This window comes from Ctenopharyngodon idella, chromosome 24 (genome assembly GCF_019924925.1).
Source record: "Ctenopharyngodon idella isolate HZGC_01 chromosome 24, HZGC01, whole genome shotgun sequence".
Lineage (NCBI taxonomy): Eukaryota > Metazoa > Chordata > Actinopteri > Cypriniformes > Xenocyprididae > Ctenopharyngodon > Ctenopharyngodon idella.
This window is the reverse complement of record NC_067243.1, coordinates 23,871,766-23,974,180: the sequence shown is the minus strand read 5'-3', so window position 1 is coordinate 23,974,180 and position 102,415 is coordinate 23,871,766. Positions and strand designations below refer to the sequence as shown.

Sequence of the window (102,415 nt, the reverse complement as noted above, 5' to 3'; positions counted from 1 at the left end):
TTATCCTTTTTTTCCGTTACGGGCAACCGCGTATCGTCTGTAAGGGCAGGCGAGGCAGACCCCCACCAAAATATTCATCCAAAACAAAGATCTCTAAGTTATATAAACTGAATCAATAATAAATTGTGAATGTGTTCAGCATTCTGTAACAAATATTTTCGGATTTTCTAGACTATTTTATGTCGTAAAATGAGCAGGATGTATTAAAATTTACCGTAGCCTACGGCTTAGACAGGCGTGTGTTATAGCAACTAAGCGGGGTGACACCCTAAAGTATGTACACATTTTGGGTATTGTGATTTTGGAATAAGTTTATTTTCCACATACTATTTTTGTGTAGATCATCCGCCATTTTGTGGATGCTGTCAAATGCTCTCATGTGCTCGTGGAATGCATTTTATGTGATTAATACAGGCTCCAGTTACCAGATTATTATGTTCATTATTTGTTTATTCATATTATATTTATTTGGTTAATTAGAGTTTATGTGTGACACAAATGTCAATGCACTTCTCTAGCTGAGTGTTTTAAACAGAAATCTCAGTGCAAACGGATGTAATGCATATATTTCCTGCTAATGCAGAGGGAAGATTGATGTTGAAGTGGCATGATGGCAGATCTGATTGTAAAATCAGTAACTTATGTTAAATGTGTATGGTTTACATACATCTACTTACATGTTCATTCATGTGATGGTATTATATGCATAAGACAACTTTTGAGTTTATTTAAAGAAGCAAAGTGAAAAGCTCAAATGGATGTTTGTGGGAAAAAAAAAGGGGGAAAAACGTAAATGTGAAATGTGCATTGTTTTGACAGAGGTAAGAGAGAATGACATTTCTGCATTAAGAAAAAAAGAGAAATATATCTTATTGATAAAGCTTTATTGGTTTACAATGTGAAAAAAAACATTGAATGAACAATTGCTGGGGATTATGTGCGACACACGCATTTGCTCCTGTCTCTTCATTTTTTCATGTTTTCACAGGGGCTTTCTAATCTGCCAACACAGCCTTCTGCACGGGGCCTGTAACGAGCTTGGAGAAATGGGCAAAATCCTTTGGATGTCGGAATCAGAATTCAAAAAAGTATAGTTTTCATTTTTATATTTCTGTTAGAATTAGAACTGAATGGCGTACTACTGACTGTGTGTGTGTGTGCGTGTGTGTGTGTGTGTACATCCTGTAATAAAGACTGAATGGCTTACAGTCTACAGATTTTACTTTATTTATTAAGACTATACTATATTTTTGGTTACTATATTTGTTATCAAAAAACAATTTTCTTCCTGCTGATGAACAACAAACATTGATAACCATTATTAGATTTGACCAAATTTAAAGAGCGTTCCTTTTATAGGCTGATCACTAAAAAGCGATCTCATGAAGTTCTGTTATAACCAATGAAGCTCTCTACACTTGAAAATAAATCTCATTTATCGTACATCATGTCTGCCAAAATTATATATATTGTAATCATGATCACAACTTGTAATTATTTCTGCCTAAAATTAGAACGTTAGCTAACATGATTTCTATTATCTTAATCTTAATCCCATTTCTGAAATGGACATTACTTTGTCACCTCTGATAACAGATCACTTTAATTTGTAATGTAGACACATGCATTTTCTGTAAAGCTGCTTTGAAACAATATGCATTGTGACAAGCGCTATACAAATAAATTAGAATTAAGTTGAAATACACATCATGAGCACAGAACTCAACTCTGAACAAAAAAATTCTTTCAAGGGGTGAGTGGATTCTAACTTAAACACCTCTGATTGGCCATTGCGTTCAAGAAAGCAATAGATATGTCTGTGATTGGCTACTGAGCTCAATGCTACAAAATGCATTGTAAATAGAAACCTTTTATGCTCTCCAAAGCTCAAACACAAATACGTATAGGAGCATTTGCCAAAAAAGTTTTGCCATCAATGGGCCCCCCTGATTCCCCGGGGCCCTAAGCTGCCGCTTATCTCACTTATTGGTTAAAGTCCAGCCTGCTCGCTATTTTAAAATGCTCATAAATTGGCCAAATCATGTTTATATTTAAATCTAATGATTTACACAACGTTCTGTGAGGGTTAGGTGTCAGGTTAGGACATATCACTGTTCTCACTAATATAGTGGAACAAACCTGTATGTATTGTTTTGACTTGCTTTGTGAGGACTGTCTTCATAATGTAGTGTCTCTACCACTACATTATGAGCTGTCTTCATAAATCAAATGGCAAAATAAATATACGTTTTATTAAAATATAAAATGGCCAAAAGTGTTCTGTGAGAGTTGTGTTTAGTGGTTAAGGGACCATGGTCTCTGTGTGAACTGATTATTTTGTAGAAATCTGTTGAATATGAAACGATTGTGTGAGTGTGAGGGGAATTAAAATAAATTGGTAAGGAATTCCGAGTTGTGTTAATATATTTAACATTTTGTTTATTTATTTTTTTTAAATAAATAATTATGAGAAAAGCCCTTTTATTCCATTTGAGCCCCTGCCCCCCAAAATGACTGTGCAGTCCATGCATTGCTGTTGTACACATTCATGGTGTAATAAGCACATGGGGAATTCGTCATCCTCTCGTTGGTTGTGCTATGAGACACCTATGCGTATAACTATATACATATTGTTAATGTCTGAATATTTCCTCACTTGCTTTGCATGTACTGTCTATGCGTAAGGAATCAAATCTAGCTGAAGCCAATGTTCAGCCTTTATTAAACTGTTGCAGCCCCACCGAGATGGTGGTGTTCAACTAAGTCGCATAGATGACTGCGCTGCTGCTGTCTGTTTTTTATCAACATGGCATTGGCCCTGCAATCATCTTATTCTATTGCTCTATAACATGTGCTGCAGTTGCTGTTTGTGCCACAGCTACTTATCTTCATCATGCCAGCCCTAAACTCTCAGCTTTTGTACCATTTTTTTCTGAGTGTGTTGAATGAACTCCGCTTGCATTATGTTCAATACTGTAACGGTGTTGGCACGACCGCCACTATTAACCAGCAGGGGCAGGCTTGCAACTTGCTGCAAGTTGCAACATTATGCGATAGAGTTGCCGTTGTCTGCGCTTGCATTTTTCAGTCCCAGCGCACTGTGACGGTGCCAGCGCTCTTGTGGATGTCACATAATCCTCTGGGATAAACAACACTATGTGATAGTGCCGTTACCCACATTGTTCATTCACCAAATTGTCTATGGCGCCGATTTGGCTGGTTTATGCCAATTCTGGAGGCAAGCGCCGACATGAATGCTGGCAGTGAGTGTATGGTTAAATCAAGGTGTTTCCTCATAGCGTCAGCTACTGACGCAATGTCTCATTCCCTCATCTCAGGGAACCGAGGTTATGTTAGGTAACCAGAGACGTTTTGCATGCTGTTTTATGAATACTATGACACATAGTAGGGAGGTCAAATGAAGTACAATGAAGTCAAAACCAAATAAAACATGGACCCCACAACTTTATTCAAATATATACACAACCAAAATCCCTATGACTATACATGAAATGTTACTAAACATTTTGCATAAAAACATAAAGAAGTGTGAATGCAAAACTGTACAGGTGTAGATAAAAAAACTAAGAAAACAGTGACAGTAACATGAAATCATTGGGGGAAAAGTGACTTAAAAGTGCAAAAAGGAACAGGAGTGTGTGTCTCAGATATCGTCCTCTGAGACCAGGCAGTAAAAGTCTGTGCGGGCGGCATAGTTCCTTGAGCCAAGGTCAGACACATCTATCTCTGGGGGTTTGGGTTCATCCGTCACACCTGGATCTGCAGGAAGCACCGGAGCTTTGGAGGGAAGGGTCTTGTAGATGGGCAAACGCAAACCTGTGAGGCAAACACAGTAAAAAATAGGTACAGTAAAATGTTGTAACCCTTTATAATGTAAACCCTGTAAAACCCGACACATGAAATGATAGTAAAAAATTTTTTTTTAAAATGGAACCTAATTTATTTTTAATGAACCTTTAGGCCCGGTTTCACAGACATGGCTTAGCCTAAGCCAAGGATTAAGCCTTAGTTCAATTAGGGCATTTAAGTAGCTTTTATAAACGTTTACTAGAAAAAAACATTAGTGGTGTGCATCTTGAGATAAAACAATGGCACTGACATATTTTAAGACCTGTCAGTGCAAGTTACTTTCAGTTAAATCAGCTCAAACATACATTTTAGTCTAGGACTAGCTTAAGCCTTGTCTGTAAAACCGGGGGTTAGACTCCCAAATAACTAATTTTTTTAGGCAAAAATGTAGTTATTTAGACCTCAAATATGTGACTCATATATAAACATAGCGCCTATTTGACAATTTGTTTAGATGTTTTCAGAGATGTGAGCTCCAGGCTGTCAGAGGCCATTCAGCGCTCATGTACCTGCAGAGAACAGCTTGCTCTTTTATATATATATATATATACAGGTGCTGGTCATATAATTAGAATATCATCAAAAAGTTCATTTTTTTATTATAAATTATTTTTAAAAATGAAACTTTCATATATTCTAGATTCCCTACATGTAAAGTAAAACATTTCAAAAGTTTTTTTTTTTTAAATTTTGATGATTAGAGCGTACAGCTCATGAAAGTCCAAAATCCAGTATTTCAAAATATTAGAATATTTCCTAAGATCAATCAAAAAATGGATTTGCAAAACAGAAAAGTTCAAGTTCTTTAAAGTATGTTCTTTTGTGCACTCAATACTTGATCGGCAGGACATATTACAGCAAATGACTTGCTCCTAGCACAAATTACAGCATCACTGAAGTGTGGCATGGAAGTGATCAGCCTGTGGCACTGCTGAGGCACTATTGAGCCTTCAGATCATCTGCATATTGTTGGATCGACTGTTTCTCATCTTTCTCTTGAAAATATCCCATAGATTCAGGTCAGGCATATTGGCTGGCCAATAAAGCACAGTAATATCATGCTCAGCAAACCACTTGGAAGTGGTTTTTGCACTGTGGGCAGGTGCTAAAGTCCTGCTGGAAAAGGAAATCAGCATCTCCATAAAGCTTGTCAGCAGATGGAAGCATAAAGTGCTCCAAAATCTCCTGGAAGATGGCTGCATTGACTCTGCACTTGATAAAACACAATGGACCAACACCAGCAGACGTCACGCCCCCCCAAATCATTATTGACTTCAGAAACTTCACACTAGACTTCAAGCAGCTTGGATTCTGTGCCTCTCCAGTCTTCCTTCATACTCTGGGACCATGATTTCAACATGAAATGCAAAATTTACTTTTATCTGAAAAGAGGACTTTCGACCACTGTTCACTGTCCAGTTCTTTTTCTCCTTAGCCCAGGTAAGATGCTTCTGACGTTGTCTCTGGTTCAGAAGTGGCTTGGTAGTCCTTTTCCTGAAGATGTCTGAGTGTGGTGACTCTTGATGCGCTGACTCCGGCTTCATTCTACTCATTGTGAAGCTCTCCCAAGTGTTTGAATGGGCTTTACTTGACAGTATTCTCAAGCTTGCGGTCATCCCTGTTGCTTGTGCACCTTTGCCTACCCAATTTCTTCCTTCCAGTCAACTTTGCATTTAATATGCTTTGATATACACTCTGTAAACAGCCACCCCATTCAGTAATGACCTTCTGTGACTTACTCTCTTTGTGGAGGGTGTCAATGATTGTCTCCTGGACCATTGCCAAGTCAGCAGTCTTCCCCATTAGTGTGGTTTCAAAGAACAAAAGATACCCGGAATTTATACTGTAGGGATGGTCATTTAATGAAACTCAAATGTAAATATTCTAATATTTTGAGATACTGGATTTTGGACTTTCATGAGCTGTACGCTCTAATCAACAAATTTAAAAAAAAAAACTTTTGAAATGTTTTACTTTACATGTAGGGAATCTAGAATATATGAAAGTTTCATTTTTTAAAATAATTTACAATAAAAAAATGAACTTTTTCACGATATTCTAATTATATGACCAGCACCTGTATATATATAGTATAAAGGTTAAAAAAAAATAGGTTCTCTCTCTCTCTCTCTCTATATATATAGTATAAAGGTTAAAAAAAAAAAAGGTTCTATATATATATATATATATATATATATATATATATTTATACAACAGTTCGTTCTGGTACTCGAATCTGTTTGGTTGGAAGCATTTTCCAGCTGTGCAATATTCCCCCAGGTGGAACCGTTTCACCTCTTGTATTACTCCGCTTGAGTCAACTGTCACGTGTTCGAGGAAATCCACAATGTTTTTTTACAAAAACTACTGTTGTTCTGTCATGGAATGTAGTTTTAAGAGTTTTTTTTTTTTGGCAAAAAATGTAGTTATTTAGACCTCAAATATGTGACTCATATATAAACATAGCGCCTATTTGACAATTTGTTTGGACGTTTTCAGAGATGTGAGCTCCAGGCTGTCAGCGGCCATGTACCCGCAGAGAACAGCTTAATCTTGTCCAGTCTGCTGGCTTTTATATACAGTAGATAATGGTTAAACATGAGATATAATTCATTTATATCAAAAGGGCAATCTTTGGTCTTATTAATCTATTACTAATTTGGGTTAAGGGGAAAATTAAGTTTCATAACTTTATATTTAGGCTATATCTAACTTAAATCCTGTAGTTGAGCACTACTTTTGTACGTTTGACTGAATTGTTTGCTTGGTTATTTCCTATTGTCTTTTATAATGGCTATTGTTATTAATTTAAATATTATTGTTCAATAAATATTATTTTATGTAAATAATATGCCGTATTTGGTGAGAAAGGATCTGTTAGCGATTGTGATATGGACTTTAGTGAAAGTTACATTATTACGCCATTAGATGGCGGCAAAGACTGTCTTTATGAGTGAATCAGTAGCAAACTGAAAGGGACTGGTTGTAAACAAGGAAGTTGTGTCATGGGAAATCCCCTTAACTTTTACAGTTTTTTTTCAACTGCTTACACACATTTTCAAAACTTTGCCTCTTTTTTTCAAAACTTTACACACATATTCCGAGTATTGCACACACAAAATGCAAAATGCCTCACATCTCTTGCAAAATGAAGCACTGCATTCAAAATATCACAAACACATCTCAAAAGCAAACATTTGTCTTAGGTTGCAAACACCTTTGCCATAATATTCTATTTTTGGATATATCATATATACACAGTTATTCAAAACCTAAGGCTCTTCTTTCATGAGCTCCTATGTACATTTATGTACAAGATAGTAATTGGCAAAATTTCACGGTAAACACGAAAGCAAGTTTAAAGCCAAACTATGTAGTTTTTTACTGGTTGTGTTTGAAAAAGGAAATCAAGATACTTCCTGTTAGAGTTTTGTGTGTTACATAGAGAATTGTGTGTTGTTTTGCAAAAAGTGTTTTATGAAAATTGAAAACTGAGTTGAAGGCCAAGATTTATTGTATGGTTTTGCTGATTTGGTGTGTGGTTCTGGTGTTTGAATGTCAGGTTTCAGAAATTGTGTGACAAGGATTTTGTATGTAAGCAGTTGAAAAAAACTGTAAAAGGACAAAGACAAAGATTTCACTTTCCTCAGCGGACATTCACAGTGATTTTTTATAATGGATATAATATTATGGACTTTGACCTGAAGAATAAATGCTATATCAGATGCAGGTAATACACTCGTTTAGTCAATCTCTTTCTCATAATATCATATTATTAATACAGCATAATACAGCAGCTTCAATTAAGTCACTCAGTGTTTGTTACTAATTCTAAAGTGATGTTTTAGAATTTGTAACGGAGGCTTGGTCACAACTGTTAAACTGCCAACTTGAGATTTGAATCTGTGGCGGATTCAAAGTTATGCACGAAAAAGGGTTTTTAAAGACACTCCGTTGTTGTTTCTTATTTTTGCCGCTGAACTGTTGTATACAAAATATTACTAACAATATAATAACAATAACAAAAGTTATTCTTACATTTACTTTACTTTTACTTTATAAAAATCATTAAAAGCTTTACAGCAAAAAGACCCTGAAGGTGGACATTTTTAGAATTATACTAAAATAATGTTTCAGGATCAGTCTTATAATGTTTTCATAGTTAAAATACATTCTCGTAACGTTGAGAGGAAACATTCTTAGAACAACATTGTTGGAACGTTCTTATGATGTTATTTGTACTTGACTGATGTTCTCATAATGTTGTGTGAAAACGTGCTCATAACAACGTTCTTGTAACGTCTTTAGTATGTTACTTGTACTTGACTGATGTTCTCATAATGTTGAGAGAAAACGTTCTTAGGATAACATTCTCAGAACATCCTTTTAATGTTATTATTATTTGCTGAAAGTTTTCATAATGTTATCAATACGTTCTGAGTACAACGTTCATGAAACGTCCTTATAATGTTATTTTTACTTGATGAACATTCTCATAACATTGAGAGAAAACGTTCTTAGAACAACATTCTCATAATGTCTTTATGATGTTAATAATATTTGCTAAATGTTTTTTGGAATGGAATTGGAAGTTCATCTAACATATATATATATATTTTTTTTTATAAATGTTACTAGTTTCATCATTAAAGAAAATTGAAGAGAACATGAAGTCAACATGAAGGGAACAAATGATAAATGCAAGTTATATATAAAATAGACAGGCAAGCAGGAATAATACACTGACTTCATCTCAGCTAAAAATATGTTTTTAGAATGTTTTGCTAACATTCCCATTAAAAAGAATTAAAAAGTCTAGATAATCTAGATCATATAGCATTGTTTGAATAACACTCAAAGAAGATACTTTTTTAGTTCAAGAAGCAGGATTCATACCAAGGTCTCCTGCGGGATCTGGGTCCAGTCTGCAGTCCAGGTAATCAGGCTGCTGCGTGAGCATTGGATCTTTATCGCCTTGCAACAAAGTCTGCGGATCGCCCACTGATTCCTTATGAAAAGTCACCTTACGCGGCATTGCCAACGCAAGCTCCTTCCAGAACCCAGAAGAAGGGGTCTGTGAGAAGGGAAAGAAAATGATTAGGTTTCTTTTTACCCTAAATCTCAGAGATTTATTGAGCATTGTGAGGGTCTCACCATGGAGTGTGCGCCCCAGGTGATGGTTGTGATTCGAGGTTGGTGTTGTCTCAGCTGTTGACTGATGTCCTGGCTTATTTGCTTCTGCTGCGACTGAAATATGATGAAAATGGGCTTCCTCGACAGATCCATCAGGTGCCACAGACCCTGTCTGAACATTAAAACAGCATCTAACAGTAAAGGTCATATCATTAGGCAAAATTTTTTTTGAAATAGTTTGATTTATACTCAAAAACATCCGAAAATACAATGTAATAATAATATAGCATGGATCGTGAGAGGGTGGAAACGTTACATTACAAATTTATTGGTTAGTATTATTTTTCCCTGCCCACATGGCTCTGGTTACATTAGTGGCAAAAAAGTTGTTTGAGTCGGAGAAAGTTCCAAACGACTATCCAAACGAACTACAAAAGACTACAAAACAGAAACAGGAAACTAACTCAAACTAAACATAAAAGTCCAAACAAGAAAGAGACAACAGATACCTGAAGTTGGACGTGCACCACTCCTGCTCCAGGTACGACTGAGAAAGCACCACAACCAGACGTCGACAGTGGCTAATGCTCATCAGCAGCTCTGCAGACGGCTCTGAGAAAAGAAGACACAATGCACATGTTGTGCTTTTAAAGAAATAGTGCAGTTTCCTAGACTATCAATAGAGCTTAGTCAAAGATGAAATCATATTTGATACAAACAAAAAACAAAGTGCTGTCTGTTAAATATGTCATATTATGTCAAGTGTTCAATGAATTTTGAAGAATAATTATGGGATCTACACTGTCTATAGACTTATTATTTTAAAAGAGATCATAAATATTTTTTTATTTTACATAAATAAGTAAATATAATATAAATATATACATACATGAAAAAAAAAAAAAAAATTGGCGCTAGCAATGCCAAAGTCATGGGTTTGATTCCCTGGGAATGCAACTAATAAAATGTGCACCTTGCCACAGTGTAAGTTATTTTGCATAAAAGTGTCTGCTAAATCCATAAATTAAGTAACACTTTCGACTTTTTTCAACAAGGATGCATTAAATTGATCAAAAGTGACAGTAAAGACATGGAACAAATGGTTTCCGTTTCAAATAGCTGTTTTCAACATTGATAATAATAAGAAATGTTTCTTGAGCAGCAAATCATCATATTAGAATGATTTCTGAAGGATCATGTGACTGAAGACTGCAGTAATTATTTAACTGTATGCCCATATAAATCTGAATATAGTTGTAAGATTTACCGGCTCCAGGAAGGATGTTTGTGTCGTTGAGTAGAAGTTTATGACTGTACTTGTTCTCCAAATGAGGCTTCAGGATAAAATTGACAAACTTCCTGTCATTCTCATTGTTGACATATGAGATGTAGGCGTCGTACATTTTGCCATCTGAGAAAAAGCAAAACATCTTTATGAAATGAAAATACAATGTTATAAAAGAAAAGGGCTTTAATGAACAGAATGCAGACTAACCATTAAGCTCATACTCTCCGTAAATGTTCTTATACCACAGTTTAAAGTTGAGTCTACACTTGGAATAGACCACCGCTGCAAGAGCGAGTACAACCAATAAGACCACCGACGCCACCACTGCTCCGCTGTGACTAGGGGATTCTGGGATAAAAAAATAGGATAAGACTTATTATTGACTATATGAAGTACACAGAACTGCAGAGAAGAATCTGAATATATCTGAATATATCTTTATATTATAATGTTAGGGCATTTGTAAGAATAAGTGGATAAAGAATATGACAATAAGTATAATCTGGTGGTAATATTAAAAGACTAAAATAAGGCATTTGTTTCTTACTGTATTCTTTTACGTTGAATTGCGCTGTGCTGTTCCTCACCATGCAGAAATACACACCAAAATCAGCCCGATCTCTCAGGGTCAGTGTTAGATCATTGCTCTTAATGATGTAACCCTCATCATTGTACCTGCCAAGTGTTTGGATATTTACTTTATATTTTCACATATATGTACACATCATCATACCCCTTGAAATAGTTACTGTATTTGTCATACAGACTGACATCAAAACCCATTCCAAAAAAAAAAACTTTCCAGCCTTACAACAACAGAAAAGTAAAGAAAAGAAAAGAAAAGAAAAGAAAAGAAATGTATTTAGGCAATGGTTCTGAAAATTAATAAAAAATACTGAAAAACTAGAACAACAGGGTTGGAAAAGTCATCAGACCCTTGATTTAACACTTTATAGAGCCACCTTTTGCTTTAATTACAGCCATTATTCTTTTTGGATATGTCTGTACTAGCTTTGCACACCTAGATTGGAGAATATTTGCCCATTCTTTCTTGCAGAATTGCTCAAGTTCAGTCAAATTCTATGGTAAGTGGCAATGGACTGCTCTCTTCAAGCCCATCAACAGATTTTCTATCGGATTTAAGTAAGGGCTCTGACCTGGCCACTCGAGGACATTCACCTTCCTATCCTTAAGCCATTGCATTGTTCTTTTGGAGGTATGTATGTTTAGGATCATTGTCGTGTTGGAAGGTGAATGACCTGTTCATCTTCAGCTGTTTAGCAGAGGGACACAGGTTTTCCTCAAGAATTTGGATGTACTTGGCAGCATAATTTTCCCTTCAACCCTGACCAATTGCCCAGTCCGCTAATGAGAAACACCCCCACTACATAATGCTGTCACCACCATGCTTCACAGTAGGTATGGTGTGTTTTGGGTGGTGTGCTGTGTTTGCTTTTCACCAAACATGCGAAATGTTTTTGTCGCCTTCCTTACTTGTGCCTTTTTACAACTTTAACCCCATGGTGAATTCTTACTTTACCAAACCAGGTATTTCACTAATTAATTTTTAATAATCCTCCAGAATGTTTTAAAATGTTATTTTCACTTTGATGATGAGGGCTATAATGTGTATATACAGCTCAAAAAAGTTAGACTTGATGTATTTTGTTTCCCAGTGTGTAATTGTGACAAAAGTTAAGGATTTTCACAGGGTATGATGACTATATATCATATATTTGATATACTGTATATCAGTGCCTATAGAAAGTCATCATACCCTGTGAAAATCTTTTGTTTAGTCATGAAACTCCTAGATAGCACAGGCTGATAGGTCTTTTACATGCAGTCTGCAAGCAATCACACCATTACCATATGGCACAAGCTGAAGTCTCTGCTGACCCTGCAGCCAATGAGACAGCTTGCTCAACATTTAAATAGTCTGGACATTGTTTGCTGTAAGCTAGTCAATTAAGTGAACTGGAAATCACCTCATCCTAGCCTAAATGTTTAACGTCTCCTTCTTAACTGATTATTTAATTGAATGGTGAAAAGTAGACTCTTTTACAGACAATTTGGTTAAAAATCCAATTAAAAAGAACAATTTTTTATTTCCAGAAATCTGGACGGCATTTGTTGAAATAAGCACAATGTAAAGAGGCTGTGCAAAAACAACATAGCCACATACTGACTGAAATGTTTAGCACTGCATAAGTGGAGATATTTTTTAAACTTTCACATACGATTTAAAAAAATTAGTATGCACTACAGTACATAGTGTATACTGCACAGTATGCAGTACGCTAGTATTTAGAACACAGTCATTAAGATTAATTTCATTATAAAGTATCTAAGTCTCTTTCATATGTTTTCAGTCTGGGCCTCAATATTTTCTTGTATTCAGTGTTGGGCATTATTGCATCATATACACACCAGTCTTTTATATTTTGAGGGTAGATGGTAAGGTTGGTAAGCGATGTGCCGTCTTTCACCCACTTCAGATGGTCTTTACAGTCTGAATCTGTGTGGTTCAAACCAATGGAGGCTTTGCAGTGGAGGACCATGCTGTGGCCAAGCGTCCCAGAAACCGACTGAGTTTGATCATGCTTGAACTCTGGAACACTGCTACAAAGCGGATCTTTGTTTTGAGAGAGAAAAATGAGAAATATGTGAGCATCAGTGTGTTAAGGTCTGTTCATACTATAAGAACGATAACTATGACTATATTAGCTTCCACACCAACACACAATATCATTCTGTTTATTGTAAGTGTGCTGCATTTTTGTCGTCTGCTGCTTTAAATGCTTGTGCTCTTAAAACAGAATGGATTCTGATTGGCTGTCAAAATGTTTAAATTAAGTTAAAAAAGGAAATATCTTTATTGTTATTTGTAATAGTTATCATCCTTAGAGTAAACGGGCCTTTTACGATGTATACAGTGACTTTTTATAAGTTGTGTCACAAATAAACTGCTAGATTCTTAATACAGTTAGAGCTTTATGGAATGATCACACCTGAATGGCGCTCAGATAAAAACAATGACTTCTTTATTAGCATAACCTTGTTAGAGTCTTGTGGAGGATATCTAATCTCAAGAGAGATGAGTGAAACTGTTCTGACACACAGGTGAGGCTGTTTCTCATCAGCACTGCTTCATATTCCCATGTTTGAGTAAAATGTCTGCCTACATGTATATGGTATTTTATGCTATAAAATGGAAATGGGTTCATAAAAAGTTAATTTAATAGGCCTTTATTATGAAGATTCATTTGTAAGCTTGGCTGGTGATGAGTCCATTAAACGACACTGATGTTTAATAGAAATCACTGCCTACATAAATATTGTACGTGTAGATTTCCGGGAAAATGGTTGGAAAACTCCAGTATGGGCAGAGTTTGGGAGTAGGTCCATAAATCCTTCAACCAACAAACTTTGGACATGCTGTGGTGGTCAGAAGCAAGATAATCAGGTCAGGTCATTTGGTTTGACCTGTATCAAACACTTTTTCTAAAGTCCACTGTACACATAATCTCAGAGGATTCAAAGTAGGTAAGAACCAGAAATGGTTTACTAATTTGTTTCTATGTGACTTGATGGAAAACACCTTTCCAAGAAATTCCTTTGAAAAGGGAAGTGATGGAAAAAATAACCCAGACCTCCCTAATAAGCTGTTTAATAACAAATCCAATGACCCCGCAGGTCAGTATGTTAGCACGAACAACAAGCAGCATGTGATCGTTGCAACACAGGCTCATTGGAAAAATGTGACTCTAGCTACATTTTTGCATGCGTCGTACATGATTTGTAAACTAATTTCTTTTGACGTTTGCATCACATAACTACCTTTTCTGAGATGGTAAACTTGCTTGGTAGCTCACCTGGTACAGCATTGCACTTGTGATGCGGACGCAATAAAACAGTTCAAAGACTGGTAGAAACAAGCTAAAATGGCATAATTGCTTTAGCAAATGTGTTTTCATCTTCCCGAGCTACTGTGATACGTACAACAACCAGCATAAAACGTTGGCAGGATTCACAATCATGTTTCGGATAAAACTGAACAAGCTTTTAGAACCACTGGACATTTCATTTTGAAAGTGTCGCAAAACATGTAAAATGCAGTGATTTTGCAGAAATCTCGCCACAGGAATGTTTTTTCCAGTGAGCCTGGGTTGGATCAAATATTGTCCTGAATTCATCTGCAACATTAAGCCCAAAGCATACTTCAGTTTTTATGCTTACGCTAGGGTTGCGTACAGTGTATGTGACATAAATATCATCATCAGTACAGTATGCGCGTACTTTACATGGCAGCCAGATTTTCTAAACACGTGTACAATGTACGCTCAGCTTGCACACGGCTTTGAATTTTTTTGTGCTAATTAGTTTGTCCACAAGGTGGCAACACTAGCCCGGGCCGTGGTTTCACAGTTGAAAAAGAAAAGGAGACAAAATAACAACAAACTACTGGAGAATCAACAACAATAGACACCAGTGCTGCCGAAAGTTTGTATGAGAGAATACCTACTTATTGTATCGGCCAGAATTTTAATATTGCTGCATCCCTATTTACTAGTACACAAGGTTTAGTAGGTTAAGTATGTGGAATGGGACTGTACTCTTGCAATATGCCAACCCAGCATTTGCATACTTGTGTACTTGTGGCCTTAGTGCCAATTGCTCTGCTAAAGAATCTAATAAAAATTGTTTCTAGTAGGGAACATAAAATGTGAAATCAGATGTACATCCACTATGAAATATGTTTCCACCTTCATCCAATTCTTAAAGTTGACATTCAACAGTTCATATATTTGATATGCAGTGAGATATAAAGTATACAAGCATGAAAATAAGAGCGTAGAACTAAATTTGTATGTATTCAAAGCAGGTAGGAAGAAACAACAGTAAGTAGCTCCTGTAACTCAACTGGTAGAGCTTGGTGCTAGGAATGTCAATGATTCAATTCCCAGGCAATAGCACATAGTGAAAAAAAAAAAAAAAAAAAAAAAAAAAATATATATATATATATATATATATTGTGGCTTTAGACAAAAATGTCAAGTAAACTAATACATTTAAATACTAATGATTCAAAGTTAGGGAGGAACAGAGTGGCAGAGGGAAAAAAAAACTATGTTATGAGAGCAAATATTGACTGTTCCAGAACATACTCTTGTTGCAGAACAAATTTACACTGGATTGCTCGTTTTATGGCCACTTCTACCCGTGCAGGTGAATCATATGATGATCATATGAGGTGCTTTACAAACACAAAAAAATGTCAACATGCTGGATGCTCATATAGGCAGAAGAGTAATTTGTGTATCATACTGACAACAGGTTTGGCAAAAGCATTATGCTGTTTGAATGCACTTGATAGGAATTTACAATCTAAATAACCTATGTTATGTTTTATGTTATAACAGGTTAATTACTAGTTTCAGGTTGATTAATGCCTTTGGTTATAAGCATTTTTCATATCATTGATCTGTCAATATTGAATAGTCACTATGGCTCCAGTATTAAGATCTGTGTAATGTAAGATTATTGTTCTGCACTGCAGCCAGTAACTTCATTCAATCATTAATCAGGAGCAGTTGTGTTGAACAGGCCGTTACCAGGTACAAAGTTCTCCTTACAGGTTGAGTTTTTTTTTCCCCCTGGTAGACAAACAATGTCCTGAATAAATGCTTGCATGGACGGAACAATATTAACCGGAAGAACAACTTAAATGTAAGGGGTCATCGGAACATCATCGTATTTTTGTTGTGTAAACGTGAAAACAATAAAACTACAGTGATGAACCGTGCTCTCAGGACAAGAGTTCTTTCACGTTTTCAAATGTCAAGTCAGGGTAAGTTGTCACGTGTTTTAAATGTTATAGCCTACATTTATATAATTGATTAATTACAATATTTACAGGTCAAAACAAAATTTTGACATTTTTGTACTTTTTACTATTTTCAGATGTTTTTTTTTTCCCCACAATTGTTTTACTACTAAACCCTTAATAGGCTGTTTAATGGCAGATTCCACTGTGACAACTTGCCCCACAAAAGGTCAGTGTTAAATGAGCCAAATCTTTTTACAGGGGCAATAGCAGTAAAAATACAAAAATAACAGTAGAAAAAACTTTAAAGTTTATATATACATAAACTATATTAGATGATAGATAGATATATGATAGATAGATAGATAGAAAGGAGTCTTACCCGCAGACTGAGTATACGCGAGACATGCCAGGTACAGAATCAAATGACAACGCCACATCGCAGTCCTCTGATAAATCCTTTCATGAAAGAATGTACGTGTAAAACAGTTTGTCATAAAGTTGACAAACGCACTTTAACCGTAAAACAGAGACTGTAGATGTTGCCAGCAATGCTTGTCATGTCTCGCTGACCAGCTACATAAACGCGGAAGGTGCGCAGCGGTTACACTGAGTCTGTCGCCTAGAATCACTGTATGGGGAATACAGGGTCACGTGATCTTGTTCACCTGCGCGTTTCTTTGAACAGGTAAGCGGGCGTTTACATAAGACGCGCAACACAGTTGGACGGGGTGCAATTAAATTGAGCCGAGTACAAGAGTCGAGATGTGTTTTTTAAGGTTTAACTATTTTTAACCAGACACGTATAATTCCATAGATGCAGCAACAACTGCGAAACGCGGCGCAACAGGCGCCTGTCTGACGCATCTGTACATAGACCAATAGCCTAATTAAAAATATCGAAGACGGGGTGATCTGTGAGATAGCCTATCTATCTGACAAAAAGCTGTGAGTTCACTTAAGTTTGTGGGAGGACAATGGTGGCCAGTTTCTAAATATTCACTTGCATTGGCCTATAGAAATTACAATTTTTCTCAATCGATTTGACACATTTCTCCAAATGAATGTAGTTGCTCTCAAAACAATTAACACAGCAAACTAAACACACACTTATGTTGGCAAAACAGTTCAGTATTCACTGTATAATGAAGCACTGCAGTTTTTACTATTAATGCATTTATCAAAAATAAATACTAACAACAAAATTACAAGTGTGTTCTCTGTTGATTTGATAACAAATTCAGCTGTAGATACACAAATACATGAATGAAAATGTTTTTCTTCTTCTTTAATTGTGTTCTTCAAAGTTCTTTAATGACAAGTTTAGTTGTATAATGATGAGTTTTAGCAAAATAAATAAATAAATGAATGAGTAAATAAATAAATAAATGTACTGTAATCATTGAATCAATGAACTTTATAGATCTTGCCTCACATTTACATCTGGCCAAAGAATTTGGCAAATCAACATCTCAGCATATATTTTCACGAGTCATGCATCAGGGGAAAATTGCAGTGAATGTTGGATCCATCCATGTGCCTCAACTACTCCACAAGCCTCTTCCATCACTTGAAGAAGACTTACTTGGTTGTAAAGGTTGTGATCATATGCTTTCCATCTCCAAGAGAAGAATATGCTGGAAGAAAGACTATCCTGAAATGTGGGTGATGCTCAAACCACTCTTGTACCGGTGCTGAATGGTGAAAGTGGACATTGTCCCATAACTACACAGTTTCGCTCAGTTTGCTCCTGATCACCCTGGGGAAAGTTGATTTCATTGAGGGAATTTAAACGATTTAGAAGCCTGGCCCCAAGACAGCTTTGTGTGCCACACCACCAGTGGATTGGAGCATTTCAGGGACATTGACTGTGGCACAATGTTTATATTGGGCTGAACTATCTGCCCAGCTTCTCTCAAGGAAAAACCATAACTTATGACATGGTCATCTAGGTTGGCTAGGTTGTACCCTATTCTTCTACCTCTCCTCCCTCCTCTTACACCTTGCTCTTCTCTTTACCTCCTATTACCCTTCCTCTGTCCTCTCCAAAACCTCTCACTCTTACATCTCTTCCTTTTCCAATTCTTCTTTTTTGTTGTTGTTGTTTTTCTTTTCCTCTTTTATAATTTTTTTAATTGAGATTGCTGTGTAAATTTGCATTTCCTGTGCTGTGTGTATTACTATACTCAGCAGATATTTATTTGGGGCTAATTAAGAACATTCCAAGTACAACTGAGATTTTAACAAATAAAACAAAAATGTTTTGTTTGTTGTGTTTGGAAAAATGGTGCATAAATGATTGTGATTTTTGTAAAACCAATAAAAAGAGGTGCAACTGTTTTCGTCTGATATATTAAAGTTTTGGTTGGCTGTATGAACTACTGTGAAAACATTTGGTAATTTTGTGCACAATATTTTGAAAAAATGATGCATGTGATTTAAAATTTGCATGAAATGAAGGGAAATTTACAACCTGTTTAGGACATTTACAAAGTGTTCAGATTACTGTGTTAACTGTTTTGAGAACAGTGACCTGATTTTGGAGAAATGTGTCAAATCGATTGAGAAAAACTGTAAAACATAATATCCAGTTTCAAAGTTAAAGTTATTTGCCCAGTTAATTAAGGAAATATCATCTTCCACTGATGGTATTTCACTTCAGTGGGTTCTTAAAGTCACCATTAGGGTTGGGTATTGTTTGAATTTTAGCGATTCTGCTTATTGATTCCGATTCGAGTTTTATATTCCATATAAATGTTCCAGTAACATTTATATAAAACATCTTTATTCTGTTTCTTTTGGCAAAACGTTTTGTAGCAGCTGATGAACAAAAATCAGCAGCCTTCAAAATATCAGCAGCCTAAAGAACACTAACATTTTCCTATGGTTTTAACAAAAAAACAAAAACAAAAAAAACCCCTACAGCATTAACAACTGGACTTGTTGTTCGGCTATAAGTCACAATAGGGAAGAAAAGACTATTGCAACTTCCATTTCACGCTGACTTTAACAGCCTTGAATCCAGATGAACTCAAGAGCAAGTGTAGTCCAGTTCAGTGAATCAATTATGAAGTGGACCAACCGATTTATCAAAAAAAAAAAAAAAAAAAAAGAAGCTGACTCAAAAGAATGACTAACTACAATATAAGAGTACATTTATTTTTACCCAGATAAGCACTCTAGGTTGTAATTGAAAATGTGTTCTTAGGATGAGTCTTTTTCATAAGTTTCATAAATCTTAAATATGTAAGATTTGTGCTCATGGAAGAAAGAAAGCTAGGATGCTCATGCAGGTTTGGAAATGACATGAGGATGAGTAAATGATACTATAATAGAATATTAATTTCTGGGTAAACTCTTTATTCCTTTAACTTGTGGTTTAACAGACCTATTAGAAGTGTAGCCTATAAACATTCTAGCAGATTCTAGCAAATAACATTGATGATGTTACTTTTTCAAGTAAAAGTCTCCGCAAAGACTGATTTTTTCTATCACAGGTGATGTATTGTTTCCAAGCTGTGGATCAGAAAGGACCTGAATGACCTGCTAAACCAGATGAAGGTGGCCTTCAGGTCTGGGGAGACTGAAGGACTGAATGCACGCGATGCTGAAGAAGATGCTTTGTGATGAAAAATGCTGCAGGGGACGAACTGGAGTACAAGCTTCAACAGAACAATGTGAAGCAGGGGAGGAGTAAAAACAGCCTGGTAACCTTCATTAGCTATCAGCAAACATAAACTCGCTGCAAGATACTTTCGGTTACTTTGAAAGTGCAGTCCAACTGAACTATTTAAAAAATAATACAAATATATGTAAATAATATAATAACAATAATATACAGTATAAAGGAACATAAATTAAAAATTTATATAAAATCTATTTATAATAAATATTAAATAGCACAAAACTGGACAATAGAAGATTGGAAAAACATTGCCTGGTCTGATGAGTCTCGATTTCCGCTGCGATATTCAGATGGTATGGGTCAGAATTTGACGTAAACAACATGAAAGCATGGATCCATCCTGCCTTGTATCAACAGTTCAGGCTGTGAAAATAAATCAACATTTATCCTTTTGATCTTTCATTCAAAAAATTAGCAAAAAATCTAACCTTTCATTGAAGTAAAACAATTAAGAGTGGGACAAAATCACATTATGAAATGAATGTTTTTCTCCAAAACATATTGGCACCCCTAGAAATTCTTATGAGAAAAATATCTCTGAAATATATTCCCTTTCATATTTTTTAGCACACCAGGGTGACTAGGAACATGAAATTATCCAGCCATGACTTCTTGTTTCACAAGAGTACAAATATGAGGAAACACAAAGGCCAAATTCCCTTAATCACTCATCACAATGAATAAAACCAAAGAATATAGTTCTGATGTGCAGCAAAAGAGTGTTGTTACGAAATGTTACGAATCTGCCTGGAAGAGGACGTGTGTCTATATCGTCCTAATGGAGGAGAGTTTGAGTGGCCAAAGGCTCTCCAAGGATCACAGCTGGAGAATTGCAGAGATTAGTCGAGTCTTGTGGTCAGAAAGCCTAAAAAATGATCAAATGGCATCTACATCATCACATATTGTTTGGGCTTTTTGGCAGCAAACCTACCAGATGGGTATAAAAAGTACCCCATGCCCACGGTTAAATATACTGCTGGATCTTTAATATTGTGGGCCTATTTTTCTGTTGGAGGTCCAGGACATCTTGTTCAGACACGTGGCATTATAGGTTCTAGCAAATACCAACAGATAAAAAATCAAAAAATTCTAGCTTCTACTAAAAATCTTATAATGGGGAGAGGTCGGATCTTCCATCAGGACAATGATCCAAAACAAACATCAAAATCAACACAAAGATGGGTCACTGAGCATAAAATGAAGCTTCTGCCATGACTGTCCTAGTCCCCTGACCTGAACCCTATAGAAAATGAATGGGGTGAACTGAAGAGGAGAGACGGCAACATGGCGTTGGGAATCTGAAAGATCTGGAGAGATCCTGTATGGAGGAATGATCTCTGATCTCCAACTCATCAGGCATTTATTGGTGATGACTCTATTGAATATTGAATTAAAGGGTGCCAATAATTTTGGCCAACGTGTATTGGAGAAAAAGAGACTTTCCCCACATGTTCAATTCTTTTACTTCGATGAAAGGTTAGATTTTTAAAAAATAAAAGATCAAAAGGATTATCAATGCAGATTTATTTTTACAGGCTTCTATGTTCATACTTACCAAGCGTGCCAATAATTCTGACTATAACTGTATATATAGTAGTGGCCAAAGTGATGTCTGGTGGGGATATTTGTTTTTTATGACCCTACAAGTTTGATTAAACCGTCAAAATATGAGGAATTTTTTAAAAATATTTTTTAAATATTTTAAATACTAAATAAGGTACAGTATTTATCTGACAAAATTGTTTGGCCAAAAGGCAAACTACTGTCAAAATCGTTTGGTTAAAAGGCAAACCACAGCTACAGGTTTTATTTCTATGTAAAAAAAAAAAAAAAAAAAAAAAAAAAAACATACAAAAACAAAAACCTCAAAGAAAAAAAACAAAAAAACAAAAAAAGAGACAACAGCTGTACAACAGCCTGGCCAAAAATTTGTTATGTTGGCACAATTTGTTATGTTTCATTGTGTTATCACAAATAAAACAATTGACTCCAAGCACAACTACAATATAATCTTTAACAAATGAGTAATATTTAAATAAAGGGTGAAGATGTCAATTTTCTTAGGCTGGACATAACTTTTGGCCACTACTGTGTGTGTATTTATATGTATACAGTATAGACCGGAGATCATTTAAATATCAAGTTGTTTATTTTGCTGCATTGTAAATCATATAGAGTCAAGAAACAACTGAAAGATCATGTTACGTATGTGCATGAATCATGTTCATTACTTTCTTGAGAGTTTTTGTAAACAAAATATGGCAAGAAATTATTTTTTCAAACTCTTTTCTCAGCATATACACCTATATATCCATAAATAAGTATTTCTACCTTCAACAAATATATTAACTCACATTTCATTCCACTAAAAATTACAACTAAAAACATTTCATTTTCCTGCCATAACTATAATAGCTGTACCATTTCCTTTCCATTTCTTACAAACAGATATACAGATTTCCATACTCCATTCTTCTTTGAAACAATATGCAATGATAACTACAGGCCTTTAGGTCTGCATTTTAAGTGTCAAAGAAAATGTAGAGAATTAACATCTTAAGACAGACACTTTTCGATTTGTAGCATTGGACATTTCTATAAAAACCAACACATGAAGTGTGATTATGGCCCGGTTTCACAGACAGGGCTTATAAGCTAGGATTAGGCCTTAGTTCAATTAGGACATTTAAGTAGCTTTTATAAACGTGCCCTAGAAAAAAACATTCCTGGTGTGCATCTTGAGACAAAACAATGGAAGTGACAGTTTAAAATATGTCAGTGCAAGTTGCTTTCCATTAAAAAAGCTCAAACATGCATTTCAGTCTAAGACTAGCTTAAGCCTTGTCTGTGAAACTGGGGGTTTATGTCATAATTAATAATACAGTGACAGCTCATTTGTGTTTTTTCACTAGTCACTGCTGTACAAAACTTTGTGGCACTAAAATCTGTATGAAATGCACAAGCTAAATGACTGTTGGCAGCTGTAGGTTGAAAAATAAATTATACTGGCCAAGTTATACAAACAAACATTTGGGTAACACTTTATAATTATTTTTATAATTTTAATAAGTCTGTAACAAACAGTATTTAACTGAATGTTAATTTATAGGGGCCCATTTGTGCCATTTCATAATCATTTTAGAAACAAAATGACCTATAAATTAATTATTGTATGAATTAAACAAAAAATACCAGATTCAATTGATTATTCTTATTATTTCATAATTATTATTTATATATTCTCATTTATATTGTATCCATCTGTTTTTATTCATTTATTTTATTCATATTTATTAATGGATTTTTTTTTTTTAATTAATTAATTAAATGCTTTTTCCATCATCCACATGATCGTTTGCTTGACTGACTTAGCACAAATGGTCCTCCATAATAATTAATGTACATTCACAAATGTATTCATGATTCATGTATTTTCAGTATATATACTTTAAATGTACATAAACTGCTGATCTACTGTTTGTTATTAATGAGTCATTAATGAAAGCTATTATAAAGTGATACCCACATTTGATTGTTTTTTTTAGTGACAGCCTAAAAAAAACAGCCATGTACTGGTTGGTAACAGAACTTTTGATTTGGTGTGTGACAACAAGAGAATAACAAAACATACAGGAACACTGTTAAATAGTACTAGACCACTACTTTCATGACATTCCTACAATTACAATTAATAAACTGAAACCTTTGATGAGATTTTGAAATGAGAACCTCACTTCATTTCTGTCTTTTACCAACATTTCTGACCAGCAGTACCCAATGAACACATTTTTTTCCCCAGCAAAAAGCATTAAAATATTTTTTTTTCCAAATTACAGTTCTTTTTATAATTAATCATTAATAATAAAAACATACAAAATGTGATTTGACAGTATTTTACATAATAATATTCCTTTAAAAACTGTATAAATATTAAATCATTTGAACTGAATTCCACATTAGCTGATTTCCAGGGCCTTGCATGTGAACAGCTCCGGGTTGGTTTTCTGCACCTCTTAGCATTGGTCTTTCAAATGTCCCATCAGATTTAGTCCATTAGTCATGTATGGATATGCTGAACACCTGTTTTGTTCAGAGATTAGATCCTGTATATAGTGGTTGGACTTGTAGTGCAGAGAGTCACAGTGAGGCATCAAACATTGGCACCAGAGAATGACCAATAGTTTTGACTATCTTCTCATGCCAAAGCTGAAATCACACGTTTCGATTAAGTTCTCATGTGAGGCCACATTGACCCAGCGATTACACTGACCAACCACTCTTCATAAGCACGTCCATCATAAAGGCGAGTAAGGTCACCTCGGTGAAGGCCTCTTGTAGTACCCTCTGTGCCAGTGTAGCAGCGGCAATGCCAAGCATTTCTTGAAGTGCTCCAGTTCAGCCTGCATACGATCTCTCTTCAGGGCTAGATTGTGCTTCTGTGCCAACAGGTCCTAATTATGGGGGAAAGAGAGAAAAAAAAAATACATTATATAGTAGTAGTTATTATCATACGATAAAAAATACATTGGACAACTAAATAATGAATTCAATAAGTTTGTTTACACAATATATGCTTAGTTATCTATTTAATATTTACCCAATTATCCATTGTCAAAGTTTTTAGTAGATTTCAAAGCAGACACAAGGGGGAGCTAATGCTCCTGATAATGTTATTGTCAACAAGGACAAATTTCAGGCAGGAGTGTGTTTCCGGCACAATGAACGACGCAACTCACTGCTTAAAGTGTTAGTTCACCCAAAAATGAAAATTCTGTCATTAATTACTCACCCTCATGTCGTTCCAAACCCATAAGACCTTCATTCATCTTCAGAACACAGATATTTTTGATGAAATCCGAGAGCTTATTGACCCCCCATAGACTACAACATTATTACCACTTTCAAGGCCCAGAAAGGTAGTAAAAAAAAACGCTAAAATAGTCCATGTGACTACAGTGGTTCAACCTTAAGCGACGAGAATACTTTTTTGTGCAAAAACAAAAATAACTATTTATAGAAGAAATTGTTGAAAAAAAAATGTTATTTTTGTTTGTTTTTTGTGCACAAAAAAATATTCTTCATAACATTAAGGTTGAACCACTGTAGTCACATGGACTATTTTAACAATGTCTTTACTACCTTCCTGGGCCTTGAAAGTGGTAATAACATTGTAGTCAATGGGGGACCAGTAAGCTCTCGGATTTCATCAAAAATATCTTAATTTGTGCTGAATGTTCTTCCAGTAACGTTGATAAAACATTTGTTTCAATTCATAAATGTTAAAATACTTGTTATTAAACCAACATGATTTTAGTGTGCAAAAATACTTGGTATCCTTTTTTGTGTAAAAATAATAAAACATAAAAATATAATAATCTATAGAAAATAAAATAATATAATGTATAGATATCAAAATAATATATTCTTACCCTCATACTATGAGAAAGCTGTTCAGCTGTCAGAGAGAGATTGTAATGGTGCGTCTCTAGGCGTCTACACTCACTCTGGAGAACCTGGTGCTCTATACTTCTTTCTGAGACACAGAGAGGGACAAGTGAGCAATGCACTGTAGAAATCATTCTTCATACAGTAGAAATCAAACGTACACTCTGAAAAGACAATATCCTGTCCACAGACGCCTGCAACCAAAGACAAATCAATGCAGTCTAAAGGAGTGCTCACATTTACTGTTGTTTGGCGAATTTTCGAGACGAAATCCAGTCATTTCAATACAAATTCTTACGATTGAGAAATTCTCATGAGGGTGAAAGATTTCTCAATGCAGATTTCGCAACAGGTTCAAGTTGGTCAGGCAGAATCGCCACATTGACCAACAGAAAGCTACTTCGTTTGAAAGTGAGTTCTATGTGAGCTGTGCTCCATACATCAACACTACTGAAAACAGACAAAATTTTGACCACACCTTAAAAGGGATAGTTCACCCTGAAAAATTTAAATTATTCCATAATTTACTCACCCTCAAGCCATCCTAGGTGTATATGACTTTCTTCTTTCAGCCAAACACAATCTGAGGTATATAAAAAAATATCCTGGCTCTTCAAAGCTTTATAATGGGAGTGAATGGAATCCGGGATTTTGAAGCCCAAAAAAGCGCATCCATCCATCATAAAAGTAATCCATACGGCTCCAGGGGGATAATAAAGGCCTTCTGAAGCAAAGCAATGGGTTTTTGTAAGAAAAATATCTATATTTAAAACTTTATAAACTATAATCACTGGCTTCCGGTAACGGCTGTATGCAAGTCAAGTTCCGGCGGAAGAGTGACCTCTGACCCGACGTATGACGTAGGATGTAGCTTAGATGAGTGTAGACGCCTCTCGCGGTTCAATCAAATAGGGCTGGCAACAAACTTAAGCTTCTCCAACATTTCCCTTTAAAAATTCTAATTTGTGACCGGTGTTTTGTTTTGTTCTATCCTCTGTGTGTCCGCGTTTGTCAATACGTCATGCATCAGTTCAGAAGTCACACTTCCGCCGGAACTAGACTCACGTACGACCGTTACTGGAAACCAGTGATTATTTAGTTTTAAGTAAGTTATATAGTTTTTATAAGTTTTAAATATGGATATTTTTCTTACAAAACCCATCACTTCGCTTCAGAAGGCCTTTATTAACCCCCTGGAGTCATATGGATTACTTTCATGATGGATGGATGTGCTGTTTTGGGCTTCAAAATCTTGGTTACTATTCACTCCCATTATAAAGCTTGGAACAGGCAGGATATTTCTTAATATAACTCTGATTGTGTTTGGCTTAAAGTATAAAGTCATATACACCTAGGATGGCTTGAGGGTGAGTAAATTATGGGATGATTTTAATTTTTGGGTGAACTAACCCTTTAACAACCAAATTCAATTATCTGCTTAGTTGCAAAAAGTTCCTCATGTTCACATATTTATCCAAAAAATGTTAGTTTGAATCTCATCAAGTGCTGTAAACTCACCCTCCATGTACTCCTCGTACGCCTCAAATATAGATTCAATCCCTTTCCACCTAGGACTGAATGGCTCCTCTTCCTCATCTTCATCTGAACTGATGCCCTCCCCAGCTGAAAGGTCATTCCTCACCCCTGGAGAGTTGTGGAGAGGTGATAAATGGCAAGAGTGGCCATTGGTCTGTCCATTAGGGAGTTTATTGACTGCCCTCTGGAGGCCTGGAGGTGGACGTGCAGGGGGGTCAAACTGCTCATTCGTCCCAATAGCGGCACCTGTTGGAATACATGTCAAGCAGGCTGTACTGGTAATATATATATATATATATATATATATCTCAAATATAATTATAGGGTAGCCAATGTCACCTTTCTGTTTCTGCTGAGATATTTGAGTAGACTGCAGCACAGACTGATGAAAGTGCTGTGCGAACTCCTCAGAGTTTCTTTGCTCCCAGACCTTGAGTTTTACTCCATTGAGCCCAGGAGGCTGGTCCTTCGGCCGGGCGAGGGGCTGTCGAGCGCTGGCCTGCAGGCTCTGAGCTCTTCTGCTCGGGGAGGTCATCTTGGGTTGGCTTTGAGCTTGGAGAGGTGCCAGTGCCGGGGGGTCTTGAGGCAGAGGGTTTTCAGGTGAGTGATTTTGGGGTTCAGAGTGAACATTACTGACTGACTGATTGAGATGTGAGACAGCTGTATGATGGGAAAAGCATAGAACAGGACTTAGGAATCGAAGGATAATGCCAAATCTTAATCATTTGGTTAAAGCCAAATCTGTATCTGTCGATCTTACCAGACACTGGAGCAGATGGGCTAGAACAGGGTCTATCTGAGGCGTATCTGAGGGTGTCCAAAGTAACAGTTTTCTGTTTGATGGCTTCTAGCAAGTCCTCAATCTTCTTATTCTCTGAGGTAAAAAAAAATAAAATAGATAATCAACATCATTCTTGTCAAATATCTTCTCTCTCTCCAATTCATTTTAGCAAATCAGTTCAGAGAGTTCATTTCAATGAACTAACCAAAAATATATATACAGCAGAGGTCTTCAACCGTGCTCCTGGGGACCCACTATCCTGCAAAATTTATTTCCAAGCTGCTTCGGTTTTGTTTGATTAGGGTTGGAGCTAAACTCTGCAGGACAGTGGGTCCCCAGGAGCAGGGCTGAAGACCTCTGATATACAGTATATATATATATATATATATATATATATATATATATATATATATATATATATATATATAATATATATATATATATATGTACACACACACACACACACACACACACATACATACAGCATATTATATATATATATATATATATATATATATATATATATATATATACACACACACACACACACACAATATAAACAAAAAAATTAAGAATGTCTTGTTTTTATATTTTTTATATTTTTCTTATATTCATATTATATATATATCTATCATAAATGAATTACATTTTATTATGCAACGTAGTATGACATTATATAGTTGTACATAATTTTAAAATAAATAGTAATAATATTTATTCATTTGTATTTAATTTTTGTTTTTGTTAATATTTATGTCCAAATGATTAGATTATTATTAGGTAAAGTTCTCCAGCATCTTCAACACTGGTAGTGTGACTGTGACAGTATTTGTACAAAATTCAGTGTGTTGATGTGTGTACTGTACGTACTTCTTCTTTCATCCAGACTGACATGGTTCAGGTCGAACATGCTGAGGAAGTGTTTCTTGTCATCTAGTTCAGCAGTGCGGTCCATCTCCTCTGGGGTGAAGCGTGTGGTGAGGGGAGGCTGGGGAGGAGATGGAGTTTTCCTTTTACTCTGCACCGAGGGTGAAGGGATTCTCTCCTGCATCATCCTCCTCCTCTTCCTTCTCTTCATCTCCAGGAGCTCATCTCGCTTAGAGAGAGTCGTCAGTCCAAACAAACCCAAAAACTCTGTCTTCTGCAGAGAGAAAAGAAACAGACAGTCACTAACTATGTCTGCATCCACTTATTTTTATGCGCGTTTCGGGATATCGCATTAAAAAAAAAATGCTGGATGGAAATGGCAAGATGCACATAAATTCTAAAAATGCACAAGTCATTTATGATATAGTAAAAAAAAGAGCCATAGTGGCTTCCCTGATTGCAGCAGCTTCCATTTTTTATTACAGATATTTTGTTCCAATTTCCCAGGAAGTGATGGTTTTGTTCTCTTGAACACATGGGATGGCAAATATATGTTATTCTCCAATTTTGCGCATAAGTTAAATTTGCAAATGTGAATGAAAAAATAGCTATTGTGAGAGATTTGATCAATTTGATTCACATGATGTGATGTCTGCAGCACTATAAGATATAAAATACTAGCTTTTCTGTGTTGGTGTTCCCAGCGTGAATACAAGTATGGTTGCATTATTTCACTCGTGGTAGCTTATAGATTGTAGTTGTTGATTTAGTTGTGTTTGTGGTTTTGATTTTTGTATCAAGCTGACATTGACATTTGAGGAGCACTGATGAAATGTGTCACTGTACCTCTGTAGATGCATCTAGTTTGAGAGGAGGCTGCTGAGCGACTCTCCTCAGATGAGCTCGAACTTCCTCCTCATCGCTCTCATCATAAGAGTCATCTAATTCAAAGTAATAACCTGAAAAAGGCAAAAGATTATCACATAAGTGAAAGACACAATATGGATGAAAGAAGAAATCTGAGTGCATATGTATCCTGTGATCAAAGCTGAATTTTCAGCATCATTACTCATCAGTTCTTGATTCTCAAGAAACATTTAGATAGATATTATATGTAATATTTGGATGGACGGATGGACAGACAGACAAACAAACAAATAAATAAAAGACATTTTGACATTTTCCACTCTACCACTTCATACCTTTCTCTCTGGCTTCCCTGCGTTTCTTCTCCTCCAGGTCTAGTTTGCTGACTAGCCTCTTGTGCTGCTGGAGAGCCTGATCATACACCATCATGGGGTCTGTCCTCTCTAGAGCCGGACCGTGAGGCTGCCTGTTGTCTGCAGGTCCAGACTGGGTGAAGGCGGCCCTCTGCTGGTTCAGAAAGCTCTGGGTGGATTTCTCCAGATCCGCCAGGTATTTTCCAGGCTCCAGAAGGTTGTTCATCCGCATGGAAGAGGGCCTGACTTCCTCTTCAAGAGGTTTTGGTCTTGTGTGGCCTGAGAAAGGATGGATGTGGGATAGAGGCCGGTCTGAGGGCGAGTTGAGGAGGGAGACGGGGTTCCAAAGGCTGCTGGGAGTGGAAGGAGAGGGGTGATGGTCACGAGGAAGAGGTTTAGGGGTGATGAGAGGAGGTGGTGCCCCCAAGGGTTGAGGTAAGTCTCTGACACCCACATTATGGTGTGTGCCATACCTGAAACAGGAGAAAACATTTCTAGAGTGCACCAGAAGAGGGCAGTATGATAACACACAATGGCAGCAGTGATACTGACAAAAAATTTTTATCTTGATATTTTCCGGGATTTTGTCAATCACTATATTTAGACAATATTTGCTGAGTGTGTTTTTGTGCTGGTACCTTGGCTGAACTACCAAAGCTTTTCATATTCTTCATATTCTGTGTGGTGGTCAGTTCACAGCAGAGGCACAAATTAACTTTTACCATAACAAGGCAATATTTGCCCCCTTAAACTGATTTCTAGGGGAGTTTTTCTACCCGTATTAGATATATGCATCATCTTTTAAGTCAAATTCTTATGTTTAATCAAGAAATTAAATTAGAATAACAAGACACTATAGGCTGTTGCTAATCAAATGAAATAAATGTCAACAAAATCCATTTTTGCACTGTAGAAGTGGCACAGAAGCTGCGTCTAAAGCACCATTTACATGTATCTACACTGCAATTACAAATGTATAAATAATGTAAAGGGATTAATATTTTAAAAACAATACTTTCAATATTGAATTATGAAATGAGCCTAAAAAATAATGATAATTTAAATATGATATATAGTATGATATATAATATAAATATTGGTATAAGCCAGAATATTAATTCAATTAAATACATACAATTAAATAGAAATAAATTATATATATTTTATATTAAATAAATAAATATTTGTACTTTCTGTAGCTCTCTGCCTGGCAAACAATTAAACAAACAAACAAACAAATATTTATACTTTCTCTCAGAACCCTCTGTCTGCCAAATAAATAAATAAATAAATATATAAATAAATAAGAAGCTAAAACCGCCAATAGGTGGCGGAAAGTCATTGCCTTAATGAGGGAGTCATTGAATCATTCATTAAACTGATTCGTTCAAACGGTGGCTGATTCATTCAGGAACGAAGCAGTCTTTATGAATGGATCATTGAATTATTGATTCATTCAAAAACTCTGATTTATTCAGTAATTAAACACTGATGTGTGTTGCTTGGAGTTGCACAATGGTTCTGCTGTGTCTTCATTTGGAACTATTGTTATTGGTGATATAGAGTAAAAACAGACAATATTGTGTCTAAAATGTACCTCACAATATTGACTTCCTGTTTATTGAACTGCTGTATTAAATCAATGTCACATTTGCAATCATGTTGACAGTACTTGCTTGTGTAATATATGACCTATATCATATAGAAATATAAGACAAAAACTCCTACAGTGTTTTTTGGTGTCATTTTAACTGCATTCTACTAGGCTACATCACACAGTGAATGCATAGTCTCTCAAGACTCTCTATCTTTTTGTTTGTTTTTGCAAAGTGAGTGACATACTTGATAATGTCAACAACACTTACGACATTATCGTAGACTATACATATCAGGAGGCTTTGATTTTTGGTTGGAGTTTCCCTTCAGCACCCACCTGTGTGTCTCTCTCTGTGGTTCGATTGGTTCTGCGGTCCGAACAACATCCTGGTGCTTCTCTTGCTGTTGAAACTCCTGGCCGTGTCTGTCCGCTTTCTCCACCTTCAGCGCTGCTCTCTGTCTGGCAAGCCATCTGTCATCCTCCTCCTGCCGCTGGAGCATCATGGGAGTTACCATGAGCCTGTGGCTTTTCCCAAACTGGCTGCTTAAGGAAAGGCCAAGGCCTGAGGTGGAGATGGACGAAGGACCTCCTGAGGATGAGTATGGAGTAGACTGTGGCATGAGCAGTGACGCTTCTTTGGTTTTGTCTGTATTGAGAGATGAATAAATATGTTCTTCTCAAAGTGGAACAACTCTAAATATTTCATTAATATCTACTAAATATACTAGAAAGACAAAAAATGGAAACGTCTTACATGATAAAGCGATATCAAGGAACATCTTTTATCTTCAGAGACAATGCTATTTTTTATTAATATTTTGAACTAGCTTTTATATTTTAAATTTTAAATTTTCATTTTGCTGTCTTTTTTATGTTGTTAGTTTTTATTAGTTTTTGTTTATATTTCTATTTAGCTTTTTTTCATGTTTAGTAATTTTAGTACTATTAGTTTTTGTTTCTTTTTAAAAAAATATATTTCTAGTTAGCTTTACTAAAACTAAAATAAAAATAAATAAATAATAAATAGAAATATTTGTAAAATTAAAAATACTTTGTTAAATAAAATAAGTTGTACAAGCTTAAATTGAAGTACTTAAATTAGTAAAACTAAAACTGAAATAAAAATAAATTTATTTTAGTACTATAAATTCAGCTAATTTATTTCAGTTAGCTTCCAAGTCAACATATTTCATTTAAGAACTCATTTTTTATTTTATAAATATTTTTATTTATCTTTAATTTTTTTTATGTTCTTAATAAATAACTTAATAAATAACTTATTTTATTTAAAAAAAGTTTTATCATTTTTTTTTATTACTTTTGAAATATTTCTATTAAGCTTTAATTTAGTTTTATTTCAGTTTTAGTTCTATTAATTTTAGTAGGCCTACTTAAACTTATTTCAGTTAATTGCCAAGGCAACATTTCTAATTTTATTTTTTTTAATTTCCAAATAAAGTTTTTACTTTTTAGTTTCTTTAAAAAAATTCTATTTAGCTTTACTAAAACAAAAATTTAAATAAAAATAAAAGCTAAACAGAAATATTGATAAATAAAATAAGTTATTAGTTGCCTTGGTTTTCAACTTAGTATCTCTTATTTCAGTTTTAGTTTTAGTAATGTTAGTACTTAAACTTATCCATTTCAACTTAGCTGCCAAGGCAACATTTCTAATTTCCATGTAATTTTTTTCAAGTTTAAGTTCAGCTAACGAAAACATTTTTGGTTTTGAAAACAGTTTTAGTTTTGTTGAACAATAACAACACTGTTCAGAAATGATCCTCAAATGCTTTAAATACAGCTCTGAAGTGTGCGCTGAGATACTGAGCAAATCCGTAAGCAGAAAAGAAGTTCTCCAGGTGTTTAAGAGATGAAGGGTTTGGAAAAAGACCATCTTAATGGATCCTGAAACCATTTAGCTAAGGGTGTTTTCATCATGGATCATGGGTTTCACATGAATGGTCTCATTCATTTGCTATTATACAATTATGGAGAGCAACCATAAAACCTTCTGACTTCCATGAGATTGCCGCCAAACCATGTTTAACAGCTGGCAGCGGTCATAATGGGTTTGATAATGGGTTTCTCCAAACATAGACCTATCCAGATTCATCAGACTATATTAATTACGGATTACCCATGAGCAATGCAAAAACGGCTATTTCAGGTAATATATAAATAAACGCTGTTCTTTTGAACATTTTTATCAAATAATCCTGAATCACAGTTTGCACAAAAATATTAAGCAGCAAAACTGTTTTCAACATTGATAATAACAAAAAATGTTTCTTGAGCAACAAATCATCATAGAATGATTTCAGAAGTGTGACACTGAAGACTGGAGTAATGATGCTGAATATCCAGCTTTGCATCAGAGAAATAAATTACATTTTAAAATATATTCAAATAGAAAACAGTCATTATAAATTGTAATAATATTTCACAATATTTCTGTTTTTACAATTTTTGATTGAATAAATGCAGCCTTGGTGAGAAAAAGACACTATTAAAAAATATTATGGACCACAAACTTTTGAACGTTATTGTACACTTTCCATTATACTATAACTTGAATATGAGTATATTATAATAATATTTCTAGGCTTGACATTATTATAACACAATTGCACAATTAACCTTTTCATCCTCATTGAAGGACAGAAGAATAAAAGTCCAGATGGAAATATGGATAAAGGATAATTCACCCAAAATAATTTATTTATTCACTTTTGCATCATTCCATTTTTTCATCATCACAGGTCATATTCATATCTTGTGAAATGCTAAAAGTTTGAATGGCTTGAATTTTAATCTGTTCCTCAAACAAATAAATTCATTTGACTTGTAATATAGAGGACATGTCACATGAACTACTTTTATGATACTTATGTCCTTTTCGGAGCTTGAAAGTTTTGGACCCCATTGACTTTCATTGTATGGACAAAAACAGCCAAAATATTCTTCAAAATATCCTATTTTGTGTTCTACAAAAGACGAAAGTCAAGACAAATGATGACAAAATGTTAATTTTTGGGTGAATGTCCCTTTAAACAGGACCTATTATGCTTTTTTACATTTCCAGCTTTCTTTAGCCATGTAATGTTGCTGTTTGAGCAAGAAAAATGTCTGCAAAGTTACAAAGTCACTCCAAAGGGAGTTATTCTCTATATCAGTAACACTGTTTCTGAACTCTTTGAAACGCCTCCTTCTTGAGTTTTCCTCTGGGAACAAACACATCACAATATTCTTCATTTAAATAATTCCCACCAAAGGCATATGATTAATAAAGTGGATGAGGCCTGGTTGAGTTAGTTAGTAATGTGTTAAAACTCATGGTAATGGTTAGGGATGTGACATTTCTCAAACATGCTCGAAGCGGGTGACCAATCACAACACACTGGTCCAGCCGACCAATAAGAGAGCATTGAGCTTTTCAGAAGGAGGGGCTTCATAGAGACAGGAACTAAACAGAGCGAGACTTACAGACTGGGAAGAGAGGAGCTGCAAAAATGTGTGAAAAATAATGTGTTTTTGAACATTCAAGCATGAAAACCTATTCTAGTAGACCCCAAAAACAAAATCAGGAGTTTGTTAATATTGTGTTGCTGGATCAGGGCGGTTTTCACCATCATACCCGGTCTGTTAGCAGCGAGTCTTTCCTCAAGCTTGGCTCTTTCCTTCATGGACTGCCGGTGTGCGTACAGATGAGACTGCGAGTGAGAGATCAAGTGTTGGTTTGCCAGCGGCTCGTGGCTCAGGTGGCGTTTCTCCATCGCCTTGACCGCCTGGATCTCTCTCCCTCGCTCTTTCTTAATCTCGACCTCTCTTTCCTTCTCTCGTTCTCTGTCCTTCTCTCTCTGCACCTCCTGTTCCCACTGCCTTTCTCGTTCAATTTCACGCGTTCTCTCTTTCTCTCGTTCTCTTTCCCTCTCCTGCTGGCGAAGTTCCTCTTCCATCTGCAGCCTGCGGAGGGTCGAAACACACACACGCACACAAATGGTGTGAGATGCAACACTCTCAACAGGAACAAGAAGAATACAGTCAGCGAGAGGCCGCAGGAACACAGGAGAGTGTTGATGATGTTTGGTTCAGAGTTCGGGGAAGATGGCGAGAGCGTGTTTGTGTGTGTGATATATGGAAGAATATCTTATGCTTATTACGGAATGATCGTATTTACACACAAACGCCTGCAAAATTTGGAATTACCAGTGGGAATGTCATTTAAAGAATCATTGAGTTTAACTGTATGCAAATGAGCATCTCTGTGACATGGCAACTGGAGTGCATTCACCTGATTTGCATATATAATGCAGCATATATAACAAGATTTGCATATAAGACAGCAGATTCATAGTAACATTCACTATAGATGGAAAAATAGATAATAGGTAAAAAGAGAAATGACTAATTAACATAATTGTGGTCAGTTAGATTTTGAATGCCAACATTTCTGACAGTGTTAAATGTTAGATATGGAATATTTCTACTTGATATCTTCAATTTTCAACCCTCTGCTGAAAAAAAAAAAAATAAACCAGCCTAAGATGGTTTGCTGGTCTTATCTAGCTTGTGCTGGTCTCTACACCTGGCCAAGTGGGTCTTCAGCTGGTCTCTGAGCCTGACAGGATGAAAAGTAGCCAAAAGTTCTCTGAACCAGCCAACAGGCCAGTCTGACCCGGCTGGGAGACCAACTAAACTAGCTTAGGATGGCTTTCTGCTGGCTAATTATTGCAAATGTTTGCTTAACAGGTTTATGGTCATCTAATAAAGAAATTTTGATTCACCTGTGCATTGTATTTGATTGAAAGTGAATGCTCATCTGGCTGGGTTCTGCCATGTTTGTGAGATGTAAAATTTCTTGTTTGTAAAAGTTTTATCCTCAATTTCCAAGTTAAAAGTCTAACTTCAAGTGGCAATCTAATGCACTTTTCAGAAAAGATGGAAATTCTGACTACTGATTTTAGAAGTGTTATTACAGTAAGAATTGCTATCAATAATTACAGTAAATTACATTAAACATTAATCTATTAACAGATTAATACATTATAAATTTAAGGTAATATATTAATATGTAAAATGTAATATTTAAATATTTTTAATATTAAATAAAACAAATCTATTATATAGTAAATAAAATTTGATTAAATAAATTGATTAAAAAATATATAATAAAAAGTCAAGGCAATAAAATGATCTACAAAACAAAGTCTGAATGGAGGCTGGAGTCGTTAATCAGTTGGTGAAGATGATGAATAACAGAAGAAATGATAAAGAATTATAATTTATATATTATATATTATAATAAATTAGATTTCAATACATTGCTCACCTTGCAACCACTATAATTATTAATTCCATCTTGGACATTATATGTAATCTAATTTAATCTATATAATTATCAAAATTAATCTATTTAAAAATAAATAAAAAACTGGTATAAATATAGAATAAATATATTATATTTAATATATTTAATAAAAGGTAATATTACTATATCTAAAACAGCCAATTAGATTCAGCGAGAGGGTGGAAAATGGTTATATATTGTGCAGTATAAACATACACATTAATATGTTAAAATTAAATATTTAATTATGTGAAATTAATTTGATTAAATTAATCTATATATAATATACAAAAAATAAAATAATGACATAACAGTATAATACAATTAAATTAATATATCAAATAATTTAATATTTAATTTAATATTTAAATATTATTAAGTATTACATAACATTTTAAATTTAATTTAAAAATACATAAGGCAAATTAAAAATACATAAGGTTAAGGCAGTAAAATTATCTACAAAACAGTCTGAATGAAGTCTGGAGAAAATGACAAATAACAGAACAAATCATAAGGGATTTCAATACAATGCTTGTCTTGCGACAACTTTAATTATTAATTCCAACTTGAACATCCATTATATGTGTAGTGTGTGTGTGTGTGTGTGTGTGTGTGTGTTTGTGTGTGTACCTCTCAGAGTGCAGCGCTGACAGTGACTGGTGTGCGATGTCAGGAGGGTAAAAGACGCCTGGCATGGGCAGGTGAACAGCAGATGGGTGGAGGGCCGGCAGGGCTCCCCCCTCTGGAAGCGGGTAGTAATGCGAACGGAGGGCTGACAGACTGTAGTAGTCCTCCATCCTGATCAGCCACAGGAAGCAGAGACAGAGAGTGCAGCTAATTAGTGCCTCTATAAATAAATCGCTCGTTCATTAACCTCTGCTTTCTGGCCCTCCGACATGAACATCACTGCCTATTTCTGTCACTGCTGTCTCACCTCCGCTCAGTCCCGCAAAGAGACATGCTGAGGGGGTTATTTATACAGATTGAGAGGGAGATGACAAAAGAGGGTCAAATCGAGAATGTGTCCATGTGGAATATATATGATAGAACATGATATTCCTTGCTCTATGCAGACAAACAAAAAGTCCAATCCATCCAGATCAAATATTGAAACAAAACTGCAAAATTACATTTATGAACAAAAGTCTTAAAATTTTCATTTTTGGGTGAACCATCCCTTTAAGACATACTGTAATAAAAAACTTGATCGACATGTCTTCAGGTTTTTCTGGTCTAATATTGGAAGGTACTATATAGGTACTATATATTCAAAAGAACCACCAAAACTACACCACACACCTGTATGAAGCAAGCGAGGGGTGGGGCAAATATCCTGAGTGAAAGTACGCGAGAGTGTCGGCTGTCGTTCCTGGACTGAGCCCTAGAGGGAGCAAAGGCATGCGCAACTCTTCGGCAGAGGCATATGGACGAAAGCCATCGCGAAGATACTCCTCCTGGGGAGCCCCTGCTAGCAGCATATTAGGAACCTGCCTGGACAGGCTGAGAGAGAAAGAGAGGAACACAAAATGAGAAAAAAAAGGACTATACGCTGTAAGATGTGCAGGTGTGTGAGAATGTGTGAAGTACTGACTGAGTTTGAAGACGAGGGTCTTGAATGAGTGCACTCGGGGTCATGTTGAAAGGGTGGGCTGGACCCAGGTACGGAGGGAGAGAGAGGGAGGTCTTCTCCTGGGCTGGTAAAGGCCGATCTGGGGCCAAACGCTCTTGGCCGGACCCTCTCAATGCTGAGTCAGCCTAAAAGGGAAAAAAACATTAATGGTTAGGGCATCAGGTTAATATTCTTGCAGATCTATTAATACCAGTGTACACAAATATTTGTTTATATTATATAAGGTCATTTCAATAATTTTATGCATGTATTTATGCTGCATAATGTAAAGGTATATAACAATTTTCCACCATCTCACTGAACATAAGAATGAAATAGGCCGGTTTTGCCGCTGTACGTTTAATTATTAAATGCATAACCCCCCCTGGTGAGTAAGTACAGGATTGAATGAGTGAGTGAATAAATGAGTGAATAAGTGAGTGAGTAAGTGAGCGAATAAGTGAGTGATTGAGTGTGTAAGTGGGTGATTAAATGAGTAAGTAATAAGTGAGTGGATAATTGAGTGAGCGAATAAGTGAGTGAGTGAGAAAGTGAGCGAATAAGTGAGTGAGTGAATAAGTGAGTAAGTGTGCAAATGGGTGATTAAGTGAGTGAGTAAGTAATAAGTAAGTGACTGAATAAGTGAGGGAGTGAATAAGTGAGTCAGCAAATAAGTGAGTGAGTGAGCGAATAAGTGAGTGAATAAGTGTATAGTGGGTGATTAAGTGAGTGAATATGTAAGTGAATAATTGAGTGAGCGAATAAGTGAGTGAATAAGTGAGTAAGTGTATAAGTGGGTGATTAAGTGAGTGAATATGTAAGTGAATAATTGAGTGAGCGAATAAGTGAGTGAATAAGTGAGTGAGTGAGTAAGTGAGTGAATAAGTGAGAGTAAGTGAGCGAATAAGTGAGTAAATAAGTGAGTAAGTGAGCGAATAAGTGAGAATAAGTGAGAGTGAGTAAGTAAGTGAACGAATAAGTGAGTGAATAAGTTAGAGAGTGAGTGAATAAGTGAGAGAGTGAATGAGCGAATAAGTGAGTGAGCGAATAAGTGAGTGAATAAGTCAGCGAATAAGTGAGTGAATAAGTGAGTAAGTGTGTAAGTGGGTGATTAAGTAAGTAATAAGTGAGTGAGTGAGTGAGTGAACAAGTGAGTAAGTAATTAAGTGAGTGAGTAATTTTTTTTGTCTCTACACAAAGCGAGTAAGTAATTAAGTGAGTGAGTAATTTTTTGTCTCTACACAAAGCACAAAGACTCCTTATCCTTTGCAACACTTTTTGGTGTTATTGACTTATTTCAAAATAGAAAAATCTTGATTATTAAAAAAAAAAAAAAAAAAAAAAATCCATCAATGCATTCAATTCTCAAGTAAAAAAAACCTGTAAGTATACAGCAGATCTGCATCAATAAATATTGAACACACACTGCATATGCTGTAGCCATAATGGTTTAATACATAAGGTGCCATGTATTGCTGGGCAAAGTGAGAATTAATGTAAATGGATCTATGAATGCATTCACACAGTCAGTGTTTGGGACTGAATTGTGCAGTTGGGTCAATGAAAAATAACAGTGTCCAAGATAAAGAAAAAAAAAAATCTTAGAAATGTACCTTTTTGTATTCATGTTGGTTTTGAAAAACGTTTATATGTGGAGTAAGCAAAAAGTAAAAAAAACGTTTTTCTAACACCTTAAATGCATGTGAATGTACACTTAATGATTTAAAAAAAGGTTTTAAATATACTTTTCAACCTGAACCTTGACTTGTCACAAAAAAGAGCTGATATATTGGAAAACATGATATCATATCCATGTTTTTTTCTTGCATGTTGGCTGCACCACATGACTTTGACAAATGCTTTTAAAATATTTAATGCTTATTTTTTTCTAAGAAATAATAATAAAATATTATGCTAAACCACTTGACAAGGATATTTTTTCAAGAATTTCATAATTTTAATTAGGATTTTTTTTCTTCACTACACTGGCTGCAATAGCTATGTTTCCATCCACCTATTTTTATGCCAATTTTGGGATGTCGCATAAAAAAAACACTGGATGGAAACGTAGATATTTCGCCACGTTTCACACTGCTCATAATTTACCCGGGGTTAACAATTTATCCTGGGTTTTCATAAGATGACGTTTCACAATGTAAATTCCTAAACCCTGGGTTAACACTCTTATTTGCATATTTCATTTCATTTCATTTCATTTCATTTCATTTCATTTTTATTTTATTTTAACAGGGACAATGCACATTAATAATACATACAATATGTAAAATGCACCAGATTTAGCCAACACTGGCTAATTTTCATCCGTAGTCCCTTTTAGCAGGTTGATGTTAAGGACATTTATATTTACAAGGATATTTAAGGATATTTACAGTGTCATTGTCACTGATTGGTCGAAAACAATGCGCGGTTAACACCGCAAAAGCAGTGCTAAACCTGCTCCATCCTGGGGGGCAAAAAACAAACATATTTCTCCTTCGATGACCATTCAAAAGTCTCTTTGCTTCACAGCCAAACTGTGTGTGAACAAAACCATACTAAGCACCCAAACTAGTTTGACAACTATTTGACTGCTATGTGAACATAAACATATATAAACCTACTATGTATTTACTTTAAAAGCAACTGCAAACAGCAAGTGTGTGTGTGGTTGAGACAGGCATAAAGAAGAGAGACAGCATGGCTTAAAGCTGACTGAATATCCAGAGCATTGGTCCCTCTATCCTGTCTCTCTCTCTCTGTCTGTCTCTCTCTCTCTCCAGGCAGAGCTACAGAAGACTCTTTGTGTAAACAGAGAGAGGGTAGTTTGATCAGGGGAAAGTGCCTATTGTCTCTCCTGATGTCCCCTGACTGCAGTGCTAAATAAACTCAAAGCCACACAGAATGAGAGCTGAACAAACCATCCATCCGAATCCACACATCCACACACATATTCTGGCATGATCTTGCGGTCGCGCCTGAGAGTCACCTGAAATAATGGACATGCAGGACACCCACAGATCAGCCCATTTGCAATAATCCAGCCCAATTTAAACCCTGTGACCCCATCAGGACCTCAATCCCTCTTCAGAGCGGAAGCCTGCGGTCAAGCCCTCCTGACCAAAGAGGTCTGGGGAGATGTTTCTGTTTGTATTGATTGGCAAAGATAAAGAAAAAGGGAAAGAAAAGTCGCCGTCATAAATATATGTTTTTAATTTTCACAACCAAATGAATGCCTCACACATGCTTGTCTAGTTACAATTCTTTTGTGCTCATGTCAGATAATAGTTTATCTGAATGAAAATAAAATCATGAATAAAGCACAAAACTAAAATTCTAAGATTTTAGGACACCAAAACATGTCAGAAGATTTAAATAATGATTGCCTTTTTTCATCATCGGCTTTGATCAAAATAAAATGGACTTGCTGGATAATTTCATAGTTCTCCCTCTCTTTTAGCATTCATGTAACATAATGAAAAGCAAATAATGCACATTAACTGTATAATTTTCTGTTTTCTGTGTGAAATTTTCAACGGGTACATCATATAGTTTGTTTTGTCAACTTTTAGGAATATTCTAGCATATATAGAGGAACTCAGAGCTAAAAGACAGACTAAAATGTAATTTTCACAAAAACTCAATTCTGTCATACCTGACGTCCTTCAGACCTCCAAAATCCATTGACTGTTTTAGTTGGGGCAATGGTGACCACAGGCGGGGTGCCTGTGGGCGGGCCCAGGCTAGTAGCCATGGCAACCCGCTTAGGTGTACTGACCGGAGAAATGTGATTGGTCACCGGGGAGGAAACATGTGATGACTCGCTACTAATAGAACCTGAAAAAAGGAAGAGAGATGAGTTAGGAGAAATCTTGAAAAAAATATTATATATATTTATATATTATATATAGATATATCATTAAATAGATATCTTGATTTTTTAAAATATTTTTGATTGTATATATATATACAGTATATATATATACACAGTTGCAAGAAAAAGTATGTGAACCACTTGCAGAATCTGTGAAAATGTTAATAATTTTAACAAAATAAGGGCGATAATACAAAATGCATGTTATTTTTTATTTAGTACTGTCCTGAGTAAGATATTTTACATAAAAGATATTTACATATAATCCACAAGACAAAAAAATAGCTGAATTTATTAAAATAACCCCATTCATAAGTATGTGAACCACTGATTCTTAATACTGTGTGTGGTTACCTGGATGATCTACAACTGTTTTTTTTGTTTTGTGATGGTTGTTCATGAGTCCCTTGTTTGTCCTGAGCAGTTAAACTGAGCTCTGTTCTTCAGAAAAAATCTCCAGGTTCTGCAGATTCTTCAGTTTTCCAGCATTTTTTGCATATTTGAACCCTTTACAGCAGTGACTGAATGATTTTGAGATCCGTCTTTTCACACTGAGGACAACTGAGGGACTTTTAAAAAAGGTTCAAACATTCACTGATGCTCCAGAAAAAAACACGATGCATTAATAGATGGGGGGTGAAAACATTTGGACTTTGAAGATCAAGGTAAATTGTATTTAATTTGTCTTCCGGGAAAGATGCAAGTATTTTCTGTTGCTTCCGAAGGGCAGTACTAAATGAAAAAAAAATGATATTCAAGCGAAATAAGAAAAATTTGGACCTCCTCATCCTGTTCAAAAGTTTTCACCCCCTGACTCTTAATGTATCGTGTTTCCTTCTGAAGCATCAGTGAATGTTTGAACCTTTTTTAATAGTTGTGTTTGAGTCCCTCAGTTGTCCTACATGTGAAAAGATGGATCTCAAAATCATTCAGTCACTGTTGTAAAGGGTTCAAATATGCAAAAGATGGTGAAAAACTGAAGAATCTGCAGGACCTGGCATTTTTGGGACCTGGAGATTTTTTCTGAAGAACAGAGCTCAGTTTAACTGCTCAGAATAAACAAGGGACACATGAACAGCCATCACACAACAAAAAACAGTCGTAGATCATCCAGGTAATGACACACAGTATTAGGAATCAATGGTTCACAAACTTTTGAACTGGGTCATTTTAATAAATTCAGCTATTTTTTGTCTTATGGATATGTCTTATGGACATATATACATATATATGCGATTAATGTGATTTGGCAGCACCTATTTAATGATTATTTTACAAACAAACAAACAAACAAACAACAGCTCTCTCATACGGCTAGTGGGTAAACCAATTTTCTCCCTCATACTGGATTCAATCCTGAATCTTCCACAGCTCAATAAGCCTGGAGTACATGCGCTAACTGCTAACTCAAGGTTCTGACAAGGAAGTGCAATGTACCACAATATGAGAGAGACGTATAATAACATCAGAGGCAACAACAGACTATCTAGACTAGTAGAAGTGGCAAAGAAAGTGGGAAGTATTTGTATGTGTGTGCATGCCAGACAGAACTAACAACTTGTCAGATGAAGTGAACATACATCACTTCCCTGACTGCCAACCTCACTGCTATCAAAGCCCCTTTGGGCTGTCAGATCAGATGCCAGTTTAAAGAGATAAAGAAACAAACACTGCCATCTCCCTGCGGTAAACACACATGAACATGCACTCATTCCTCTAAACCCCTACCGCGGTAATGCAGCGCTTTACTGTGATCAAAGACAATTTGAGTGTGTGTGTGTGTGCGCGCGTGTGTGTGAAGCATGCACACATACATATCTGAGTTGCCTAAGCCACTCCAAAATCCAAAACAAAGACATTCTTTGTATCTCACAACAAAATGTATAAAAAGAGAAACTTTACATTAACATAATTTCTAAGACACATTGGATAAAATTGTCTGCTAAATGAATAAATGTAAATGTATATGACTATTCAATACACAGAGCTCTGGAATATTTCATTCTGATTGGTCAATATCAGCACTGAGCAATCAAATATGTTTGTATAATGTCGACTAAATAGTATTTCCATAGTGTTTCAATGGCAACATACTGCATGGTACATTTACTTTCATATCTCTCATATTGTTTTACAGTCTCTCTATTTCCATATCAAATCAAATTATATAATGAATTGGTACTAACTTATGAATCAAAACTATTAGCAACCAACTGCAGTAAAAACAGCCCTGGAGGACTTCGGTATTTATTTCATGATATGAACTTTTGAGAGACGACTAGAAGCAATAAAACAAAAATGTCACTTGAAAGAACAAGACACAAAGACCTAAAGGAGAGTGGAAGACATGTAAATATGAGCTTGAGATTAAAAATGCCTATATAATATATTAATTAATCTTTTAATATTGTAACAGTGTTTTAGTTGCTAGGCAGATTACTTCCTGCATTGTAATTATGGCTAAATTGGGATTTTAAAAGTGAGGTGGTAGATCAATCAATAGAATCAATAGTTCACACCTATGTATTTATCTATTTGGCAATGGCAACTATAGCCGTGTAATACGCAGGATAATGTACAGCAAGATACAAGATCTGATCACCCTTGCAATAAAGAACGTGCTGACTGTACATTACCCCTTCCATAATATGCACTTCTTGTGGTTTCGATTGCAGTGAGTGTGTGTGAGAAATGACTTTCCTCATTAAGACAGAAACCTACACAAGGCTTGAAACCACACAAGAGCAGAAAAAACCCCATTGCCGCTAAAAGCAGTATCTATATAAGACACCCAACACAAAGAGTAAAGTAGGTCAGCCCTCCTCAGAGCGCTTGTGTCTGCCAGAGAGCTGATAAGAAGTCAATACTTTGGGTTTTGTACTACACTCCATTTGTGTTAAATTTTACTTTACTCTTTTACATACCTGCTATATTTCTACCTAGAAACCATTGACAATAAATGGTTCATACAAAGGGAAGCACTGCTATTACTATTGCCAAAACTTATGGTTAGGGGTTTTTCAGAAGCAAAAGAAACTCATCCTAAATAGTTTCTGCTATGGATATATAGGATACATCATATCGTGGACTTCTTGTAGTTCGAATCTACATTTTTTGCTTTGTAAACAATAAAACAGGTGAAAAATACCCAAAAGTATATATTTTTCAAAAACTTTTCCTTAGATAATATAATTTCCGCAGATAATATAATATTAATGAAATAAAAGGCCACTTAAAGGGATAGTTTACCCACGATTTACTCAGCCATCCTAGGTGTATATGACTATCTTCTTTCAGAAGAACACAATCAGAGTTATATGAAAAAATATCCTGGCTTTATAATGGTATTGAATGGCGCTTACGATATTGATGCCCAAAAAAGCACATCCATCCATCATAAAAGTAATCCATACGGCTCCAGGGGGTTAATAAAGGCCTTCTGAAGTGAAGCGATGCGTTTTAATAAGAAAAATATCCATATTTAAAACTTTATAAACTATAATAACTAGATTCCAGCAGATGGACGTACGCATCGATTTACATCGGAAAAGTAACCTCCTGATGCGACGCATGATGCAACGATGAACATGAAAGCGCAGAGAGCAAAACAAAACACGAGTCACGAATTAGAAATCTAAATGAGAATTTTTATCAGAAGTCTAAAATGAGAATTTTTAACAGAAATATCAGAGGATTTTGATATAAGAGAAGAGGAGCTTGAGTTTGTTGCCCAGCCTTATTTTATTTGAACCACGAGAGGCGTCTAAGCTTACGCTTATGTCTAAGCTTACTCTTTTGGCTCAAGTCGACTTGCACAGTATGCCTACGGTCGTCTGCCGGAAGCTAGTTATTTTAGTTTATAAAGTTCTAAATATGGATATTTTTCTTACAAAACTCCATCGCTACACTTCAGAAGGCCTTTATTAACCCCCTGGAGTTGTATGGATTACTTTTATGATGGCTGGATGTGCTTTTTTGGGCTTCAAAATCATGAGCACCATTCACTACCATTATAAAGCTTGGAAGAGTCAGGATATTTTATAATATAACTCTGATTGTGTCGTCTGAGAGAAGATAGTCATATACACCTAGGATGGCTTGAAGGTGAATAAATCATGGGGTAATTTTAAATTTTGGGTGAACTATCCCTTTAAATGTACTTTCTTGACCATTTCTTTACACACTTTTTAAAAATGCACTTTGTAACTGTCAAATAAAAGGTTCTATTTTTAAATAATTCAACTAACTGAATTTAAAAGAAATTTAAACCGTAATAATGTATATTTAATTGAATGTATTTATTTAATTGTACATAACATGCAATCTGAAAACACATTGAGTTCACATTTTGCACTTAAGCATATTCTTGTATGTATATTATTATTATTATCTAAGTATATTATTTCTAGAATAAATGCTCTTTTTAAAGGGGTTGCACTTTATTTTACAGTAAGTGCACTAATATGTACTTACAGTGTATTTAGCTTAGAAAGTACTGGGTAATATAAGGTAACTACATGGGTTAAGTTTAGGTTTAGGGGTAGGTTCAGGGTTAGAACCTAGTTATTAGCCAGTTATTGCAATTACTATAATAAGTACATAGTATGTACACGAGGAACAGGGCTGTAAAATAAAGTGCTAGCTTTAAAAGGTATGCTAAAGTGTACTTCTTTTTCATGAGGCTAGCAATGGGCAAAACCACTCACAACCACCCACGAAAACTTACAGCATCTTGGTGAGAAGCTAAGTTTTATATATTTACTATATCTTTATCTGAATGCTCTGGCAATATTTCAATTGTTCACAGTCATCCTATCAGTCAAACTCTTGAGAGAACAAAGAAAGTAAGAGAAAGAAAGTTGTGTGTGTGTGTGTGTGTGTGTGTGTTTGGGTGGGGGGAGGGGATGTCAGTTATGTACTACTACAAGCATCAACAAGGACACACATTCACAAAAGCATGTGTGCTCACATAAGTGTGCATTCGGAGAAACACACAGACACACACACAGACACACACACAGACACACACACAGACACACAGACACACACAGACACACAGACACACACAGACACACACAGACACACACACACCAAAAGCCCCAAAGCCACCAAAGCCTTAAACAAAAGACAGCTTTTCCAAACAGGCTTAGCAATCTGAGACAGAGCATTGACTGTCATTGAATTACCCTAGTCAAAGAGTGTATGAATGCATAAAGTGACAAGCAAAGGCAAAGCAGTATGCACAGTGTGATAAACTCACAGAGACAGCAGTAAAAAGACACTTAGAGAAGGTCTATAGAAATTACTGGCATACAAGCTCTTAACCAATCAATATAATCCCTTTCTCTCTGTCTTGAAGCTTTAGAGAGAAGAATATAATGATCACTCACAATGGATCATGTCGATAAACACATGGCCAAACCATGTATTCTTGAGAAAGCTTTAGATAGTGTTAGATCATTCAAGATGCTTGTTAAACTGCACTGTTTTTCTTCACAACATAATGTAACTGAATAGCTTGTCTTTCAGTTTCAACCAATGTAGAGTGGAAAAATTGACAGACAACAATTTTGTGGATCTTAAATGCCATGGCAAGACAGCAGAAAACATTGTCTAGGAACTTGATATTGTATGTAATGAGCATTAATAGAGTTTTTGTGTGAGTGTGTGTGTGTTCAGGTTTTTTTTGGCGTTGACTACAACAATTACACAGACAGATGGGCAGCTAAATGTTGTGCCAGCCATCTGAAATGCTGCAAACCCATATGCAAATATTATTCAAATCTATTCACAATTTGTTGACAGAAAGCACCACCCACACTCATAGACACGCTGAGCGAAGAATGGCTGTCCATATTACACGCATACATATGGCGGCGTGCTTGTTTACATTCTGCATTAAAAGACTTACTGCAACTATGCTAATGGTAATTACGCTACAATGCATAATATAGTTGCTGATGTAGTGATAATGTTTTTGCCAAGTACTTTACCACATGCATGTGTGCTCTTGTTAACTAGCAGTTAGCTAGAGGTTTGATTTAAATTGATGTTTCTAGTTAACTCATTTAAGTTGATTTTATTTTAATGAGATTTTTTTTAAAATTTTTATTTAAGAAGTTCACAGTACTAATATACTCACATTACTAAGTATAAATAATGGCAATTGACCAATTTAAGACAATCGGTTTCCACAAATGAAATTAGTTAATCCAGTGCATGGTATAACAGTGTTTTTACAGTATAATTGTAGTTGATGATTTATGATACTCTGGTTAATTTACAGGCTTGCTGGCAACCACTGTAAATTTTACATTACATTTTTTACAGTGTATCAGTGACCATGTAAGTGGGTGGCTAATTTTTTCAAAAAACAAAAGAACAAAAAAACAACAAGGAAGCAAAACACAACAGAAACAAAAGAACAAAAAATAAAAAGCAAAATCACAAAACAAAAAACAAAGCAAAGTGAAAAGCAAAACAAAATGAAACTGCAAAACAAAAGAAAAACAAATGAAAACAAAATTACAAAACTCAGACAAAAAAACAAAATGCAAAACAAAGCAGAAACAACAAAAATAAATGAAACACAGTCACAAAACAAATCAGAAAAAACAAACAAAAAAGCAAAACAAAACAGAAACAAAGCAAAAATAAATTAAAACAAAATCAGAGTAAATCAGAGAAGAAAAAAAAAACCATCGAATATCTGCCTAAATTTATCTCCAAATAACACAAAAACAACTTAAGCCTACACCCACAACTTTGAAAGACCTACTGTAGTTGTGGGTGTAGGTTTAACCCATTCTGTGACATGAACATGGGTAGAAACAGCCTGTAACAGCCTAGTAAAGGTCTGCTAACTACTGCCTTTTCAGCATGGCATCATGGGTGAGATGATAAAGAGAAGAGAGTAATGATTGATGGGTAAAGACGAGAGGAAAGGGCACACTCACCTCTTGGCTCTTCAGCCTGTTTGGCTAGCTTGCGGAGAGCGGCAGCGAATCCAGAGTGTCCAGACTGGGACGCTGGGCTTCCGTTGGCGATCATTGCTCCGCTGATGGGGGAGGGAGTGAGGGGGCTTACAGTGGCCATGGTGCATGGTGCTGTGGAGATCATTCCTAATGCTGGGGACTTTGGCTCATGGCTCATACCTGCAGGGAGAGAAAGACAGAGACAAGCAGATTCAGTTGTAGTTTTTGTTCAAATTTGAAAGAATATTCATAGAGGAAACATAGAGGTTGGCGTTAAGCCCAAACCCAGTCCCTTTCTGAGATACAGCCTCGAGTTTAAGATTGCAATCAAATCGCTCACTCTATTTTTATTTGTGGAACCACATGCTTTGATTTTCACAAGCTCTGATTCAAAAACGAAGGACTGCGTGTGTATGTGCATGTGCAAAACAGGTTCTGTTAAAATAAATTTTAAGGGGGATTTCAATAACAATGAATGACACAAACCGATAATCACATTAATTTGCATGCATTGCCTGTAATGATTTAGCACATGATACATTAAGTGGTTTGGAACTGATCCAAATCCAGCCTAAAAAACCCCCTGAAAAATTCAACTATTGCAAGGTCAGACCACCAGCATGAAAATGGTTTTACATTTTATAGTTATTCATTTAGCAGAATTATCCAAATTTTATTCAAAGTGAAATGCTTCAACAGAAAAAATTCATTTTAAATTGACAGTAACATTAGAAGTGCTAGAAAACAAAGTTCCAAAATTGGCAAGAAAAGTACTTCAGAAATGTAGGCTTGACAAAATAAAAGAGAAACATTTGTTTGTGTGTGTGTGTGTGTGTGTGTGTGTGTGTGAGAGAGAGAGAGAGAGAGAGAGAGAGTGTGAGTGTGCGTTTTCATCTTTTTCTTAAAATAAAGGTTTGAAGGGGAGAATAGAGAATACTTTCTTTAGGTGCACTGTAAAATTTTTTGTTAGGCAACCCAGAATTTGCTTCATATAAATACATCTACATTAACCAGTGTCAAAAAACATTATTTAATATGATTGAATCAATCTGACTACAATTTTGGACTACATCCAACATATTTGAAAGTGAATTTCACTAGTTCGAACTCTAAACTGTGAGTGTTTTACAGCTTCCTTCCTTTGTGTATCTCTCCCTCACACCTCCAGCTATCACTCACTGCCAGCGTCTCTACCAGAAACAAACAAAAGCTTGCTTTATCGTGATAAACTGTGTCTCAACCCTTGCCCTTCTGCTGAACCGAGCAAAACAATTAATAATGAACTTAGGGCAGTTAGGAGAGCTGGCAGCAGCATCCTCTGCCATCAGCCACAACTTCATTACGACTTAATGGAGCCTTGCACATCCAAACACGCAGAGTAAGAAAACATAATATGTCCTATAGTTGAACTGATCAGATTAATCTGGTTAATCTTATATAACACTATAATTTAGGCACAATGTAACACATAATTTGAAAACAAAACAAAATCAAGCGAAAACAATCAAGTAAAAAAAAACTATATATATATATATATATATATATATATATGTATGGCCTCAAAACAAAACAGGTCTGTCTGTCTGTCTGTCTATCAGCAAAAAAAAAAAAAAGCAAAAACACAAAACACAAAACAAAGCAAATCAAAACAGAACAAAAATCAAGGCTTCTTAGAGCTTTTGTAGTGAACTAAAAAGAAAAAAGAAAAAGAAAAATACAATGAAGTAAAACAAAACATACAAAACAAAACAAAGCAAAATGTATGGCCTCTTAGAGCTTTCGTAGTAAACTAAAAATAAATGTATCTAATGCTATAATCCTCATATGTTAATGTTAATAAAGTGCAGCATTATAACCAAGACACTGTATTCTCCCTGCCATAAAGGGAACAGCCATTTCAGTCATTCTCCAATCCTGTTACGGGCTTATCAATCAAATCATCATATCATGTGCTCTTGAAACACAGCTGTCTCTCGTCCACTCATTTGCGTGCTACAAACAGACCTCTTCTCTTTATCTCTTGTCCTTCTCTTGACAAACATTCACAAACATTCTCAATCATTCTGCTACTGAACTCACATGCGTACCCCACCCCCTTCCTCTCTTCTCTGCTGCTCACACTTTCCCTACTGGATAGTGTCATTCTGAGATAACAGAGAGTCTCTGGTCGCTGTGGAAATGAGAAAAGCCACAGGTATTTTACGGCACACACAGCCATTCTGGGAGAGACATCCCACCCAACACAGACGAGCAGAGAGCGATTTATAAGCAGTAATGTCAAGGAGTGGGAGAAAGATAACATTTATTTTCCGTAGGATGCCTTAAAGGATTCAATCACCCAAAAATGACAATTCTGTCATCATTTAATGTCATTCCAAACCTGTATGACTTTCGTGTTCAGTTGAATACAAAAAAGGAGATATTTTTCAAAATGTCCAAACTGCTCTTTTACAATTAAGTAAATAGGAATTACTGTAGAACTGTCAAGCCCCCCAAAACAACATATAATAAAATTACAAATGATTCCACTTTCATATAAATTATTTTTTCCACCACATTCTTTTAACTGAACCGATAGAGGTTTGGACATAAGCATTTAAATCACTCCCTGAACTATATTATTGCTCTGACAACACAAAACATTGCTGCTTCAATGCAGTTTTTAACATAGAAGAGTTAATTAGTCAACTGGCATGCTTGGCAAAATATTCCACACCATTGCACATCTATTCACACACAGACGCACCTACACCTCAAACTACCACATAAGAGTTTCAATCCCTGATCTAGCAGGATTTACTGTAGGTCTGTGGCTTATTAACCTCACACCTTTGAGTATAGTCAAATATACAAACAAATACTGTACTAAAATCATCAGATCTGTAGCTGGCCAAGAATGAATGGCCAAATGAATGGCCAAATCTTTAAAATGGCTCTCTAAAAGCACCCAAGGCTTGTTATGTGAAGATCTCCTCTCTCTCAAAGATGAAATCCTGCTGTGCTGTTTTTCCCAGAGGCTTTAGCTGTGGTTCGAGTCAGCAAAAACAGTCCCACAGTCCTCTGCTCCCCACTGGCTCTCTAATAAGCTTGTTCATTAAACAGAACAGCCAATGCAAATTGACCCAGCCCTTGTCAACATGACCGGCTCATGTAAATTCAATGGGAGAAACAGCAGGGATAAAAGACTGGGTGATGGATGATGTGTCAAAGTGCTTTGTTGGGCACAAATGAACACACTCACACACATGCATGTCCATAATGATGACAGACAAGCATTGATGCATGAGCAACGCAGAGATCTGCTACCCTCGGCATTCATTAAGACTAGATAAAGCACCTCACACACACCTGCCTTCTGCACATTAACCCGTGTGTGTATGTGCCCGTTTCACTGACAATATTAAAGATGGATGAGGATTAAGATGGTACTGATACTTCCAGAGAGAAATGCACTAATTGGTTTTGACTACATAGAGATTGATAACTAGAGAGAATATTGATCACAAAGCTACTGGTCAAAAAGGGCTTGAAAGTTGAAGACCTTAGACTGATGTGTAAGTACCGAAACAACTCTACTTGCCATAACTGAAGCCCTTACACTAGCCTTGAATGTCCTTGATTAACTTTGTATTGATTTTTCTGGATGTGTCTGCAGTAATTTACACTGTTATCTACAACCTGTTGATCTCAAAGCTGATTTAGTGCATTTAGGATTGTATTTTCTTGGGTTAACAGGACTTCCCAAGTTACTTTTAAAGACTCACTCTGTTATCTGCGCTCACAAACTACTGGTGTCCCACAAGGTTCGGTAATTAGTCCCTTAAACTTCTCCATTTAGACCAGATCACTCTGTACCAGCATCCAGTTGTGTGGCTTCTCTAATCACTGCTTTTCTGACCACACTTGACAGTTCATCTCTCATCCCCATTTCGGTCTTATAATTTGGTCTGAATATGTCTAATAAACCTCAATGATAATGACCTGGAATTCAAGACTAGGTTACTCTTCTTCCCAGACAAGAGCTTTTCCATGGTCTTTATCTCTGGTGACCATCTCAGTATTGTCCCCTATAGGTGCAAAAAAAAACAAAAAAAAAAAAAAAACACTTTGATATTGTCCTAGACGACCAGCTCTCCCAAGCTTTAGGTTCCTTTACAAGTAGAAGCGGGCCTTTTTTGCCGACTTAGCCAACAATCCACACTGTAGTTCAGAGTTTGTCAACTCCAGTCCACCTCCCAGAATGTTTTAGATGTCTCACTAATTAAAACACCTGGTTTAACTCATCAGTTTGTTGGTCTGTTAAATAAGGAGACATCAAAAACATTCTGGGATGTGGGTCTCGAGGACTGGAGTTAACAAACATTATGTTATTTAAGTAAATCTAATTTAAGACACCATTTCTGGCTGGGCAGAATGACTATCCCAAGAGGTCCCTGGGCACGTCTATGGAGGTGACCTGGGGTTAAGCTTGCACATTACTTGGGGACCTGGTGTTCAGGTCAGACTGTACTCTCCGAGGGGCCCTTGTCACGGTATGCACCAAGGGACCCACATATTCCACTTGTATTGTATGCACACAGGCCCTAGTGGTCAGCTAACACTGTGAGCCCTATTTTAACAATCTAAGCGCATGGTCTAAAGTGCACAGCGCAAGTGCGCTTAGGGCGTGTTCGAATCCACTTTTGCTAGTTTAACAACGGGATAAATGGTCGGCGCGCCCGGCGCATGGTCTAAAAGGGTTGTCCCTATTCTCTTAATAAGTCACGGGTGTGTTTTGGGCGTAACGTGCAATAAACGAATCAGAGTCCCATCTCCCATTCCCTTAAAGCCAGTTGCGCTCAAGCCATGGCGCATTCGCTATTTACATGGCAGAATTTGCAAGCGGAAAAACTGAACGTTTCTCTAGTGAGGAAACAGATATGCTGGTGCGCGAGGTTAAAGCACGCGGACAGACCACCTATGGGAAAAGCCGGATTCCACCGAAGCATTTTTTATCTTTATGCACACAATAATAATCTTTTACATTGTAATCCTTTTATTTTTAATATTTGGCATATTTGTGTGCTGCTGCGCTTCCCTGTGTGTGTAATAAGCAGAATGTACGAGCGTTGTGCACCGGCATATAGGCGCATATTACTAACGCGCTCTTTAAATAACAAAACAAATATTGCGCGTTACTATTTTGAGGCAACTGAAAACAACTGCGCCATTGACCAACTGAAACCTGGTCTAAAGTCAATGGCGCAGTTGTTTTCAGTTGCCTCAAAATAGTAGCGTGCCAACAATGCGCCTGAACACACCTCGTTTTCAGACCAGCACGCCTATGGGCGCACAAATGAGTGCAAATGCATTTGCTATTTAAACAACATGGCACAGTACGTGAAAATGATAACTGCGTCGGCTGAAACTAGCAAAAAACACTCGTGTCGCACCTGGCGCCGCATTGCGCTGGGTGTATGATAGGGCCCTGTATGTGCAGAGGGTCCAGGGGCCCTTGTGGTCAGCTCACACTATATTCGCTGAGGGCCCTGATGTTAAACTTCTTTTGGCAGTCTTGGACAGTGTGGCCTGAGGTTTTGGAGGCCCCTGGAAGTAATGTTATTTATTTAACACAGCATATACCCCATGGACCAGATACTTCTAGTCTCCTAGCTTAGTGTTTCCCAACATTGGTCTGGGGTACCCTCCCCACTTCACATTTTAGATGTCTTCCTAATCAAACACCGAACCTAGAACCTTGAGACACACCTTTTCTGGTTTCACCTCTTAAACTTCTTAGGCTCACACCCAAGATGTTTTAAATATATGTATACAAAAAAAACAAAACAAAAAACCACAAAAAAAAAAAAAAAAAACACAGACTTCCTACTAGCATACTCAACATTCCTTTTTTTTTCTCATTATGCACCCATCCATCAGCACTGCAATTTGTTGACTCATTTGAAGACACAAGATGATTCATCTTTAGACACCTGAGCATAGCTATATATACACAACTGTTGTAGCATTTACAGGTCTTGAAGGTATCAAGGCTCTTGTGGTATAACCTTATAACTTGACCCATATCCTCAACCTCCTGTTCTGGTAATTGCCGATTACATACGTACTTTCTTCTTAGTCATTTTGAAAGGGTTATGAACATAAATGAAGCATTACAGTCTGTAGTACCCTTTAGCCTTGTTTTAAAAGGAAAAGCAAATGAGAATATGAGTAATCTTCAGCAGGTTTTACTTAACTTCACTATGCACAGAACCACATCAAACATGGAAGGTACCTCAAAGTTACCACATTAAATTATACAGTAAATGCTGCAGATCACCAGCAAACCTTCAGATATACAGTACAGAAATCTAGGTCTCCCAAATTCACAAAACGCAACTTTTAGCCAAAGACATATCTGTACATAGGAACCTAGTCTTGTCCATCAACGGTTCAGAAGCTAATTTCTAAGATACAAAAACCCTTTACTGATATGACAAACAAGGGCTTGCATTGCCAAAAGAGTTTCATGGTTAATGCAGTAATTTCCAAGAAATCCAAATAATTGTCTTCTGTGTAATTTTTAGGTTTGACATGGCATGTTCAGCATGTGGATGACTCTCATAGCATAGATTTATGCAACAGCTCTCATCACTCGTCAACAAATTATATACTGCTGTATAACCTAAATGACAAATAGGAGTGTTAAAAAAAATTGAGAAATATTAATTTATCAAGGTAGAAAATATTTTATTTACAAATATCATTAATTATTAATTCATGAATTCATAAATGTCACTGATTTTGGGGAGTCGCACCACATGACATTTTGCTACCTGAACTAACTTTGCCTTGCCAAAAAAACATCACAATCATGGGGTCTACAGGAGTCGTCTCTATGACATCATATGGTCAAACTTCCTAATAAAACTTCTTTATTTTTAAGAATAAGGTTTTATTTTTTTATTCTTTTCAATTTATAAAAAAATTAAATCAAATAACTTAATAATAAAAATTTGCATGTTATCACAAGCATCTCCATCATTTACTGATAAACGGATGCTCCACTATAGAGACGTTTGTGTCTGTGCAATTAACTTCAAACCATTAGCTCAGAAGGTTGTGATCACACTCAACAGAATGAAGCTCAACATAATGTCCAGCTTTAAGGCACCAAGTTTACACTTACTGAAGCTTCACCTGGCAGGTATGGAAGCATTTGTTCTCTGACACGGTGTAAACAATTACAACATACAGTAAATATGTTTGGGTAGCAGGTAATGTCTAACAAAAAAGTGAAAGCTTTTGTTACAACCCACGCTGTCCCATCTAAAGGGATGCTTGGCATCTGTAAGCCCCTAAAGCTGCTGACAGACATCAAAGTATGCTGGGTAAGTGTTTATGCTTTGGGAATATGCCCACTGTCACTATGTATGCAGTGCTGATTGGACATTTTGAATATCTAGGGTTTCTGAGGTCAAACATAAATAAAAAGATGGGGTTCCTCTCATCTTATCAAGTCTTGTCATATTCCTTTCTTGGACAACTGGAGGCCCATGTTTTTGGTCATTAAGTCAGACTTTTGACCACTCTCTCTCCCCCTCTTATCTGTGTCATGGCATCTTATTACATGTGGTTCTTTTAAGGCCACATTAACTTTCTGTTCTAACACTTTTAATAATTCAGGTAGGTTTTTTCTTAAGTTTTAAGATGCCAAAAAAATGTAATAGTATTAACATTCTCCTGTCACTTCAGCCCAACAGACATGTCCAAAATGAGGACCACTGTAGAGCAAACACCCGATGTGTATGTAAATACATATAGCAGCTGACCAACATCAGTTAAAGGAGCAGCAGAAATCTGAGCTAATCCCAATAGAGTCCGTCTCTGAGGGTTTAACACTGCTGACTACACACACACACTTGGCACAAGGTTTTTCATTTTATAATCCATCCACAACACCCTGGTAATCAATTGGAAAACCTGAGATTATCAAAAACACTACTCCAGCTATTGAACCATAAAAGCAAACTGCTCAAGTTACCGTGTAGCCTGGCATCTCACAATAAAATGTAGATTTTAAGCCATATAATACATTAAATAACAATAAAATATACTTTAAATGTAAATACATTTTTAGCATTTTTGAAATAAAAACAATAGTTATTTTTCGAAAAATCGTCCACAAAAAATAATGAAAATTGTTCCTCAGATAAAGGTGATTGCTAAATGTATAATATAATATAATATAATACACATATTTTTCACATATTTTACACCTGTTTGTTTACCCAACCATGACTGATCAAAAAAGTCTTTAAAAAAGTCTATGCTTTACATAAAATACCTTTATGTATCATATCCTACAACACTCCAAGTTATTTTCAGGCAAATTTAACTGCTTAAAAAGGTCAAAGAACAAATGATCGACAGCATTCAAGAATATAAATATCCGTTCTCAAGCTGGTTAATGAGCAAATATGAGTCTAGTGGAGTCAGATGGTCAATGAGGAGTTTCTTTACCCCCTCCCCCCGTCGATCCTCTCCCAAGATACACTAACAATCAAACTATTAGTGTAGTATTATACCACAAAACAAGCTTGTACTTATTATAATATTATACTTACATTGTGCTTTTTCAAGCAGTGATGTTACGAGTTTTTCTGTTTGAACTTCAATTGCAATTGTTACTGACTTAATGAAGCCTTAATGTGTGACTTTGTGTGTGTGTAATTACTGTAACTTCTCATTTAACAACTCCTTCTCATAACATCCAACTCATCCAGTCTTTCCTGTTTAACGCAAACTACAAGTCAGTTTCGCACCTAATCCAATAAAACCTCAGCCGTTAGTTATTTAAAAAAGATATTTCAGCAAGACTGGATAATGCAGCACACATTCTGTCTGTACACATAAAGGTAAATATAGACAGGTTGCTGGGTAAATATGACTTTCCACGGTACACTGACATTTATTTGACCACACGAAAAGCCAGAAGAGGAAACAAGACACTTCAAAAACTTCACATCTATATGTGCGAAACACACAGGATGTGACCAAACCAACAGTTACTGGTTTAACAGTATGGTTTTTTAATTGGATGATACTGATACTGATAAACAAAGTTGAATGGCCAATTAAATGCCAATATCAGATGTAAACAAAATGTCTGAAATGCTTATTTTACACAAAATTCATAAAATGCTTATTATTCATAGACACGATTGTCTGTAAATCTCAAAATGGCCAAAAATGGCAGATTAATCTGTCTAGCCAATAGATTTCATATTATATAGTAAAATCTGTCTAAATATTACATTTAAATGTTTTAGTGAGTTCTCTCTGTGCTTTAAGAGATCAGGAATATCCATTAAGCATTTATTCTGGACAAATCCACATAAAAATTTATTTATTATAATAATTTGCACAAGATCCAGAAGAGATGTCTGAGATGGATGGAAAATTAACCTTGAGGTGACAGAAAAGCAGAAGGTCATATAACTCACCACGACTCCCTAAGCACTTAATCACAGCCTGAAAATCCAGCATTTTACTCGGAGAAGACTGTTAAACAGTTTTTAATATTAATGAGTCTCAATAGAAAGCCAAAGGTCACATCAAGCATATCATTTTTTAATAACAAAGCCCCCAAAAAGTCAATATCTCTCATGGAAGATCTTAGAATCCCAGGCTCAAAAAAAAAAAAAAAAAAAAAAAACAACAACTGCAGAATAACTGAATAAAAATGACCAATAATAAGCTAATTGTACACTTGCAGGATGGACCACGAATGACTATGAATGAAAACAAAGCGCCCCACATCACGCAGCTATCCGGCACGCGATGGTGTCCGTAACAAACGCACCCAAAAGCGGAGCTCACTTCAGCCGAAGCCTCTTTATCACAGCCTGCGTGCGAGAACTCACCTTAACACGGAAGAAAAGCGTATTTCCCACGTATTTAGTGCTGAAGTAAATCCATCGCATTTCTCCGGAGGCAGCGCAGCGGTCGAGAGCGCTGAGTGAGCCGCAGTGGAGTGAGCGAAGGCGGCGCTTAGAGACTCGCAGCAGCAGCACCTGCTCCACTGATCCGCCCCGGAGGCAGAGCCACAGTCAAGGGTGACGGACCTCCTACTGACGGAGGTCATGCCACACTGAGGGAAATCTCACTGTGTGTGTGTTCATCTCGAAGGAATGCTATATGTAGCCTAAATGTTGTAAATTCACAAACATAAAAATTAGTGTCTAGGCTCCTAAAATCCAGCAAAAAAAGGTTTTGCCAGTTAGATTTATTTTATTCACTATAGTGTTTGGTACAAAAACATATTACAAACAAAATAATCATAATCAGTCCTGGGTAGATTACTTACAAATTGTAATCAGTTACTGATTCAAAATTACATGACAAAAAAATTGTTGTTAGTAACGTAATCCATTACATTACACATTTAAGGTTATATAATCTGACTACTTTATTGATTACTTTTAGATTACCCTTGACCTAACTCGTTAATCAAACTGATTTGAATAGGATAATCTTGTACCATATTGATATAAAAAAAAAAAACAAAGAGAAAGAAAATATATTCCATTCTTTGTTATCAACAACATGAAGTGCATTAAATATAACATTACATGAGGGTTTCACAAACTGCAAGAGGATTGTGAGTTAATTGAAAAGCTATTAAGTAATTAAATAAAATTAAAATAAATAATAAAAAAAATAAAAACAATCAAAATAAAACACTTACTAAAAAAGATTTTAAAAAGATTTTATTTGTTTACCTGCAAGTTGTGACCATTAACCAACGTCAGAGAACCGTGCAATTAATTTTATTATTATTAATATTAATTTATAATAATTTTAAATATAATAACCATTTAAATAATTAAACATATAATTTAATTAAAAATAAACTTTAAACTTTATAAGTTAAAAATATATAATTTATGTTAAATGTATGTATATATATATGCATTAAGGATATATAAAATCATAAATGATATATAAATTATATATTATAACTACATTATTTAATTTTTTAAAATAACTTTCAAGATATTATAAATTTTTAAGAAATACCTAATTTAATTAAATAATAATTTAAATAATGAAACATATAATTTAATTAAAAATATAACTGTATAATTTAAAAATGTGTAATTTATATTATATATAAATATAACATAAATTTTATATTACATAAATTACATCATATATATGATGCAGAATGAATTACAGTTTGCTTACAAGATTTGCTACCACAATCATTTCTATACCAATGCAAACAACACATCCAATATCTTGTCTGCATTTAGAAAAATATATTACATCTACTTTAAATCACAGTAATAATTCTAAAAAAAGAACATTCAAGGACTTAGTTTTAGATTCATGCTTCATAAACAATAGAATCACCAAGCAAAAAAACCAAGCTCACTCTAAATAATGCAGAGTTATTTATGTAAAATAAATGAAGATGTAAAAATGATGTAAGTCTGTATTCTCCTAAGATTTTACCATAGTCTCTCTCTCAGAAAGACAAGACAAGGAAGTGTTTAAAACCTGGCACATATATAAGCCTCCATTTCCAACTGATTCTGGGCACACACACACACACACACACACACACACACACACACACACACACACACACACACACACACACACACACTACACCTGCAGGGCATCCTTGAGTTAGTATGCATGTCTGTGTGTCTAATGCGTGATCAAATGACACACACTGTGCTAATGGTGAGGAGAAAAGGATGCTTTTATGTGTGTGGTATAAACGGTACCTGCAGTCTAATCTGTGTCTGTTTTTGTGTCTCTCTGCACGTGTGTGTGTGTGTGTGTGTGTGTGTGTGCATGACAGTTAACTGATTACCGAGGCACCTGCAGCTGTGAAACACACACACAATGGAGGAAGACGAAGAGCGACTACAGGAAGGAATGATGGTGTGGTGGCACATGTGCTCCTGGTGCTTTTAAGTGTGTGTGTGGAACTGACATGATTTATCTCTACTCAGCGGGAACACAATCTCCCAGCATCCCACAATGCATTTATGCACCTCGCTGCTCTGACCTTGGTGCTCACCAAAAAGCTCAGATCACACACATACTTACACACACAGTATTGAACAAATTCACTACTACAGTATCTTTGCCATACACCGTCTGTTTATAATACATCACTACAGTATATTGTGGTTGTCGTATATATATGGGTCTTTCTTCAACTATGTGCATTTTTGACCCAATGGAGAAAGTAAATACTTTTCACACTTTCACTAGTTTTAATTTAATGTATTCTATATTGTTTCTTATACCACTGAAAGAAGTATTATCTATAAAGCTGCTTTGAAACAATGTGTGTTGTGAAAAGCGTTATACAAATAAAATTGAATTGAACTGAACCAAATTTAATGTAAATGAACATAACTATATTAACAGTGTCATTTTGTCAAATTGTTTTTCCTGAAGTCATGAAAATTTCCAACACAAGTGTAATTTCTATCATTTTACAGTGGAAATTATTTTTAAATTATTAAAAAAAATATTGGAATAAAATGGCAGACTCCATTGTCTTACTAATGCTAATTAAGTTGGCTTGAGAAAGCCAACTTACTGAAATGCTATTTAAACTTATTATTATTCTTCCGAAATGGTTTTCCTAAAAATGAAGATTAAAAATCATAAAAATTGCATACTTACATTGACAGAATGTTCAAATGAGCCAAGACTGTTAAAACTCCAACTCCAACATCAAACTCCATCAATTTAAACTCCCAGAAGCCCTATCTATCTATCTATCTATCTATCTATCTATCTATCTATCTATCTATCTATCTATCTATCTATCTATCTATTTATCTATCTATCTGTCTGTCTGTCTGTCTGTCTGTGTATTAAACCCTTAATGCTGACTATATGCCTACTGTTATAAAAACATTTGACTGCATGCTTTCAAAACTATTTTAAACTTTCAGGCAAGTCTTTGTCAAGACAACATCAAAGTTCTTCCCGTTTTAGTTCATATTTATAATATCAAAACGTTCCAAATTTATCCACCATCTTTAAATCTCCTTGATATACAGTGTCACTGCAACACTTCATTTTTTTTTACATTGTTTTGAGCCTAAATAATTTTGAATATCTTATTTCAGCTTCATTAAACTTAATTTGACATTCATTTGATATTGATTTTGGACATATTGATGCTGTTTAAAAAAAAAAAAAAACATATTTCTGATTACAGCCATTTTAGGGCCGTTTTCTCTTCAGCACTTAAAACATCCTGTTCAAAAAAACTATCTTTTAAAGGGTTAGTTCACCCAAAAATGAAAATTCTGTCATTAATTACTCACCTTCATGTCGTTCCAAACCTGTAAGACCTTCGTTCATCTTCAGAACACAAATTAAGCGACTTTATGATATACAACAATATCTTTTCTTCTGTCATTCTCATACAATGTTTACGTTCAGCGCTTCCAGGTTCTACATCAGAACACCGACTCATTATTGGCCGGCTCCTGCGACAGTATCACACACATGCGTTGTGCTGCTCACGTGAGCAGTGGCCAATACTGAGCCGGCATTCAGATGTAAACACGGAAGCCTTCACTGTGCTTACTGCGTCAACTGCGTAAAGATAATGACAGGGAAGAGAAGAGATTGTTGAATAAAGTCGTTATGTTTTTTTTGTGCACGAAAAGTATTCTCGTCGCTTCATAAAATTAAGGTTGAACCACTGCAGTCACGTCAACTTTTTTAACAATGTCTTTCTGGACCTTGAGTTTGGTGATTATATTGCTGTCTATGGATGAGTCACATACCTCTCGGATTTCATCACAAATATCTTAATTTCTGTTCCGAAGATGAAGGTCTACGGGTGTGGAACGACATGAGGGTAAGTAATTAATGACAGAAATTTTATTTCTAACCCTTTCATTTCTGACAATATATGCAGTTGTATATTTGAACATCATGTTTGCACATATAATTCACCTCATGTCTTAATTGGTCTTCTGACAATTGGTTTCCTGTTCAAATCTATAAACTGGCCTGCAGCATTTTGTTTCATTTTAAGTTTTGGCATAATCAGACCCGATGAAATGAACGTCCTAACATTTGCTAATATGCATCCTCGGGTATTGCATGTAAATATGTACATTATCATATATTATCATTAAATATTTTTATATGATGAAGAAAAAAAAGATAAAATAAATATGTAAATGTAAAAATGAAACATAGAAATAAAATATTTATGATTTTTATTATAAACGTTATATATATATATATATAATATATGAAAAAAATATGTGAAAATGAAAAAGGATTAACCTTATATCATTTATTTATGTTAAATAACTAAGTGTCAAATATTTAAATATTTATTTTTAATTTTGCAGGTTTGGTGCTCCATAGTGATCTAGACATAAGATCATAAACATCTCTGATAAGATTATGCACAAAAATACACTGCTCCTGCACCTGTCCACAATGTGTCTAATGTGATTCAACATGATGCATACACACACTAATATATCAAGACACACACATGGTCATTTCCATTTCCTCTCCTCCCATCATCTCTCTTCTTTCCATTCATATCTCTCTTTTAATCATCCATTCTGTGCAAATGGTTCATGGCCCACAGTGCCTTCCTTCTCATCCTCTCCTCTGCCTTTTTTCCCTCCTTTCTCCAGCCCTCCACTCACCTCCTCTCCCTTGTTGAGTAATTATTGAGAAAGTAGCATGTGTCTGACACGGTCGCTGTGGCAACGGCGGTCAGGAACCCGGTCGTGAGCCCATTCAGTGCGTGAATGAGAGTGAGAGAGGGGGGAATAGAGATAACAGCAGGACGTCAGGATATCCACTGCGCCCTGATCTCTCTCTCTCTCTCTCACACACACACACACACACACACACACACACACACACACACACACACACACACACACACACACATGCACTGGCAAACAGAAAGACATATTTCCCAGTCCTCTCTCTCACACATAGACACTCTCACAAACACATGCAAAAATGCATGCAGCTGCAGCAAACACATGCAATATTTATGATAACATTCTTCTGTTGAATGACTTGTGACATCTTTGTGCATAATTTATTGGTGAATATAAACAAGCTATGCTGCAAAAAATTGCTGTCAGAAAATGACAAAATTAGAATATTATTATTATAAAAATAAATATTATTTATAATTAAATGAATGAATTTACTTTGGTTTTGTTTAACCTGTTAACTGTCACCCCGTTTTTGCTTCAGAATACAGACCTCGGGTTGGTCTCTAGAGGGTTAGTTCACCCAAAAATGAAATTTCTGTCATTAATTACTCACCCTCGTGTCACTCCACACCTGTAAGACCCGTCATTCATCTTCGGAACACAAATTAAGATATTTTTGATGAAATCCGAGAGGTATATGACTCGTCCATAGACAGCAATATAATCAACACTTTGAAAAGATTGTTGAATAAAGTTGTTATTTTTGTTTTGTTTTTGCACACAAAAAGTATTCTCGTCTCTTCATAAAATTAAGGTTGAACCACTTTAGTCACGTCGCCGGTTTTAACAATGCCTTTAGTACCTTTCTGGACCTTGAAAGTGTTGATTATATTGCTGTCTATGGACGAGTCATATACCTCTCGGATTTCATCAAAAATATCTTAATTTGTGTTCCGAAGATGAATGACGGGTCTTACAGGTGTGGAGTGACACGAGGGTGAGTAATTAATGACAGAAATTTCATTTTTGGGTGAACTAACCCTTTAAGTTTACTATAAAGCAAATATACTAAACCAAACGTTTTTTATTTTATACAAAATACATGTTTTACAAAATAATTTGCACCCTAAAATTGAGAGAAAATCAAAGCCATTTGTCCAACACAATCTTATGGCAATTCGTAACTATTAGGAATATCATTTGTTTGTTTCGGTACGATCTGCTTACGCCCCAATGACAGGTATGTTTATGGGTGGACCTTCATACTTACTCTTTTCTAAAAATCGTACATTTTCGTACTATGCATATCATACGAATTCATATGAAAATGGCACCTTGTAAAATAATTGTTTTCCCGTGAGATTGGGATGATATGTCTAACCAAGATGTGTTCCAAATTTTAAGCTGATATGACAAAAATTTAGTGCACTAAAAGTACCTTTAATCGGTAATGCAATTTCAAAACATTTTTCACAGTATATGAACTTTGAGTGTTTAAGCTTTCGAACGATACCTAATTTTATGATGATTATTAACTCTTTCCATGCCATTGACGTAATTTTTTGTCATTTATGACACAACGCTTCCCAGCCATTGACAGAATTTTCCGGCTTTCCGTGTTTTCACTATTATACATTAGGGAGCACTATTATGTACAGAATCTCTGGATCAAAACACAGGTGAAAAGGAGCAGAAAAAAGTGAATAAAAGCATTGCTTGTTGTATTTACGAGTTCTTAGAGGACGTGAACGCTTTTTACAATCTTGCAATTATGGTAATTCCGACATGGCGTGAACACACCTTTATTCTCATTTCTGTAAAGCAACATGGGCAAGCCCCGTCCATAGTGAAATCTCATTGGTCTAAAATCCTGACACTCTTAACTGTTCATTAAACATCAAATATCTTCTGATTGGCTGTGATTGTGTCGTGTGGCAGAGATATTCCATGGTTTTGTGTCTTCAAGAACATCAGGATTGTGTATTTTTATAAACAATTTTAGCTATTTGGAAAATCTAAAGGACTAAAACTGCAGCAAAGTGCTACCATTTGAATAATTTATAGCGATGTATTATTTAATAGTTGCTGGTTGAAGTTTTTGATACAAAGTGAGGCATTGTAACAAGGAAAATGATGAAATAGATTATGAATATGTGTTTTTGCATCAGCATCACTAATGGTGCATTGTGTGGTGATAGCATGATGGTTGAAGATCTGGGCCACCAACACAAAAAGCAAAGAATTGCTAAGGGTCTTGGCACTGACATATCAAAAATTGTGCCATCAAGCGAGGCATTTAACCTCAGATTGCTCCAAGGCAACTGTCTGAATGAAGAATGGATGTCTATATCGCAAACACAAGACACAGGGGGAGAGAGTGTCTACATAACCTGTGGTAAAACAACCTCTCTGACTCTAAAGACTGATAGATTTAATGCTCAGAAGCAAGACAGTGCCTAAAAGGAAGATTTTATTCTATGTATAATTTATATTTTTTGATTTAAAAAATAAACTATTAAATACATTACAATACTACATACAATACATACAATTATGCAGCTGCCTCCCAAGAAACCTTGTTGTAGCCAAATTTGAATCCCATGTATCATTCACAGAGAAGGGAACCTCACAGGTGATAAGCTCAGTGGAAAAAGAATTTTATGACACAAGTGTCAGTAAATAAACTTAAAGGGTTAGTTCACCCAAAAATGAAAATTCTTCATTAATTACTCACCCTCATGTCGTTCCACACTGATAAGACCTTTGTTCATCTTCAGAACACAAATTAAGATATTTTTGATGAAATCCAAGATGTATATTACCACCAATATAACCACCACTTTCAAGGTCCAGAAAGGTACTAAAGACATCTTTAAAACAGTCGATGTGACTGCAGTGGTTCAACCTTAATTTTATGAAGTGACGAGAATTCTTTTTGTGTGCAAAAACAAAACAAAAATAACAACTTTATTCAACAATATCTTCTCTTCTGTGTCATTCTCATATGTTGTTTACATCCAGCGCCTCCAGGTTCTACGTCAGAACGCCGATTATTGGCCGGCTCCTGCGTCAGCTTTACACGCATGCGTCGTGTTGCTCACGTGTGCAATACTGAGCCGCCATTCAGACGGCTCAGTATTTTAACTGTAGTGTACTGCATTTTAACTGTAGTGTGTTATTTAATAATTTATTTTTTAAATGTGCTAAATTGCAACTTCATAATTACAAATAAATGTAAATACCTGACATACAAGTTTTAATAGAAATGACATTAAAGTATATTTTAGTTTACCATAAATGCTTGTCAGTACATTCAACAGAACCATATTTCAAATGCTATTATGAAATTACATATAAATATGTACTTAAGTAATATAGCAATATAGGCCTGGTTTCGCTGACAGGGCTTAGATTAAGAAAGGATTAGGCTTTAGTTCAGTTAAGACATTTAAGTAGCTTTTATAAACATGCCTTAGAAAAAAACATTACTGGTGTGCATCTTGAGACAAAACGCAGTGACATGGCAGTGACATATTTTAAGATATGTCAGTGCAAGTTGCTTTCAGTTAGAGCATCTCAAACATGCACTAATAGTCTGGGACAAGGCTTAAGCCTTGTCGATGAGGGGTGTAACACTTAGTCCATGGAAGGAAGATGAGGAACACAGGATACAATAGAATAGCATTTACTGGTGATACACATAGAGAAGGCTTACATCCAACAACATAACTAATTACACCAACAATGACTCACAATGAACAGAGAACAGGCAGGAACTTAAATACACAGATGATGATTACTAAACGGGAACAGCTGACAAGACTTAACTAATTAGAAACCATGGTGATATATGAGAACTAATACAGACAAGACAGAAGGTGAACTAAACAGAACATACATGTGACAAGGGGATAATGTTCAGCTAATTACATTTAATTTTTAAATTTAAACTATAATGCATTTTAATGTAATTTAAAATAACATGCAATTAAGTGTCCAAAAACATTACATTCAGTTTTCTCAGTAGGCATTATTTCAAAGTGTATTATTTCCAAAATAAGTAGGCCTACTCTTTTTAAATTTATGCTAATGTGTACCAGTACTTCTTTTTCACGAGGGTGGATCCATTTTATTAAATTATATTAAAAATATTTAATGTTTATGGTATTTAAAATTAAAATTTAAAACACATTACAGTCTCTCAATTTCAGTTTTTATAATGACCTCGTTGTGATGCATTCTTGGATTATTTCATAATAACTGATACATGTGAAACTAAAGTATCATGATAATGTCTACTAGAGCAGCCTTCCCTGAAAGTGATAACTTTCGATCCCTTAAATTCTATCTAGGTTGAGAGCTCACTCAGTTTTGGAAGAGAGCTTATATTTCTCTTTCTCTTTAAGGGGTTTGTTGAGGCATGAAATGTGTGGCGGGCGAAAGTAACCGCACACTTCCTTTACTGTCACATCCTATTACAGAACAACACTGAGCCTTTACCTCGTAAATAAAACAATCAATGAGTCTGTACCATGAGTCATTTGAGCGTAGAGGAAAAGACTCTAACCATGTCTAATGCCATTACAGGAGATGATGTGAATTACTGAAATTTTTTGTATACATTTTAATAACTAGGTATGTCATTCATGTACATCTCAGATTCTGAATGAAGTTCATTTATACCAGGTGCATCTGAAAGACAGAGTCAAGGTGTCCTCTGGGTAACGTATAGCTCTGACAAGTCTTTAAGAATGTTCTTTATCCATCTGATGGGATGCTGTTAACGTGACATTACTCCAAATGAACGTACTGTATTGAATGTTTTCACCCTCCTGGGACTGGAGGCATTATCTCCATCATGATCACCTTTAGATGCTTTAGCTCTCTTTTTTTCTCTATAGATCTCTATAGAATAAATCATAACCCATAATAATATTAGCTAAATCATACTTTATAGGGATCAAGGTTCTGCTTTGTGTACTCCAATACTCTACCAAATGTAAAGAAAGTAAAAAGGAGATATAGAAAACAAGGGGCAAAAACATTTGCTGTAATTTTACTATGCTCAGCCCCAAAACTGACCAACAAATGCTTCAGGACGTCTTCAAAAACACAAGAATAAGTATTTACTGACAGTTCTCACCAAGGGTCACTAAGCTAAAACATACACTTATGAAATAAGTATGAAATAAGATCCTGCCATAAAAACTTGCCAAACAACTGAATATAGATATAGATTATTAGAACAAGACAAGACTGTTTCTGGCATAATGTCAGATATTTATTAAAAAAAAAGGAGAAATAAACAGAAAAAAGTTGCCTTGATTAAAAAAACATTCATTTGTCAAATGTCTGGTTTTGCCATAAAGTAAAGTTTTGATCTTTTAGCTCTATTTTTTGTTCATTTCTGATCCCTCCACGCCACAAGGGTTGCTGGTTTTGTTTAAAAATGGTTTTGCCATAAAAGCAAGCTGGCCATCATGGATTTCCACATACCACAGACTTCTTGAAAGTGAATCTATTCATAAAAGTTTAATTGTATCTGAGCCTGAAACAAGACAATGACCCACAACCCTCCAGCAAATCTACAGAACAATAGCTCAAAAAGTAAAAATGAAAAGTTGACCAAGGACAAGCAAAAGCTCAGAAATGAACCCACTGGAAAATGAACCCATGTCTAGAACTTGAAGTAGGCAGTACATGGAGGACTGCTCTTTTTCACAGTTTTCTGAAAGGAGGAATTGACAAATTGTCCACCAAGGTCATCTAGAAGACTGACAGGAAACAAATATCTTGTTGTACAAAAAATGGGGAGAATACATAGTCTAGACAATACAAAAATAAATATATAAATAACCAAGAAAAGGACAAAGGAGTCTGACAACCTCAGACATCTCTACTCTCAGGACTAACTCATCATTTCCACCAATTCTGACAGCTACAATGTTTGCTGGGGGGATACCAGCAACTTGTCAAGAAAAAAGTTGCGTCAAGAACAAAACAAGACAGTACCCACAGATAAAAACACTGAGGTTGAGGTGTGTGTACCGTAAATGAAGGGGTTCGTTATGACCTTTGTGGGTTCATAGAAGACAGATGGGTTCACAGATGGGGTAGAGGTGTGTTGGCCTACAGGTGGCCTAGTTTAGTCCAGTGCTGAGAGGAACTGGGACACTGGAATCACCTTTGTAGCCAGAGGTAGAGTCGAGAGGTAACTGTAAAATTCGGAGAGTTCATTCAGAAGTCACTGCAATAGTGGAAGGTGCTGTTGAGTCGATCCTCCGGGTGCATCAAAGAAAAGTACCGGGCTGCTATAATGAGCCAATGTGAGGAACTGAAAGATTGGTATCTCCTTTGTAGCCCTAGGTAGAGTCAAGAGGTAACTCTGGGATTTCATGTAGAAGTCTCCGGAATAGTGGAAGGTGCTGTCAAGTTGATCTTTTGAGTACACTGAAATGTGAAAAATCTGCATAGAAAATATTGGAAATGAGTTGGACACTTGTAAACACTCCATAAGAAATGTGTCCAATTGGGGTCAGGCGAAGTTATAAGAGGCCTATAACTGGACTTTGATAAACCTGCTTTTGAACATCTCAAAACAATGTTGTGATTACAAGGTATTGGGCTTCTACAATGAGTGCTTATGAGTAACTGAGAGATTTTTTATCTCTGTTGTAGCCTAAGGTGGAGTCAATAGGTAACTGTGAAGCTCTGAGAATTCATTCAGAAGGTCTCTGGAATACTATAAGGTCTTCATAATCCAAATGTGAAAGTTCTGCACAGCAAATAACAGAAACTGGCTGTACACTTGTAAACACCCTGAAGAAACGTGTCCAGTCAGGGTCAAGTGAAACTGAATCCAGCCCAAATATACAGGACCTCCTTAAAACCAATTTCACACATCCTTAGAAATAAAGCTGTCTTTAACATGCTGCTACAATAATACAATACAGAGGTAACTGTGAAACCTTGAGAATTCATTCAGAAATCCCTGAAAATAGTGTTTCCCAATCCTGTTCCTAGAGGCACGCCAATGGTACACATTTTCAAATTCTTCCTAATCAAACAGACCTGATTCAACTCATTGGCTGATTAGTAGCTTGTTACTCCAAGACCTGAACTGGATGGGCCAGATAAGAGAACAGAAAAAGGGTGGGGAAACACTGGTCTATTTGATCTTCCAAGTACATCCATGTGTAAAAAATCTGCACAGGAAACAGGTCTATTGTCTCTTCTCACAGTTTTCAGCACAGGTGGCATGAAGAATTAATAGGATTGAAGTGCTTCTTCATTTTAGATTCAATGAGTGGTTCTGCTGAATGTTCCAGCCCTCTCAAAACATTGTCTTGATCTGAGAGTTTTGTTGGAAATAGTACCATCATGAAGATGATGTCTTTCTAGGGTACTTGAGGGGTTTGTCATGGTATCTGTGGACTTGTGGCAGACACAGGTGTGCATACAGGGCTATGAGTTTCCGGGTGGCCTACTTAAGCCTGTGTCTTTGTGGAGGATGGGCAAAAAAGTGAACTGTTATGAAGAACTTACTGTACAACAAATGTCCCCGTTGTTCACTAGCTGGTGCATATGGGTCTGCAGTTTTCAAGCCTCAAATGTTATGCCTATGGATTGTTCACGGTGGATCCATATTGCACACAAAATGGTGTACAGGTTTCTGTCAGTACACTGGGAAAAATGGGATGTGTAATGATCATTTTTGTAGAGTTTTTTTTGTACATTTAGTTTTACATTTTTTTTAGCAGCAGTGCTTAGCTGTTAGACAGTTTGCACTGTAAAACAGTTTGGAAAAGTTGCATCTTTAAATGTATCCCCTTTAATGCTGCCTTTACATGCTATCGGAATTATGGTAAATACGAGTTTTCTAGTTGGAAATTGAACATGAACAACCTCTAAAGACATGTTTATAAATGGGAAACTCTGAGATAATTTTGATACCAGAGTTTCTGAAATGGTTGGGCCATAAACTTTACAGAGCTATTGCTGTAGTGACTGTTACGTTATATTAATTTTCCCCAAAAATGAAATAAATAAGAAACTAAAACTGCCAGTAGGTGACAGTAAAAAGGCTTAATGATTAAGTCGTTCATTCATTCATTCATTCGATTCATTCAAACAGCTTCAGTTCGTTCAAAACGCGTATTCAGAAATGAAACACTGCTGTTTATTGCGCGGAGATGAACAGTCTGCTTTGTCTTTATATTTTCATTGGCAAAATTGAACAAAACAGACAGTATTGTGTCTAAAATAACAAAATATTAACTTCTTATTTACTGAACTGTTGTATAAAATCAGTAGGCTATCACATTTGCACTTGTTATATATGGGACAAAAACAGCCCTCATGTAATATTGCACTTGTTGCTCGTGTGATATTACTTAACTCATATGATCTAAACATGAGACAAACACTCAAACAGGGGCATTTTTGCCCCCATATCTTGAATTTTAGGGACATTCCAACTGCATTCTATAGACTTCATTGCACAGTGAGTTGTTGCCCTGCATCAATATTCATCGTCAATCAACTGTATGGAATGTCAGATATCCTACATAGGTTTGGGGTGGGTCCAAGTGCATTAAATGCTTTAAAAATTTTAATGCATTATTTTTTACCGTAATTAATTAATCTAATTAATGTATTAAATCGACAGCCCTAATATTTACCTATACTGTTTACGTAAAATAACCATACATACAGTACTTGTTATGTGTCACATTTATTTCAAGGTATGTTTACACAACAACGATGTACTAAAAACGGAAGTTTTCCTGTGTGTTTTCCTAATACAGACAATGTCGTCAAAACGATCCCTATTCACACGGATCTCTGAAAACAATTAAAAACGCTGTATTATTCATGCCAGGCCAGGAGTTGGCAATGTCACTACACACTTATAGACTGAAGACGTAATACACGTGCATGATGTCACTGTTTTCACAAATTCGCGTTTTTGTGGTTTACACTGCTGTTGTGTAAACACCGCTGTCATGTAAATGAGTTACCAAAACGCATAAAAAGTTTTCAGTTTTTAGTTGAAAGCGGTGTCGTGTAAATGAACACAGGTGGCACTGTGAGAGGGAATTCTCCAACCCTTGAAACCGGAGTAATGTCATCTGGGATTTCTATTATATAAGCTTTGATGGAGTCAGTGGCGGGTCTCTCTCTTTGTTAGATCCTCATGGTGGGATCGCCAGTCGCCTCTCTCCTCTTTGCTGGAGCGATCCAGCTTTGATTATAGTTTCATTTGGATTTTGGTGTTTTTGTTGATCCTACCGAGTAATATTACATTTAGGCCTAATGTTTTTTTTATTTCCATCTCTTATTAATAACAGTTAGTGGACTTATTTTGTAGTTCATGTTTTGGTTATTTAGTAAGTTCAGCAAGGGAAGCAGAGGCCAGGAAGACTCTTCTGTTTATTTTGCCCATCGGAAGTTAGGTAAGATCTGTACACAAAACTTCAGAAGAGCGGTGAATGTATACAATACTACTCACAATGTTTACATGGTTGTCAACGAATGAGATGCTAAATTTGATTCAAAATCCATCAGATTGAAATATTTTCAATACATTTTGGCATTAATAAGATTTACCAAAGAATTAGGCAAGAATTAACCTGATTTCCTCTATTATTCCTATTCTTTCTTGAGCACATACAGTATAGGGCATTGAAAACATGGAACATGGTCTCTGTATACTTCACACGGACATCTTTAACTGTTTCATTACTGTTTATAATTCTGACCGATATGATAAACTGATAAGTTATTTCATGTTATGGCCGATGACCAATACACAAAAACATTATTTATTCATCGTTCATGGAATGTTTTTTTTTTCTGAAACGTTTTAATTAGACGTTCGTCTAACATTTTAAATGTTACTGCTTCTTTCAGAAAATTCAGAGAACATTCAAAAGTAACATTCCCATAATGTTTGAAGAAGGATAAAATCACATTACCATGAAAAAAAAAAAAAAAAAAACATTTAAAAAAACTGGACATTTTGAATGCTCAGAGAACATTCAGAAATAACATTTTCATAATTTAATGGGAACGTTAGCAAATTATTCTTAGAACACTTTTTTTTTTTTTTTTTTGTTAGCTGGGTTATACTGTCAGTCAGACAGTATGGACCAAACTATATATCAACTAGATCTGCAAGAAACAACTAATCTACATTGAAGTGCTGAGTGTTTAATGAATACAATCCACTACTGAGAATATTGTCAGCCGGTGCATTTGTATGAACACATCACTCCTCTCCCTTTACTCCCATCTTTTGTAATTTTTCTGCTTATCTTTCACAGCAATGTACCACTAATTTCCTCCTCTTTGACTTTTTTCTGCTTTATCTTCCTTTTCTTGTTCTTTTACTGGAAGTGTTTATGTGACAAGAAGCAGAGGCCTAGCCACAGAAGGCTATCTTTACCCCGTCACACTTTATAACAGTTAAGAGATAACCACAGTCTGGCTTCAGGCCAGTTAGCCATAGCGCAAAGAGGGCAAACTGCTATTCTCGCTAACCGCTAGCTGACAGTCGAGGAAGTGTCAAACCACAGGAAGTGACATGTAAAAACTCATTAAAAACACTGTCTTTTTCAACACTGGTTAGCAGAAATTACTAATGCACACTTTAAACAAAGGATTAGAATGAAACCCCAGCTAGCTGGATGCATAGATACTTCCTCATCTTGTCATATATTTCACTTAATCTGACAGGCTTGATGGCTTAAATACATCACTGTGGGCTAAGATAAATGACATCTTTCACTCTCACCCTGTAAATAACAGATGGTGGGAGATTTAAGCAATTTTAACCTCCATGGTTTGTACTTTGTGCTATCGGCTTGTGTTCTATCACTTTCTATTTTCTCTTAATTTTATACTAGTTTTATTGTTCGGCTGCATAGTTAGCATGGCCCTGTTAGCACCTGCTGATAGAAGTCAGAACTATTTTTTTTGCAAGCAAATATTTAATTGCATTTTTATTTCAAATATCAAACTTCTTATATGTTGGATATTTTGGATGGTGGTCCTATTATGCTTTTTTTTTTTTACATTTTCAGCTTTCTTTAGTGTGTAATGTTGCTGTTTGAGAATGAAAAAGGTCTGCAGAGTTACAAAGTCACCTCAAAGAGAGTTATTCTCTATATCAGTAAGAACTGTTTCTCCCTGAAATGCCTTGATTTTAGTCTTAAATTTTTATCCGGGAAGGAACATGTCACAATATTCTTCATTTAAATAAATTTTCGCCCAAGGCATAATAAAGCCACAAGGCCTGGGCGAATTAGTCAGTAGTGTTTTGAAACTCGCGTGTGGTAAGGGGCGTGACATTTCCCAAACACACTCGAAGCGGATGACCAATCACAACACACTAATCCAGCCGACCAATCAGAGCGCATTGCTCTTTTCAGAAGGAGGGACTTCATTGGAACTAAACAGAGCGATACCGACAGACTGGGAAGAGAGGTGCTGCAACAATGTGTTTTTTTTAACATTCACGCATGAAAACCTATTCTAGTAGACCCCAAAAACAAAATCAAGACCTTGAAAAAGGCATAATAGGTCCCCTTTAAATTACTAACTTAATTTGTTTACTAGACAGGTATAACAATAGTTAGTTTACAAAAAGCAACCTGTCTTTTCATTATAAGTCTGGTATATGGCTGTCAAGCTCTTTGCTCTGTCTATGAAAGGCTTGTGATCATTAATTACAGTACGTCCATTAAAAGAACAAAGATAAAAAAGAACATCTTCATATCACTGATAAAAGACACACAAAAGCATACAAATGAAGAAAGTAAAAAAAAAAAAAAAGGATTCTGGGTGGCCAGATAGAAGGACGACCGGACAAACGACAGACAGACAGACAGACAGAAAAACGGAAAGACAGACTTATAGACGGACAACTAGATATGAACAGAGAGATGGATGGATGGTCTGTTACATCTTCTCTACATTGCCTCCCAACACAGCAATGCTTTTTCCTTTATTTAAAACAGGAAGAGGAGAGACGCGGCCCAATTTGTACAGGCAGATAAATCAATCACAGACATCTGCAAAGCACAGAGGGATTATTGATGTCTGATTTTTAAATGTCAAATGCTTAGTCATGAACACCACTGATATCACTCCATTAGACAGAGATAGCTCTCTCACACACTCACATCTCTCTTCCTGTCTCTCTCTCACTTTCACTTTCTCTTAGCGGTGTTGGTAGACATGCTTAGCTGAGCAGAGAACTTTAAAGACAAAATTCAGGAAGATGTTATCTAGCTACCCAGACATTCAATTACAAGTGGGGATTTTACAGCTTTAAATACAAGGCTGACTATTAGAGATAGGAGACGTGTGGAATTTAATGATTCCAATTCCAGTTTAAATTCTGATTCCTCTTAATGATTTTGGTTTCTTAACGGTTTCATTAATGATTCTTTTAGTACTTTGGAAGAAGAAATGTTTCAAAAAAGAAATGAAAAACTAGTTTAGAAAGGTTCGGGAATCGGACTAGACTACACTGTTTACTGGTCTACACTGGCCATGAGGTACAGGTTTTTGATTCACCAAAAAGAACCATCTCCTAAGAGTCATTCATTCAGGAATCGGACTATATTAGTTTTGCTGTATGTTTTTGATTCACTGAAAAGAACCTGCTCATAAGAGTCATTCATTCAAAACCGGATGATACTAGTTTTGCTTTATGTTTTTGATTTACTAAAGAGAACAGGCTATAAGAGTCATTCATTCAGAAATCAAACTATTCAAGTCTTGCTGTACGTTTTTGATTCACTGAAAAGAACTGACTCATAAAAGTCATTCATTCAGGAATCAGACTATATTAGTCTCTGTGTATGTTTTTGATTTACTAAAAAGTGCCAGTTAATAAGAGTCATTTGTTTATGAATGAATTTTTGTCCTCATCGGTGCAAGAATGACCATGCATGAAGTGTTGATGTAACAAACATCATTCAGTTCTGGTATTTTTGAAGTCATGGATCCGGTCTCATTCCAGACTCCCTCCCATCTTGTTCGCCACATTGTCACAGGAAGTCCATTAAACTACAGCACAACAGCCACTATACAGCACACCAGCTGGTCTGTTCCCAACAATGAACCGCCCTGACCCCTGCTTCACCACTTTCTCATGGGTGGGTGGTCAAAAGTCAGTGACCCCCATGTAACTCCTGCAGTAAAGAGAGGTCAAAGGTCATGCCCAGGCCAGTAAACAGCTAGAGAAGAGTTGTAATGCTCAGAAGAAATGGGAGCCAACCTCACAAAACAAATATCTGCACACCGTTTAGACAACTCAATCCACAGAAGATTGAAAGGTATGGGCGAAAAGAAAAGAAACACCACCTATTTTACTTGCTCCTTCATTCGCAATCCTTAGATGATGGAAAACTTTTGTGCAATAAGAAATTGTCACCATCCATAATGAAGTACATACATTTGGATGTAAATCATGATGCTTGATGAAGGCTTTATAATCCATCATTACCCGTCATCGTCCTGTTTGTTATTGTTCTGATACGGCCCCAATGCTCCAGGGGTCATGAAGTCAAATAGTGCAGCCTATTCTCCACTCTTTGAAAAGCCATTCAACCACAATCACACAAGTGACTATAGGAAAAGGCAGCGAAAACAATGTGTCGCCGGCAAAAAAAATAAGTTGATAGTCCTTGTGGTGTCAGATATCTGAACTGGGGCCATTAGCACATAAACCCAAGAGAAGGAAAAGAAATGAAAGGTAATTATTTTGTTTGAAGGCACATGTGTCGTAATGTACATGAGGGAGAGCACAGAATTCTGATTGGAAATTATAAAAACAGTATGAAAGAATGACATTAAATTAGAATTAAAAAAATGTTGCTAGCAATAACAACATTAATAGCAAAAATTACCAAGCATCACCAACATCTCCATGCTACTGTGCGATTAGCTTTTTTCTTCCATGGAATAAAATAAATAAATAATAAAAACAAAAGGTAATGCGACTTTTTACACTTTTTTCTCGCAATTGCGAGTTTATATCTAACAATTTGGTCTTTATTTCTCACAATTGTGATATATAAACTCGCAACTGCAAGTAATAAAGTCTGAATTGCGAGAAAATTCTCAGAACTATTGCACAATTCAGACCTTATAAATCGCCATTGTGAGTTATAAGTGTCACAGTTGTGAGAAAAAAATCAGAATTGTGAGATAAAAGTCTCAGTTATCTTATTTTTTTATTCAGTTGAGGAAACAAGCCTAAATAAAACATATGTATTTCGCTAATATATATATATATATATATATCTTTATGAATGGGCCATTGAATCTCGGGCTCTATTTACACCTGGTATTTTGGTTGACTGGATCACAAGTAGATGACACTTTAAATACAGGTGTAAACGGGGTCTAAAACATTTTGAGTTTGTCCACTTTCGACCACTTCCAGAGGTAGTCGAAACCGGATTGCTTTCGTAGTGTAAATGCTTATGTGGTCGAATGTGTTCGAACAGCCACAAAAGACCACCTACTCTCCACCTACTCTCCGCCTACTCTCCGCCTACTGACTAATGCGTAAACATTATGGGAAGCGTGCTAGCCAGTCGGGATTTAAACTTTGTTGGTTGAAGACCCAAGTTTGGTTTGAAATTTATTCAGAAAAGAAACACCACTGTGTGTTGCTCAGAGAGGCTCTGCTCTGGCTTTACAAGTAATATTTTCTTTCGCAAAATTAAGCAAAAGCAGACAATATTGTGTCTAAAATATAACACGATATTAACTTGTTATTTATTGAACTGTTGTAAATCAATATCACATTTGCACTATTCGGAATAAAAACAGCACTCGTGTGATATTGCTTAACTATATCATGATATAAACAAAAACTCATACAGAGGCATTTTTGCCCTGATATCTTGAATTTCAGAGGCATTCTAACTGCATTCTATAGGCTTCATGACACAGTGAGTTGTTGCCCTGCTTAAAGTTCGTCACCAAGCAACTGTATGAAATGTAAGATGACCTATGTCGTTCTAGGGTTCCCGGTCAAAAATGACCTGCCTTTTAAAAATTGCTTGTAAATCGCTTGTTATGCTATATTATAACCAAATATTGGATTCAATCTTTGTTTTCTTTCAATTAGGACATGTTTTATACAGATCAACGAGGCCTACAATCAGTCAGTTTCAAAAATAAGTACAAAACCTGTCCTAACAAGTTAACAAAAACATTGAACCCAATATTTGGTTCTAAAATATTTATAAACTAACTAATATTTCTAAAATATTTTTTGGAGAACAGTCATTTTTGATGGGGAACACCACAAGTGTAAGGTGGAATAAATCCACAAAAAGTACAAAAATTATTCCCCCCAAATTTTGGGAAGTAGTTATACCCTCTGTGAGCAAAGTCAGTAAGTTTTAGTCCAATGCGATAACATTAACTAACATTTTTGGGACATGATTCATGTAATCCCCCTGAATATTCTTTAAAATCATTCAGTGAGGGATTGTATAGATTATAGTTGTTCTATAACACCAGAGTGACTGTAGGGAATTATGCTTTATATATTATATTATATTATATTATTATATAGGCCCATATTCTTGAAACTGATACAAAATTTCCTGATAAAAAATTGCCTTCCTAGCCATCCCAAGATATTCTATACTTCCAAACTAAATCACCCACTTTCCCCTGTTACTTGCTGATTTCACTACCCACAAAACCCTGCTCTTAGCCAGACTCATTTCTCATTCAACCATCATCAGACCAAACGCCAAGCTTTAAAGATGGTGTCTGTTTACTTGAGCACCTGGCAGGAGAGATAAGGTGAAATTTACTGTAACTCATTCAAAGCTCCAAAGCCTTTGGGTGGCAGAGCCTGAGTGGAGCGCAAACGCTGCTCTTCATGCGGTTCTTCTCTCTTCCTTCAGTAGACCGATGAAACTGATGCCTGTAGCTCTGTTACTGTATGGGGAATACACACTTTGTTGTAGTGTTTTGTGTGTGGGATTTCATAGCACATGTCATCAGTGTTAACTACAATGACAACAAAGCCTGGATTTGAATGAAACAGCAGAGAACAGACGGGCAGAGAGTGAGGGATCGAAATAAGTGCAGTAAAGTACGCTAGTCTACACTGCATGCATAATTATTATGCAAGTTGATTTTCTGATCATATTTTTTTTTCCAGGAACATTTTACCAATTCCAAACCACATCAATCTTAATAACTACTATTAATTTTGTATTTATTAATTATCAGGCAGGTTTTCTTTTACAGATAAAATGAGCCAAAAAGTGATTTAACTCAGACTGAAAAGTCAAAAATTATTAAATGCCCATGTGAAGGATGCAATACTAATGCAATACTTGAAATTGCAATGTTAAGGCATGACCATTGGACAGCGAAATGCTCATTGGGTCAGCAGGGTCAGACAAAAACAGGTGGAGAAGAAAGCAAAAGAATTAAGAATTAAGGTGAAGAATTAATTGTGAAACCATCAGGAACCCTTTAGTCTCCAGCACCACCATTCTCCAGAACTGCAACCTACCTGGAGTCTCCAGGTTCATTTTTAGTCCATCTCTAAAAAATAAGAGTAAAATGGATAAAATAGGGTAAAATGTGCCTGGAAAAAAGAAATATGATCAGAAAATCAACTTGCATAATAATTCACAAAGACACAAAGTAATTTCCTGTTTTAAAAGACCACAAATGCAGATAATATTTGGGAAAATAATGATAATTGAATAATTAATTTATTATAATAATAAAAAACAGATTATTTCACATATGAATTAATATTTTAATATATTATTTTACTTAATAAAATAAAAAATATTAAAATACACATTTATATTATGTATCATGAAATAAATGAATAAATACATAAATAAACATGTTATAAAATAATTTAATATATCATAATATGATATTACTTAAATAATAAAAACAAGAATTTTAATAAATTGATTTATTAATTATTAATAGTAAAACTATTAATTATAAAATACTATTACATTTATATTATGTAACAAAATAAATAACAATAAGAATTTAAAAAAAATTATAAATAATTTCATATGTTGTAATATTACTAAAAGAGTTTAAAGAATATGTTTATATTATGTATAGTAAAATAAATTTTATATGTGTGTGTGTGTGTGTGTGTTTAAACAGAGTCAAAATTATAATAGAGGTCATTTACATATTGACGTCTTAAAGGTACAGCAGCGAAAACATCCAGTTTAAAACTAAGGGTCAGCAAAAGGATAGAAAAAGGTCATGTATCATGATTATATGATTTTTGGTACAACAGTACAGTGATCAACAACTAAAAGTTTGGTGTACTATGAAACATATTGTACCTTTCAAAACTAAAACATCCGATCCAAAAATAAAATTATTGAAGCAATATGTTATTGAAGGCTGTCACAGTTCCAGTAATTTCCGGACTCCATTTCCAACAATCCTCCCTGCCTATCACCTGCACTCACTCCACCAATCACTAATCACCACACCCAGCTGCAGCTCATTACCTGGACTATTTAAGCCACTCACATCCACATACACTTTGTGAGGTCTTGTATTACTACGGTTTGCATTTCTGAGCATTTGTCATTGTGTTTGTCTGCCTGTTACTGATCCTGTCTGTTTCCCATGTACGATTTTCTGCTGCCTGCCCTTTGGATTATTTGCTGTCTTGGACTTGTGATTGATATCTGCCTGCCCTGATCTACTGCCTGTTCAACGACCACGATTCTGCCTTGTCCCTGCTGTACCTGTTTGCCACTGTTTGACCCTTGCCTGTTTGACCACGAGACTTGTTAATAAAAGCCTGCACATGGATCCCACGTCATGTCCTGAGTCGTTACAGAAGACCTCGCCAAAACAAGGATCCAGCAGCTTTTCTGGAGAACACTTGCCCGGTAGGAATATTGCACAACTGTTATTATGGCTCACGCAGGGCACACGATCGTTGGAGGATTATATTAAGGAATATTTGGACATTGCGTATTGTTCGGATCTGCCGGACTGTGTGCTGACTTTTTTCTGTGAGGGCATTAGCCCTCTTAGATCGCAAATGATTCGTGAAGGACCCCGTTCATCCCTAAGTCACTTCCTAGAGTTTGCATTATTGACAGTTGGCTCTCCATTTACGGTGGGTGTCGCGGAGGAATGCAACAGCTCGTCTACTCGTGTAATGGCTGCCGCGCTAGAAAGCACTCACAAAATGGCGGTCACAACAACAACACTAAGTCAAGTCACAGCTAATCTCCCTGAGCCAAGTCGAGTCACAGCTAATCTCCCTGAGCCAAGTCGAGTCACCATTGATCTTCCAGAGTCAAGTCGAGTCACCATTGATCTTCCAGAGTCACGTCACGTCTCCGCTGATCGCCCAGAGTCACGTCACGTCTCCGCTGATCGCCCAGAGTCACGTCACGTCTCCGCTGATCGCCCAGAGTCACGTCACGTCTCCGCTGATCGCCCAGAGTCACGTCACGTCTCCGCTGATCGCCCAGAGTCACGTCACGTCTCCGCTGATCGCCCAGAGTCACGTCACGTCTCCGCTGATCGCCCAGAGTCACGTCACGTCTCCGCTGATCGCCCAGAGTCACGTCACGTCTCCGCTGATCGCCCAGAGTCACGTCACGTCTCCGCTGATCGCCCAGAGTCACGTCACGTCTCCGCTGATCGCCCAGAGTCGAGTCACGTCTCCGCTGATCGCCCAGAGTCGAGTCACGTCTCCGCTGATCGCCCAGAGTCGAGTCACGTCTCCGCTGATCGCCCAGAGTCGAGTCACGTCTCCGCTGATCGCCCAGAGTCGAGTCACGTCTCCGCTGATCGCCCAGAGTCGAGTCACGTCTCCGCTGATCTGATCGCCCAGAGTCGAGTCACGTCTCCGCTGATCGCCCAGAGTCGAGTCACGTCTCCGCTGATCGCCCAGAGTCGAGTCACGTCTCCGCTGATCGCCCAGAGTCGAGTCACGTCTCCGCTGATCGCCCAGAGTCGAGTCACGTCTCCGCTGATCGCCCAGAGTCGAGTCACGTCTCCGCTGATCGCCCAGAGTCGAGTCACGTCACGTCTCCGCTGATCGCCCAGAGTCACGTCACGTCACGTCTCCGCTGATCGCCCAGAGTCACGTCACGTACACCAAGTGCAATGCAAAGCGTCGGATGCAGTGGTGTAAAGCACGCCGCCACTGGACTCTAGAGCAGTGGAGACGTGTTCTCTGGAGTGACGAATCACAATTCTCTGTCTGGCAATCTGATGGACGAGTCTGGGTTTGGCGGTTGCCAGGAGAACGGTACTTGCCTGACTGCATTGCGCCAAGTGTAAAGTTTGGTGGAGGGGGGATTATGGTGTGGGGTTGTTTTTCAGGGGTTGGGCTTGGCCCCTTAGTTCCAGTGAAAGGAACTCTTAATGCTTCAGCATAGACATTTTGGACAATTTCATGCTCCCAACTTTGTGGGAACATTTTGGGGAAGGCCTCTTCCTGTTCCAACATGACTGCGCACCAGTGCACAAAGCAAGGTCCATAAAGACATGGATGAGTGAGTTTGGTGTGGAGGAACTTGAGTAGCCTGCACAGAGTCCTGACCTCAACCCGATAGAACACATTTGGGATGAATTAAAGCGGAGACTGCGAGCCAGACCTTCTCGCCAACATCACTGCCTGACCTCACAAATGCGCTTCTAGAAGAATGGTCAAAAATTCCCATAAACACAGTCCTAAACCTTGTGAAAAGCTGCAAAGGGTGGGCCAACTCCATATTAAACCCTACGGATTAAGAATGGGATGTCATTAAAGTTCATGTGCATGTAAAGGCAGGCATCCCAAAACTTATATAGTGCATGTCACAATAGGGAAGAAAAGACCATTGCAACTTCCGTTTCATGCCGACTTTAAAGGCACATTACAAAAGAGTGGAAAATGGTCATGAGAAACTACATTATGTTTTGATTATAAGTGGACCACAGGAGAAAAAAAAATGAAAAACATAAAAAATGTACAATATGAGCCCTCTAAGGGAAAAATGACTATACTACAAAAGCAGCTCTGAGGCCTTTATATGTGCACTGCTGCAGAACGCTCACAGTGCGACTCCTAGAACACTGTCATTAGTCTATCTGCTAGAACAAGCCGCCAGGGCAATTTCTCTCTGCTCAGAACCCAATTAAAGCTCTCTGTATGTTTCTCACTCCCAGAGGCCTGTTTGGCAGATGGTACAACCCATCAATGGGCACAGCTGCAGCCCAGACCTTAACAAGCCTGGCATTAGTGCTGGTATTACTGAGATCAGGGTGCTAGAGACCCTCATCTCCACCTCATTCTGGCCTGTCAGCCATGATTAGCATTTGAGCGTAGATGTGTAACTAAGGTCTATGTGCACATAAACTCATTCAGATATGTTTGTATGGACACATATATAGAAAAGGGTGTAGTGTGCCAGAGTCTAACAGCAGATTCAGGCCTTGGCAACCTGTCCGGGGGATTAGAAGCTCCATCCAGCACGCTTCCCTGAGATCACGCATGGCCGGGCTGATCCGTCTGCTGCCCCTCTGTCCATCCCGATCAAGACCCTTCCATACACACTCTTTCTTTCACCTCAGACATAAGCGGCCACACTTCAGTGTTTCAGTCTTTTGATCGCCTGTTCATGAAGACACAGGTGTGTTAATAAAGTCAGTCATGTTGTTAATAAAGCAAGTGTTAATGAAGCAAAAAAATCACTTGAGGCTGTGCATTACAATGATTTTTCTACAATCCACCAATTATTACACAGCTCTTTGGAATACTTGATTCTGACTGGTCAGTCATGGCATTCTGCTGTCACATATTTTTGTATGATAACATTAAATTCTAAAATTGAACTGTAGGTGGCTAAGTGCTCTATTTGAGCGACGTGAACACAAATTAATAATAGAATTAAAATAAATATCTGATCATCCTCCATAACGCGGCCGTTATTTACATCTCATTTCATCAGTAAACCGGCAATAACTCACACTTTTGTATTACATTCCAAAGAGCTCCATCAGCCCCACAGTGGAAAATGAAACCGTAACTGCACCAGCTGGCCCGGATCAGCATGAAATGGAATGGGTACGCAATGAGAACCGTTTGGCCCGATGGTGGAAAATTGGCTATACTCACAGGGCTAAACAAGACAACAAAAGGGCTAAACAAGGAACAGGTGAATCAAATCAATCAATCAATGAATTGCAATGAAAACAAAGAGAACGTTCTAACTATGGAAACAAAAAGGAAGCACAGGAAACACTGATCTACAAACTAAAAGTCCAGGAAAATGAAACAGAAATCAAACCAAACGTTCCACCACTCTGGGTATTCTGTAATTTCACTTAGTGAAGGATTTGTCAGACTGATTCAAAAGTTCTTGAGTCTTTTTAAATACTTCAATAAAAGAACTGGCTCTTTAACAACAGAGAAAGACAGCAATTTTAAAAAGTGCATTAATATAAAATTAACCTATATTATAAACAAACATGGTTAATCTAATTAGAGAGACTTTTCCAGTGCAATGAAAGTTTTTGAATTTGGTCTAATTGTAAATGTCAGCTGTTCTCAGGGTGGGCTGGTTCAGGAACTGCTACATGGAAAGGGGCTTTAGCAACAATATCCATCTCCCATTCTCTCCAGCCATCTGTGCCTGCATCTGAGCCCGGGCTGACAGGCTTCACACTTACAGAGTGTGAAATTAGCATGTGTGTGTACTGTGTGTGTGTGTGTGTATGTGAAAAACACTGAGGGTGGGGGGAGTTCGATTAAATCGGTGTGGTACGTGTGTGTTCTCAGAGGTGTAAAGGTGTCGTGACTGTGTGAGTGTGTGTTGGGTCCCTGTGGAAGGCACAGGTGTTCAGGTTGACTCTCAATGGCCTGGAAAGCGTTCGTCGGGAATCCGATCTGTGATGGTCCTCCCCTGAATTATGCTAATTAACCTTCGCCCCCGGGAACATCATTCTCCAGTATCAGGGTGAGTTGTTCACGTCAACAAATGTCCGTAATTGACTATTGAACTTCGCTCAGCAGTTTGTGGAACCTGAACCTTTAGCTGTGACCTCTGGTTTTGTGACCACGCTGACATCTGCACAGGTTATGTTCAGAATGGAATCTTAGTGTACTGCTTACTATGGCATATAGGCTACACTGTATACTCCCTTGTTTTTGTTTTTTTTAAGTATGTAATGTTAAATTTTTATTTGAAGTACTAAAATAACTGAAACAGAAATAAAAATGAATTAAAACTAAAAATATATTTTTAAAAAAGTAATAAAACGAAAAACAATTGCTAAAAAATTAAGCTAAAATTAAAATAAATACTAACACTAATACACACACACACACACACAGTCAAACCAAAATTTATTTAGACACCTTGAACATTTCATTAATACAGTTTATTCACTATAGTTTAAAAAAATATGACAAAATAATAAAATATGACAAGATCTCAGAGTTCAACTGTGTCAGAAAAAAATGATCTTAATTATGTCAGATAACACTTAAGCAAAACATGGTCAGGTCAAAGTGTCTGAATAATTTTTGGTTCCAAATTTTTATCAGCTTTACTGGTCGTCCACCGTATGAAGAATTTTGGGGTATAATATGTCACAGTTTACTTATCTTGCTATCCTCACTTACATAAATTAACTATAGTGTCCTGCACCCACTAGTAAAAATATATCAAAAATATAAAAAATGTCTGAATAATTTTTGGTTTGACTGTGTATATATATATATATATATATATATATATATATATAAAAACAACACTGGTACAAAACTATTACAGAGCTAAATTCTACTGTTCTAAACTAAAGCAACTGAACAATCAAAAAATATTGCATATCAAGCTCATATCTGGCAATAACCATTAAACTCCAGATATAGCATGCTATTTTTATTCATTTCTCAGTGCCGTCATCTCCAAAAGTGGAGATTGATAACATGTCACATTAATCTAATTTCAGTCACATTTTAAAGGGTGTATGTTATGAGCGACATTGGGATTCTTCCTTTTCACTGACTAAAGCTTTTGCCTTTTTTTTTTCATTTTTAAAATGGGTGATTTGTTTAAAAAAATACTGACAATCTTCTAATATGCTTAATTTATTATTTAATATTTTGTAAGCCACTTGATTCAAGTACAAACAGAAATGGACTATCCCCTCAAAAATACTGATGACCTTTAAAATAAATTTGATGTTAGCTTGAGCTATCCAGGAAAATGAAAAATAATGAAATAGTAGTTTAGTTTTTTTGTCTGCAAAAGTGCCTGTAATGCTAATTGGTAGATCCACTAGGTGGTAACAGTTGGGCTGCTGCTTTTAAGAGGTCTTTAAATGGTTAGATCACCCAAAAATGAAAAATCTGTCATTATTTACTCACCCTCATGTTGTTACAAACTCGTAAGACTTTCGTTCATCTTCGGAACACAAATGAAGATGTTTTTGATGAAATCTGAGATATGTCTGTTCCTCCACTGACTTTGCAACTGACCACTTTGATGCTTCAAAAAGTTCATAAAGAGATCGTAAAACTAATCCATATGAATCAAGCTGTTTAATCCAGATTTTCTGAAGAGACGCTACATAACCAATGAGGTTCATTCTTGTGTGTTACGTGGTATGTTTGAGCTTCCTGATGAGGTTTGTTCTTGTAGCATGTTCTTAACAAGCTAATTCACCTCATTGATTATAAAGCTGATTGGTTTGGAAGTGTCCTCTGTTTATGTATTGCTAAACTATTGATAATAGACAATGGATGTTCATTACCTAAAAAAAAATCCCTAAATTTTGCTAATGTTTGCTAATGGGCAGTTTGATCATTTTTTAATTTAATGAAATAAGTACATCCATGAGTTAATTAATTAAATGCAGATTAAATGCACTGTAAAACTTAATAGTCAGATTTACTAAATGAAATGAGTTTATTTCACTCAAATATCCCTGAAAGTTCATTTTACTTAACAGAAAAAAAGTTATGTGAACTTAACTGATTATATTAAGCAAAACTCAAACAGATGAGTTACAGCAGATTTCTAATTCCCAATATGCTTTGCTTCTGACTGTTAAAGGAGAGTAAATGTTAAAATTTAGTTATATTTTATGTGTTTTTGCTGTGTACAATTCAGCACAGTGATAGTCTATTTGCTAATTACTATAGTACATGCAAGTGTGCTTGTACTATTGCTAACTAGTAGTTAACAGTAAAGATATCAGTTTAAAGATTTAGATTTTATTGGTTTATTGCAATTTAAGTTTTAGTTACACAAAGTATTTAAATGGAATTATAGTTTAATTAAATATTATGTGGACTCAAATGGAATAAGTTCACAGTACTCATAAATAGTAGTTCCCTTTCGAGGGAACTCAACACTGCATCAGTTGCTGATGCTATGGGAACGTGTCCTTGCCGAACCCATGTAAATACATGCCAATGCTATTGGCCGACACAGTGCGATGACATCACCCGAGTGTATTAAAAAGGGTGTCTGCAAACACGTCATCAGCTTCATTGTCTTCAGGAAGCCGCTTGTGTGTGTGCTGTGTAAAAAGAAGTGTGATTGTGTAAAAAGAAAGCAGTGTGTGTGAAGAAAACAGAGATACAGAGATAAAAACAGCAAGCAAACAATTTAAAAAAAAATGTGTCCCTCCTTGCCCATGTTATATTAGGCTTGGCGATGGACACGAGTTGTGTGTGATTTGTTTGTAACAAGCAAGGAACAAGTTCTTGGAGAGAACAGCAAAAGGTAAGCGTGGCTGCCCAGGCCCCTCCGAGGAGGAGTAGGGGCAAGAGGCACCATGCTGGGAGAAAGCCAGAATCAGACCTAAAGGCCATGATTTTGGTGAGAAAAAAAGGGAAAGAGAAAAAAAAGAACAAAAGAGAAGTAGAAGGTAAAGAGCTGGCTAACTGCATAAGCATTTTACCCACTCTTTCAGTTACTATATTTGTGGCCTAAACAGGGCTATGCTCCCTTATGCACAAAAGGAGCTTACTATGTGATAAGTATTAAGTGGACTAGTTTGTAAATGTGCCCAGCTCTCTCATCATCTGCCCTGCCCAATCCTTCTGGTTTTGGTTTCTAAGAAGGGCTATTCTCCTCACGGATGTCTGTCAGGTGGAGCTTTACACTTAAGGCCTGTCCTCCAGTCACTATTGAGACTTGAGACAGAGTAGGTGAGTTGATGTGGCCCAGACTGTGGCTTGGCCCATTCTCCCACTCTGTTAGCCCTTCATTGTGTATCAAGCAGAGTTAGAACGCTTTATTTATGCCTGAGGAGTCTGTTGCCCTCCCCATTGTATCGTGTGAGATTTAGGCATGGCTGTGCTCTCCGATGGGTATCCAGTGAGGTGGAACTGACAGGTGAATATTTACATATTGTCTTCCCCATCCTTTCTGGTGGGGTATTTAAGCAAGGCTATCTGCCTTAGGTTGAGCTTGACAGACAAAATCTGTCACCCTCCCCAGTTCATTGACCGGGAGTTGAAGTAGGGTGGAGCTCCCTGGCAGGGGCTGGCATGAGTAGAGCTTGCAATTGAGATCAAATAGGGAAATTCCCACTCTCTCTCTCACTTGGGTAATGAAATAAGATTATACTCTTTGTGTTCGGGTTGGCCCCGTCTTGACATCCTACTCAAAGGTTGGAGCAGGGCTATGACAGTTGGAATGGTTTGAATCACAGTTAGCGACTCATTCTCTGTTGCCTCCCCAGATCATTAGTCTGGAAGTTGGGAATCCTCCCTTTACATGCTCCCTTTAGTACGCTGCTCCCTTAGGCTTGTGCTCAGGTCTGGGATTATATGGGAAGTTGCTGCAAGCGACTCCGTATTATCTATCACCTGGTTTGGCTGATGGATGTAGTGCTATGGACTTAGCTGAGGCTATGGCTATACTTTCCCCTGTTAGCTCTGCTTTTAGGGGCACTGGGCTGTCCTGTAGCTGTGGCTCAGACTGGTCTAATGCAGGAATCCCTGTTTCAAAAACAGTTGAGCATGAGAGCTTTGGGCTCTTTCCTAACACTTGCAGCACTAAACTTGCTGGGAGCAGCAAAGAGTGATGTCACGGAATGTGCCCGCTTAGTTGCTGATGCATTAGGCTGCTCAGGGTCAGGGCCATTGAGCCCTTCAATGCCTACTCCTGACAGGGTGCTTAGTGTCTTTCTCAGCACACAGGTAGGCATTGGTCTGCATGGCATAGTGGGTATTAACGTCCTGAATAGTGTCAGCAACTGATGCAGCATCCCTCGATCCGGAAGGTCTTGGGTTACGTGTGTAACCCCAGTTCTCTGAGGAGGGAACGAGCCGCTGTGTCATGTTGCCATGCTTCGGTCATGCCTGCAGATCTTGAATCTGATGACGTGTTTACAACCACCCTTTTTATGCACTTCGGCGTTCCGTGTGAAGTCATTGCACTGCACCAGCCAGTTAAAACATTAAAAAAAGATGATGTGAATGTTTCCAGAGTGCTCAGGAATAACATTTACATTATTTAATGAGACTGTTTAGAACAAGTTCTTGGAACATAAAATTGGCAGGTCAGGAGGAGTATCAGAAAGCAGTTGTAGTGTGTATGTGTCAAACACATTTATGCAGGCTCATGATAAATGTAGCACACTTTGAAAGGCTAGAACACTTGACTGTCCTCAAGATGTAAAAGCTGGTGGAAAAAAATCAAAGCTTTACAGTAAGGCACCTGATTCAGCGAAAGCTGAGAACTCTCTAAATATCTATATAGGGTGTAAAAATGTATTGGATTTATGAGATCATTTATAAGTTTAAGAATGTTATAAAAGCTTTATATTTGTGGTTAAGATTAAGAAAAAGAAAAGGGCCTAACATCCCATCATGAGATCACGGCCCACAGGTCTCGTAAGCAAACTCCAGCTCAACTAACAGCTCATCCATCAGCATCTCCAGCTGATTTCTATTAGGAGTAACCATTAGCCCCCTCAGTTCAGCCTTTTACTGCAGGAGTAAGTGAGTGCCAGTGAGAAGTCATGTCAAAACCAATCTCACAACAGCCTCCAGAAATACTTTGTTGTTAGCTTGTGTTAGCATTACACTTTAGAATACAAAAGATATGAGAGCGCCTCTTGAAAAGAGACAACAATTGTATCCACATCTTTCAGGCCACTTTATTAAATTCATGGTCTCCAGTTCTGTTAAACACTGAGGTCAATTCACTCTGCCTTTTACAGGATTCATAAAACCCAAATGGGGGAACCCAAGGGGTGATTTAACATTATTTTACACTAAAACACAGTGTGTGGGTTTTTTTTTTTTTTTTTAATTTTGCATACATTTGATCTATGAAATAAAATGTGTAACAATGTTTGCTGTTATTGTTGTTGAACTATAAACCTAAACTACAGTATATAAAATTCAAACTATTAGTCTAAACTTTAAATTAAAAGTAATATCCCTGCTGAAAAATCCAGCATTGTTGGTCACCAGCATGAGGTATGCTTTGCATGCTGGGAGCAGTATGAGATGCTGGTTACTGGTTTGCTGGTCCCCAGCATGTGAAGCAGGAGTGCTGGTCCAGCTACACCAGCTCAATTTGCTTGAGAACAGTATGGCTATGCTGGTCCACCAGACAGACCAGCACTTTACCAGCTCTAACCAACATTAACCAGCCTGGACCAACATGAAATTCATGCTGGTTTGTACTGGATTTTTCAGCATGGATCTGTGCGAACTAGCAGTAGGAAAATTACCTTTTCCATAAAGTTTTACAGACATTTATTTCAACCCTAAAACACTGCAAAGCATAATTCAAAATACAGGTAAAACACCTGTAAAAAAAAAAAGAAAGAAAAAAAAAGTCAATATGGAAAATTTCTTCATATTGACAAAGTACATTGGGCCATATTTTTACAGACTTTTCTTAGAGTGTAATATTAAAATAAAGTATAAAATTGTCCATGTCACTCACATCCTTTTTGTTGCACCTAAGCTGCTTACAGGGTATTTGTGCTCTGGATCCATATTCTGACACATATTCGCCTCTGATAATTATGTCCAGTCTTCAGCCACAAGTCACACATCTGTGTTTCCTGTTCTAATTGGCTCTTGTGGCCTCAGGTTTGTACTCTTGTCCAGGTGTCATAGTGTACAGCAGTGAAGTTGGGCTGAATTTGAGGCTAATTGGTGTTAATTCACCATATGCTGAACAACGAAGCAGAAGCTCTCTGGCCTGAGGCAACATCAACATCATGGTTCAAGAGGTCAGGAACAATGGGGAAAATATATACATATGTAAAACATCACTGAATCAACCTAAATACCTTCATTTTAACCAACAAAATTAATTTGTATGGGTTAAATCAGGTAGAAGTTGTTCTTTAAGGTACTGTAACAATCTTATTTGTTTCAGATAATGTTAATTCGCCTCCTTTGTGTCTTTAAGCCTTGAGTTCTCACAGTTCTTTGTTCTGTGTTGTTTGCATTTATGTTGATGTGTAATGTGTATTCTCCTGCGTTCCTGAGTTTGTATCTCCAAGGATCTATATTAAAGACTTATTCTAGTATTTTCCTGTTCATGCGATTCACTACAACCAAGGCACCTAACAGAACACCAAACCTCTAAAAAAGATCATTTTTGAAAGAAAGATGGACTTACCAGCGGTCTGCCTTCTCTGCCTAGAGCTAGAGCATCGTCCACTCGAGGACCACACAAGAGACTTTTTAGAACTGGAGTACCTAACACACTTTCCTGATTACTCAGTGGGTGCTGGTTACCTGTGACTCAGTGGGTGCTGGTTACCTGTGAGTCATCAGAGTCTCTCAGATGAGGCCCACACCAGCCCCACTCTAGACCCAGATCCCAGCAAGACCTTAGCCATTGCCCCCCAAGGACCAAGAACCTGAGCCCACTGCAGACACAGAGCCTGAGCCCGAGCCTGTAGTGACATCAGAGCCCAACATCGCCCCAGAGGCCAACAGAGAGTTTGACCAGGTGCGTAAGCCAGCAACTGCGTCTGTCAAGGAGGGCATGGTTAGGAGCTCATGGACTGGAGTATGGACCGCTGCGCCAGGTTCCAATAAAATGCTATGAGGAAATAGAAGAGGGATTTCCCGTAGTCTCCCGTCCCCACTGGTCCCATCCAGCTCCAAGTCTCCTGCGTCTTCTATGATCCCAACCATCCTCCCTCTCCCACCTCCTCTGCCTTTGCCAGCCATTTCCTGTTGGCTCCCTTCAGTCCCTTGTCTTCTCCTCTGTTAACTTCACTCTGCTGCTCGGATCTGCCTTGAGTCTTCCGGTCGCCAGCTCCGCATTGGTGCGTGGATCCCCTGTCTCCGCCTTGGGCTGCTGAGCCCGTCACTCCACTTCGGCCCGTCGAACAGTCGGCTCTGCCTTGGCTCCTCCCTCCCTTGGCTCCACCTGGGCCATCGTGCTTATGGCTTCACCAGGCTCCCTGGTCCCTCCGGCTCCGCCTTGGTCAGTCGTTGCTCTGCCTGGGCCATGGATTTCCAGGCCTTCAGATGTGCTTTGTCCTCACTCCCATCGGCTCCGCCTCAGTCCTCTGTAATGTCAGGTTTATGTGCAATTTGTTTACATTTTAGTTTGGTTTGCCCTGTCTCCATGTCCTTCTGTATTCACTAGTTAGTGTCCTTGTTTACTGAGTCAAAAAATTAACATCACTGAATCAACCTAAATCTATAATTTAAACCAACAAAATTATTTTGTATGGGTTAAATCAGGTAGGAAAAGCTCTTTATATATTATATTATATTATATTAAAAGTGACATATTCTTATAGTCTATTCTATTCTATTAAACATGCTATATTTTAACTCACAAAAATTATGTCACATTGTAAAATACAAAAAATGCTTAATTTTCAAAAAGGAAAATATAATTTCTTGTTTGCTGTCTTCAGATTTCGGGTTGAAATATGACCTGTATATATTCTTGACAGGTTTTGTGATATTCAAAACAGAACAAAGAACACAATGATACAACAACATGAAACAGGACATGTTGTGCAACATGAAATATTTAGAACAATATTCAACATGACACAGTAAAAACAAGTCATTATAAGATTCAACCTGATACACAATTTGTATACGCCTACACAAAGTACACACATCACAATATGACAGTGCATAAAGTGTGCGAAGGACTTTTTCTTTTACAGGTCCATATGGTCCATGACCGTCTTGTAAACAGTTCTGAGCACACAGTGACCATTAGTCTGAGGTGGTGGGAGTAAACATGACAGCTGCTAGACAGTCCCTGAGAATATAAACATGACAGCTGTCACACAGTGCTGGAGTATGAGCTGGTAAATGTACAGTAGGTGTAATAAAGTGATTAGTGTGATGGCCACTGTTTGTAATGATAAAACTACAGGTCAAATCCAGTTTCAGATGGTGACTATGATCTCTGGGAGAAGTCTTGGATCGTTCGGATAGCCTTGTGGATTGTGCATTTGTGTTAGATGTGTTGTTGGAGAGGAAGGAGGTTCTCATGAAGTCTGAGACTTTATGTGCTATACTGTATGGATGAATCTCACAAAAACACAAGAACATTTCTGAGACATATTTCACCCCAAAATAAAAAAAAAATAAAAAAAATAATGCGTATCAGAGCCATTAAGAATTTGCATAATGTGAAGTTATTTTCCATAATAAAAAACTATTAATTTTCAGTTTTCTTTGTAATTCTCTATGATTCTTGTCCGATTAGCTTGTGTTTTTAATGTTAATTATTATTCATAATATTCATCATTATTAATTAATAATTAATAATAATATTTGTTTTTATTTTAAAACTTAACGCAATAAATTAAATATCAAACCAATTTTTATTTATTTTTTTACTAAATTTTGACATTACTTTATGGTTTTCTGCTGTAGAATTATGTGAAACCTTATTATTATTATTATTTTTTTAATAAATCAGTACAAATAATGGACAATTTAAAATTATTTTTATTTTTTCATTATACAATAATGAATTATATATATTTTTTGCACAATTGGAACTACAACCTTGCAGTGTTATTTTAGTATTATTTTGTATACTTTTATAGTTTTTATTAATATTTTGAATTCACGTTTATTATATTTTCAGTTTTCATTTTAATTCTAGTTTAAGTTTTAGTAATTTAGTTGTTCTATTTAATTCTATTATAGTTTTTCTAAAACAATTCTAAATAGTTCTAATTTATTTTTATTTCGGTTAGTCATTTTAGTACTTTTTTAAAAACTAGTTATTTTCCAAGCCAAAATTTCAAAACGTTTTCTTTAGTTTAAGTTTTTCATCTAATATTTATATTTCAGTTTATTTTACTTTATTTCAGTTAACAAAAATGTAGTTAACAATAACAATACTGCTACCTTGACAGGTTGTGGAGATATCAATATTTATTCCTCTCAGTAATAAATGGCATCATAAATATGTTACGAGAGGGTCACTTCTATAACCCGTGTGACTTCTGTGTAACTAACCAGACACAACTAACCCAGACACTTACAATTTTATTGCAACACTTTCATTAGAATTTTTTTTTTAATTCTAAAGATTCCAGAACTGGCTCCACTGAACCACATAATATGATTACAGTAAATGAAGACAGTGGCACCCAGATGACGTGAGATTCCTGTGAGTGTTTAATCCTGTAAGAGCAGGTTCAGATAAGCAGGTCTCGAGTGTCCTGCACTGCAGCGTATCACCTGTTCTCATAACAGCTGTCAGATTAGCAGGTAAAGCACTAACGTCATCACAGAGCTGCTGGAGAATCCTACACCTGTCACCAGAAGGGTCAAGGGTCATATTGCTGCTATTCTTAAAATGATTCTTGTTGTTTTATCCATTTGAATACTGAAAATACATTTTTATATTTTCTGTTAAGTCTTTGCCTGACTTTGGACAATATTGTAAGTCAGATCACTAAGTAAACTAACTGCACTTTATTGTCATTCAGTGAAGTCCAAGCCGCGTCTTCTCAAAGCTCTCCTCTCTCACTGAAACTAGCCTTTGACCACACTATTGTTCTCACTAACACCAGATACATATAGAAACACAGGGCCTCAAGCGCATTACTTGCATTTAAGTGCTGAATGATATATGACACATAAGTGCACAAACACCTTCATGTGCATAAACAGACAAGGCTTTCTCTCTAATATGCTGTTATTAGCCCAATCATTAATCCTTTGCTTAATTATCCTGCACGCACACACTTCTTCACGGGGCTGTGCACAGGGGCTGGTCTCAGAACATGCGATCCGTGCCCACCTGCTGGCTTTCTGCCCCGTGCTGAGAGTGCCAATTGGCAGCGCTGGGCATGTAAAACAGACAGCAGATGGAAGCCGAACAGAGGTCAGTCAAGTCAGGCCAGCAGTGATCGGCAGAGTCGCTCTCACTGACTCCATCTTCTCAGCAAACATGCGCCAGGTAAGCTAGAAGAACTAGATAAATATCCAGATGTCAAAGTTTAACTGTTTCCAGCAGAACAGGATGTAAAATAGGGCCTGAAACTCTTACAAAATAACCAAAAGTTATTAAAATGCAGTATCATCACAACCTCAGGAAACTAAATATTATATGTGTTGTTTTTTGTTTTATTTTATTATTTTTTAATTTTTTTAATTTTATTTATTTTTGTTTTATTTTATAAAAGAGTCACAATTTTGCAACCTTTTATCTAAATCTGGGTCTTAAAAAATAATTTGTTACACACTAAAACTTCTTAAAGTAACTTTGGAAAGAGGGTTGAAATGTTGATCTTCTGAATGTAATTTGTGTAAATATTGAAACCAAATTATTGAAACAAAATATTAATAAGACTGCATGCAAATGTAGGATACAATTAAATATTAGACTTTTTGTAATAGTAATTAATTAATCGGTTTTATTATTTTCATTAATAATAAAATAATGTATGGATAATAATTATAATAATAATTATGATATTAACTTCATAATTATTATTAAAAATAATAATTATTGTTTATAATAATTATTATATATTTAGTATATATTATTTATAATAGTAATAATTATTATTAATTACACAAATTAGAGATTTTCTACAACCTATTAAATTATTATTATTATTACTATCATTATCATTAATAATATCAATAAAATTAGAACAACAACAAAAATAATAATTATTAGTAGTAAATTAATTATTAATAATAATATGGATGGATAATGCTTTTTAATTATTATTATTATTATTATTATTAATGTTTTTATTTTATTATAAATAATAGTAATTAAACAATGAATTAAATAGCATTTGTTGTTGTTGTTGTTGTTATTATTATTATTTGTATTTGTAATAGTAGTAAATTATCTATAACAACAACAAATAATAATAATAAATAATTTTTGTTACAAAAATGGGAAAGATTTTCTACAATTTATATAATAATAATAATAATTATAAAGTATTATTATTAGTAGTAGTAGTATTAGTATTACAAAAAAAATTGTAGTTTCCACAACTAATATTCTAGTATATTCGTTGTTGGATGCTGCTTAAAAGGACAAAACACAAGACCACTATTAAACTCTCTGTTTTTCATATTCTGTTTTTCATTCTTATTTTATGTTTGACATGAATGTGGAATTTGTGGCCTTATTTATTTATTTACTTATTCATTTATTATTCATTCATTCAGTCATTGGATGCCAATTTGTAGGACACAATATTCATGGAAAGTGCCTTTTACTGGGGTAAAGACCCGTAGAACTGCAACCATAAAAAAGCTTAAAGCAGAAAGGAAAGGAAATTATTGTGTTAAGAGTAATTAGAGCACAAACGTTCTGGCTATATTGTTCCTTTCAAAAGACAAAACTGACCCTCAGGCAAAAACACACACTAAAACACAAAACAACACAACAGCAAATCAGCTGGATGTAATGGAGCTCAAACATATGAACCAGCCAAACCTGTAAATCCACCACTCTGACCAAATTTGATAACCATTTTTATCCAGCATATATTTCTATTAAATGTGCTTTCTGTTTTTATGGTGTGATTTAGAAGATGTGAATATACACCTAATTACATTAGTACTACTACAGTAAGAGCACAATAAACCAGAGCGCCGCTGTCACAGCCGATTAAACCAGTCATTCATCAGAGAAGCAAATGAGCAGACATACAAAGCGTCTGCTTGAACTACTGCCATCTGGTGGAAATTATATGAACTACATTTGGATATAATAATAATAATTTTATAGTAATTATTATATATGAATATAATACTTTAATAAAATAATTAATTTATGCAGTATAATAATAATAATAATAATTGTACGAAATATAATTTATATATATTATAAATGATAGTAATTAAATACCAGTTTCCATTATTGGTAGTAGTATATAAAATTCTTCAGTTTTCCAGCATTTTTTTTGCATATTTGAACCCTTTACAGCAGTGACTGAATGATTTTGAGAAACTGAAGAATTTTTGGGACCTGGAGAATTTTTCTGAAGAACAGAGCTCAGTTTAACTGCTCAGAACAAACAAGGGACTCATGAACAACCATCACAAAACAAACAAACAGTCGTAGATCATCCAGGTAACACCACACATTATTAAGAATCAATGGTTCACATACTTATGAATGGGGTTATTTTAATAAATTCAGCTATTTTTTGTCTTGTGGATTATATGTAAACATCTTTTATGTAAAATATCTTACTCAGGACAGTACTAAATAAAAAATAACATGCATTTTGTATGATCTCTCTTATTTTGTTAAAATTTTGCACATTTTCACAGATTCTGCAAGTGGTTCACATACTTTTTCTTGCCACTGTATATATACATATATATATATATATCAGCCCCATGGCAAAACTGTCAAGAGGCCATAGAAACTTTACATATGAAAGTTTACATTCAAAAGACCTCAAACACCCATACTCCATAATAAAGACAACAATTCACTTATTTATTGATGACTTTACATGCAATCAATCACATTACACAATCAAATGTTATGATTTTAAAAAGAAAATTGGATTATTTCCAAAGATACATTCACTAGACGAATGTTATACTTGTTTAGGACAGTGTACAAACAAATTTACATGTTTTAACTAATATAATTTAGTGAGTATGTCATCTATTCAGATGGGCTCTGGATGACGATGAACAGGAATTCTTTATCTGGAGGAAAATGGGAAAAAGGTAAGAGCTATAAAAGCGTTTAACAGCCTAATAATACAGATGGGCTGATAATGCACTGACCCACCTGGCGCCACCATGATCTCGTGTTTCTTGGACCTGATGCGCAGAAATGTCAGGTCATTCTGGGGGTCGATATCTCTGACGGTACTCCTGGCTTTCATAGTCAGCTGATGCAGTAGTCCTACATACTGCACCGTCGTTGAGTTGTCTAGTGTTGTTCTGATGGGAATTCCTGAAAATGACCAGGGGCCCGTTTCAATAAGGAGGTTCAACCAACTCTGAGTTAAAACTTGAACTCTGAGTTGACTTACTCTGAGATGGGAAACTCTGAGTCTTTGGTTTCAGAACAGCTGAACTGAGTTAGTTCAATCAACTCTGAGTAGGTTGACTCTGAGTTAAGCATGTGCACCATGACTATGAAAAGCCATGATCAATGGAGCTCTGATATTACGATTCACCATAGCAACAGCACCCAACAAAAAGACGTCTGCATACTTCAAGTCAATAAGTTTAATTCTTATCAGAGGTAAAAACTGGCAGAACGGTAGGTTATTGAACTAATATTCATTTTCATGGTATCCCACGGGCAAAAAAAAAAAAAGTAAAATATTAATAATAATTTAAATGCATTTTTATTACTTTGCAAATTCTTTACAATAAGTGTAAATAGTAATTAGATGTTACTTATACTTTATACCGACAGATACATACTATTTGCACCTCTTTGCAGTATTGTTGTACATTAACAGGATGCAATAACAACAGAGTGTAAATGATTATATTTATTAAAATTATAAATACTTTTGTCATTATTAAACACTCGTTAGGCACTTTACTTCCACTTTTAGAACGTTTTCTTCATTTTTTATTGAAAATAAATGCCTTTCTGATGTGTGATGGGAAAAGGGAGAAGAGCGAGCTCGGCAAAATGCGGACTCGAACCCAGCCAGTCGCATCACAAGTTAATTCTACACACCTTACGCACTACTACCTACACCACAGAAGCCGTTAGTCATGCTCCTAGTTTTTAACCTTGTGTGATATTGGTGGGCGGAGCTAGTGTAAATTTGCATTTAGTAATAGATACTCCGAATAATCTTGTTTTCCATTTGCATTTAGATTATTTTTATTACCACACTGGCAGATAATTTTACTTAAGTAAAATACATTTAATTTAGATCCCCCCAGAAAACAAAACAAAATATCTTATATAATTTTCTTATATAGAAAATGCATCCTGATTTAAGAATTTTTAGATATTTGTACTTGAAATAAGACAAAAATACTCAGTAAGAAAAGCATTTTTGCAGCGTGAATGAATGAATGAATGAATGAAGTATTTAAACATCGCTTGCACTTTAAAAAGGGGGAGGAGACCAAAAGAAACTCTGGGTTTACCAAAGAAAACCTGCTCCTGACCAGGTTAGGTTCACAGAGTAAGTTACTATGGTAGCTGACTCTGAGTATAAGTTACCTCCCTTTTAGAAACGGGCTTGACTTACCCTGCTTTCTCTGGTTTGTCATACCTCCCATTCTGAAACGGAAAACCCAGAGTTTCCCTCATTTCAGGGTTAACATACTCAGAGTTTTCACTTAACCTCCTTTCTGAAACGGCCCCCAGGTTAAGATCAGTGGAACTATGGCTAAAAGAGACTAGAAGTTTCAGACTTCTAGCATTTATCATAATAAACAGCAGCCAAACCTATTTAGAAGCTGCTTAATCCTAATAAACCCTAATGCAAAATCAGTTTCTTTATCACTGTTGTTGATTATTTAGTATAACTCTACCATATTATATTATATTATATTATGTTATTGTCACATGTCTATTTGTTTTGGATTTTTTGTTTGATTTTTATTGGTTCCTGTGTTCCTTTGTTAACCACTCGGTTTCCATGGTCACCATCATTATTAGTTCATGTTTATCAGCTGTGTCTCGTTTATCACCTTGTTTTCCACACTACTTAAGTTCCTGCTTTTCTGTTGTTTTTTTTCCGGTCTTGTCAGTATTACGTTTGTGTTAAGCTCTTCATGTTTGGATTTACCTTTATGCCTTTGGATTTAATAAAGACAGAATTCTCTCTTTATCATTGTGTTTGTGTTGGATCATCTACACAGCGTTGTGACAATTATATTATATTATTAAAATAAATTATATTATTATGCATTCTCAATACCAACTTATCCCATGTAGAGTTTTGTAAAATATTATATTATATTATTAAAAAAAATTATATTATTATCCATTCTCAATACCAACTTATCCCATGTAGAGTTTTGTAAAATATTATATTATATTACATTACATTATATTATTATCCATTCTCTAACGTTATATCAGCTTATCCTATGTAGAGTTTTGTAAAATATTATATTATTTTATATTACATTACATTACATTATTATTCATTCTCAATACCAACTTATCCTATGTAGTTTTGTAAAAAATTATTACATTATTATCCATTTTCTATACCAGCTTATCCTATGTAGAGCTTTGTAAAATACTATATGACATTATATTATATTATATTATTATCCATTCTCTAACGCTCTATCAGCTTATCCTATGTAGAGCTTTGTAAAATATTATATTATATTATATTATATTATATTACATTACTTTATCCATTCTCGATACCAACTTATCCTATGTAGTTTTGTAAAAAATTATATATTATATTATATTACATTACATTACATTATTATCCATTCTCTATACCAGCTTATCCTATGTAGAGCTTTGTAAAATATTATACTATATTATATTATATTATTATCCATTCTCTAACGTTATATCAGCTTATCCTATGTAGAGTTTTGTAAAATATTATATTATATTATATTATATTAAAAAGTTAATGTTACTAACGTTACAGTACAACCATGGTAAATTGTGATCAGGCCTACCTTCTCCGTTAACGACTATTGTGCCAATAACACCACTATATCCGTGAATCCTCTTCAAAGTGTCTTCGACTTCAGCCTGGACAAAATAGCATGAGCAGAATAGCAGATGAGCAAATCAGTTATTATTACACGATTCTAAGACATAGATATAATCTGTTCGAATAACTGAACAAAAATATAGCTCGTATAAAGTAGTTTACCATATTGCAGCACAGGTACGTCTTTCGTTTGTTCCTCGTTGCTATGGAAACAGAAGAAAATGAAGTTGAAACATGATCAACATGACGAACTACAACACGTCTTCAAGATCAAACTTTTTTTTTTATTTTGTTATTATATTGTTTTATATTATATTTGTTAATGTTACTCATGTTACTCACTCGACAGGTAGAAATTATTTAAGTAGGGTGTTAAAACTTGTGTATAGCCTACAGTAGTGTTACGTTTCTCAACGCTGATGACGATAGACTAATTACAGTCGTTTGGTTGCACGATATTTTAATCATTGTGCAGTAAT

General features: G+C 36.1%; 3 protein-coding genes and 1 long non-coding RNA gene across 6 annotated transcripts in view; 1 reads left to right on the top strand and 3 right to left on the bottom strand.

Annotated features, from left to right (window-relative positions):
- Positions 1–3,445: 3,445 nt before the first annotated feature.
- Positions 3,446–16,799, bottom strand: sigirr (single immunoglobulin and toll-interleukin 1 receptor (TIR) domain). Its single transcript, XM_051884216.1, has 9 exons — positions 16,501–16,799; positions 12,722–12,926; positions 10,839–10,966; positions 10,499–10,639; positions 10,271–10,414; positions 9,513–9,615; positions 9,025–9,175; positions 8,767–8,944; positions 3,446–3,837 (listed from the first exon to the last, which is right to left on the bottom strand). The coding sequence occupies exons 1-9, from the start codon at positions 16,613–16,615 to the stop codon at positions 3,665–3,667; spliced, it is 1,338 nt and encodes a 445-aa protein (XP_051740176.1). The 5' UTR covers positions 16,616–16,799; the 3' UTR covers positions 3,446–3,664.
- Positions 12,933–29,810, top strand: LOC127507243 (uncharacterized). Of its 2 annotated transcripts, XR_007928297.1 has the most exons (4): positions 12,933–16,142; positions 16,256–16,347; positions 19,616–19,825; positions 29,672–29,810. It is a non-coding gene; the product is annotated as an uncharacterized LOC127507243 (long non-coding RNA). The 2 variants fall into 2 exon arrangements; XR_007928296.1 differs by lacking the exon at positions 29,672–29,810 and having other exon boundaries at positions 19,616–23,515.
- On the bottom strand, positions 21,931–59,154 carry gse1a (Gse1 coiled-coil protein a). The gene is made up of 16 exons (XM_051884215.1): positions 58,959–59,154; positions 49,036–49,233; positions 41,861–42,042; positions 38,191–38,354; positions 37,899–38,099; positions 37,230–37,397; positions 34,884–35,212; positions 31,586–31,895; positions 29,635–30,125; positions 29,279–29,391; positions 28,436–28,706; positions 27,545–27,658; positions 27,124–27,444; positions 26,767–27,030; positions 25,233–25,336; positions 21,931–24,254 (listed from the first exon to the last, which is right to left on the bottom strand). The coding sequence occupies exons 2-16, from the start codon at positions 49,229–49,231 to the stop codon at positions 24,117–24,119; spliced, it is 3,366 nt and encodes a 1,121-aa protein (XP_051740175.1). The 5' UTR covers positions 49,232–49,233; positions 58,959–59,154; the 3' UTR covers positions 21,931–24,116.
- Positions 59,155–98,708: 39,554 nt separating this feature from the next.
- The window catches only part of dynlrb2 (dynein light chain roadblock-type 2), a 4,788-nt gene continuing 1,081 nt past the window's right edge, over positions 98,709–102,415 (bottom strand). Inside the window, exons 1-5 of one of the 2 annotated variants that reach the window (XM_051883484.1) lie at positions 102,279–102,415; positions 102,099–102,139; positions 101,899–101,974; positions 99,053–99,220; positions 98,709–98,967 (exon numbers count right to left, since the gene is read on the bottom strand). The exon at positions 102,279–102,415 is cut by the window's right edge and continues 128 nt beyond it. In XM_051883484.1, the coding sequence (XP_051739444.1) occupies positions 98,924–98,967; positions 99,053–99,220; positions 101,899–101,974; positions 102,099–102,101 (291 nt within the window). In that variant the 5' untranslated portion in view covers positions 102,102–102,139; positions 102,279–102,415 and the 3' untranslated portion in view covers positions 98,709–98,923. The remainder of the gene's footprint in view (positions 98,968–99,052; positions 99,221–101,898; positions 101,975–102,098; positions 102,140–102,278) is intronic. The other variant, XM_051883483.1, reaches the window with a different exon arrangement.

What these genes read in the sequence shown, in the direction of transcription:
- sigirr (XM_051884216.1), bottom strand. Translation starts at nt 16,615, where the DNA reads ATGACAAACTGTTTTACACGTACATTCTTTCATGAAAGGATTTATCAG. An exon ending in ATTCAACGTAAAAGAATACA is followed by an intron (nt 10,640 to 10,838) that starts GTAAGAAACAAA and finishes TTTTTATCCCAG; the next exon opens with AATCCCCTAGTCACAGCGGA. An exon ending in CGGAGAGTATGAGCTTAATG is followed by an intron (nt 10,415 to 10,498) that starts GTTAGTCTGCAT and finishes GCTTTTTCTCAG; the next exon opens with ATGGCAAAATGTACGACGCC.
- gse1a (XM_051884215.1), bottom strand. Translation starts at nt 49,231, where the DNA reads ATGAGCCATGAGCCAAAGTCCCCAGCATTAGGAATGATCTCCACAGCA. An exon ending in GGAGGTCTGAAGGACGTCAG is followed by an intron (nt 38,355 to 41,860) that starts GTATGACAGAAT and finishes TTTCCCTTTTAG; the next exon opens with GCTGACTCAGCATTGAGAGG. An exon ending in AACTAGATGCATCTACAGAG is followed by an intron (nt 28,707 to 29,278) that starts GTACAGTGACAC and finishes TTCTCTCTGCAG; the next exon opens with AAGACAGAGTTTTTGGGTTT.